Source organism: Hippichthys cyanospilos, chromosome 18 (genome assembly GCF_059441005.1).
Source record: "Hippichthys cyanospilos isolate Australia breed blue-spotted pipefish chromosome 18, RoL_Hcya_1.0, whole genome shotgun sequence".
Lineage (NCBI taxonomy): Eukaryota > Metazoa > Chordata > Actinopteri > Syngnathiformes > Syngnathidae > Hippichthys > Hippichthys cyanospilos.
Window position 1 is genome coordinate 16,028,415 of NC_142386.1, and position 121,896 is coordinate 16,150,310.

At 40.9% G+C, this 121,896-nt stretch overlaps 2 protein-coding genes and 2 long non-coding RNA genes across 6 annotated transcripts; 3 read left to right on the top strand and 1 right to left on the bottom strand.

The window, feature by feature from the left end:
- Positions 1-857: 857 nt before the first annotated feature.
- neu3.1 (sialidase 3 (membrane sialidase), tandem duplicate 1) lies at positions 858-15,558 on the top strand. Of its 2 annotated transcripts, XM_088440261.1 has the most exons (4): positions 858-907; positions 1,324-1,419; positions 1,534-1,771; positions 9,963-15,558. In XM_088440261.1, exons 3-4 carry the CDS (start codon positions 1,547-1,549, stop codon positions 10,956-10,958), a joined length of 1,221 nt encoding a protein of 406 aa, XP_088296387.1. In that variant the 5' UTR covers positions 858-907; positions 1,324-1,419; positions 1,534-1,546; the 3' UTR covers positions 10,959-15,558. The 2 variants fall into 2 exon arrangements, with proteins under 2 accessions (XP_088296387.1, XP_088296386.1); XM_088440260.1 differs by lacking the exon at positions 858-907 and having other exon boundaries at positions 917-1,419.
- A 20,256-nt stretch (positions 15,559-35,814) lies between these two features.
- Positions 35,815-38,181, top strand: LOC148409160 (uncharacterized). Its single transcript, XR_015868572.1, has 2 exons — positions 35,815-37,541; positions 37,753-38,181. It is a non-coding gene; the product is annotated as an uncharacterized LOC148409160 (long non-coding RNA).
- Positions 36,034-107,932, bottom strand: LOC148409161 (voltage-gated potassium channel subunit beta-2). 2 transcript variants are annotated; one of them, XM_088440894.1, is made up of 14 exons: positions 107,624-107,932; positions 51,958-52,001; positions 51,844-51,881; positions 51,602-51,681; positions 50,091-50,135; positions 43,411-43,455; positions 43,250-43,293; positions 42,117-42,203; positions 41,959-42,044; positions 41,742-41,862; positions 41,558-41,652; positions 41,299-41,419; positions 40,014-40,102; positions 36,034-37,851 (listed from the first exon to the last, which is right to left on the bottom strand). In XM_088440894.1, exons 1-14 carry the CDS (start codon positions 107,923-107,925, stop codon positions 37,762-37,764), a joined length of 1,287 nt encoding a protein of 428 aa, XP_088297020.1. In that variant the 5' UTR covers positions 107,926-107,932; the 3' UTR covers positions 36,034-37,761. The 2 variants fall into 2 exon arrangements, with proteins under 2 accessions (XP_088297020.1, XP_088297021.1); XM_088440895.1 differs by lacking the exon at positions 107,624-107,932 and adding an exon at positions 87,346-88,601.
- A 10,988-nt stretch (positions 107,933-118,920) lies between these two features.
- LOC148409162 (uncharacterized) lies at positions 118,921-121,609 on the top strand. Its single transcript, XR_015868646.1, has 2 exons — positions 118,921-119,306; positions 119,934-121,609. It is a non-coding gene; the product is annotated as an uncharacterized LOC148409162 (long non-coding RNA).
- Positions 121,610-121,896: the final 287 nt, after the last annotated feature.

The window sequence follows — 121,896 nt, forward strand, 5'->3', positions numbered from 1 at the left end:
GTACTGGTTTTCAATTGAAAATGAAATGGTGGAAAAAATTTTGTTACTTGGCTCACCAGGTGTTTTAGTAGGACTAGTAGCCAGAGCTGGAGTCGATGGTGGCTGGGATCTCTCTGTCATCTTCACGCCATGTCGCCGCTTCAGATGAGAACTCAAATTGGTTGTGCTCTCTTTATGTTTAATTGTGGCACGGCAAATTAGACATATTGCATTGGATTTCTCCGCCTTTCCGTCACGCTTGTAAAATCCGAAGTGCTGCTAAACACCAGACTTGTACCAAACTGGAGATTGTATCTCTTCGTCCTCCATGCTTAGGCTGTGACTGCTACCTTTGATCCAAAGAAAGTTTGGTGTTTGCATTCCCCACCTCAAACTTACGCGAGACTAGAGAATGGGACAACGACGGACGCAAAGATGAGAATGCAAACTTGCAGTTTAAAAATGTAACCGATAATAGTCGGATTTTATCGATGCAGAGATTTGACATAAAACACATCTCAAGTTCATCCGCATTTTTAACCGATGCACACTTTTGCCATGGATGCAACAGCATCGCACATGTCTATACCGATGTACCGATACAAATCGGTGAATCTTCCCATCCTTACTCCAGATAGTTGACTGTCGCTTGCTCTTGGGCTCCTTGAAGGGTGGCCCTCAACAGATTATTTTCTTTTTTCAGGAGCCAATATTTAAATCACCTATATTTTCGAATGTTTTATAATGGAAAACATTTGCTGAAATCAAATCCACGTTAATTTTGGCGCATTAGTATTATTCCAAGTTTTATTTATTTTTTAATTTTGTGCGCTGCTCCGTGCCCCCTCGCCTAGCAACAGCGAATCAGCGCTTTACACGCTGCCCAAAGGTTGGCGATAAAGTGTAATTGGAAACGCGGAAGTGAGACGTAAGGATTTTGTTGTTGTTGTTGTTCAGACATATTTTAATTAAAAAAACTGCAATCGTAGAATTGGACACCCACTATGATAGACGATAGTCGCAATATTTCACCAACTAGTAATTTTCTTTTATCGACTAATTCTTGATCGCTACGAAGGCAAGGCTCTTTCGCGGATTTCATTCGGCGCATGCGCTGCAATGTAGTCCCACATCGACGCCAAGGGACATGGCCACTTTTCATTTACTGTCTTTTGTCGAACTGGTTCTGTCGTCATAATTGGTGGGGTATAAAAATAAGTAGATGACAACTATGGCGCCTTCTGAGCTAAATAAAGGAGGGCAAAATGGGAAGGAGGCACCCGAAACGAACACGGAAGTGTTAAGGTAGTGATTCTCCCTTCCGCCTTCGTCCCTCTACGGCAGTGTCATGATCGTCGGGGACCTCTTTGGCTTACTTCATGAAATGATACAGTGTGTAGTTCGGCTCAAGGTGACAAATGTGAATCGTGACAAGTGAAGGTAAGGAGTTTTTCTCTTCTCGTGCCATGTTGCACAATGACGTGAACTCTTCCGAGTCTGCAAGCAAGCAAGATCTTATGACTTGATAATAAATGTGCTGCTGGACCTCCACAGGAGCTGGCGCATCATGGGGAAAACGCCATCGAAGATCGACGGCGGAAAGGAGCCACCCAAAACAACGTTATTTGAAAGGGAGCCTAGTGGCATAACGTACAGGATCCCTGCTCTCATTTTCCTGAGGCACAGTAGTACCTTTCTCGCCTTTGCAGAAAAGAGGTCCTCTTCTCGTGACTGCGATGCCAAACGTCTGGTTATGAGAAGAGGGGTGCAGAGTGATGACGGATCGGTTCAGGTAGCTGTTAAAAACGACTAATGAATTGGCATTGTCACTGTGTTTCTCTTTCGTGTTCGACTACGAGGTGTGGCAGAAAAGTTCCAGGACTTGTGTCCCATTTTATCCAACTGGTCGCCACACTGATTCATTCTTTTCTCAGCTCTAAGTCCAGCTATTTGCAAGTTTTCTCTCATCACAGCGCTCATTGTTCCTCTTTGGTCTTTTTCTTTGCCTCATCCAATCCAGTCCAACTTTATTTGTTAAGCATTTAAAACAGCCACAGCTGACCAAAGTGCTGTACAAAACAATAAAAAAATCGTAACAGACACAATAGCTCAAGGATATAAAACGCAAAATCTGATCAGACAAATGAGTAAGGGTAATACATACACGTGTCCTCAAAATTATTCATATGCCAGAATTTTTTTTATTTTTATTTTTTTTTTATTTTTGTTATATGTGACAAACAAGTAAAACAATCATAACAACAAACAATGAAACACAAAATCTAACAGGTATTTTATTGATGGAAAAGCAAAAAATAATAATATAATTAATAATCAAAAACCATAATTTTTGTTTTTTATAACTACCCCCAGACCATTCCTGTATATGTCAACCAGCATTCTGCATTCCTTTGGGAGAATATTGGCCCATTGTTTACAGGCAAAGGCCCCAAATTGGGTCAAGTTGGTTTATGTCTGAGCCACCTTCCTCATCTTCGTTTGACCTACATTTTTGATCGGATCCAAGTCAGGGCTCTGACTTAATCATTTTAAGACATTCACATCACGTTCCTTGTCCATTTCTTACCAAACTTTGCAGTTTGTTTCAGATAATTGTCCTTTTGGACGATCCAGTTGTTGCTGAGCTGGAGTTTCTCAGCAGACTCCTTCAGGTTTTTGTGAAGGCTTCCGATAAAACCCCCCCCTTTAATAATTTCCATAACCTTAACAAGGTTCCCTGTGCCACTGGAGGAGAAACGTTCCCATAAAACTAAGTTTTCACTACCATGCCTGATAGTAGGGATGGTGTTTTTTGGCTTATAAGCGTCTCCTTTTTTTCTCCAGACTTACTAACCATTCATAGGCCCAAATAACTTTGCCTTACCATACCACAGGATGGTTGACCCCAAAATCTAGTCATGCTAGAGGTGACCTCTGGCAAAAGCCAGGCAAGCCTCACCCAAGTGTTTTCTTGAGTAGGGTTGTCTTCCTAGGCCACTCAATGCTAGACTTTGAAACAGTCGTCCCTGCCTGCTCAAGTGTTTCCATTAGAGCCTTAGTTGGGGTCTGAGGGTTTCCTGGCAAGTTTGAGTGACACTTTATAAGTTTTGCCATGCCCTCTGAGGTTTTCAACAGTGTAGTACCTCCTGTGGTTGTTTATGATGCTCTGGACGGTTGCCACAGGGATACCAAACGCTTGGAAATGGCCTAGTAACCCTTTCCCTTGCTGTGGGCACACACAAAATTCTAATACAGGTCCTCCTGCAGTTCTTTCTTCTTGACCATGATGTCCCAAAGCCGAGTAAGATTGGGAGACTTCTTTTTAATTTCTACTCTTTAAAAAAATATTTGTTGTCGTTTTTTTTTTTTTTTTTTAATATTTGCTGTAAAACGTGTGTTAATTCACCTGGTAACATCTTGAAATAGCATTTAGCATCAAAATTTGCACATTTAGAACATTTTTGTTGAGATATTGCCAGTGGTATGAATAATTTTGAACATGACATTTTCTGGAAATCTATCAATAATATCACATTGAAATTGAGAATCTCTTTAATAATGTATTGTTTTCATTCATTTGTTTGTTGGTCACATATGACTCACAAAGAAACGAAGAAAAAATAATTAGTGGGCCCCCGGTTTACGAACCCCCTGTTTTACGTATTTTTCATCTTACGACATGGACCGCGGCGTGTTTTTGTCCCCCTCTTACGCACAAACTGTTCGTCTTACGAACCATCCAACACGCCGGTCAGTGTGTCCGCACTTTTTTTTTGTTTCGCTGTATCAACAATAACAACTTTTCTCGCATATCACGGAAATGCTGATGTGCTATTGGTCTATTAAGGCAGTCACGGTCTCAGTCACAGAAATGCCGATATGCTTTTGGCCGAACGCCTTCTTCTAGCTTGATGGTACAGCTGGTCGGTGTGTTGTGAAGACTTTGCAAACTTTATCTGTTAGACATGGCTTCTAAAATTGCAAGTGACGGTAAAGGAAGAAGTAAGAGGATGATGACAATAGAAACGAAGCAGGAGATAGTAAAAACAATACGAAGGAGGTGCACGCCTAGTTAACTTTGCTAGTGAGTATGGCCGTAACCGCTCAGCAATCGGTACAATTCCCAATAACAAGGAAGCTATGAAAGCAAGCAAGTCGTCTAAGGGCAAGACTTTCCTTGTCAGGGGACGGACCTCGGTCAACAACAAAATTGAGAGGCTTCTTCTATTATGGATTATAAAGAAGGAAATCGCCGGTGATATGTTCTCGTTTAAGAAAAAAATAAATAAATTCTGCGGGTTCGTCTCTGCTCCCCTCCGCCTCCACCCACCACCAGCTCAAGTTACGTCGCCCCAAGGGTAAATGTCATTTTTCCTTTGTATATTTATGTTATATAATTTAATTGTACAGTAGATTGTGACTAATTTTTAATATGTTTATAAAGTCGTCATGTTTTTACCTAAGGTTTTTGCACGCGTTGCACGCATTCACTAATTAACATAGGTTTTTATTGCCCGTCATACAACCAATTCGAGTTACGAGCCTAGCCCCCAAACGGATTAAGTTCATAACACGGGGGCCCACTTTACCATATTTTTTGGACTAGAAGACGAGACGTTTTCCTCATGGTTTTAGCCCTGCGGCTTATAGTCCAGTGTGGCTTTTCTGCTGTTTTTTCCCCACCAGTCAAGCAAATGTGTGTATCTGCTCAAGGAGTCAGTTTATGAAACAACTATGACATAGAACTGCAAAAATGTGAATCAATGGCTTTTTAAAATGTATTAAAAATATTGTTTTAGAATATGTTAAAAATATTTTAAAAAGTTCTAAATTGATTAAGATTATTCTGCCCTTCAAAATGCAGTACTACCTTTAAGATTTGTACATAGACTTAGAGTACCCTCTTCTGGTTACTTTGAAATATTGTTTTTCTCAGTATACGTGAGTTCTCCAATGTGGCAGCACGCAAAGAAGACAGGTTAGTGTTCAAGGATTTCTGATTTTATTTTGTTTTGCCTTGGACGAGAATTGTCCGTAAGTACACAAATTGTCAAAATTATGACACTGTTCATCTGCTTTGTTTATCGTTAAAGACATTGGAAATAATAGTATCTTTTCATTGTGCGACTTGTTTGTTAGTTCGAGAGGCGCTATGTATCATTAGCTAATTAGCGGTTTTATTTTTCTAATTTTACGGTGCCCTAAAAAGGGTCATGGTCAATAGCCATTGTTCAAATAAAGCAGAGCAAAAGGAAAGACAGTGTGGTTGTTTGAAACGTTGTTATCCAGCCGTCTAGCTGGCGAAAAACCCGACGCTTCGGAGTGAGGACGGCATAAAGATCTTGTATAAAAGTTTGTGTTTGATATACAGTATGTACAGTATGATTGTACTTATATTATGATTTTATATATTATTTTTGTGCAGTGTGGGCAATGTTCACTAAATTAATCTATCAATTAAACAATGGGAGACAGAATTCTGTTAAAGAGAGGATGTTGCAGTTGGTAGATGTTTTTTTAAAAAAAAAACTAAAAATAAAACCTTCATTTACCATCTTTTTGCATAAATATCTGATGTTATAACCAGCGGCTGATAGTCCAGTGTGGCTTATCCGTGGCAAAATGTAGCTTGACTGTACTGTTGACACCACCACCAAAACTCAAGTTGACAAAAAAATGTGTGTTTGTCAACACTGACGATTTGTTGTGACTTAACCATATTTGTGGGAATATGTAGAACGTCATTGTGGTCTATTTGTGAGCATGTCAACATCACACCTTCAAGTTCTGATTTTCAAATCTAGTTTGTGGCCTTCCTTCTTAGCTGAAAGCATGGGTCAATATCAGATTCTGATTGTATGATAATCTTTTGCAAAATTATCACACTGTCATGATATTAATATTACAGCTCAATTTTTCTCAATTGAACAGTCTATTTTATTTTTAAACAAAATATTGAAATTTGGTACATTAAGATAGGTGTACCATATTGTGTACAAATAAATAAATGAATTAATGACGAAATCAATAAATATATTTACATTGGTATTTTTTTTTTTAAATGTTCTTAGTGCACCATTTAGAGAACACGGAAAGGTATTCAATTTGACTATTAATTGCGGTCTTTTGGCATATACACACAATCATAAATTTGGTAAAACACGGATGATGCACAACTACAGATATTTTTGGTAAAATGAACTTAAACCGTGTTGCGGGGAAAAGGAAAAACAACTACTTGCAGTGGCTTCAACATTACGCTGGCCACTCAATGTGGGAAATCTGTAATACGCTTAACTTAATCCGCAGGCAATGTATTACTTAAGATTCAAGAGTTTTATCGTCATATGCATAGTAATACTACACAATGAAATTCTTAGTCTGTTCACTTCCCTGAGCAGACCACATTCCATAATTTAGCAAAAAATAGTAGACAATAAAACAAACAAACAAAAAACAGTAATAAAGCAATAAGGGCAGTTATAAAAACCACAAATAAATGAATAGACTTACATTCTGCACATATTATGGGGTAGATGGAGTGGAAGGAACTATATAGATATGAGTATGATAAAAAGTGCAAAATATCATGTAGTGCAAAATATGATGTATTTAGCAGTTTTCCTGCACTGTGCAGGGTTTGTAAGGTGCATGTGTGCATGTGCAGATTGGTGCGTAAGGGATTTGTTCAGAATCCGGATGGCCTGTCGGTAGAACAGTGCTCATTTTACCTCTGAAAACTGTTCAGTCCCCGAGACTCTATACTAAATACTAAAAAATAATACTAAAAATACTAAATACTAATATACTAATATAAATACTAATACTAAATACTGAATACTAAAAAATTATGGGTCCTGGCAGAAATGTTTGAAGTCCCAAAAATTGCGGCATACATTTATGTACCTTAAAAGAACAATTTCTTTTTTTTTTTTTAAACTACTGTCTGAAACAAGTACAACATCACTATTAATCATAAAATATTAACATTACTTTTAATCATAAAACCTTTTCAAGTTTTTTTTGTTTATTAAAGAATTCAGTTTGTTTTTATACTTCACAAAATCATCTCGCGGTCTGGATTAAACCCATTTAAACGTCAATAAACCCGCATCAGCAATTGAAACTTATCATTATACATGATACCGCTAGAACTTAAAATAATGAATAATAATTTTAAATTATTTGTCCACAAAGTTTTATGAAGTCAACCAAGTGTCATGTTGGTGTGGAAAGTTGGCGACGGATGTGGGAAGGTGGATCCAAAATGCAGGGAGGCAGGATGAGATGAGCTCAGTAAAACATTTTTTTACTCCCAGAAGCTGGACGAAACACAAAACACTTGAGCTACACTCGAGCTGGAACATGCTCATAACAGGTGACACAAATTACACTATTGACAGACGCCAGGGAAAAACAACACAAACCCCAAAGAAAAATAAGTCAAACTCCACAAAATAAAGCCACTATAAGAAAAACCCAGACAGAACGTGACACCAAAAGCAGGCAAGCTTCAACAAGATTGTAGGCTAAATTACAAATTGCACGTTAATATAAGAACATCATTTTATTTCTTTACCACTAATTGAACGTGAACAATATAAATTTACAAAAACATATTAAAAATGAAAAAAATAATTCAAATGCTCGACTCACCAAAATGCGCGTCTCCCACTTCTTTCAAGACAAAATCCATTCTTCTTTCTTTCCTCAAAAAGACTTCAATGACTTGCTTGTATAATTTTTGCATTTCATTTCCAATAATAAATCATTTTGTATTGACATGGACGCCAATGCTGAAAGTCGCGTCAGCCCATGTTTTTGTGAGACAGCAGCAATAGCCAATCGACCCAAAAAAACGCCCGTAAAGAACCCTCATGTAGAACGTGTTTTAACTGGACACTCACTGCATGAAGGCGGTGCTATATTGATCCACCATGTTTAACGGTGGAAGTAGTTAAATAAAGAAAAAAACATATTGCCCAACCAGCTAATGTTAGTGTTAGCGTACATCAAAGCCAGACCCACAGACGCTTTTTTTTTTTTTTTAAACCCAGAGTGGCTAAAGAAGAGCAAAACGGAAATTAGACACACGACTTTCAGCATTGGCGTCCATTCAATACAAAAGGATTTATAATTGGAAATGAAACGCGAAGACAAACTCTACAAGCAAGTCATGAAAGTCTTTCTGAGAAAAAAAGGGAGATCCTTGCTGATGTTGGTTCAGAGGAATTTGAAGGCTTTCACCCTCTCCACCTCTGGCCCACTGATGAATAGCAGTGGTTTGTACGGCTCCATTTGCCTCCTTGGGCCTATAATCAGTTCGTTGGTTTTGCCTGTGTTGAGGTGGAGATTGTTGTTGTGACACCAGGCCACAAGGTCTGCCACCTCCATCCTATATGCTGTCTCGACCCCACCAGTGATCAGCCTGATGACTGTAGTGTCATCTGCATATGTAATTATGCTGGTGTTTTTCTGGGAGGCGACACAAGTCATAGATGAAGAGTCTGTAAAGGAAGGGGCTCAGCACACAACCCGGGGTGTCCCTATGATTACGGTTCTGATGCTGGATGTGCATTTCTGGACTCTTGACTAATTGGGGTCTGCCTGTGAGAAAGTTCCGCACCCAGTTGCTGAGGCAGGATGCTAGACCAAGTGTAAGGAGTTTATCTGTCAGTCTGTCAGGGACGACTGTGTTGAATGCTGAGCTGTAATCAACGAAGATCATTCTTACATACGTGTCCTTACCATCTAAGTGTGTGAGCTGCATGTGGATGGCGGTGTTGAGCGCATCATCGGTGGGCCGGTTCGGATTATATGCAAATTGTAGAGGATTCACGGTGTCTGGAATGGTGTTTTTGATATGAGTCATGACAATCCTCTCAAAGAACTCCATTGTGATTGGGGTGAGCGCTATGGGATGGTAGTCATTCAAGGCAGGTCATGGTGTGTTGCTTGGGGACAGGCATGATGGTGTTGGACTTGAAGCAGGTAGAGACAGAGGCTTATGCAAGAGACAGGTTAAAGATGTCTGCTAGCTCTGACGAGCATACCCTGAGTGCACGGCCGCGGATGTTATCTGGGCCTGCTGCTTTCCTCAGGTTTGTTCAGCTCAGAATCTTGCGCAGATCTGCTGTTGTGACTATCAGAGAAGGGTTCAGTGCACACTCCACGAGTGTTCAGTGCACATTCCATCAGGATTCTTTGTGTCAAAGCGGGCGTAGAACTCATTCAGCTCATCTGGCAGTTTGGCTTGGCTGGATGTGACTGCACTGCTCCTTTGTCGACAGTCTGAGATGTGCTGAAGTCCTTTCTACATGAGTCGAGGATCAAGCGGTGGATTAATCACCCTCCAGCTTCTGCCTGTACTGTCTTTTGATCTCTGATGGCTCTACTCTACTCATATCTGCCCTTTTTGTAGTCCTCAGGGTAGTCCTTAGGGATATGAAAACAAGGAAATATGAAGTTTACAAAATATGAGATTGATTCCATTTTGCTATAGTTTTAACATTTTTGCCAAAATGTTGATGTGTCATACATGCTAATGTAGAAAATACCAGAATTTGAGCCCAAAATTAAGGGTTGGTCTTATGTACAGTTGTGTCTTATATGTGCGGAATTAGGGTTTTAAACAATTTACTCACAGTATTTTAGTGTTTTAGCCATGATGGCACTAAGTTGGTCATGCCATTTCAAACTTTTTCAAACTGTAAACTCATACAAGTTTACAGAAGTGCTTATCCCTTGTCAAAGATATACTGCATAAGATATAAAACAACTCTGCTAATTCTTTACTTTATTGTGCTAGCTTACAGTGTAGCCATAAATGGCAATCATTTGTTTTAAAGTTGCTTCTCTCTTAATGCTTGTTTTACCATACCAAAAAAAAAAATGTCTTTTCGGTTTTTGTTTTTTTATAGCATTTAGGTGTACCCTAATGAATTGTCCTGTGAAGCTACTTAACGGCAGTGTTATCTTTGCAGTGGCTGTCGAGCCAGGAGTTGTTGACTGCGAGCCTCCCGGGCCACCGTACCATGAATCCCTGCCCGGTCTTTGAGAAAAATACCAGCACCTTGTTTTTATTTTTTGTCTGCATTCTGGGCAACACCACAGAGCAAAGGCAAATCATCACAGGTAAGAACAAGACCCATCTTTGCTACGTCAGCAGCGGCGATGATGGCCACACCTGGAGCCCGGCTCAGGACATAACTGAGAGCGTGATCAGACAAACTTACCATAAGTGGGCGACATTTGCCGTGGGCCCGGGGCACGGTGTCCAACTGGAGAATGGGAGTTTGATTATCCCGGCCTACGCCTACTACATCCCTTATCGGTGTCTCTCTTTCCCTATTCCTCACACTGTTTTCCCACGCGCGCTAACGGTTTACAGTGCCGACTTGGGCAAGACGTGGCAAATTGGAAAGATGCTCCTCAAGAAGTCGTGTGAGTGCGAGATGGCCGAGATCATTGACCACGACGGACGAAGTCACCTGTACTGCAACGCTCGCAACTTTAGTGGCTACAGGTGCGAGGCGCTCAGCCAAAACAGTGGCGTCTGTTTTGACAAACCCCGCACGGCCCGCGAGCTCTTGGAACAACCCAAAGGCTGCCAAGGGAGCGTCATCGGGTTCCCGGCGCCTGAGTTTATCCCCGGTGAGAATGGCGAGAGCAAAACGTGTGAGGCGTCCCTCTTGTCTCCGGACACTCAAACATGGCTCCTCTTCATGCACCCCACCGACAAGCGCAGCCGGCGAGACATGGGCGTGTACCTGAACCGCTCACCGCTTCACTCGCGAGGGTGGGACAGACCCAAGATCATCCACAGTGGGCCCAGCGGCTACTCGGACCTGGCTTACGACAGGGGCCAAGATCGCTTCTCATGCCTCATGGAGTGTGGAAAAGACAGCGAACTTGAGCAGATTGCCTTCATGTCCTTTACCCTCAAAGAGGTCATGCAGACAAACTACAAGACATGCTAAATGACCAGCGTAGCTTCTGCCAGCTAACATCTAAGCCCGCTAACATCGCTCTGTGTTTGCTAGTGTTCCTTTTTGTGGCATTGCTCATGCGTGTGCAGGTCGTGTGCTCATATGGTCACTTATTTACTGTATTTTTCAGACTATAGGTGGTGCCTCTACTTAGAAATGTCTCTTGTTATGAAAAGTTTGCATAAGAAACTTCTCTTAGAAAAATATCGTCTCTAGTTACGAAAGTAAATTCAAAATGCGAAAGGCGAAATTGTTGACTTTTAATTATGAGACACCAGCGCTCACTCCAACAAGATTGTCATGTAATACAACACAAACCGTGATGTCTCCCCTCAACTGCTGCACCTGCTAATTGTAGTATGTATTTGTTAAAGTTTTTAATATCTTTTTATATTTATTGATATGCTGGATTGTGCACAAATGAGTGACACCAGTTCTTTGTTTGCTGAGGTCTTGTATTTTTCATCTGTATTCACATAAAAACACATACATACCACTTTGGGCTACTGTAAACAAACCACTAAACACTTTCTCTTTAACTAGCATGCTATTGCATCTGACGTTAGCATCACCACACAGAGACAGTAAGTACTTCGCATGACCTTAAACTACAGTAAACTTACATGCTCAAAATTATCCTAAAATATATATTATTGCTCCGGTGGACTTACAGTGGCTTGCGAAATTATTTGGCCCCTTGAACTTTGTGACCTTTTGCCACATTTCAGGCTTCAAACATAAAGATATAAAACTGTAATTTCTTGTGAAGAATCAACAACAAGTGGGACACACTTTATTGGATATTTTAAACTTTTTTAACAAATAAAATGAAAAATTGGGGGTGCAAAATCATTCAGCCCCATTGAGTCAATACTTTGTAGCGCCACCTTTTGCTGCAATTACAGCTGCAAGTCCTTGGGGTATGTCTCTATCAGTTTTGCACATGGAGAAACTGATATTTTTGCCCATTCCTCCTTGCAAAACAGCTCGAGCTCAGTGAGGTTGGATGGAGAGCGTTTTTGAACAGCGGTTTTCAGTTCTTTCCACAGATTCTCAATTGGATTGAGGTCTGGACTTTGACTTGGCCATTTTAACACCTTGATATGTTTTTTGGTGAACCATTCCATTGTAGCTTTTGCTTTATGTTTTGGATCATTGTCTTGTTGGAAGACAAATCTCCATCCCAGTCTCAGGTATTTTGCGGACTCCAGGTTTTCTTCTGGAATGGTCTTGTATTTGGCTCCATCCATCTTCCCATCAATTTTAACCATCTTCCTTGTCCCTGCTGAAGAAAAGCACACCCAAACCATGATGCTGCAACCACCATGTTTGACAGTGGGGATGGTGTGTTGAGGGTGATGAGCTGTGCTGCTTTTACGCCAAACATAACGTCTTGCATTGTTGCCAAAAAGTTCGATTTTGGTCTCATCTGAACAGAGCACCTTCTTCCACATGTTTGGTGTGTCTCCCAGGTGGCTTGTGGCAAACTTTAAACGACACTTTTCATGGATATCTTTAAGAAATGGCTTCCTTCTTGCCACTCTTCCATAAAGGCCAGATTTGTGCAGTATACGACTGATTGTTGTCCTATGGAGAGATTCTCCCACCTCAGCTGTAGACCTCTGCAGTTGATCATCCAGAGTGATCATGGGCCTATTGGCTGCATCTCTGATCAGTTTTCTCCTTGTATGAGCTGAAAGTTTAGGGGGACGGCCAGATCTTGGTAGATTTGCAGTGGTCTGATACTCCTTACATTTCAATATTATTGCTTGCACAGTGCTCGTTGGGATGTTTAAAGCTTGGGAAATCTTTTTGTATCCAAATCCAGCTTTAAACTTCTCCACAACAGTATCTCGGACCTGCCTGGTGTGTTAACAGACCTCTGAGACTATCACAGTGCAGGTGCATTTATACAGAGACTTGATTACACACAGGTGGATTCCATTTATCATCGTTAGTCATTTACTGTAGGTCAACATTGAATCATTCAGAGATCCTCACTGAACAGGACAGAGTTTGCTGCACTGAAAGTAAAGGGGCTGAATGATTTTGCACGCCCATGTTTTCATTTTTTTATTGAAAAAGTTTAAAATATCCAATAAAGTGTGTTCCACTTCACGATTGTGTCCCACCTGTTGTTGATTCTTCACAAGAAATTACAGTTTTATATCTTTGTTTGAAGCCTGAAATGTGGCAAAAGGTCACAAAGTTCAAGGGGGCCAAATAGTTTTGCAAGCCACTGTATTAATGATGCCTAGATCATTGGAAATGTAAAACAAAAACATACAAATAAAAAGACCTAAACAAAGTTCTCTGCATGCGCCACCAATACATCAGGCCATCTCAAGGCGAACAAATGAACTGCATTCGTATTATCAACTACAATTAATTGTGAATTTTAAAGGATACTGTGTAATTTTTTGCATGCGCCTGTGGGAGCTTTAGGAGCATTACAGTAAACGCAGCACCTGCTGCTGTCCGTAGGTTATAACAGACATGGCGACCTCCGGAGGAGTGCCACCCCCTTGTAATATAATGTAATGATAAAGATACCTACGATTATACATTTATTTGCAAGTTTTTTAAATTTATAATTTAATTTCTTTTTTTTTTTTTTAATGAAAAATGGTCTAAAACCTACACAGTGTCACTTTAAGGGCTTAGTTTTACCATTTACTTGAAAAAGGGCCTTGACTTAAGAAACAATTCTAGTCACAAAATCACTTCTGTAACAAATTAATTTCATAAGTAAAGGTACCACTGCACAAGACACAACAATGAACATTGTACAGAAAAGGTATTTTTGTCATGTGTAGGCCGCTCTGGACTATAAGCTGCAGGTTTTAACAATATTTAAATGGAAAAATGTTACATCGAAGTTTTTACATTTGAAACTTGTTTTTTTTTTTTCAAAATGCCTAGCTACAGCAACGTCATGCCTTCAACACACACTAAACATGCCTGCACGCTTAGAAACAAGAGCAGCTCCAACAAATTTTCAACATAACATGACATACTCGGATTGTTAGAATATTCCACCAACAAAACAATATCATGCTGAATCGCATTTACTAGTGGAGAATGCCCCTTGTGGCTAAAATTAATACTTGGGTCATGTCCTCTTCTGCCTCCCTTTGTTTACCAGGAGATTGCTCCCTGTATTTTTGTTTTACTTATGTCATTATTTGTTCAAGAGCTTGGTATTGTCTGCAACTAATCAAAGCACAACATCTATTAGCCACTATCTGAGGACATAAACTATTTAAGGAAGTAAACTGTTTTTGTCAGCTCATTTTAAGCATGCTGCACTGCCACTAACAGGCTGTGTGTGCGTGTGTGTCTATGTGTGAATGAATGTGTGCATTTGCATAGCATGCTAGATACGTGTTCTTTACTGCTTCCTGCATCTTAAAGCTGTCTACAGTTTTCAGATTTTTTTCTACCTCTTTTTACTTTAACTTCAAACAAGAATGTAACATTTTTTCCATGATGGCGCTCTCCTCCAATTTTATTGTGCGGTACTACTGTGATTCACATATGCCTTCAAGTAATAGAACTAGTTTGCCACATCCAAATTGTGCCATATATAAGTCATCTAAGAACCGAGGAAATTATGATTATTATCATTTTATTTTTACATGTTTTCTGTGAAGCAAAGTAAATATATACATTTGCAATTTATCTGTCCATGTATGTATACCAGAATGCATATTGGGGATTTCGGTCAAACGTTTTTGAAGACGACAATTGTTAATAGGTGTTGAATTGACTACTCAAAGTAATAATGAGCTCAAGAATTTTGGCGGAAAGCACACCAAATAATCTTTCGTATATGTATCTACATGTATAGTCTCTATTACATTAAGTTTTTTACTTTCCAAGATCAGTGTAACACCATGGCATATGCAAAACCAGCACGGACCACAAAAAATAAAAGACATCTTGATGCAACACAGCCAATTTGTGTAAATATCCAACAGCATTCTTGTGAAGGTTCTGGTGGTTGTGGAACGATGACTTGTACGATTTTCCCCCCAAAATTGCATGTATTTTTAAGGTCCTTTTTTGCCAAATGTCCATGAGTGTCTAAGTGATTCTGTACTAGTGTCAGGGTGCGTCTGTTGATTATTGTGGAACGTAACACAATCTGCATGTTGTTTTTATAGAACATAAAAATTATGATAGAACCATCTGTTTTTTTGTCATGTTATACCTGTATATTTATCAACATATACAATATTGCTGTGTAATTATTCAAAACCCCATGATATTCATTTCTATAGTACCACAATAGGCAGTCTCAAACGTTGAAGGTGAAAGCCAAAGGCATTTATTTGACTGCAAACAAAATTGTTTACGTAACATTGCGCTGATCTTTTGAATCTCATTTTCATAGCAGCAAAAAACTACTTATCTGGAAATATTTTTCATGAGCGGAAAACATGGCGGACGAACTATTGCTTATGTGTAACCAATGTGGGTGTGTGGGATTGTGCAAATGTTCAACGATTCGGTCTTTTCCTTTTCTTTTATTGATTTGTCCTCCTCTGTAACACTGAAGAAGACAATAGAGTACAGTTTGTCTTCATGATTTGTGCATCTGCTTCTATCAGATTGAAAAACTGCAACGCTTAAAGCAAACAATTTGTACCAACCAAACAACATTGTCATTGATAAAGAAATCAACATATATACACATATATACAATATACACAGCGCCAATCAATAAAACAATTTCTTTATCCCATCTGGAACTCCCCAAGAACTAAAACTCCCCAAAATAGGGAAACAATGCCACCCACTGGCATAGTACACGGCAGTGTACTCAATGACAAAGAACTAAAGGAAAATAAACTGCAGAACTTGGGCAATAAACAAAACATACCTGAAGAAGACCATAAATTACAGTTTGTCTTCATTAATTGTCCATCAAATTCCATTCATAAAACATGTATGTTTATAATGCAAAGAAAAACACTTTCCATTGTCAACAAGATTCGTGCCAAAAAATAAACAATGTTATCTGTCCAGTAGTGATGGGAATCACGGCTCTTTTTAGAGAGCCTGTTCTTTTGGCTCAGCTCACTTAAAAGAGCTGGCTCTTTCGGCTCCCAAATGGCTCCTCAGTTTTTTTTTTTTGCTTACATTAATTTACTACCAAAAATAATGTAAAATTGTGTGTAAAACGAATTACTAATGTAAAAAATATACAGTATATCAAATATTTATATGGCTTTATTTCTATTCTTCTGAACATGCTCAACATGGAGTGCTACAAAAAATAAATTAAGTACAAAAACAAAGACCCATCTCAAAAAAGGTCAACAAAAAGTTCCAATCTCTGATTGTGTATTTTTAAGAGCTTTTAACTATTTACAGTAAAACAACATAAGTAAGCTGTCACAGAGCGATCTGATGCGATCCGACACAACAAAGCTATCTGTCACCAAGCCACCCACCACCCAGTATAAAGCCGGCCCTTTCCCTTTGCAATCTGCCAGATCGTCTCCATACGTCCAGCAGAGCCTTCCAGCAATACTTCCAACCAGATTATCCGTCCTGCCTAAATAAGCCCCTTGCTTGAGGTCCCCTCTTGTCTGCCCCCCGTCTGACCCGTCCGCCTGCCAAGTTCCCTCTTCCTCAACTCAGAGAGTTCCGCCATCGTGACCTGTCCTCATCTGCCTTCGCCCCCGCAAGTACCATTCAGCAAATAAACATTCTGCTCTTACCTTCACTACCTGTGTGTGCTTTTGGGTCCTCCATGCACGAACCGTGACAGTACAATCTGGCCAAACGTAATGGACCCAGCACGTCAAGTCGCCACTCCGCCGGCATCACGCGCCGCTCCCGAGTCCCAGGTTGGAATCCCGGAACGTTATGACGGCAAACCTGAAACGTGCGACGCTTTCCTGACAAACTGGTCCTTGCTGTTTGCTCTCCAACTGAGAACGTTCGCCTCGGAGCAAGCCAAGGTAGCGTTCGTGATTAATCACCTCACAGGACGAGCCCGCCTGTGGGGCACGGCGGAGTGAAGGCAACAGACCCCCGCTTGTGCCTCCTTCCAATCCTTCGCAGCAGAGATCCAAAAGGTCTTTGGACTCAGTTATGCCGGCGCCGAATTGGGTCGAGGTCTCCTTGAGTTACGACAAGGCGAAAGGTCGGTGGCCGATAATGCCCTAGATTTCCGCACCAGAGCCAGTCAGAATCGCTGGAACACTCCAGTGCTCATGGGTGCGTTCCTGAATGGGCTTTACAGTCGACTTAAAGATTAGTTAGTGTCCCACGAGCTTCCCACAACTCTAGATGCTTTAATCAGCCTGGCTACCCGCATTGACATTCATTTGCATCACCAATATCGCGAGCGAGAGAGGGACGCACAGGAGCGAGGAGCGCCCTCTCTGGCGTGGCGGACTCACCACCAGCATATGACGTCACCGTCGTCTCCAGGGGAAAGTGAGCCCATCCAGCTTGGGCGCGCCTCCCTGACGCCTGACTAACGATGCCGCCGCCACGTGGAAGGTCTGTGCCTGTACTGTGGAGGAATGGGTCGCTATGTTAACGCATGCCCAGTAAAAGCCAGGGCCCAGCCGTAAGCAAGGGGATTCGGTTGGGCCAAGCACTCTCTTCCTCCCCACAGCCAAAACGTCTCCTTCAAGTCCGGTTGGTTTTGCCCGATTGCATGCATCTTCTGAAAGCCCTGGTGGATTCTGGGGCGGATGCCAACATTGTCAGCAGAAAATTGTCGAATCAGCTTGGTCTAAAAAACAGTCCCCTGCCGAAACCAATTCCAACCCACGGTCGTAATCTCGGGCTAATCACACACCAAATGTGCCCTCTCTCCATGCACGTGGCAGGAGCAGGAGCAAATCCAGTTCCATATCTTTGACCATCTAAACATCCCTCTGATCCTAGGCCATCCCTGGCTCTGTCGTCACAACCCCCACATCGACTGGGAGAAGGCTGTCGTTCTGAGCTGGGGACCTCATGTTATGTCTCCTGTCTCCATCGAGCCTCCGCTCCTGCACCCTGCGCTGCTCCACCTGCCTCAGCGTACATCGCTGGTGTTCCCTCCGAATATCATGACCTCAGTCAAGTCTTCAGCAAGGTCCGAGCAACGTCCCCGCCTCCTCACCGGCCATACAATTGTGCAATCGACCTGCTACCTGGAGCGACGCCTCCTAGGGGTCGCCTTTACTCCTTGTCTGGACCGGAGCGGCAAGCAATGGAGAGGTACATAAATGACTCCTTAGAGGCAGGCATCATTGTCCTCCTGCGGGCAAAGGATTCTTTTTTGAGAGCAAGAAGGATCACACGCTGCATCCGTGTATCGACTATCAGGGGTTGAATAACATTACCATCAAAAACCGATACCCTCCTCCCCTCATGACCTCGGGCTTTGAGCTTCTCCAAGGGGCCTCGTATTTCACCAAGCTGGATCTTCGCCGCGCCTACCATTTGATTCGCATCAGAGAAGGGGATGAGTGGAAGACAGCATTTAACACTCCTGGGCCATTACGAATATCTGGTAATGCCTTTTGGACTCATGAATGCCCCCGCAGTGTTCCAAGCCCTCATCAATGATGTTCTGCGAGACATGTTGGACCAATATGTTTTTGTATATTTGGATGACATATTGGTGTTTTCTTGGATGCCTGAGGAGCATGTGCAGCATGTTCGTTCCGTCTTACGTCTGCTGGAAAACTCCCTGTACGTTAAAGCTGAAAATTGTGAGTTCCATTCCGCGTCTGTTCCCTTTCTGGGGTACATCATTTCCCAGAACCACATTGGCATGGATCCAGCTAAGGTCTCAGCAGTCACCTCATGGCCTGTACCAGACACCAGAAAACAGCTTCAACGTTTCCTTGGCTTTGCAAATTTCTACAGGAGGTTCATCTGGAACTTTAGCACCTTAGCCCGGCCTCTCACGTCTCTAACCAGTGTCAAAGCAAAGTTCCAATGGACGCCCGCGGCCGAGGAGGCCTTCCAGGCCCTGAAGAATCGCTTCACGTCAGCTCCTATTCTCCAGATGCCTGACCCAGAACTGGAATTTGTGGTAGAGGTGGATGCTTCAGAAGTTGGGATTGGAGCTGTTCTTTCTCAGCGGTCTGCAAAAGATCACAAGCTCCACCCTTGCACCTTCTACACCCGCCTTCTACTCCCGTCTCTACTACAGCATCGGGGATTGTGAACTGTTAGCTGTGAAGGCGGCTTTAGAAGAATGGCAGCATTGGCTATAAGGTGCCAAAGCTCCGTTCCAGGTGTGGACGTACCACAAAAATTTGGAGTACATACGGCAGGCCAAAAGATTGAACTCCCGTGAAGCCCTGTGGTCCCTCTTCTTCACCAGGTTTGACTTCATCCTCTCCTACCGCCCTGGATCCCGAAACATCAAACCAGACGCCCTCTTGAGCAGTGTTCCCTCTAAGCGCGCACTGCTCGCACGATCTCAGCTCACTAGAATGTCTATGTTGCGCATAAAACACAATGCAATACAAATGTATTAAATAATATTTACTATTAAACCTCCTCTTATCTGGTTAATTAGACCAATGATATTGTTTTCTGTACAATTTTGCATTGTGACAGCGAGTGACAAGTTTCCAGCCTATGAATGTTTCACTTATACTATTCATCCAATCAAACGTAAGGACAGAAACGTTCCCTGCATATACACCCAGAGCTGGTTAGCTAGCTAGCAACAGTGCAGAGTTAAGAGACGTCAAATGCTAACACCTTTTCCTCGCGAAACGAACGAGCAGCGACACATCCGCTCAACACGCCAAAGTTAAAAAGAAATGCACTTCCTACAAGATCGAATGGCTGTCGGAGCATATGCAAATAGAAGAACAAGCGGTGAAAGTGAGTGAGATTTTTTTTTCTTTTTCACAATTTGTGGCTCGTTTATTGCCATGGTGACAAGTGCAATATACATCACACTGTCATGTCTAAAACATTTATTGCTCAAGATATAAAAAAAAAATAAGAAATTGATGAAAACGGACAGAAATAGTTGTGATTTGTTTGGCAACATTGTGCATTCTTCTGGCCGCCTGGCTTACTCGTATGCTTGCCCAGGTTCAAATAAAGTAAATATAATAACATTTCTACAGGTCTCTCTTTGAATGAATAAAACGATAAATTCATTTCCACAGCAGTTCTAAAGTTCTTCAAACAAAAGTACTTCAAGTAAGAGGCAACCATTACGGTGAAGAAACCGTGCGCTCTAATCTGCAATCAATCTCAATTGCCCCTGTGAAGCAAACCCAAGGCTCTTAAAGGGCCAGTATCATGGACCTCTCTCCCAGACTTAAAGGGGCAGTAACATAAATGTCCACTGGGCAGTGAGCCAAAACAACCATTCAACAAATTACAAAAACTGAAATGTAAATTCATTTTGGGATTTTGGGATCAAAACCAATAATAATTCCAAATGCTGTGACTTGGCTCCTAAAAACATGGCAACCATAGATGCATCGATCTCCCGTATTGGTCCTGGACGACGCTTTTTACCTCGGCTATGCCCTCATAAATGACAGGCTATGTGTCCAGAAGCACAGTACTGGTCTTTACATATGTTTAATAGTTGTTGGACATTATTTTTTCACTTGCAGATTTCGTTGTAGTGGAGTTTTACTGTAGTTCCAATATTTAACAAAACATAAACTGATAGCACAGCACTGATTAAGTCTTTTTTTTTTTTTTTTTTTTTTTTAATCTGTCGATGTGGCTTCTGCAATATTTTTTCCAGAACTATACTATGCGCCCAGTTGGGAATATGTCTTAAGTATTGTATTACTTTTCCTCCCTTATACCCAGTGTTTTCCTTTTCTCATCTAAGATTTTGGGGTGCTATTGAGTATCAACATGCCTTTCTGTCACATTTTCTTCTACTGATGATTGTCTTTGTATGTTCCTTGGAAAACTTGAGCCTGTTGAGTGAAATCTCAATTCCTTGTACTTTGGGCAGATGTAATACCAAAAATGAAACATTATTAAACAAAAATTGTTTTCTAAAAATTGCAGTGGGTATAGCAATTGAAGCAATAAGATGAAATGACCTCCCAGTGGTTTATGCTACACCTATCTACACATTCAAGTGGCTACTAGCAAATTTTCCATGCACAACATGCTAGTGCTGGGCCTACTGTCAACAAGGTATCTTACATTGTCAATTAACCATCTTGTACATTTATCATATAAACAGATTAATCTTGTAAAATGGGGGCCCACTGTACGCGCACACAGTGGGGAATATGGGCATAACAAGCGCCACTCAAAGCTAAATAACTCCTTTATATATTTTTTATTTATGATATTTTCTGATTTTATACATGCATATTATATATACATAGCACTTACTATATTATTTTGGTACCAATTTTTAATATGTATGTACAATTTGATGTTTGTTTTTACCTGGGGTTCTTAACACATTAGCTATTTAACATCGGTTTGGATTCCCTGCCATATGGTGAATTCGCCTTACGAGCCCAACCGTGGAATGGATTAATCTCGTAACACGGGGCCCCACTGTACTTTATAATAATCTGTCATGTCTGTAATTCCTAATTTATTAGGTTTAGTGACACTCCTGGTATACACTAGGTCAATTCAGTTCGTCAAGTGGGTTGCCTGCAGGGATTTTTTAACGTCCAGCAGGTGTCAGTATTTGGTGACAAAACATCAACACAGTATCAACACAACGTGTAAGCGTGCCGACATGCTCCATAACGCCTTATCAACCCATTAATACCCTTGTTGCAACTAGGAGCTGAAATGGCTCAGCAGAATTTTCATTACCAGGGTCGATTTTTAGTATGAAGGGAAAGGGTAAATAAAGCTACCCGGGTGATGTGGAAGAGTTCCTGCAGTGTGAAAGGGGCTAATCATGTCTGGCCCACACTTAATACGTTGGTCAGCAGTACTGTTACCAGCATATGACGTAGGTTACACATTAAATGTTGTTCCTCATTTCCCACTAAAGGGCACCAGCTCATGTGGCGCTTTGCCGGCAATTTTCTTAAACGACAACAATGAACAACAATGAACAAGAACAGGAGTGTTGACTGTAAGGGTCGACGCTTCAAGGAAGGGTGGAAATTGGACCATTGCTTCACTGAAATACAATTGTGTCTACCGCATTTGCAAAGAGACAGTGGCCGTTTTTAAAGAGTTTAATGTCAAGCGACATTACCAACAAGATATGCTGACATGTACGACAATTTCACAGGGAGTTCGCTTCAAATCTAATATTATCTATCATGAAGTCAGTAAGCTGTTGTGCTACAACCTTCTCAAGAATTTTGGCAATAAACGGAAGATGTGACACTAGTCTATAGTTAAAGAGATTTTCAGGATCTAGGTGAGATTTCTTAAGTAATAGTTGAATGATGGCCGTCTTAAAAGCTTCAGGAACAATGCCAGAGGAGAGTGACAAATTGATAATATTCAAGACAGATGACCCTAAGACCGGGAATAAGTCTTTAACGAGTTTGCCTGGAAGCGGGTCAAGCATGCAGAATGTCGGCGTTGCTGCATTAACCAGGTGTGTAAGACACTCCAGAGATACTAAATCAAACTGGGACAGGGTAACCAGACTTTCTTGAACCTGATTGTCCGAACTAGCATCAACAATCACAGCCAAGGGGGTAAGTGGCACTGCCATTTTTATTTTGTCCTCTGAGGTAGGACTTCAAACATTATAAGATAATGATCAGACAGTATACGACAAAATTTTTACATTTGAGGCAGTTAGGCCATGGGTTAACACTAAGTCTAAGATATTACTGTGGCAACAAGTCCAAGGCAGAGGTGTGGTTCCAATATTTTTACTGTAATCTTCTTAAAACAATAATTAAAAATAATGTGAGTACTTAAATAAGGCTGGAACGTCCTTGTCCCGTACACTGGAGAGGCGGAGGCACTTCCAATCAATTAAAACCACCTTCTAGTGAAACACGCACACGCACACACACACACACACACACACACACACACACACGTGCACACTGGTGAACACAACAAAAAATAAAAATCACCAACACTGAAATTGGAAGCTCTCATCCAGTGACGCCGTAGGTGAGGTTCCAGCCCTGTAAAAGAAAATTTAAAATCGAGTAAATAAATAGTTTTTCGAACCATCAAAAACGCCAAAATATTAAAATCAACCCAAAACGGGTGTTAAAAGTCCAGTAAAACAAATCACTGTCCGAACGGGGGAGCGGGCGCTGGCTCCTGCCCAGGAATCCACGGAGGTGGACGGCTGGGGATGTGGAGCACCTTCGGCTGTACCAGGTGAACGCTGCTCGGACGTGAAGGTCCCGTAAAACCAGCTAAAACAAAGCAGCAGCAGCTACAACGTTCAATGGCCGGTCACGGGGAAGACAGGAACACAGCCGCTCATTCGGCTATGTTGCCAATCGCACTGGGTTTTAAGAAAACCATTTACTGCGTTGTGCCACTCAGGGTCTTACTTTAAAAACAACCTAGAATCGAAATCCACAATTTCAAATTGGCTATGGGATAATACAAGGCGGCAGCCAACAGACATTACCTTAAGTAACTTGATAGACGCCAACGGGAGGTACCCCGGAAGTGAGTAGACCTCAAAGCAAATGGATCTGTGAAGGGCAAGAGTATGACTGTGCTTTATAGCGGGGCCTTGATTGTGAATTGGCCACCACTGTGAGGTGCAGAGTGCAACACCTGCCATCAGGAGGCAGCTCTACACCTCATGCCACATTACCATTGCAGTGTGTCACTGCTTTTATTATTTGTGTAAAATCAAATGCATCGATTATTGCTTAAAATGTTACAGTAAGTGGCTCTAATGGGGAGTTATATGAATATTGAAGTCACCCATAATTAATATATTATCTGTATGAGTTATTAAATCAGCCATAAGTTCAGGGAATTCATCTAATAATCCAGAGTATGGACCGGGAGGACGGTAAATAACTACCACATAGAATGGTGGAAATAATTGGTGAATAGAATTTGTCAGTGTTGCGTTTGGACCTATGGGTGGAGTTCTCAACACTGAAACAAATGTAACATTTATCACTGTTCCCGTGTTGCTCGTGCTACGTTTAAAATCAGATTCTAAAATTACACGAACGGGCAACGTGTGAGCCCACAAAGTTTGAGGGTGACGCCTGATTTAATGATAAAAACTCATTTGAATTTAGCCAGGTTTTGCAGAGACCAAACACTTTAAGATTGTGATCTGTAATAAGATGATTTACAAGAAGGGCTTTTGAGGGGAGTGACCTTATATTTATGAAGCCAAATTTAAACTGGGAAATTTTTCTTGGACTATTCTGAGTCTTCATGTTGGTAGTACTAATAAGATTTTGATGTCTGGGGTTTGGTTTGTATTTTGAGTAATTAAAACCTCGTTGCATTGTTAGAAATGTAGGAATTTGATTGTTGACTGCTACAGAGCACGTATTAATATTCCACCTAGGTACTATGTCACTAGTCCGACCGGTTAAGGAGGGCACGGCTGCTTTCCTTAATTAACACCACCTCAGCAGAAATCTTATCACTAGGGGAATCAGCATTAGGTTTTGAAATAGTGTGTGGATTGCAGTGACCTAGACTGAGTATGCTATGTGTGTTGTAGCAGTCCATCCTAGTGCCGGTTAACTCCAGCCTTAACGACTCCCATCCATTCTGGCGGGCTTGCTACTCGCCTGCGACCCGACATGCTCTAATTTGAGAAGTTATGGAAGGCTCAAAAAGTAATCTATGTTTCTAGAAAGAGTAATGGCGCCTTCCCTGTTAGGGTGAAGGCCATACATCTTTAGCAGGTCGGGCCGGCCCCAGAAAGAGGGCCAATTATCTACAAACTGGAAACCCTGCTTTCTACAGAAACTAGCCATCCACTGGTTAAGCAAGAATAATCTGCTAAACCTCTCATCATTGCCTCTAGCAGGCAGAGGGCCAGAGACAATAACTCGATGGCAACTTATCTTTCTAGCGAGATTACAAGTCCTTGCTATGTTCTTTGTAATCTCAGACTGCCTCATTCTAGTATCGTTGGACACATGTCTCACTGTGTCCGAGTAACTAGTGTTGTTTGCACTAAACTGGTGTCTAGGCATCTTGCGTGTCAGCTCCCTAAGATTAGTTTCAATGTCAGGTGCTCTGGCCCCAGGAATACACATTACGGTGACTGCCGTTTTAAGCTTAATGTTACGGGTTATGGAGTCCCCTATAACTAATGTGCGGGAGCCCGTAGACTGAGATGGAGTGTGCTTAGCAAGGGGGCTAAAACGATTATGTGTCTGTACAGGCTCACCGCAGCTAGCAGGCATCTTAGGACTAATGCTAGCCGACTAGCGAGTAGGCTACGACCCGCACTAGCCGACGCTAGCGGCATTGCGGGAGGGCTACAGCCGGCACTGTCACTATCAGATGTGTCCGTCTGATCTACAATTATCAAACTATTCTGCTCTAGCTGACGGACAAGGCCCTCTAGGAGAGAAAGCCTCTCCATGAGAATAATGCAGGTGTTGCAAGTGACTGATGCGGTGGAGGTGCACGAAGCCATGCTTACCTTATTACAGCCGAGCAAATACTTACAGAGCTACTAGCAGAGCTGCACGAGAACGAGGACGAACAAAGCTACAGTCGTCAAAAATAAAGAAAAACGAGGGACGCAGGTCCGACGGGTGGTGGTAAAGTAGAAATTTAGAAACATAGAAAATGAAAATATATGATTCCCTTCACACATCCCCCCTGATTATCATTATTAAAACACATCAAACGATGTTGAAAGCTGTTCCTTGAGTGTGAGGAAAACTACCCAAAAACCCAGTGGGAAAATTGTAGAAACCCTTCCCAAGCAAGAGCTTGTTACAGAAGAAAAAAAAAAAGCTCTTTTTCTTCCAATACATGTATATACACAGAACAAACCATGGGATATCAACATCCTACGTCTAAAATCTTTTCCGTAGGTGCATCTTGAATAGTTGCATAGATGTTGAATCATTGTCAGAGTCAGAGTCAACAGGTTGATATTCAGTCATGGCCATGGTCACTTGCACTGCTAACACCAACAGCATCCATGATTGTCTCTTTTGGATGATTATAAGTTAAGTAGCATGTAATTGTGAGGCTGTGTGCATAAAAGGTGCCTCCATGAAATCAGTCAACGTATATACGTTATGATTTAAATAATTGAGTGACTCGATGTGTTCGTACACAGTCACCGGAAATAGAGCACCAATTATGGCAAATGCAAACCCGCTGCATTTGCTTTGTCAATCAATTTGTCTTTGTCAGGAATGCTCCAGGGCATACCAATCGCATCAAAAATAAACTGACGTTTGTCTGGTGATTGGGACTGGTGATTTGTCAGTGTTGCGTTTGGACCTATGGGTGGAGTTCTCAACACTGAAACAAACGTAACATTTATCGCTGTTCCCGTGATGTCCGCCAGGAGCTGGAGGTTGCCCATGACGCTGGTGGGCAACCGCTGTTTGTGAGGGGTAGGCGTTGGTCTTCCGGACACTGGGGCGCCGCCCAGCACCAAGCAGCATGCTGCTTGGAGAAGTGCTGTCGGACAGGCCATTCACCTGAGAGGGGTGTGTTTACCACAAAAACCCACTCCCACTGTGGTCTTTTGTTGGTGCACCGTCCATGCACTTGGGGGTGCTGATCCTCAATTCGAGGGACTGGCATCGTTAGGCCCGTCAACAGGTGGTTGAAGGTTCTTGCACTGCGACTGGTGGATCTACCCATCGCGTCCTTCAACTTTCACCGCAGTTGGTGTCGCTGCGATCACCTGGAATGGGCCATCCCAGCGTTCACTGTCAGTGTTCACTTGTGGAACACCTGGTCTCCAAGCTGGACTCGGGTATTCTGTGGGATAGAACACACTGGCCAGTCATTGTGCTTATGCATCTTCCTTGTGCCAAACAGTCTTTTCATGTGAACTGGAATAGAACATCCACTGGTCAGGTGTTAAGTCTGGTAGTCTGTATGGTCCTCCATATACGGTACTATTTCAAATAGTGATGACTAGGGATGTCCCGATGCCAATTTTTTGCCGACTGAGTAGAATACGAGTACTGGCATTTAAGTACTTGCCGATACCATAACAATGGCTTTAAAATTGCAATTTTTAACTTTTTGTTTAATAATGTTTCCTGAAGAAACATGGCACTGCTTCGACAATTTACTTTCACAACTTCAACATATTTCCAAATGCAAATACTTCTACTTCTACTTCTACTCCACTACTCCACTATCCCTGAGGCAAATATTGTGCACATATAACATAAACATACATCTCAAAATCTTATACTTTTGTCACGTTTGGCGTAGCGACAGGCAATCAGCTTCGGGAACGTTCAACGGGACAGGAATGAATCATGGCGGCTGCTTTGCGGTCACAGCTGGCTGTGTTGGAGAGCTCCCGGTGACTGCCAAGCAGCCGCCATGATTCGTTCCTGCCCCCTGCTTGAGATGTTGAACGTTCCCGAAGCTGATTGGCTGACACAACGCGACCCGCGACAAAAGTACGTTTATTTTTGTTCTGAGTGTTTCTGTTGTACTTGTTATTTTTTGTGCCTTCTCCCTCCTATTTGCTTTTTGGATTAAATCATCTTTTGAGCCTCAACTCCATCAGCTGCTGCAGTTATTGGTTCCACCTTTTACATGCTCCTCACCCAATATGCCTCACGCCCGTGACAGAATGACCCAACCAGCCATAGAACCAACTGGAAGCCGGCGGCGGCAGACTAGACGCCGCCGCCGCCGTGTTTCTTGCCCACATCCTCAGCCTGCCCGCCAACCCTGCCCCCCCCCCTATAAGTCCTATTGACTGTTCTTCCTTGTTCCTGTCATCTGTCCCCTCCAAACGCTTCTCCACACCCATCCTCCACAGTTCCTTCCTCCGCGCCCTACAACTGTGCTTCAGAGCTCCCCTTTCCCACAATTCTTCCACCTCATGTTTTTCGGGATTCTGATTTTTCCGACCTTGATGATTTTTCACCCCCCGCATTTCCGTCCATGCGGCCCCAGTCACCTATACCTCCCCCTCACTACACACTAGACTCAGACTATCCCGATTTACAAAATTGCCCCGCTTTTGTTAGATTTCATTCAATTACCGGTTCTGTGGTCGTTTATCCAAGCCCTACTTCTTGCGAGAATTTTTATTTTGACACAGATGTTCTTTATTCCAGTTCCTACTCGTCAGAGTCCGACAGTGACGATTTTGATTTTGACACTTTTTGTCGTAACCGCGAATCTTACCATGGCACCTGTTTAGCCTTCTGTCCCTCTAGGGGTGGTCGGCGGGGGCGCCATGGTAAGATTCATCAGTCGTTTCCTCACCACCAAGCACCTGTTCCGGCACCCCCTAATCCCGAGTCACTCCTTGTGGTAGCAGCCCCCACGTCACATCGAGCTTCGTCCTTTTAACCCAGTCTTCAATCACACCTGCATCTACACCACATGCACCTTCCCTAGTCCCGGCTGTTTCCTCCCCTCGTGTCTCTGGTGTCCCCTTGTATCTCTGGTGTCCCTCAACCTTTCAGGTGGCAGGTTGATGCAGATAGTGCCCAGATCCCTAGTCCCAAATCAGGCTGGGTAGGGCTCCCCGTCCCTGCGCCCCGGCGGCTGAGCATCCCCGTCCTTGTGCCCCGGCGACTGAGGGTCTCCGTCCCTGCACCCCGGCGACTGAGCGTCCCAGTCTGCACCCATGCAACTAGACCCCTAGACCCTGTCCCCCAGCACCAGATCACGGTGCTACCACCTAGCTGTCAGCCTCAGAGTCTCAGGCCGGGCTGTGGCACCCCTCGGAGGCCGAAGCCTCCCCAGTCCCACATCACGCCGCAGCCGCCAGCACCTCCCAAGTCCCACGTCATGCCGCAGCCGCTGGCGTCTCCCGAGTCCTACGTCACGCCGTAGTCGACGTCTTGCCAGTCCCACGTCATGCCACAGCTGGCGTCTCTCGAGTCCCATGTCACGCCACAACCGCTGGCATCTCCTGAGTCTCACGTCAAGCCGCAGCCCGTGTCTCCCGAGTACCCCAGTCGGTGTGAGTTCTAGCCATTCTGCAGCCACTCCTCTCTGGACTTGTAGTTTCCTCGCTGCCTTCGTCCTCAGAGTCCCCAGCAAAGCCGCTGCGGTTGCTTTCTGAGTCCCAAGTCACGGCGCTATAGCAGTCATCTCCCGAGCCATCCACAGTGTCGCTTCCCCGAGCGGCTAGACACTGCGCCTCAGCCGCCCCCCGAGCGACAGGACACGCCGCCGCCGCAGCCACCTCCTGAGCGGCCCGCCAACAACTCTTGGCAGCCGACGCCACGACCCCTGCTGACCGGTGCCAGAACTGGCGGCTGGTCACGAGAGTCGCCCCAGTCTCAGATCAGTCCTCCAAACTCACTGCTGTCTGTAAAATGCTTCCAGTGGCCATTCCCAGTCTGCATCCAGCCGACGTCGCCCAAGTCTCTGCTTGTCGGCGTTGAGCCGACGCCGCCCGGGCCTTCCTCTGCCGGCGTCCAGCTGACACCGTCCGGGTCTCCGCCTGTCACTCTCCAAAAGTGGACATCACCAAGTCTGCAGCGGTACCTGGTCCGCAAAGCCACCTGGGGTTGCTAGGTCCACCTCCTCCGGCGTCGGGACCACCCTCTGGACTCACACCGCCGGGCCCGCCGTTTCTGGACTTGAGGATGCCCTCCGGACTCGCTATGCCGGGCCTGCCGTTTCTGGACTTGAGGATGCCCTCCGGACTTGCTACGCCAGGCCCGCCGCTTCCGGCGTCCAGGACGCCCACTCGACTAGCCTGTCGGCCTCATTGTGCCTAGCACCCAGACCGTTTGCCCTGCGGGCACATTATGTTCTGCATCAGTGATGTTTCTGGACAATTTCTTTTCGTCGGATTTTGATTTTTTTTTTTTTTTGGGTGGTGTTTTGGTCCCCCCCCGGGTTCACTTCCGCCCGCCCTGCATGGTCTTTCGGTTTGGTTGTGTTTTTCTTTTCTTTTCTGGGATGTCTGGAATCTGTCCCTTACGGGAGGGTTCTGAAATGTGTGGTTGTTTTTTTTTTCATGATGCTAAGTTCTTGTTTCAAGCTTTGTTTTCCTTTGCATCTGGTTTTGCTGTCAGTGTTTCTCATTAGTTTGATCTTGTCCACCTGCCCTCCTTGTGAGCCAATCAGCTACCCTTGCCTTTCGTCTCTCCCCAGCTGTGTCGTGTCTCCTCATTAAGAGTGTAGTTTAAGTTCTCAGTTTGCATTCAGTTCTTGTCGGGTCTTTGCTTATTTTCTGTGCTGCCTGGTCCTTGTTGTTAAACTTATGCTTGCTCAGCCCCTGATCCTCATCTTCCCGGTGTAGCCTCACCTGCCAGTAAGTTTATTTCCGTTCTGAGTGTTTCTGTTGCACTTATTATTTTTTGCGCCTTCCACCTCTTGTTCGCTTTTTGGATTAAATCATTCTTTGAACCTCAACTCCATCAGCTGCTGCAGTTATTGGTGCCACCTTTTACTCGCTCCTCACCCAATATACCTCAGGCCCGTGACATCTTGTTCATCACGAGGCGTGTCATTGTGGGTGTCAATGCGGCTGTCTTGTGCTTTGGCAACTGTGGGCACACCTTTGACTGTTTCTTTGGCTGCTTTGTTTGCCTAATCGGTTTCTTGCTGTAATTGGGTCGTTTCTTTGCCCATTGTGGTTTTTAAAGCCACGGTTAGCCCAAAGTTGACGTATATGTACGACGTATGACTATATTAAGCACGTACAAGACACATTTTTTTGCACACACCATCTTAAATGGCTTTACTCCTTTGGCTTCATGTAAACCCTCAGTACTCAGATGTGGAGCTGCGACCCAGTCCCAGAAAGGGGTCTTACTGCCGTGGCCACGGTCTTGGCTGCTTGTCAAACTCTGGGTTTAAGAATATGGTGGTAAACTCAGGTACAAACTCTCAATTGTCGGTCAGATCATGGTCTACTTTCTTTTTTCTCTTTTTGTCAGCCACTTTCCTCTCTCATTTCTGTCTGGCTCTATCAACTAAAGTCTTGCATTTAAACCACTGTTTATCATCACTGTTTTTAACTCTTCTCTGTCTTTCAATGAGAAATTTCTCAACACTTTCTCCAGTCATCTACATCCCCTGAAAAACTATTGGTTTTTCCATTTTTCCACATACTTAGTACTTTCTATTTCTGCTAAATGTACATTTTCTTTCAATTCATCTAGTGTAACAACATTCCTTTTCCCATTCTGCCTCCTTGGGCCGAGTTGCGACCTCGAAGGACTTATTTTTGTTACTCAAGATTGAATATGTTTCCTTTGTCACGGGAAAAATGCTATGTGCCTGGTGTCGTGTCGGATACCGAGCTTCTACCTCGAAAGGCGGATATCCTCAGGTTTTTTTAATCTCGACCGTTTCACCAGTTTTAGATTTCCCGTCACTCAGGACATTCACTCCACGTTAATTCCACACTCATACATCACAGAAATGATCAGTAACTGTGCACTGGATGTTAAAATTTCTCTTTTTAAGTCAGGCCGTTCGTTTGAAGTCCGATGGACGGTTCGTTTAACGGTCCAATGGACCGTTCAGACTCATCAGACCGAACCTGTCAAGACGTTCATTTCAGGTCCGATGGACCGTTCAGACTGAACCCGTCAGACTCATCAGGCTGACTTTTACTGTTTGTTTAAGGTCCGATGGACCGGGCAGACTGACCTTTTAGTTCTTGCAAAGTCACTCTGGTTCATTGGATGGTGTTTGCGTTCCTCCGGTGAGCGGTGTCCGACGTCTGGCCTCGTGGAAAGGAGGTCTTCCAGAATCCAACAGATTCCAACGGTGCACCAATTGGTTCAGTCATCATCGATCGTCCACCGAAGAGAAGGCGTTTTAACCATCCCGGCTCAAAGGACCAAGTTACGTCATGATTATCTTTAAAAGTAGACTAAGACAAGCCCTGCTGCTAAACAGTAACTCAGACCAGCCAAGATTGACTTTTCTCCACCTAGGCAAAAAGGAAAAAACCTTGGCATACACACTCATGCGTTGCCAATAGCATTTTTCGTCCCAGCCTGCTTTTTTTTCATTGTACAAATGAAAGCAAAGCATTGTACATTTCAAGACAAAACAAAAAGAGCCAGCCAGGCGCCACCAACAGCTGGGCCAAGGACCCAGCTCACACTTTCTTGCGTCAACAGCCTTATCTAAGGACTGGGGCGAGATGAACTAAGACTGCATAGATGGATAGCAATGCACACTATTCTAAACAAGAAACAAGCACATAATGAAAACAACTTAATATATGATTCCCTTCACACCTGTTTTGCTGAAAGGATCGGTGCCGGTCGGCGCTCAGGAGACAAAGACAACACTCAACAAAAGGCCAACGTTCCCAAATGCTATTTAGCCCAAATAACTGGCATATTTATTTTGACCAAATGCAAGTTCTCAAATACAGTTGACATTGCGGGAAATCATCATATGAGCCTCTTACCTATGCCGAGAAGGTGGAGAGCCAACACCCAAGTAGAGCTCCGCTTGTCAACCGGCTGGGCGTTCGTACGTAACCCGCAGCAGACTCTACTTGTTTGTACTCTGCATCTCTCTTTTGTATTTTTTAGTTGCGTGCGCGAGGAAGGGCGGGTGGCCTACCCGTCCGCCCTGACGCCGCAACACCTGTTTCCCGATTTGATATTGACATTTAAGTGTGTCCTTCAGGCTCTGAAAAACATCATACTCGAAAACATCTTGTACAATAGTACCTGTCAACTTCCCACGACAATGTTCTTCTTTGTTATGGGAACAAGACAGTAAAGCGGTCAAATGTCCTGACCAAAAACAAGTTAGTGAAAAACAGCATATATAACCATGGTTGCACAATATATTTGGGTTTTCAACGGCTATGGGAAGCATCACTAATTACAATTCCTCTCAACACCTATGTGCTGAAGTCCAGATCTCAGTATCGCCCGTCACATTGATGCAGACAAGTCATTTGTCATTCTCTGAATACATTTTGTTCATTCAGAAGTTATACATTTTCACTCCAGTATAAGGTTTAAATAATCAAATCAATATTTATGGCTTCTCATATGTCATATTTCAAATGAGCCTTGTACTTGTTGATATCACGATAACTTGCTCATTTCTCTGTTATTTTAGTTATATTTTCTGTGAATATTGAACTTCCATGGTGGTATAGTTTATATTTCAAATATAATTTGCACTCAAGAGTAGGGCTGCACGATTAATTAAATTTTAATCGTGATCGCGATATCGGCTGCCACGATTAATTAAGATGATAATTGGCGATATTAACATTTAAAAAGCCGTCTACGTAGTACCGTACAATATATGTCAAATCAAGCACTTTCAGTCATCATACCACCATGGGGCAAACACAAGGGTCTTCAGGCACAGAACAAGCTTCGGGCAGAAAACATGGTGGAGTATATACACTCCGGTGTATACCATAAACAACTTCTGGTGAGTGCGCACTCAGGGGTGAGCAGTCTGGGAAAATAAAAAATCTTGAAATAATTTCGATCGTTTGAAACTACTAGTGTCGTTTGTATTCTGTTTGCATTTACCTGTATGGGAGAATATCGGCCGACTGCGAGGAAAGCCGCACGTAGCAAGTGCTGCAAACGTGTGCCGGCGAGATTCCGCGCGTCTCCTTTCACGTGATGGCAACGTTGAATTTGGTTTTGCTGGCATTGTTTGGGAGGATTTGGATTGCTGGCTCTTTTAAGGTGTCTACCGGGTACAGGACGGTGTATCGGTAAGGATACAGGAAGAAAAGTTTGTTGAAAGGATCTTTACTCAAACAGGTGGAATGGTGAATGATGATAATGGAGCTAAACATTCAGAAGTGAGGATTTATCGGCAGATGCAGAGTCTGAAATATCAAATAACCAAGATAAGTATAGACTATAATAGGTAAATTATACATATCAGTAATTGGAATAATATTGAAGCCTTGATATGCCACTAAATATAAATGATCACTTTAACTTAAATACAACCTAAATAATGGCACTTAAATGACATCTTAAATAGATACATATCACACTGCCACAATCAGTATTAACATTCTAATTAGACCGCCATTGAAAACTCCCTAAATATTTATGTGGTCTATGGAGACCTCTAGCGGCCAACAACAATGGCACACATTCCAACAGTAGTATAGGTCTAATATCGCGATTCTTTACGAACATAAATAAGGACGCGAAACAGACATACAATTAACGGCTTCAAACAAATACAATAGATAACATAGAAAACTTACTTTTTTGTCATGAACTCTGTACTTAAACTTAAATGCGCAACTTCGACGACTGTACGAGCGCACGACCACACGGTGAACAGGACATCACTGACTTTCGCATACGAAAGCATGCAGTCATGTGACCCGGAAGGTACGGCAATCAAACGGTCCACGTAACTATGCAACAATAAACCACACTTGAGAATCTAGCAGACACAAATATTTGGGGCCTTTTATACAGGCATGCTACGGAGATATCAGGCTTCAATCCCACCTTAAGAGCCTTTAGATGATAATGTTTCCTACTTGTTTGCATGTTAAAAGCCGTGTTTTTTTCAGCTCCTGATATACGGTACCAGCTGTCAATTGAAACCCATTTTGAAAAATCCAATCCCTCCAATCTCACTTTGAGTGATTCTGGTACTTTAATCAGCCTCTCATCAGCACCAGTATGAGAGCAATTGGCAACATTTTGAATAAATTGGGTTTGAAATGACCAAAAATGACATTTTGACTGTTAGGTCCATACTCACTTCAAGTGATTCTGGTACTTTTGTAGTTTAAAAAATAAAATAAAAAAATCTTTAAGGCTGTTGTAGGTGTTGGGACAGGTGGTTGCAGTATGTGCTTGGTTCAAAATAGGCTTCATATTTTTCATTGGTTTGCACTCAGCAAGTAAGTTAGCTGCGCGCAAAGTTTTTGCCATAATTATAATTTACTTATTTTAATTTATTATTTTTCAGTATCAAATCTTGAAGCTATGTGTCTATATACTGCTTGTTAAAAAAATGTGCAATGAATAGACATGTTCGACCAAATTTGATGAATAATTGTGATTAATAATCATGAACACAATATTGACCAAAATAATCGTGATTATTATTTTGGCCAAAATCGTGCAGCCCTACTCAAGAGTACAATTACTTCTGTTTAAGGAAAAAAGTTCAGTGATTATTCAATTGCATATGTTATGCCTTTTTGAATGAACCAAAAGACATGCTTAAGATTGTTGAAATTAAAATAAAAAAACAAATATGAAACACAGAATGGCTTGCAAAAATTTGTTTTAAATATATTGTAAAGAACCCCTACATTAATGATTAATGTGATTTGAAAATGAATATGGTTTGAAAAAGAATTAATGCAATGTGTTATACCCTTTTCTTCAGGTTGAAATGTTAAAAATATTGATGTTCCTGAGTTGATATCGCAAATTGTCATCTATTATTATTCATTGATTTAATTAATTTATTTCAGTATCAAATGGTTAAGTTGGTCAAGTAAGGGTTGACATTCTTTTATTATTGCAGGTACTTTTTTTTTTGTTCCTGTTTTAGACTAACCTGTATAAACCCTGTAAAACACAGGTGTTGAACTCCAGTCGTTGAGTGCCAGTGTCCTGCAAATTTTCAAACCTCTCTCAAACACACCCGGTTAAAATAATTAGGATTATTTTCGAGCTCCTACAGAGCTTGATAATAAGCTAATCATTTGGATCAGCTGTGTTGAGGGGAAGGAAATTGGAAAACAGGTAAGATGCCGGTCTTCAACACCCGTGTTGTAAAGAGTCAAGTTAAATTTGTCGAAAGTTGATTTAAACTGCTTTGTTTCTTTTTTTTTTTAATGTCAAAAAGGATATAATTCAAGGTGTATTTATGCATTTTATGTAGCTAATTAACTTGTTTTATAATCACGACGAGTGTGGGAGGGTGCAAAATGTTTTTTCTTTCCTCGGGGGCTTCGCAAAAAAGACTTGAAAAGCACTGGTCTACGGGAATTCTGGACACATTTTTCATGAAAGACACAGAGAAACAAGAGAAAAGATGGTTATAATCATGTAATGTGCTTTCCCTTGAGACGCAGCAACAGACATGTTGCATTCAGCATGAATTGTTGCCCCTCATCACAATTTCTCTTTGTTGCAAGACAGTAAAATAGAAGTTATGCAGGCAAAGTTCACATTTTCTTCGGTTGGATTGAATAGTTCACGTACACTGCACGCAACACTCAGTCGGACTGTACATGGTCACACACAAGGACGATCCCTTCACAATTTTTCATCACGATCTTAAACAGCCTATATACACTTGAATGGTGTGCCAACCTAAAGAAGTCGCTGTACACAATTATTTTCATGGCAAATGATAAACGGAACACAACCCTCACCAAAGTAAAGGAGAAGGCATGGAAACAAGAGTAATAAATGCTCAACAATGAGGAAAGAAAACCACGTAATTTCCCAGAGAGATGATTTAGGAAGCTTGAAAAGGCTTCCAAGAAAAAAACAAAACAAACAATCAAAAACAGCGTCCACTGGCTAAATCTCACCCCATGTGACATGTCGCAAGACTTTTACAATTGACCTCTCCTTGTACCCTAATCGTTTTAATCATCTCATTCTGAGTTTAATCATCTCATTCCGAGCTTGAGATCGTTGATCCTTTGTTGTAAAAGCGTTCACGCCTTCTGCAATCTATTTACGCCCATAAAATTCGTGCCATATTTGTGGGCTTTTTATTTTTTCTCTTAAAGGGACATGCGCACAGTCGAGGAACAGATGAGACAAGGCAGACACTGCCAGGAGGGGTTGCAAAACGATGTTCTGACCTCCTAAATTAATTAATACTCAACGACTTAAATAATTGATTATTGTAGTGCTTAATTACGATACCTAAAGTACCTAAACTAATCAGTTACTTTGGGCACTTAAGTACTAAAGTAATCCATAAGTCATTTTTACAACCTCCTTTATCCATGTTTGGCTAACTCTAAACCTTTGTTTGAAATTGTGAAATTATAAATAAGTACCTGGGATTGAATGAGTTAAAATAAAGCACGAAAATTCTCTTGATGAGCCAAAGACTTCAATATTTTCGCTACTCTTTGAAACGCATTCACTTCTGTACATTTATTTGTACCTTTGCTTAATCATCCTATTTCTAAAATGCACGCTATGTCTTTTTTTGTTTTTGTTTTTTTTTTTACCTCACAAGTGATGCATTGTGCACAACATGGTAAAGCAGTGAATCTTCGCTTGACCAGTCACACGCGTACTCCGGGAAACGATACCACGGTCAAATTTGAAGTAAGTACTGCCCCTCTTGGTGCTTCTTCTGCTGCTGGGCACACAGTTTGTACAGTTAAGATGCAGATGAAAAGGAGGCTGGAGACTCCCACGTGCAGTGAACGTACCGCCGACCCAGTCAGGTTGTTTTTTTTAGCAGCCACGCAGTCCATACTTGCTAAAGGTCCATGTTTGCTTCTTGTAAACATGCACTATACCCTTTACCTTCTCTCATGTCGACATCATTTTCTGGCCAGTGAGTATTATTATTATGACCTGTTTTTGTTCTGATTAACAACCGCAAGATGTTTTTTTTTTTCCATATACGATACAATGTACTGCGCACAATGCGTTATGTGCTAATTTTTGGAAGCGTAATGTTGCTGAGGACATGCAAGTTGTTGACTATATGGCAAGTAAAAAGCAAAGTCTTTTTTGTCTTCTTGCCCTTTCTTGCTTTTGCTCAGGTGGGAAGTTCAAGCGCGAGACTCCTTCTTGGAGTGTGGCTTGTTTCCCAGCACGGCGTCCATCTCGGTGACTGTTTGTGGAGTCATTTGAGATAAAATCTGCAAAGGAAGAGGGGAATGAAATGCCAGATCCACCGCAACAAAATGACATTAGATTGAATTCAGAATCTCAGTTAAATGCAACATCTAAAGTAGAATTTGGCAAAGTATGGTTTCAAACTGGGGAAAAAAAATAAAAGTTGAGCAAGTCAGGTTTTGTTGACTTTAAAAATAGGTCAACTACAAATATTCACCTTTGCAGTGTTACAAAAATATAATTTAATTTTGAAACCAAATCCTAAAACAAAACCAGTGGACATTTTTTTTTGGTCTTAATCTTATGACTCAAATTTGAGTTTCTTTTCAGTAAAGGACATCCTCACCTTTCAACTGATGTCTCATGTGTTTCAATTTAATCTGGGATTGAATGTCTGGACGCTTTAGAAAAATAAAAATAACAATAAAAAAGTAAAAATTTGTACCGAGCATTGAATATGAAAAGTCTTAATGCTATACATATTATTTTAAACAAATATTACCGTAGTACACATATTTACCTAAATCTTAAATTAATATACACTGTACAGTAGTGAACTTGATGGGGAGAAAGAGAGACTGCATAGGCTGCGCTGGAGCGTCTCATTCACGAAGCAGCTCAGATCAAAGAGCTGTCGGACTCATATGGCTCAACAATATGGCTTTTATTTTCGTTAGATCTTCACAACTGAATGTGGCAACTCCAAAACAATAAACCGAACCGTATTTCTATTAATGCTCACGCCGTCATCGCCCGCCAATACAATTTAAACAAGCCCCCCTGCTCAACGTTGTAGGACCCCGCTTAGCTTTCCCGTAACATGCCCGCTCCAACCAGAGCACACAGAGGTCCTCCCCCTGCTTACATACCTACAGCTGCAATCCACCTTCATGCACATCAACCCAGCGGTAACGAGGAATTTAAACAGAAGTTTCCTTTTTCCTTTGAAGCTTCGCGTAGCTGCAGTCATATTAGCAGCGGCCCAGATGTTGAATTAAAGTCTAATCTGTACATGATTAAAGATAACAATGGAGCGTTTACACTTGAAATACCATTTTATTATAAAAGAAATGTAGGTAAGACATTTCCGATGGTCTGGCGAAAGTTTGCTCCTTACACTCTGCCACACCAATATGTGTGTGTGTGTGCTTGTGTGCCTTTTCTGTGGTTGTTCTTTATGACTGACACGAACGTACCTCTGGGCCGGGCGTTGGGGCGGGAGTAGATTAAAACTCCACAGGCACGCGCAGTATAGCTCATGAAGCGCACACTGGCGCTGTTGTTGTCAACACACAGGCAGGAAGCGGAGACGTTTGAGGAGCAAAGACGACACTCATAAGACCGTTGGAAACCTCTTCCCTAGATTTCTTTTATGATAAAATGCTATTTTGAGTATAAATTGTCTATTGTAATAATCTTTGATCGTGTACAGATTAGACTTTAATTCAATGTCCAGGCCACTACTAATATGACCGCAGCTGCGCGAGACTTCAAAAAGGGGCTTCTTCCGTCAGCAATCGCCAATCTAGATTGCTAAAGCAGCTTTCATACGTACAATCATTTTATTACGAGCCCTAACAACTGGTTTTGTTGAATTGCCAAAGGTGATGGCAGCTGCCTTCTAATGTTCGCCTTGTCCTTCATATAGCAAATGGTGGATTAATTCACTCCCAAATGGCGGGCCACGGCCGCCTAACTTCTCCCTTCGAGAAGTATCACCTTCTCAGCAATTATCATTTTTTGATGGCGTTTAGACCCAGTACAAGCTTTCGCAGAAGCAGCACACTTGGAAGCTATTGCAAAAGTTAGCAGCACGCTTGGAAGCTATTGCAAAAGTCTAATATGCAATGAAAAAAAATCCTTGAAGTCATGAATCTGTGTAAAGGAAAAAAAAAATCTGTGATATGGTGAATCCGCGTAATGGGAAAAAAAAAAACACAGTGGCGAATCTGCACTAAGACTGAAACTTAGACAGACACCCAGAGGATCAAATATGGAGTTCTTTTTCATATGAATCCCTATTTTGTGTGCTAATGGAGTTTTGTATTGCACTTTTCTGTAATTCTGACAGCATAGTTGGGATGCTGTTTGAACATGTAAAAAACATCCAGACAACATTAAATGTCTGTTAAAACCAAACAATGATGTACATCTACATCTATCTGGAATACAGAAGCATGTTTACCCGAAGTGCACCCAGGTTCTCCAGTAGCTGATCTGTGTTTGAGACACCCAAAAGAACTGAGCTGACGCCTTCACTGCGTAGACACCATGCTGAAGGAACAAAAGACATAAGAATGTTATGCTTGCCATTTGTTTCCTTTTAAAGGGCCCGAATTATGAAAATTCAACCTTTTCGAGCTTTTAACCATATTGCAATGTTGATTTCTCACCCTTAACACCCCCAAAATGTTGTTTTCCTTCACTGATGTATTCTGAAGAAGTCCTTGTCAATTCTGCACTCTCAGCACCGGCCCCGCCCAACTAGATAAAGGTGGCCTGCGAGAGGCATGACGTCCCCCAATCCCCACCCCACACCCCCAATGCAAGAGTATATAGAAGATTTGGAAGCGACATCAAGATTTTGCATAGTCGACCAAGAAAATAGCAACCTTTCATTTAATCCTCTTACTTCTGAACTCTCATACTCCTCCACAAGGGCCTGTGTCCTGCATGTTTTCCAGCTTTTTTCTTTTCAACACACCTGATTCAAATGATAAGCTCAACAAGCAAGCTCTTTAGGAGCTTCATAATGACCTGATCGTTTTAATTAGGGGTGTTGCTAAGACAACTTGGAAAACATACATGACACAGGCCATTGTGGACTTGAGTTTGACGGTTCATGCGTAAGAGGGTTAATTATCAACACAGTTTTATTGTAGAAAATGTTCAAGTGGCAAAAATGTGTAATTGGGAGCACAAGGCTGAATAATCAATGTTGTACTACATTATTCACTTGCATGTGGAAATGTTATGAGTAGTGGTTTTTGGAGGGGACCGATTTAATAAAAGGAATGTGTGTTGCTGTGTGTGGTCTTTTGATTGACACATCTTGTGCATTGTTGACAACTCCATTTCATTTTGATGCCAGTAAAAAGCCGTTTCTGACGTCTTCATTCACTCTGCCCCTTATCTTTATAGTGTTTGTTTGTGTAGTTGTTTCTTGGTGGGGTTGGTTTTGGAACAATGTCGTGAATGGGGCGTGGCAGCCACACGTTGAGAAGTGGGGTTTCAATCAATGAGCCGTTTCACTTCCTGATTAGAATTCCAGCCACCAAAAAAACTCATGTCATAAGATATTTTATTTCCAGTGCCCCAAAGGTAATAATCATTTATATTCATAACTTTAACCATGGACATGTTAAAATATGATGATATAGGCCCTTTAAAATGTTCCTCAACCACAGATTACGATAGTGTATTTAAAAAAAGAAAAGGAAAAGAGCTCTGCAGTTTTATGTGGGCGGTACCAATGGCCAGCTGTGCAGCGGTGCATCCGAGCCTGTCTGCCAGAAGGTAGAGCTCCTTGATTTTAGCCAGCTGTCTGCGCCCCTCTTCACTGTTCACTCGCTCCTTCAGCCACTGGTAGCCCTTCAGCCAAATGGAAGAAGAAAAAAAGGGGGTTAAAATGCTACTCTACTGATTTCTCAATAACAGAGAAAAAAACTTGATTGGTTGTTCAATTACCCAGAAAGGAATCCCATAGGGGCCCGCTTAAATCAAACTGACCTTCATTGAAGCTCTGGAGCACTCTGGTACTCCATCGCTGTACTTTCCAGTGATTAATCCACACGCCAGCGGTGACCAGGTCATTGCTCCAACGCCTGAAAGAGTCAATTGACATCCGTCTTTGTTTATTCAACAATTAAGTGGAGACAATCAACTGGAATGTAAATACTGGAGGAAGTGGTACCAATCTTGTGGTAGAGCTCAGGAAGCTGAACCTCTACTTTATCCCTCTGGAAGTAGTGATACTCTGCCTGCTCGCACACAGGTGGGATCAAATTGAACTGGCGGGCTACTGAGTAGGCCTCCTAATGCAGAAAAGGTGCGGAGGAGGGATAAAACTATTAAGCCATTTGTATTCATGGGTGGAAAGCAGAACGAAAGCAGCAATGATTGAAGATCACCATGATTTCCATGGCGCTCCAGCGGGAGGTGCCCCAGTACATGGCCATGCCCTGGTTTATGACAAACGTCATGGCCCGCACAATCTCTGTTGGGTAGCAGTTGACAATGTCATATTGAATACATCATTCCTTGCTATGTGAAGCATGTTTCAACTTGCCTTCCATTGGACTGTTGACATCGTTTCTGTTAGCAAAAACAATGTCCACATAATCCACCTGAAGTCTTGATAAGGAACCTCTTAAACCTGCCGGTGAAAAATGAAGATACATTACGAAACGTAAATGGCAATGGGATACAATGTGATGAAATGATGTGCTTAAATACAAAATAATCCAATATGACAATACTGTGAACAATAGCATAATATGATGATATGATGCCATACATGTGAAGTATCATGCAATATGACACAATGGATTATGATACATTACAAAATCATACAGTCGTACATCCTGTGAAAAAACACTAAAGAAAAACTACTGTATTTGGACTAGAAACATTTTCATAAAAGCCGGTTCGGTGACAAGTCTTGTGTTTAGCAGGGTTATGTGGACTTAAAGCCCATTTGCTATGTATTCATTCAAATGTCATGGTTCATCCTGTGTTCCAACCTTGTGTGTGTCATGGTTTTTTTCCTTATTTTAAAGACAGGCCTGAAGTCAACTAAAAGTCCAAGTATGAGTGGTTCCGCTGTGGCATGCAAACCTTAAAAGCTGTACAAACTTGACCTCTTACGTAACAGCTTCCAATCAAAAGGCTCATGACAATGATGCCTGCTCAAATCCTGATTTAATTGGACAGCTCAAGGCTGTGCTGGATAGGATGTGCTAAACAAACAAAAGTAGTCTTCTTGGGCATTATGCTGTGCCGGGATTAGACGGCTGGAAAAACAATGATCCCTAGTTGGATTTTCAATGGAAGCTCCATGGTATTCTTTTGTCATCTCAGCTGAAGTCTCTAATTCACACCGGATAGTGTCGTACTATAAGCCAATTTTCCTCATTTCTTTTTTGTAATGCCCCCCTCCTTTCTAGGTAAGCAAAGACATTTCGTGCCCAGATCATCATCTGTGAATACAATTATAAGGATTCCCTAAAATTGTGTTCTTTTAACATCAATAAAAGAAAAAACAAAAAACAATCAAATTAACAAATCACCTTTCAAACTTGTCATGGGTGTGGAATTACACATCATGCGGCAAAAGTAAAGCCTGATCTTTGGGGTCATACGTGCTACCTCTATAAGCAGATAGTATCATATGATACGCATACAAAATAAATTATGCTTTACCTTCAATGATGTGCTTTCTGGAGAGGCCTCTCTCTGTTTCTGCTCTGTGAAATGATAAAAAGTACACTTTGACTAGTAGAATTTAGTCGGGGATCAAAGTCCTGACTTTGAATATAATAGTAATGCTTCAGTGAAAGAAACAATGACTCTTTAATACTTACTGGCCTCCCCAGTAGATCTTTGTCGTAATGACAAAACTTGAGCGTCTATAAGAAAATTAAAATTATTGATGGTTTGAAAGAAGCGTTTGCACCAGTTACAATAAATATTTGATTTACTATAAGAATATATAATAAATAAAATATAATCTTTTTTTTTTTTTTTGGTGTTGTTTCCTTCTCAGATAGCTAAAAAAGTTTATCAAACTGCATTTGTTATGGTTCCCATAACAGGGGAACTTGCCCATTTAAAAAATGCAGCAAAAGTATTTAAGAGGCATATTATGCAAAATCAACATTTTGTAAATGATAATTAAGGTAAAAAGTCAGATGTCTTCATTAAATAAGTGTATACAAGGGTACCTTGACTTACTGTACAATTCATGGTCTTGTGTTAGAATTGTAAACATAGTGATTACACATTTGCTACAAAATATAAATGCTTGCAAGGAAGAAATGCTTTGCTGTGAGAATGATTATCGTGACTATAAATTTGCTAAAAAACATAACTGCTTGCAAAGAAGAAATGCAATGTTGTGAGAATGAGTGCACTGCTTGTAGAGAAAAACTGTTTTGTTTTTGTTTTGTCTCAAGTAGGAGGAAGGCCGCTCAAGCCTGCCTGCTGGGGCGCTCCTGCAGCTGTGATTTTCAAAATATCTTACAAAGTATTCTGCAGAATGTTTTGCTACACACAATATTTTATCAGACATGTATTAGTTTTTCACCCACATGCTCACACATAGAAGGACAAGTACACTAGGTTCCAGCCATAGTCTTTCCCCTGATGCACTTTTGTCCTTTTAAGGGCTGGAAGCTTCATGTAGTTAGGGACTTCTGTATCAAATAAAAGAGAGGGGGTTCGGAGAGGCGGCAGAGTGCAGTGGAATAGACCTTGGTCAGTTCCTCTTCGCTCCCCTCATAAAAGATTGCCTTTTCTCCTTATTTGTGTACAGTTTCTTAAAAATGTCTAACAAATGAACATATATAGAAATATATATATATATATATATATATATATATATATATATATATATATATATATATATATATATATATATATATATATATATATATATATATATAATATATATTAATATAGTGGGCCCCCGTGTTACGAATTTAATCCGTTCAGCGGCTATGCTCGTAACTCGAATTGCTCGTATGTCTTCACAACACACCGACCGGCTGTGCCATCAGGCTAGATGAAGGCGTTTGGCCAATCGCATATCGGCATTTCTGTGATTGACGTGACACTGGCCAATAGCATATCCGCATCTCCGTGACTGAGACCGGGACTGTGACCTTAATCGACCAATAGCATATCGGCATCTCCGTGACTAACACAGTGACTGAGACTGACTGTGACATTGTAAGAGCAATAACACATCAGCGTTACCGTGACATGCGAGAAAAGTTGATTTTGTTGATGCAGCAAAGCGAAAAAAATAGTATGGACACATTGACCGGCATGTTGGGGCATGTTGGATTGTTCGTAAAACGAAACGCCGCAAAGGTTGTAAAAGAGGGAGTTCGTAAACTGGGGGGCCAATATATATATATCGTATTTTCCGGACTATAAACCGCTCCAGTATATAAGCCGCAGCACCAAAAATTGACAAAAAAAAAAAAAAAAAAAACATCTTTTGCCACGGATAAGCCACACTGGACTATAAGCTGCAGGTCATAACATCAGATATTTCTGCAAGAAGATGGTATATGAAAGTTTTAATTTTTTTTGTACATATATATTTTTTAAATCGTCTACCAACTGCAACATCCTCTCTTTAACAGCATTCTGTTTCCCATTGTTTAATTGATAGATTAATAAGGTGAACATTGCACACACTGCACATAAATAGTATATACAATCATAATATTATAATTACAATCATATATACTGTATATCAAACACAAACTTTTATACAAGACCTTTATGCCGTCCTCACGCTGAAGCATCGGGTTTTTCGCCAGCAAGACGGCTGGATAACGACGTATCAAACAACCCGACCATCTTTCCCTTTGCTCTGCTATATCTGAACAATGACCATTGACCATTACCCTCTTTAGGTCGCCGTAAAACTAGAAAAGTAAAACATGTAATCAGCTAATGATACATAGCACCTCTCGAGCTAACAAACAAGTGTGTATATATATATATATATATATATATATATATATATATATATATATATATATATATATATATATATATATATATATAAATATGTGTGTGTGTGTGTGTGTGTGTGTGTGTGTGTGTGTGTGTGTGTGTGTGTGTGTAAAGTCGTGATGTTTTTACCTGAGGTTTTTGCACGCATTGCACGCATTCACTAATTAACATAGGTTTGGATTGCCCGTCGGCGAATTTGAGTTACGAGCCTATGTTAATTAGTGAATGCGTGCAATGCGTGCAAAAACCTCAGGTAAAAACATCACGACTATATATAGTTTATCAAACTGCATTTGTTATGGTTCCCATAACAGGGAAACTTGCCCATTTAAAAAATGCAGCAAAAGTATTTAAGAGGCATATTATGCAAAATCAACATTTTGTAAATGATAATTAAGGTAAAAAGTCAGATGTCTTCATTAAATAAGTGTATACAAGGGTACCTTGACTTACTGTACAATTCATGGTCTTGTGTTAGAATTGTAAACATAGTGATTACACATTTGCTACAAAATATAAATGCTTGCAAGGAAGAAATGCTTTGCTGTGAGAATGATTATCGTGACTATAAATTTGCTAAAAAACATAACTGCTTGCAAAGAAGAAATGCAATATATATGCAGTATATATATATATATATATATATATATATATATACACACGCATTACTGGAATACACAGGCTATTTTTTAGAACATTTAAACATCAATGAACCCGTATCAGCAATTAAAATGTATCATTCCACATGCCAAAACTTATAAGTATAAGAATAATAATTTGAAATTGTTTGTCCACAAAGTATTATAAAGTCCACAAAGAGCAGGCAACCTTTAAGAAGATTGTATACTGAATTACAAATGGCGATTTAAAATAAGGTTCACGTCTGGGCATGGTGAGTTGGGAGGAGGAAGGGATGGGACCCAAAAAATGCAGGAAAACTGAGAAATATGTCGCTCAAAAAAGGAAGTTTTAACAAGGAACTGAGACAGGACCGAACCAGGAGCAAAACTGGAGAAAGTATCACCAGACAGGTGGACCAAATCAAACAAACGAGAAGGCAGACAATAAAGGCAGACACGAGTGGAACAGAAACATGAACAAATCCCCACATACTCACAACAACCAAACCCAAACAAACAAGACAACTGAATATGAATGAAATAAAATGACAAAAAACATTAACTCACCCGAAAATGCTTCTCCCCATTTTATTTCAGTACAAAATCCATTCTATTATGTCTCAGAAAGACTTTCATGACTTGCTTGTAGAGTTTGTCTTTGCGTTTCATTTTCAAGAATAAATGCTTTTGTATGGACATGGACGCCAATGCTGAAAGTCGCATCGGTCCAATTTCTGTTTTGCTCTTCTTCAACCATTGTTAGTTACAAAAAAACAAACAAAAAAAGGTGTCTGCGTGACTGGCATCGATGTACGACAACGCTAACGTGAGCTGGTTGAGCAACATTTTTTTTTTTTTTTCATTTAACTACTTCCACCGTTAAACATGGTGGATCAATATAGCACCGCCTTCCTGCAGTAAGCGTCCACTTACTTTACGTTCATGTGAAATTGCTGGGTGACCTGGATGAGGGTAGTGGACCAAAAAGCAGGGAAACTGGAAGGTTGAATGCTCAAAAAAATGAAGGTTTAATACAAAAACTGAGGTAGGAAAACTGGAACAAAATTGAACTAAATAACAAACCAAATTCGAAACAGGAACCAAACTCACTGGGCAACAGTGGTGAGGAGGCAGTAGAACAGGCAACAAAAAAAAACGAAGCAACATAGACAAAAGCATGACATAGACAATGACTCGTTAATGACTCAAGTTGACACTAACTGAATGAAAACTGACTTAAATAGACTAGAGACTCAACAAGGAAAACACAAAACATCTGGGGAGGAACAAAAGGCAGAGGAAGTTGACTGGATACCACTAAGAGGGCAGGTGCACAGATAGGTGGAAACTAATCACACTAAAGAGGACTGACGCGAGCTAAACCAAATGGAAACAAGACACAAGAACTAAAATGAAACCCACAACTTGAAAACACCAAAATCCCCCAAAACAGAAAACCCAACCCGAAACCATAACAGAAACATGACATGCAGCTGTCAAGAAAAAATATGGGCCCGTACACAATATCTCAATGCACACTGCACAGAATCCTTCAACTTCAAGCAAATGCCCAGCGCCTCCGGGCTCAGGCAGACATGAAGTCTGCCTGGCAACATGCCTTAATTGAATTCTAATTGGCTAAAAACTCTATACTAAAACTGCAGCACATAGGCGTAATGTAACCATATAGATATAATATGACACGAAAAGAACAGAATATGGAGAATAATGTTATATATAAAATATATATATTTAGTAAAAATAAATTTAAAATGAAATTGAGTAATATATATATAAACTAATACTATCTTTGCTTTAGGAATGTTCACTAGCTTAACGTTGACATCCAATTAAAAAATGCATATCAGTAGATATTTGAACACAACCATTGTTTAGATGGACAAACATTGGCCCTTTTTAATCCGGCCCGCCTATGATGGCACAGAATGAAGGTTTGGTTTGAATGATACCATTCATTTCATTTTGACTTGTTATGAGAGACTACCAACACCAGGTGTCACATCAGACGCAATTACATGATTTTGAAGAGTTTCAAGGAAGAATGAGAGCCAGCGAGAGCGAATGAAAATTAGCCATTTTCAGTTATCGCTCTTCTCCTGGTCAGATTAGAACCCATCTGCAGCAATGACATCGCTGTTATGTCAAAGAAAAAAAAATTACAGTGAGTGCCCGGGTGTTTAAGAAAGAATGGATGCTTTTTTTTTTTTTAAGAGTAGTCCGGTCCAAGGTTGTATGCCTTTTTTGCCGAGAAAATGTGTCAGTTTTAAAAGGATATAACAGCAGCCATCACTTGTCCACCAAGGCGTCTAACTAAGCCAGCAACTATTCAGCACAGGAACATACAGCTACCACTGACAGGTTTGTAGCTAGCGTGCAGGCTTTGCAAAACACCTTTATTCGAGCTACTACCATCCAAGAACCAAACACGAAGACAAGTTATTGACTGCCATCCAAACTCGCAAAAGCCAGCAAGTCTTTCACTCAAGAGGAGTTTCTTAAAGAAACCTCAAACATTTTATGTCCTGAGAGCTCGAACAAATTTGAAAAAAACAAAAAAACAAACTTATCATGCAGGTTGGTGAGTTGCCGTATTGAAGAAAATGACAAACAAGCAAGCTAAACAATAAAGGGGTATCATTTTCATTTTCTCTTTGGCACCGAACAAAAGCAATGACCGAACAAAAGCAATGACTGATATAAAGGACACTGCTCATTTCGAGATAATGGAGTACATTTTTTATATGGAATCCCTGAAAGGAAAAAAAAAACGGGCAGAGGACTTATTTAACAGCGTAACAACGGTCATACAGAGGCACAAGTAGCCTTGGAGTACGCTCGTCAACGTCACCACAGATGGATCACCAAATCTGACAGGAAAAACGTTGGGATGCTCAAAAGGTAATGTTCCTGCACTGCATAATTCCATGTTGACCATGTTGCAAAACCTGTTAACTTCAAGCGAGGGGACTTCACCATCATCAGTTCATTCTTTTTCTCAAATAAACTAAGGCTAATCACACAAAGTTACTGTACCATTCTAATGTCCGCTGGTTAAATTCAGCAAAAGTAAGTCAACATGTCTGGGAGCTCAAACACGGTATTATTTCATTTTTGGAGCTCCTTGAAATTACTGACAATTTTCCAGAGCTAAATGACACATGTTGGCTTTGAGTGATGAACACCTCAGATCTGTTCTGAGAAATGCCACAACAGGATTATCTCTAGACTTTGATGCGCTGGCTAAAATGGGTGATCAACAACACTGTTTTCAATCAAAAGTATGTGTTATTACATTAAAACTTCGGCGACGTTTATGTCTTTTTTTTTTTTTTTTTTTTTAATGTATTGTATCTTGTTGCTGTCCTGACCCGACTGTCAAATTTTAAAAGTCAAAGTGTCGCCAGAGCCAAAAGATTTGCCCACCCCTGGTTTGGATAGACAATATGTCATTACTCACAAGCATATATTCTTTATCCTCTGTTAAAATATAGCTGTTCTTTGTCTATAACAGTGGTGTCCAAACACAGTCTTCGAGGGCTAGTATCCTGCATGTTTTTCAGGTTTCTTTATGTGAATCCCATGATTAAAATCACCAGCTTAACAGAAGTAACAGAAACCATATAACTCTCTTGATCATTTGAATCAGGTGTGTCGAGGAATGAAACCTGAAAAACATGCAACTTGGAAACCCCTGGTCTATAAGGTAAAGCTGTTTTATGCTGCCCCTAGTGGCCAAGGAGAGTTTGCTTACGGAACCAATTAAACGTGTAAACTAAGGCACCACTTTAATGTCCTGCTTTGTAGTAAATCAACACACAAAATATGTTTTGCACATGTATTAGTTTGATTAATACATTGTAGTAGATAAATACCTCCATCCTTTCTTCTTGATTATGTTTCCCAGTGTGATCTCTGCTCTGTAAAGAAACACATTTAGAATATTTATTGAATCTCTCTCTCTCTCTCTCTCTCTGTATATATATATATATATATATATATATATATATATATATATATATATATATATATATATATATATATATATATATATATATATATAAATAAACTACAGTGGACCCCCGTGTTACAACTTTCCTGATTTATGTTATTTTTGTATACATTTTTGTATACATATATGTTATATATACATAGCACATACTCTACACGTACACACACACATATATATATATATATATATATATATATATATATATATATATATATATATATATATATATATATATATATATATATATTATATATTAATCAATCGTTCTTAGTGCAATCCCACAGTAAGTGCACTGTCTGTTTGTATGTCATCGCATTATTCAAGCCTGCGTTCTCAAAAATTTTCATAAGTTCATCAGTTATGGTTTCCACAGTTCCTTCGACATGTGGTTTAATTACCCCAAATCAGAGGTAAATTCTTCGTCACTGCAGAGTGAAAACATAAACAATCTCATTTACATTCTCACGAGACTGTTATGCAGCCAACAGCCGCTTCAGTAAATACAAATATATCCTCAGAAGAGAAAGACATGGGATGTGCACGCTTAGCTTTATGACAGGCGGGAGAAAACTATACCCGTGAATACAATTTATAGTGTTGCGTCCCCGTTGCGCAGAACTATGCAGTCATGTTAAGAAATTAAAAGCGGTTCCACATCCTGGTTATCCACTGCACTGCTTCGTGGCTGCACTGTTGTGCTACGGTCAGCAGACTTTGCGCAGGACATTATATTTATAATAATTTAATTTATTCCTTTGTACTGAAAAATGGTCTAAATCTTACACTGTGTCTCTTCAAATCTACTTTTGGTCGGCGCACGGGGTCACAAAGATGGCTGCCTAAAGACTTGATCTCATGTGAAAGTGCTTTCAAAATCATATTTATTATGCCTTCTAGTGCTTAATTCAAACTTGAATTATCCATGAGTCCCAAGATTGCTAGTGGTGTCAAAGAGAGAAGTAAGAAGATGATTTATATGGAAACGAAGCTGAAGATAATCAAGAAATACAAAGAAACCTAAGGTAGCCTAGCCTAGGCTACCCTTACAAAGGATAATGGCCATAACATGTCAACTCAAAGGTAAACAAATCCTTTTGTGTTTTATTTATGATGTTATTTAATTTTATGCATGTATATTATATATAAGCAGCACTAACTAATATTTTGATAGCAATTTTTAATATGGATTTTCAATTTTTATGTTTTTATCTGGAGTTTTACACGCATTAGCTAATTAACATAGGTTTGGATTGCATGCCATACGGCAAATTTGCGTTACGATCCCAACCGCGGAAATTTATTTTCTTTTGTTGTTGTCATATTTCTCACACAGACACATACAGAGACTAGGTCATACTGTATATGAAGTCTGACCTTCCAGAAGCATAAACCTCTGCGGTGTCAAACAAATTGACCCCATTCTCATACGCTAAGGTCATCAGATTCTCTGCCATCTGAGGAAAGAAAATAGAGGTTGAGCAGAGAGGCAAGTGATGCTACACATGGTCACATGACGGAATAATACTGATGATTAATTAATTATTGATTATTATCTGATTTATACTGATCCCCATCCCCTGAAAAAAAAGGATGCTTGTGAATAAACTTAGTCTCACCTCATCAGATATTTGTGATCCAAATGTCACCCATGTGCCTGGACAAGAGGAGGGTTATGGATGTGTTTTACATTTGAACTCATGTTAGAAAGGTGTTCATACTTGGGAACTCACCTAAGCCGAGGCAGGAAACACGTAGCCCGGACTTTCCGAGGTTTCTGGGTGAAGACAAAGAAAATAAAAGTTCTGAAATAAAACATTCTTTTTGTCAATGTTTTTTTTTTCAAGATACATGCCTATATTCAGGAAATATGTTTCTGCATTTTAAAACCTTGTGAATACAGTAAATACACTGAAGAAGTGATCTCAACTTTATTACTGCCTGTTCCGATGTTGAATTCACACAAATTACTTAATTGTGAAGGTTAATTGAAGGTGAAACCTTCACACATGTTATTCCTACACTTTATTATTTTTATTGTGTGAAGGTGAAACCTTCAGACGTTATTCTTACACTTTATTTTTTTTATTGTTTGAATGTGAAACCTTCCCACATATGTTATTCCTCCATTTTATTATTATTTAAAAAAAAGATTATTTTTTGTATTCCGACCGTTTTTTTTTACGCGTTTCACTCCTTCCCAGTTCATTCGATTCACGCCGTTTGAATTTCATACTATTCTAATCATTCGTGTGACAACTGCTTCCACTTATGTAATTTCAACTATTCATCATTTTCCCACAATTCCCATTTTTCCACTTAAAAAATGGCCCAAATTAAGTGAATGGAGTGATTTTCACATTTCAGTTTTACAGCTTTCACATTTCACATTTTCAACATTTAGCTCATTCAAATTCAGCTCATTCCAGTGGTTCAATAATTCCAATATTTTCCCATAATTCTATATTTTTCCACCTTTATTCATTCATCACTCATTTCCAATGGGAGGGCTTCCCATTCATTCCCAATGGGAGATTTAACATTTCACATTTTAAGCTTTCATATATATTCTATTTCATATTTACTATATTTACCTCCCTCATTACTGTTATTGTTTATTGTTTATTATTGTTTTTGACCTCAATATTCCAATATTGATATCAATTTGGACATTTAACATTTCACATTCTGAGGTTTCCCATTATACAATTGAATAATTTACCTCATTTGTTTTGCTTTATCGATCATTCCCATCATTCTAATTATTCATGAATTTTAATATTTACCCATAATTCCATATTATTCACCTACAACAATTTATAATTCATTCCCAATGGCAGATTTAAGATTTCTTTTTTAAGGCTTCCTCATTTCACACTCACATCATTCACAGCATCATCATTACTCATAATTACACATAGCAGTGATTCATATCTAGTTTAATAATTTTACACATAATTCCTCATTCCCATTGTTCACCAAAACTTTGTACCCTTCTATCTTTGCCATTCCTCATCCGATTTCCACCGTTCTAACTTAAATCGATTCCTCTGATTCTTGCCATTCCATTTTTCTCTTCCCAGAATTCTAAATTTACCCACAATTCTACTTTTTTCAGTTTTTTCCTTGTATCTTCTACATTATTTGACCTATTCAAACTGTTCCATTTTTAACCAATTCCTCCAACGCCTGGCATTCTATGAATTCCATTTTCCTCTTCCCAGAATTAAAAAATCCCCACAATTCCACATTCTGCACCCAAACGGAACGCATTCATTTTCAATGAGGTCATTCGTTACGTGGGCGTTCAGACTTGATTGACTACTCCATTTCCCATGAGGCCATCAGGCAGCCATCTTGGACGTTTGACTACACAAACCGAAGACTTCAGTCCTCGAGTGCCGGTATCCTGCATGTTTTCGGGTTTTCTCACCCCAACACACCTCATTCAAATGTTTAGTTCATTAACAGGAGCTTGTAAATGATCCTGATTACTGCAATCAGGTGTATTTGAGAGAGAGGATTAAAAAACATATGGGATACTGGCTCTCGAGGACTGGAGTTTGACACCTATAGTTTAATTACACAAAGTACTCCATTTCCCATGAGGCCACCAGGCAGCCATCTTGCACATTTGACTACACAGTCCGAAGACTCCAGTCCTCGAGGGCCGGTAACCTGCATGTTTTTGGATTTTCTCACCCCAACACACCTTATTCAAGTGATTAATTCATTAACAGGAGCTTGAAAATGTTCCGAATCACTTGAATCAGGTGTGTTTGCGAGAGAGAGGATTCAAAAACATGCAAGATACTAACCCTGGAGGACTGGCATTCAACACCTATGGTTTTGGTCTCAAGGGCCAGTATCCTGCATGTTCTCAGCCTTTATCACCCTAATACACGTCATACACATGATTAGTTTATTAACAGGAGCTTGAAAATGTTTCTAATCACTTGAATCAGCTGTGTTTGAGAGAGAGGATTCAAAAACATGCAGGATACCAGCCTTCAAGGACTGGAGTTCGACACCTATGGTTTAGGTACACAAAGTACTCCATTTCCCATGATGCCATTGGACAGCCATCTGGGACATTTGACTACATAGACCAATGACCCAACTCCCATCAACCCTCATAGGCGGCCATCTTGGATATTAGATTAGACATCTCATTAAGTCTCACTATCGCTTCCACCCAGAATGGCGGCCAGCTTGGTTAACTCAGAACAATAAAAACCATACTTACCAAATGTTCAACATCCAAACTTTTAAATCTAATCCACCAAAATTCAGAATTTGAAATTATCTTGTACTTTTCTCTTACTTTTATAAGTTTTATGACATTTTAAGAAATTCAAAACGTTGTATTTATTCACTTGACTACAGGTGTTTGTCTGAGTCAGTCTGATTCAGCATTTAACCATTCATCTTGACCCTGCGTATGACCTCAGAGTGTCATTTATCCAGAATTCATATTTTTTGCATAATAGCCCCCTAAAACTCTGATTTTTTATGTTTCCTCTTGCTCTATCTCCATTTGTGTCCGACCTATACTAGTTGTTTCAACTTTAGGTGTTTCCCATAATGGTTAAGTTTACCAAGAACACCCGCACCAAAAATTTCATTTTTTTTCCCATTTCTTTACCTGTAATTCCTCAGTTAATTGTTCTCACCAAAACTTTGTAACCTTTTATTTGCCAGTCTTCATCCCATTCCCACCGTTCCAACTTAAATTGATTCCTCCGATGCCCGCCATTCCATGGATTCCATTTTCCTTTTCCCATAATGAAAAATTTTCCCACAATTCAACTTTTTTCAGTTTTTCCCTTGTATCGTCTACATTATTTGGTCTATTCAAACAGTTCCAACTTTGTATTATTCAAATTTCTTCACAGATTCAAACCATTCCAACATTTCACATCATTCCACCATTCAACACCTCACCCTTCAGTGGTTTCACCTTCACACGCAATGTCTTCAGGAATTGCACATTTTTTAGTTATATGTTGATTCACTGTCTGATAGTAGTGAGGTAAACACTCGCAAGAAAGAAAGCATGCCAAATCTCAATGTATGCCTTGTCAAGAAGAAAAAGAACAGGAAGTTATTGACCTCATAATAGCTAATAGGCGACTCCACTAAAGCAAACTCAGAATATTGTCAAAGCATCGTCTATAAGTGCCTTTGAGGAAACCATTACACATGTAATGTAAATACAATGTTATGTATGAGTAAACAAGATGATAGTGGATGTTGAACTTAATTTGTAATTGCTGGCACAGTTGCTAATTGCGACTGCTAACCATTTTGCACACGCCTATTTTGTTGGTGTCTAAAAATTCCTGTGCAGACAATAACAAGTAATGAGTTGCTTTATCCACTTATTTAAACTCACTACTTAGTAAATTACTGTATTTTCTGCACTATAAGGCACACTGGATTATATGGCGCACCATTAATGAATGGCTGAGTTTCAAAAAAATGTCATACATATAAAGGCGCACATAGAGTTGAAACCATAGTCCTGGCTGGGCTTGCATTATGCATCCACTAGATAGAGTTGTGTTATGCAGCCACTAGATAGTGCTTCACTAAAGGGAATGTGTTAAAAACAATCAGCAAAATCATCAAACTTTATGAATAGAATATAAACTTTACTCATACAATATAAGCGTTGTATGGATATTATACTAAGAAATATTTGTTATTAAAAAAATCAGATAAAACAGTGCGTTATTGGTAATTGCAATTTAACTACTAAACAGAGCACAGAATAGATCCAGATCAAGTCATGCACTTATGAACGCACGGCGCTGCAATCCTTTTGATTTTCCCCTCGGAATGCGTTATATATTTTTTACCAGCTATTTCATTGCACAAAGCACACGGAGCACAAAGAATTTACAAATAAACGAAAGTCAGGGACATTTAAAAGATGAACATGCAACGGTATGAGTGAGGAGCCAAGCGCAGGTGAAGGCCTGGCGCTGCTGTCTTTTTAGTTTTTTTTCCTCGGCATGCATTGTATATTTTCAACCCACTATTTTGTTATGGAGCACAAAAAAGTTCCGAATAAACAAAAGTCAGGGAAATTCAAACAAGAAATATGCAACGATATGAGTGAGGAGACAAGCGCGAGTGAAGGCGTGGCGCCGCTGTCTTTTTAAGTTTTTCCTTGGCATGCATTATAAATTTTTTACCCGCTACTTCAATATGGAGCACAAAGAAGTTATTAATAAACGAATATCGAGACGAATCAAAACGAAAAACATGCAACGGTATGAGTGGGGAGCCAAGCACAGGTGAACGCGTGGCGCCACCGTCTTATTAATTTTTTCCTCTTCATGCATTATATATTTTTGACCCGCTATTTTGATATGGAGCACAAAGAAGTTACAAATAAACGAAAGTCAGGGAAATTTAGACGACAAACATGAGTGTGGTGGCGCACACTCTTAAGTCCTCAAATGAGAAAAAAAAAACGGGTTGGGCCTGCCGGCTTTGGGGTGCGCCTTATAGTGCGGAAAATTCGATATGCAAGAAAATAAACTCACATTCAGCCACAGCAGATTGAAAAAAAAGTAGAGAATATTGTATTAATATTACTTGTGAGGCAGTATGATGACTGAAGGCCCAAGTAGCGCCTCTACAGTGCCCCTGTAGTGCCCGCGCAAGAGTAAGCACCCGCCCACCTTTTCCAAGAATACTTTCATGTTTCTATACTTTTGGTTTCATTCTAGGGTTGGGGAGGAGAGATTCGGCACAGAGTTAACCAATTAAACAGCAATCTTTAATTTATTAGTTATATTTATTGTAGAAAATGTCCAGATGGAGAAAATGTGTGTTTGGAAGCGCACGGCTGGACAATCAACATTGTAGTACATAATTCAGCTGTGGGCAGAACTGTTGTTATAAGTAGTTTTTCCCAAAGGGACCGATTCAATAGGAAGAACCGGAGTTAGGAGAAACAGCAGTGGTCAGCTTCAGTGAAATAGCTGCAGGGAAGCGGGCTCGGATGCAGTCTGAGCCAAAAAGCTGAGATCCTCAGGTCTGCGCGCTAAATGGCCGAAAATGGACCAGCAGGAGCCGAGGAAAGCTTTATTACCCAACATACCACATTAGATTACCCAGACAGCTGAGTTTTGAAGGGCAAAAAGGCGCCAGATTTGTGACCATGGGAGCATTATGGCTAAAATGCCTCTCCTCCTGCATGTATGCTCTCCTAAATCCAAATGAGAGACAGTGAAATGGTGGCAGAGGAGCATCAGAACTGCAGTGCCAAGAGCTGCTCGCTGTCTTTTCATTGCTAGTGCCCCCCCTCACCTCCTTTACACTGCCTGTCTGCCTGCCTGTGTCCGCCACAAGTAAGCAAATGCAGGAAGACAGTCCGTCAGAGCATTTAGATTCAGCCCAGCGAATCCTGCTTCATTTTCTCTGCTCTATTTTTAATGCCTGACCCTTGAGCTATATTTAGATTCCTGTACATGTAAGCATTTGTGTGCCACTGTGTGTGCAAGCGCGCATCCACACGCTGGTGTGGATGTGGCGTGTGGGTGTGAAATGCTCATTGTTTAAACTGTGAAAATAGCAACTCCAGCAGCGTCAGGATTGCTTAGCTGCAGGGAGGACCATGCAAGCAAAGGTGAGTGGGCTCAAATCAAGCTCATTCCTGGGATGCAAGGCCAAATCTCCATTGCGGCTTCTCACCAATGATGGCATGACTCCTCTGAGAGCCACAACGCCACTCTCTTTGAACACTGGCAAATTTGTACATGCCATTACATCGAGTATCTGAATTGTTTTCATTTGCTTTGTCCTGGATGGATGGATGGATGGATGGATGGATGGATGGATGGATGGATGGATGGATGGATAGAATGTAAAGGATCGCTACTAACACTGGTATCTGTACGACATTGATGTCGACGTTCATGTACATTTTTTTGATACTTGGATCAATCCTTACAGCCATATTACTATAGGTAGCTATCAGCTCTGTGCCGTTTTTTTATTATCGTCAATGGCTTGTATTAGCTATTCTCAAAGGGGTATAAGTACCCCTGGGGGTACACGAAGGCATGTGGGGTTTTAATTGTGTTTCAAGTGCCAGCAAATCTAATATGATGCTTTTTAAAGCCAAACGGTACAAGCAAATGAATTGGAAATTGAAGAAACCGATTGCCAAACAGTGATATTTTGCAAAATGTTGTATGCCTCTATTTTGACGGCTTGGCTCCTCCTTTTATATAGATACAAATTGCTATTCGTGATACAACTTTCAGGCACTGAAACATTGCATAAAAATATTTCCCACGGGCTAACATATATGCAACAACCATTTAATGTTTGTGTCACTGTAATGTGCAGCGAAAACAAAAAACAAAAACCTCAACGGAATACGTTTTTCTCATTCATCTGCACCCAGCTTCTGCACTGAGGCAACTCCACAGCTCTCTGCAGTGCTGCAGTCTGCTTATTTACTGTCTGAGAGAGCTCACTCTCGACTTTGGCTGACAACCTGCCCCTCACTTTCCACTAAAAGATGAACGTCCACAGAGAGGCCATTTCACGTGGCGGAGACTATTACGCACATCCGTAATGTGCTTCGCAAGCACGAGGGCGACCGGCCCAGCCTGCCGGCAACATGGTTACACATCTGCATATGGCTCTGCATGAACGCACTTGTAAGCAGTGCACACAGATGCCAATGGGCGCGGCATGCTCTCTTCTCTATAATCATTTGTGTCTCGCAATAAATCAAAAATCCCAGGCAAGGTGATTTAGACAGGACTGGGTTGTTGTGATACATTATTGATGGCACAGGGCAGAAAGGCACACAGGTACTTTGTCATGGTGTAGTCAGTGTTTTAACCTTTGCTGACACCTCTGGTTTGCTCAACTCTCAGTGACAGCAAGACACAGCAATGTAGATGGTGACAATCACATGATGGATATTTTGCTTCCCGTAGTTGCCTTTAGAAGGCACACTCATGCTGAGCAGGCTTTTCTCCACAGGGAAGCACACCTTAGATGTTATTAACAATCACATCAATGTATGAGTGTGAGAGAATATGCTTGAATGTGCATTTTTTTCTGAAGCAAATTGGTAGAAACATGGTGGACTGTCCACACATTCATAATGACAGCCCATAGCTTACGGACTTGAAAGCAATCAACAGGGGCTCTTTAAAGTCAGGACACATACTGTTGATAAAAATGTGTGTTTTCGAGACAAATGAAATTTTCTGCACCATTTTGTTCAGTGATAAATATGTCATTTGTTTGCAGTATGTTTCAGGATTTTGCTGGATTCACATGAACTTGAACTCCACCTTGCATTTAGACTATAAGAACATCTTTGGAGGAACTGTTGAACACCATCCTTCCATTTCTCTCTCCTACAATTTACCTAAAAGGTAAAAGAGGAGCACAGAGGCCTGCCTGCTGCACCTCCTACTCCAGCATCTGGACTCTACAGGTAGCTCTGCTAGGATTACCTCCATGGACTTCAGCACACTTCAACACACGACAGAAGGGGTGTCAAACTCATTTTTGTCATGGGTCGTATTGTAGTTATAGTTTCTGTCAGAGGGCCTGAATGACTGTGAGGTCAAAGAAATTTTAAGTGTTCAACACACACTTACCAAATTTTGAATTCTGAGTCCGATATAAAATGTTCAAAAGAGAAATTGGGAATTAAAAAAAAATGCTTGCACCCCCTGCTCCTCCAATTTTTAATGTTTTGTATTTTATCCATAAATTTGAAGTCAAGTGAGTGTTTCACGGGCCACATAACATGATGTAGCAGCCTGGATCTGGCCCCTGGGCCTTGAATTTGACACCTGTGCCCCACAGAAACTTCTACTGATCTGGAAACTACATCACCTTAATACCCCCTTCCCATCTGATCCATAACTTCCTCACAAACAGACTGCAAGAAGGTGGGCTCAACCACATCCCCTTTACTTAACATCAATACCGGAATGCCACGGGGATGTGTGTTGAGAAATTTCTTGTACACTCACTAGACCAGGGGTCACCAACCTTTTTGAAACTTAGAGCTACTTCTTTGGTACTGGGTAATACGAGGGGCTACCGGTTTATGTGAAAACACCGATCATGTTTATGATTTTTCACAATAATTAAGGAACAGCTGTAGTAAATAGGTAAATCAAGTATAATATGTAATGTAAATCTATAGAAAACCACCAATGTTCTATCTCTTGTAAGCTGTTTGCAGAACAGTCCTGCGGGCTACTCATGTGACCTTTGGTGCTGCGGAAACCAAGTTGGTAACCCCTGTTCTAGACCAATGACTGTCTCAGTATCTCACCCACATCATATCTGAAATACTCGGATGACAGCCATTGTTGGACTTCTTTCTGAGGACCAATCCACCCTGGAGTATGTCAACACAGTTGCCCATTTCACCAAGTGGCACATGGACAAACATCTTCAAATCAATGTCAATAAAACTAAAGAATTACAATTCAATCCTCTCTCACCCCAGTATCTCACCATCATAAACATTCAAACAGTCGAAACATTAGAATACCATATTTCACCAAGTATATACTAACCATGTTTCTAAGTCAAACCCTCTTTTTTTCTTCAATTTGGGTTAATTTTACAAAAACGTGATTATAAATCGACCCCCGACTTTAGTGTAGAGATGGGATTTATGGCTCTTTGAGGAGATCTGGATCTTGGTGATCCATTCCTTTCATATTAAATATTTTGTCAGTTTTAAGAAGCCAACTTGGGGGCAACTCTGTTTAGCCTGGAAATGATCAAAAATTAGGTTGATTTGTCGTCAAATAATTAAAACTCAGATAACTAATCAATATCTGAGCTTGAATTATTCTGAACTATTGATTATTAGCCTATCTCATCCCATAGGGTGGCACAACATCCCTGTGTTTAGGCAGTGACATCACTATTTTGGATTTACTTTTAGTACAACCAGTGTATATGTGTAAAGCTATGCTGATTTATGTTATTCAAACTATACCTACTCACAAATGAACATTAAAAACAAAGCTGGCAGCAATGAATTTCTGTGCAAAACAGCTTTTACTACAAACACCTCCACACAAGAACATTGTTATCACAGAAGAACAAAAAAAGATATTTTGAAGATTAGACAAATAAAATTTGAGAAAAGAAACAGTCCAGTATTACCATGGGTTGCAATGAATGTGCAAAACAGCTTTTAAAGCAAAAATGTCTACAAGAACAAAGACCATTTTGATAAAAAACATGAAAAATATTTAAAGTACAGTGGACCCCTGGTTTACAAGATTAATCCGTTCCACGGTTGGGATCATAATGCGAATTTGCTGTATGGCGGGCAATCCAAACATATATTAATTAGCTAATGCGTGTAAAACCCCAGGTAAAAACATCAACATTGTATATACATATTAAAAAAATGTATCAAAATAGTATATTAATTGCTACTCATATATAGTATACATGTATACAATTAAATAACATCATAAATAAGAAAAATATATATAAAGGATTTATTTACCTTCAAGCTAGCTTAGCCTCCATTCTAATCATCATCTAACTTCTCTCTTTAACATCACTAGCAATCTTGAGACCTATGATTAACCAATTCAAGTTTGAATTCAGCACTAAAATGCACAGTAAATACAATATTGAAAGAGCTCTTACATGAAATAAAGTCTTTAGGCAGCCATGTTTGTGACCCCATGCGTTGACCAATAGCAGATCAGCATCTTAGTGACCCATGACGCCGGCCAATAGTAGACCAGTATCTTAGGGAGTCGTGATACCAACCAATAGTTAAAGCGAATAAAAAGAGGGAGCGTGAAGAGGGGACAAATAAACATCGCGGTCCACATCATAAGGTAAAAAAAACGTAAGGTAGGACGAGTGTATTAGTCTTATAAAATAGATAAAATGAGAATAAATTATGTTTAGGGAGGGATGTTTTTGTTTTTTTTTTTAACTGTGACGGCCGCGTCCACAAGTCATGGCTCTGCTCCTACCCAATGACAGCGGCACACAGGGCTTTTTTTCCGCTGGAGCAATCACGTGAAGACTGTATGCACAACACAATCACTCCTCCTGCACTGGGTGTAACCCTCTTTACATCACAATAAAGAGCGGAGGAGCAAGGCACGGAGACAAAGAGACAATGAGGAGTTCATTTTTGTGCAATGCATCTGTGTGAAAAATGCATAGGGGAAAAACGACAGAAAGAACTTCTCCCCCTGAGCTGCAACTCAGCTCCCATCGTTCATGTGTATGAGCCGTTCAAAAGAATTGGTTCATTCCCGAACATCACAACTCTATTTTAGTGGTTATATAGCTCATGGCTGTCCAATTAAAACAGGGGGTGTGTGTCATTAAAATGATGAAATTACAATACTTTTAGAGGCATTAATACATTGTAAATTGAATAACATACTGTTGCGGTTATGAGGGGAGAAGGTGGGGCAGGAGCAAGACAAGACCGCATGGCAATGTACCGCGTGCATGTAGACGCAAACACTCCTATTTGTTTGAAATAGATTTCTTTGGAAGCTTGGTCATTATCCCAAGCTTTCTTTACCCAAGTGACGACTGTTGAGATATGAGCGTGGAATGTTGTCCTTCACTGTTCCCGCCGACATCCATGCTGACTTCAAGCACAGGTCCACAAGCTGAAGGAGACGAATCAAGCCGTCTTTTTCTTTTCATAATGCATCAAAGTATGCAAAAAAAAATGAATAAATAAAAGAGCCACACAGCCTCGTTGTTGACAACAAAATGGTAATTAGGCGGCAAATCTTCTCTCACCGGCGGGGTGGTATCCATGTCACCCCATAAGCTTTAGTCCTCTACCAGAAGCCTGGGAGTTTGAGGTTTCCGCGCAGTATCTTCAATGTTCCTAGGACTGCACTCATCTGGACTGAGGCTTCAGATGTTGTTCCCTGGATTTGCTGGAGCCACTCACCCAGTTAGGGGGTTACTGCCCCAAGTGCCCCCACGACCACAAGGACCACCCTTGGCTCACCACTCTTGACCTTCCACATCCGTTCCAGCTGTTTTTCAACCCTTGATTCTTCTCAAGTTTCTCATGTTGCTTCTTTCTGATGTTGGCATCAGCTTGGGATCCCCACATCTATCACCACTACCCTCTTCTGGTCTTTTCCTCCAATTTAAGTTTTTCTACCGTAAAAATGGCCTAATGTTAAGTGAATGGGGTGGTCTTCGTACTTTATTTTCAAACCTTAACGGTTTCTGCAGTTCCTGTGGCTCATGGGTATTGTGTGCCGTATTCCCACTTCATGTTCGTGGGTTCAATCCCAGGCTACGTCTTTTCGCACAGTCAGTGTTTTTTTTTTCAGTTAATTCCGTATTTTCTTTTGGTTTCAACTCCTTCCCAGTTCATCCAATTCATGCCGTTCAAACTTCATATCATTCCACATATTCACGTGAAGTGCTTTTGTATTTTTCAAGGTTCAACTATTCATCGTTTTCCTACAATTCACATTTTTTTATACTATTCACATTTAAAGTATTTAGCCTTTTCAAACTGTTCTTACTTTCATTTCATCTTACTTTTCATTCCACAGTTCAACTTTTTTCAGTTTTTTAACTGTATTATTCGTAGTTCCTCATAGATGCTTCAAACATGCTTCATTCTTTTTATTTAAAGCTTTCACAGTGTGAATCGACATCGCTCCGCCGTGGCCCAGTGGTAGAATTGTCGTCTTCAATATGTCCGTGTCCTGGTTCGAGTCCCGGTTCGGGCAAATCAAGTGTCACGTTGACAGTTGTTTTTTCTCTTCTGCTTTTACTTCAGATCATCCACACTTTTTTATGATTCAAACATTCGTTTTTTTTTTTTTTTCAGTTTCTCAGTTTTTCAACTTTGTAGGATTCATAATTTTTCACTTATTCACATCATTCTACAGTTCAACTTTTTTCAGTTTTTCATTCATCTTCAAATTCCACAGTTCAACTTTTTTTCAGTTTTTCAACTTTGTATTCATATTTCTTCACAGATTCGCACCATTCAATCGTTCCACATAATTCCACTTTTCAACTCCCAAACCTTCAACGGTTTCACCTTCACACGCAATTTCTTCAGAAATTGCACATTTTCTAGTTATTGTGTGAAAGTGGAACCTTCACATATATGTTATTCTACCGCTTTATTATTATTATTATTATTATTGTGTGAAGGTGAAACCTTCACACATATGTTATTCCTTGACTTTATTATTATTATTATTATTATTATTATTATTATTATTATTATTATTATTATGCCGTTTTTTGGGACATTTCATCTCTTTCCCAGTTTATCCGATTCACGCCGTTCCAATTTCATCTTATCGGTGCGCGTGTATTTTTATAATTCCAATTATTCATAGATTTCCCACAATTCCCTGTTTTCCGCGCCAAAAATGCCATTGACTTACATTGGGTGATTTTTCATTTCAATATTACATCTTTTACGTTTCATATTTTCAAAATTTAACTCATTCAGCTTGCCTTAGGGATCATTCTCATCATTCCAGTAATTCATAATTTTCAATAATTTCCCATAATTCCATATTTTTCCCACCTTCAATATTTCATAATGCATTTCCAATGAGAGGGCTTCTCAATGGGACAATTAACATTTCACATTTTGATGTTTCCCATTTCATATTCATAACATTGAACTTATTCATTCCACCTTATGGCTCATTCCCAACAATACAATAAATCAAAATTATTAATAATTTCCCATAATTCCATATTTTTCACCTATAACAATTTGTTATTCATTCCCAAAGGCAGATTTTACTTTTCCTATTTGAAGCTTCCTCATTTTGAATTCAATTCATTCAGCTAGTTCATTTCACATTGTCATCATTACACATATTCACACAAACCAGTAATTCATAACAATATTAATAAATTTACCCATAATTCCTCATTCCCATTTTCCTCACCAAAACTTTGTAACCTTCTATCTTGGCCATTCCTGCTCCGATTCCCACCGTTCCAACTTTAATCGATTTCCCCAGTTCTTGCCATTCCATAGTGGTATCCATTTTCCTTTTCCCAGAAATAAAAATTACCCACAATTCCACTTTTTCAGTTTTTCCCTTATATCTTTGCCATTCCTTCTCCGATTTCCACCATTCCAACTTTAATCAATTCCCCTCATGCCCGCCATTACATTCTTGTATCCATTTTCTTCTTCCCATAATTCAAAATAATCCCACAATTCCACATACTGTACCTTTAATGAACCAATTCATTTTCAATGAGGTCATTCATTGTGTTGGTGTTTGGCCTTTATGGACTACTGTTTAGGTAGACAAAGTATTCCATTTCCCATGGGGTCATCAGGTGGCCATCTTGGAGACTTGGCTACATACACTGAGACTCCATTTCCCATCAACCCTCAGGGGTGGCCATCTTGGATCAGACATCTCATGAGCGCTCAGCCCAACTTCCACCCAGGATGGCGGCCATCTTGGTTAACTCAGAACAATAAAAACGACTCTCTCCAAATGTTGAACATCCAAACTATTAAATATAACCTCCCAAAATGCAGAATTTGAACTTTAAGTGTACTTTTTTTCTTCCTTTTTGAAATTTTGTGATATTTTACAAAATTCAAAGAATTGTTGTTTTTTTCACTTTAATGACGACAGGTGTTTGTCCGATTCAGGCCGATGTAGCATTTAACCATTCATCTTGACCCTGCCTATCACCTCAGACTGTCATTTACCCACAATGCATCTTTTTTGCATAAGTAATAGACCCCTAAAACTCACGAAAAATCAATTTTTTTATGTTTCCTCTTGTGATATCTCCATTTGCGTCCGACCTATTGTTATCGTTCCAACTTTAGGTGTTTCCCATTATGGGTTAGATTGCCAAGAACATCCTCGCACCAACAACTTGAACATCCAAACTATTAAATATAATCCCCCAAAATCAGAATTTGAACTTTAAGTGTACTTATTTCTTCCTTTTTGAAATTTTGTGATATTTTACAAAATTCAAAAAAGTGTTGTTTTTTTTCACTTAATGACTACAGGTGTTTGTCCTATTCAGGCCGATTCAGCGTTTAACCTTCTATCTTGACCCTGCCTATGACCTCAGAGTGTCATTTACCCACAATGCATCTGTTTTGCATAAGTAATAGCCCCCTAAAACTCGGGAAAAATCATATTTTTTATGTTTCCTCTTGTGATATCTCCATTTGCATCCGACCTATACTTATCGTTCCAACTTTAGGTGTTTCCCATTCTGGGTTAGATTGCCAAGAACACCCTTGCACCAACAATTTCAAGTTTTTCCCATTTTTATACCCATAATTCCTCATTACATTGTTCTCACCGAAGCTTTGAAACCTCTCTGTGCCAATCTTCATCCGATTCCCTGAATTTAAAAATTTCCCACAATTCCACACACTGTACCTTTAATGAACCAATTCATTTTCAATGAGGTCATTCATTGTGTGGGCGTTCGGCCTTCAGTGACTACGGTTTAGGTAGACAAAGTACTCCATTTCCCATGGGGTAGTCAAGCGGCCATCTTGGACACTTGCCCACATACACTAAGACTCCATTTCCCATCAACCCTCAGGGGCGCCCATCTTGGATATCTGATCAGACAGCTCATGAGCGCTCAGCCCAACTTCCACCCAGGATGGCGGCCATCTTGGTTTACTCAGAACAATAAAAACAACACTCTCCTAATGTTGAAAATCCAAACTATTAAATCTAATCCCCCAAAATTCAGAATTTGAACTTTAAGTGTACTTTTTTCTTACTTTTTGAAATTTTGTGATATTTTACAAAATTAAAAAAATTGTTGATTTTTTCACTTTAATGACTACAGGTGTTTGTCCGATTCAGTCCGACTTAGCGTCCGACCCTGCCTATGACTTCAGAGTGTCATTTACCCACAATGCATCTGTTTTGCATAAGTAATAGCCCCCTAAAACTCGCGAAAATCAGATTTTTGATGTTTCCTCTTGAGATATCTCCATTTGCGTCCGACCTATACTTATCGTTCCAAATTTAGGTGTTTCCCATTATGGGTTAGATTGCAAAGAACACCCTCGCACCAAAAATTTCAAGTTTTTCCCATTTTTTACCCATAATTCCTCAGTTAATTGTTCTTGCCAAAACATTGTAATCTTCTGTCTTTGCCATTCTTCATCCGATTCCGACCGTTTGACTCTAATTGATTCATTTCATCCCCGCCAATTCATTGGTGGTCTTTCATTGTGTGCGCGTTCAGCTTTCGTTGACTACTTCTTAGCTACACCGTTCCAACTTTAATCGATTCCATTCATCCCCAACAATTCATTGGTGTATTCATTTACCTCTTACCAGGAATGAAAATTTACCCACAATTCCACACACTGTACCTTTAATGAACCAATTCATTTTCAATGAGGTCATTCATTGTGTGGCCGTTTGGCCTTCGTGGACTACTGTTTAGGTAGACAAAGTACTCCATTTCCCATGGGGTCGTCAGGTGGCCATCTTGGACACTTGACTACATACACAGAATCCATTTCCCATCAACCCTCAGGGGCGGCCATCTTGGATTTCTGATCAAACATCGCATTCAGTTTTTCCCTTCTATCTTTGCCAATCTTAATCCGATTCTGACCGTTCCAACTTGAATCAAATTCCCCGATGCCCGCCATTCCAATTTTACCCACATTTAAAAAAATTACCCACAATTCCACATACTGTACCTTTAATGAACCAATTCATTTTCAAAGAGGTCATTCATTGTGTTGGCGCTTGGCCTTCATGGACTACTGTTTAGGTAGACAAAGTACTCCATTTCCCATGGGGTCGTCAGGTTGCCATCTTGGACACTTGACTACATACACTGAGACTCCATTTAACATCGACCGTCAGGGGCGGCCATCTTGGATATCTGATCAGACATCTCATTCAGTTTTTCCCTTCTATCTTTGCCAGTCTTAATCCGATTCCGACCGTTCCAATTTTAATCGATTCCCCCTATGCCCGTAATTCCATTTTTACCCACAAATCAAAAATTACCCACAATTCCACTTATTCAGTTTTTCCCTTTTATCTTTGCCATTCTTCATCCGATTCCAACCGTTCCAACTTTAATCGATTACCCCAATTCCTGCCATTCCAATTTTACCCACAATTCCAAAATTACCCACAATTCCACTTTTTAAGTTTTTCCTTTCTATCTCTGCCATTCATTATCCGATTCCGACCGTTCCAACTTCAACTGATTCCCCCAATTCCCACCATTCCATCGTGGTATCAATTTTCCTCTTCCCAGAGTTCAAAATTTACCCACAATTCCACTATTTCAGTTTTTCCCTCCTATCTTTGCCAATCAACACCTTTGCCTTCAGAGGTTACACCTTCACACGCAATTTCTTCAGAAATTGCAAATATTCTAGTTTTTAATGTGTTTGTCTCATTCCTGTTTCTTTCGCGTTCTGACGGTTGTAGCTCGTTTGCCTCAGTAGGCCGCCATAAATCCCAAAATGGACAGCTCTTTGAAAAAGGGTTATTTCATCAAAACTAATCTTTGCGACATAAGCCTGCAGAGTATTTTAGTGAGTAATAATCAATGAACAAAATAAAACTAAAACTGAGAGAACTGATGAAATTATGAAACCATATAGTTACCCGCCATGTAACAAGGTAACAATACTTCATTACATTCCTTCTGACCATTATATTTTTAACCATGCACTCAATAAAGATTCCATATATGACAAACCGAAGCTAATTCTGAAACTGATAGCCCAATAAAAATGTAGCACAAATAGAACTTCACAATAGAATAAAAGCTGCTCTTAAAACTTAGAACCTAAAAGTAATTAAAACTGACTGACTCATAGTGAAGAATACGTCAGAGCAAAATTAAAACAGTGAGTAAAAAAATTCAGAAGTGTTCCATTCCCGATGTCAAGGCACCACTGTACTGTCTGAGCTTTGAAGTTAAAAAAAAAAAACAAAGAAAGAAAACAATGGTCAAGGTCGTGTTACAAAACTAAAATGGTCCTCAATGAACATATTGATGGTCAATGAGTGTACCCAGGCAGCAAATGAGGGGAATATATGCCCAAAACTTGACAAGGCTGTTGTGTTAAGATGATTTATTCATGTGCCGCTGAGGGATGAGGTGTTTCAAAATGTGCAGTTGAAGTGCACTTCGCCAAGGCACCAGACTCAATGTCAGCACACTCACATCACAATGCTAATTGATGCTAATGCACCGCAGCAAGTGGAAAGAGTGCTGAAGATCAAGTCAGAGCTGGGAAGAAATTTTCTTATTGATGCAGGGGTGCCCAAATCTTTCCCTCTGAGGGGCGCATACAGAAAAACAGAAAGATGTAAGGACCACTTTAAATGTGTTTTTTCTTTACTTTAACTTATTATACAGTACATCGTAAAAATCAGCTCGCAAGCAATTCAATATATTCTATGTAATGTATCAAAAACTTCAGACTATAAGCTACTACTTTTACTACTTTTTTGAACCCTGCATCTTATGTATATCAGTGCAGCATATCTGTAGTTTGTTTGTACTAGCCACCAGGTGGAAATCTCTCAGTGAACAAAGCGAGACAGAAGAAGATGCTATCAAAGTTCTGATTCTGAGTTTGAATTGCTATTTACGCACCACCAGGGGGCACTCTCCACTAGCACATGCAAAGAGTCATGTTACTGTTGTGTTGTTGCTGTATTCTAACAAACCAAGTGTGTCTGGGTTCTGTTGAAAGGATGTTGGTGCTCCTCTTTTTTTGAAACATGCAGTTATGATATTGGTGTAACAGGGCAATTTGACATATTTTTTTAAATGCAAACAAAAATTCAAAAAGCTTGCATGTACCATCTATCCAGATAAATATGTTGTGACAACCTGCGCCATAGTCCAAAATGACCTATACATGACAAAAAAGATTTTCTGGTCAGTTTTTGGTAGGGTTTTTTTTGTCTTACAGTCCAGAAAATATGGTACTTATTTTTAATAAACTGCGAAGACTTTCTGTTCACTCTCCCCGTGCCAAACGTTATTGGAAAAGCCAACCTGCTAAACGTATCTTTTTGTAGCTATTGAGAGCAACACTCCTATCAAATGGTCGCACAATATTTACTACAGTGCTCAATAAGCTTAGAATGATGAGGAGCGCTGGCCATGAGTGTCATCGCTCTATTCGTAAAAGAAAAACAAATGTAGTGTAGATAATTCTCGTCACTGGCAATGAAAGAGTTAAAGGTGATAAGGCAAATTAGGATTTTTTTTCACACTTCTGATGCTGCTTACGATCAAACTATGTGTTGACTTTTTTTAAACAGCAGGTAAAAATATTATTATTTTATTGCATGCCCCTACAGAATCCTGCACAGTGCAAAAAGCTGTTAAATACATAATATTTCACACTACATTATTTTTTACACTATCATCCTCATATGTATATATCTTCCTCGACTCAATTTACTCCATAATATGTTCAGAATATGAGTCTATTCCTTTATTAATGCTTTTTTTATAACTGCCCTTATTGCCCCATTGCTGTTTTTTTCATTGGCTACTTTATTATTTGCTCGATTGTGTGGAATGTAAGTAAGCTCAGAGAAGTGAACAGAATAAGAATTTCATTGTGTTGTGTTACTATACATATGACGATAAAACTCTTGAATATTATTATTATAATAATAATTATTATTATTATTATTATTATTATTAGTAGTAGTAGTAGTAGTAGTAGTAGTAGTAGTAGTAGTAGTATATGCTGTGGGGCGCTAAAATCAGGATGGTGGGCCGCAAATGGCCCCCGGGCTGTGGTTTGAACACCACTGTTCTAATGCAATGCTGAATTTGTCAAGTTGCGTCAGAGCTCGAAGTTCCTGGGAGCAAGTCACATGTTCAAATCTGTGGAAAAATGCATAGAAACCTATTTTTTTAACCTATTCCAGCACTGGAAACAAAATTCAAATACACAGTGGTTGATTCTGGAGAATCAAATGCATCCATTTCTGCCAAAAGACATGAAGGCTGATGACACTGGTCCTGCTTTTTAATGACTAATATTTGGCCAAAGAAGTCATTCTCCTTCCTTGCTTGTTGTTTTCTCTTCAGTCCAAGTTCAAAAACAAAAAGAGGTCTAGGTTTCCATGAAACTCATGAGTTGTGTATTCCTGTGAGGTGGTGCTCCGCTAAATATACCCAATAAGGCCGCCGTTTGCCCGCTCCAGGCGTTTCCTGGGCATTTTGTGCTCGAGTGGTCTGACACAGGTACGTCACAACCATTCCTTTCCGCACCACCACAAACATTGAATCACATTACACGTGCATGTATAATATATATATATATATATATATATATATATATATATATATATATATATATATATATATATATATATATATATATATATATATATTACGACCTTAATCCGTTCAGCGGCTCGACTCGTAACTCAAATTAGCCATATGACGGGCAATCCAAACCTATGTTAATTAGTGAATGCGTGCAAAAAAAAAAAAATTAAAAATTAGTAACATAATCTATTGTACAGTCAAATTAAATAACAAATATACAAAGGAAAAATTACCTCATTTACCTTTGGGGCAATATGACTTGAGCTGGTGGTAGGTGGAGGCGAGGGGAGCAGAGACGAACTTGCAGAATTTTTTTTTTTCTTAAACAAGAACTTTTTTCAAACGAGAACTTTTTTTAAACAATGACTTTTTTTGCTTAAACGAAAACTTATTTTTAAAAGAGAACTTTTTTCAAACAAGAACATATCACCGGCGATTTCCTTCTCTTTAATCCATAATAGAAGAAGCCTCTCCATTTTGTTGTTGACCAAGGTCCGTCCCCTCGCAAGAAAAGTCATGCCCTTAGAACACTTGCTTGCTTTAATGAAGTGGTTCTTAACCTGGGTTCGATCAAACTCTAGGGGTTTGGTGAGTCGGTCTCAGGGGTTTGGTGGAGCCTCTGCCGCAGAGGTCCACCACTCAGTCTAGTCTGCAGTTAGTGGGCACAGTCATTGAAAGCATTCTGCTCTGAGATTTCCTACCGGTCCGCTTTGAGGTTGCTGGTTTATGCAGCAGAGTGAGACCTCCCTATCGGACCGTTTAGAGAGGGCTGTATATGTGCCTGGGTGAGACTCCCTACGGTACGCTTTGAGAGCGCTGGATAAGCAGCAGAGTGAAACCTCCTTCTCAGTCGGGACCACACACCGGAATTAGCCCATTATCTCCCGAGCACCGATCCAGGCAAATAAGCTATATAGCATATCGGCATTTCCGTGACATGCGAGAAAAGTTGTTTTTGTTGATGCAGCAAAGCGAAAAAAATAGTGCAGACACACTGACTGGCATGTTGGATGGTTTGTAAGACGAAAGGTTTTTGCTTAAGAGGGTGACAAAAAAACGCCACAGTCCACGTCGTAAGATGAAAAATACGTAAGTCGGGGGGGTTCTTATACTGGGGGCCCACTGTGTGTAAATATATATATATATATATATATATATATATATATATATATATATATATATATATATATATATACATCCTCAGAGGAAGACGTGTCGGTGAAATTAGAAGTATGTTCGGATGGTGGACCAGAATTACCTTGAAGCTGTGCGGAAGTTGTTTGCCATGGCCTTACCAAATTCCTCCCACACTCGAATTTGCCTTTATGACTGCAGAAGCCGCACTCTGCTTGGCCAGCTACCTGTCAGCTGCCCCTGGATTTCCACAAGCCAAAAATGCCCGATAGGACTCTTTCAGCTTATATATATATATATATATATATATATATATATATATATATATATATATATATATATATATATATATATGTGTGTGTGTGTGTGTGTGTGTGTGTGTGTGTGTGTGTGTGTGTGCGTGTGTGTGTGTGTGTTTGACAATGTGCCTGATTTCCGTTATTTTCATGTTGCGACCTGGAATACTGAGTTTTTTGCATTTATTTACTATTGCCATCTAACTGCTTCCATGCAACGCCTGACTACAATGCTAGTCTGCTATTGGTCATTCTCTCTTGTTTCAAAATTAGGAAGAAGATGATTTATATGGAAACGATGCTAGAGATAATCCTTTTTAGGGAATATGGGCATAACAAGCGTAACTCTAAGGTAAATAAATCTTTTCTATCTTTTTTATTTATGATGTTTTCTGATTAAATACATGTATATTATATAAACATAGCACTTAATATACTATTTTGGTACCAATTTTTAATATGTATGTACAATTTAGTTGTTTTTACCTTTGGTTCTAAATGCGTTAGCTATTTAACATAGGTTTGGATTGCCTATCATACGACGAATTCGCCTTACGACCCCAACCATGCAACAGATTAATGTAGTAACATGGGCCTACATGTGAGGCAATAAAAGGCCTCATCTTAAAAATATACAGTGGGCTCTCGTGTTATGAACTTAATCCGTTCAGCGGCTAGGCTCGTAACTCAAATTGTCCGTATGACGGGCAATCCAAACCTATGTTAATTAGTGAATGCGTGCAATGCATGCAAAAACCTTAGGTAAAAACATCACAATTTTATACACATATTAAAAATTAGTAACATAATTTACTGTGCAATTAAATTAAATAACATAAATATACAAAGGAAAAATGACATTTACCTTTGGGGCAACGTGACTTGAGCTGGGTGGAGGCGGAGGGGAGCAGAGACCAACCCGCAGAATTTATTTATTTTTTTATTAAACGGGAACTTTTCTCAAACGAGAACATATCATATCATATCATATTTACCTTTACGTAGAACAGGGAGTAAAAAAATAAATAAATTCTGCGGGTTCGTCTCTGCTCCCCTCCACCTCCACCAGCTCAAGTCACATTGCCCCAAAGGTAAATGTCATTTTTCCTTTGTATATTTATGTTATTTAATTTACCTTAATTTAACTATTTTAATAAGTGTATAAAGTCGTGTTGTTTTTATTTAAGGTTTTTGCACGCGTCGCACACATTCATTGATCAACATAGGTTTGGATTACCCGTCATATGGCCAATTCGAGTTACGGGCCTATCCGCTGAACGGATATATATATATATATATATATATATATATATATATATATATATATATATATATATATATATATATATATATATATATATATATATATATATATATAGTTCAATTCCCGATTCAAATCCACCTGGCTCCGACCTTCCAGTGTGGAGTTCGCATGTTCTCTCGAGCCCACGTGGGTTCTCTCCGGGCACCTCTGGCCTGTACACAGTATGTCATTGCACACTGCACAGAAGCCGTCAACTGTTCAAGCGAAAGCCCAGCGCCTCAGGGCTCAGGCAAACTTTAAGTCTGCCATGAAGTCTGCCTGGCGACGTGCGTTATCTGAATTCTTATCGGCTAAAAACTCTATACTAAAACTGCAGCACTCAGGAGGAGCGTAACCATATAGATATGACACAAAAATAACAGAATATAGAGATTAATTATGTATATAAAATATATATGTATATATTTAGTGAAAATAAGTTTAAAATGAAACTGACAATGACTACGGACAATGGTAAATGCAGCACCTGCCGCACCTCTTGCTCTCCACAAAAGACAACAGTCTAAATCTTACACACTATTCCTTTAAAAAAAAAACGCCTCGTTCCTTTTTTATTTTTTTTTTAAACAATTCACAATAATAGGCCTTGTTACTTTTCTTATTGCATCTTTGCGCAAACTACGTAAACTGTGTATGACCAATCAGCCTGGCTGCCGCTAAATTAAAAAAAAAAAAACGCAGGGACATCCCACAACTGTCAGCGCCACATAACCTGGAGAGCAGAGACGATAGCAGTAGTTTGCCTAGGCTAGTAGATAGCGTTGATTAAAACACGGACAAATAAGTCGAATAAGCATAGCCTCAAGAGGCTAACAGCCACTAACCCTCACCCATGATTTCGTCACGTTCTGTCGGGAAGCCAAAATGTCTTAGGGTGTTTGCCTTCAAAAACTCTCAGTCAAATCTCAGAAATCACGACTAGGTAAATTAGCTAAACACCACTGGTGTTATAACATGGATTATTTGCTAGCTAGCTTGTATACGTTAGCAATGTGGCTAACGTTAGCTAGCTACACTAATAAAGATAATGCTAATGTCGTTATCTAACAGTGTTGTTTTTTTTTTTGTTTGTTTCATTTTCACAAAGGTGATTCTCATTGGTTTTATCTACTGCCAAGGTAAAAAACCCCATTTAGCAGGGGTAGCCCATACCAAGCGAAATTGTGAGCATTTATGCAGCATAATTTGATTGCTTTAATTTATCTATCTGTGACTGGGTGCCTTTAACTTGCAGATAGTGCCATAGAAATCACTGAGTTGATTACGCAGGTCAAACCAGACAGAAATGCAGTTTCCTTAAATTTAAGATTATATATGATATGCATATTAGGCATTATTGAAGTTGGCTGCAGACAACTTCCACACATCCCAAAGGCAAAAACAATGAAATCGAAAATCATTTTGATTATATTTTATTATATTGTTATTATCATATTATATATCATTATATTTATTAAACTGTTGTGCAAATAAATAGAGTGGAGTTTGAAAGGAATTGAGTACTTCAACTTAATTCATTTGCAGTTTTATATATATATATTTTTTTTTTATGTCCTTGGCATATACGTGTGTCTTTATTTGGGTATTTGATTTGCACAGTGCAGCAGGGGGTAAGAGTGGTTAGCTCGTCTGCCTTACAGTTCAGAGTCCCAAGTTCAAATCCAGCTCGCTCAGACCTGTGTGGATTTTGCATGTTCTCCCTGAGCCTGTCTGGGTTCTCTCCAATTTATTTCCACATTCCAAAAACATGCATGGCAGGCATATTGGACTCTCTAAATTGTCTTTTGGTGTGAGTGCATGCATGAATGGTTGTGCCCTTTATGGTGAATACGTACGGTATCTTGTCTGGCAGGTCTTCTTGAACATCCATGCATCCATCCATGCATTATAGCATTATGCATTTAGCCGCTTAGCCTCATTAAATGGTCTGGCTTGCTTATGCCAATCCAATCATTCTTTGGGCAGTAGGTGAGGGACACCTTGGACTGGGTGCGAGTCACTTGCAGGGCACACAGTGATGAACAACCATTCACGCACCCAATCACACCTAAGGACAATTTAGCGCATGGGTCTCAAACATATAGGTCGCGAGCTAGTTCTGGCCCAAGCAGGTTTAATCTGGCCAGCGAAATGATTTTGTGAAGTATAAAAATGAGTTTTTTTGTTTTTGTTTTTAAGAACAACTTGAAATGTTTCATGATTAATAGTAATTTTAATTGATTGTCATTATTTATGATGTTGTGTTTGTACTATTTTGGACAGTATTAAAAAAGAATAATGCATCTAAAGTTAATGTTTTAATGTTATATAAATAATATACATACCATGGCCTTATTTGTCTGACCCCCTTGGGAATAGATTTTCCTCTATGCGGCCTGCAAGCTAAAACGAGTTTGATACCTGATTTTGTGTGTGACCATTTAGAGCAGGGGTGTCAAACTCATTCTTATTGAGGGCCACGTTGCAGTTACAGTTTCTGTCAGAGGGCCGGGATGACTGTGATCAAATACATTTTGGGTGTATCTGTCACACTTCCAACTAGTTTTGAAATTAGAGAGAGGGTGAGGGAAAAAAGCGCTTGCTTTTCCCCCCCAAACAATTTCAAATTGACTTACAAATGTGATATTTTGACCGGAAACTTGAATTGGAATGGGCGTTTCGTGGGCCGGATCTGGCCTCCGGGCCTTGAGTTTGACACCTGTGATTTAGAGTGTCCAATACACCTTCCATGTATGGTTTTGGAATGTGTGAGGAAGATGGCTCTTCCACCTAGCCACCCCTTCTTGAACATAACTGAAAATATTTATCTCAACGGCAGAGAAAAACAATCAATTGGAACTGTAATCTTTGAATGCAGAAAAAAAATATGTTTTACTTTTTATTGTACTTTAAAGTACATGTCAGAGCCTGTACTTTAACCTCTTACTAAAGTAGATTTTTGGTTCAGCACTTTTACTTTTACTCAAGTCACATTTTTACATGGGGTAATTTTACTTTTACTTAAGTAAACAATCTGTGTACTTTGCCCATCACTGCTGGTCACACATATTCCCACCGCGTTTGATTGGGTAAATATGTCCGCAGCTCGCAGCTGGTCAAATAATAGCATTCTCAATCATATTATCACCCAAACACACTGATATTCCCCACTGGAAGATTATATAAAGGTTTCAATATGTGACCCAGTGCTGGGCCATTAAGCGGTGGTTGAGGACCACAGATTGACATGACATTTTAAATCCCGGTCAACATGCTATCAGTATCGGCCTAGACATGGTGAATCAACAAACTCAAGTGAATTCCAACAGGGGATGGTTGCATCCAATTGGTGTAAGTGTGGCAAAGTGTTGATCAGGTTAATGAGGCGGCCTGTGGGGATTAGCAAACAGGAACAAATAGCAGGAATGACGGTGCCATCTGCAAGGTGTGACTCGCGTCACATCTGTGTTGCTTGTGCAACATAAAGTCAGCAGGCTGTAGAATACCGTGCTGTATTCTACAGCCTGCTGCCTCTGCTGGCCAAGGCCCGATAAGCAATGGTGGAAATAGTGATGAACTGAAAGCAATGCCGAGGGTGTTGCCACGGGCAACTGGATGGGGCCATATGCCGGATCAACGACTGCACTGGCGATTAGTGAGACTTTCTTGAGAATAACCCAGAGTTAAGACAAATCCAAGAAGTCTGCGTTTCATTTTGTGCCTGGCTGCCCTTTTAAAAGCTCATAAATGAAAAGGGAGGAAAGGATGGAAGTGGTTCAATCAAGTTGATTAGCAGGGAGAACGATCATGAGGCCTCCCCCCTCCACTCCTTATTTATTGGAGTCTACAGTGACACAGCAAACAGATAAAGCATCGTATGTGCTTATGTTTTTGTCTTTGTCCCTTGCTACACCTCAACAAGCTCAAATCAAAAATGAAGATGATGATGCACTGTTTTCAAACATCATGACTCAGACCTGATGTTATGTGCTGCAATGATTTTTTTGTCCTCTCTCGGTCTCTCTCGCTCTTGCTCTCTCTCACACTTTTTAAAGCCCCCAAGAAACAATTTCTTTTAGGTGGACAGTAACAGTAATCTGTGGCAAAAAAAAAAGGTTTGGTTGTGGGTTGAATAAACATGCTCATGTCTAGCAGGGGCTTAAAGCAATTTTTTTCCAGTCTATCTCACTCTCTTCTTTTTTTAAAACACATTCGCTACGACACAAATGCTGTGGGGGCTGAGCTAAATGCACATGGGTTGTCTCCAGCAACATTATGTTCCACAGTGTTTTTTGGTGAGATCAATGTCACCTTCTAGCAAAGCTCTTGCAATAAGATGGAGAAAAACTAGCGTTTTCACACAAGAGACCTTCCACTGGCAACAGTTGAAGCTGAGATTCAGCTTTGCTCCTAGTGTTGTATTTCATTTTAAATGAAGTTTTTTTTTTTTTTTTTTTTTACACCTCAGTAGTTAGCACACAGCACTTCTGTACTTGAGGGGATATTCTTACTTCTTTTTCAAGTTTTTTGTCATGTATGCATCGTTATCTTGATTGTTTAATTTTCTTTGCACTTCACAGTTCTCCTTGACAAGAAGTTGTACGACCGCATACAGTATTTTAACCGCATACCGTATACTAACTAGATATATTTGTGTTTCAATTAAATTTTTTATTGATTGATCAATTTATGTCTGGATTTATATTCAGTCTATCTTATTATTTGTTCTATAAAAAATATATATTTCTGAAAAATAATTAATTTAGATCATATACAATTTCCACTAATCTCATTCAATTTAAGGAAACATTTTATATTGGGGTATATAGGGGATTTATTTCTTATTTCCAAGTTCCAAGTTACTGCATATAGCGCAATGTTAATAGACAATATACTGACAAACGTGCTAGAGGATAAAACAGTGAGTGAGCTTCTAGTTAACGACGTCAGCGACCACTTGCCATTGTTTGTGATCTATGATTGCAAGTACAGGGAGGACATGGACGTCAATAAATACATCTATAAAAGAGTTAGAAATGAAGAATCAATGACAATATTTAAAAACAATCTTTTTAAAAATAATTGGAACATAGTTTATGATGCAGAAGACGTCGATATAGCATATGAATCATTTCTGAAAACATTCCAAGTATTGTATGATAAATACTGTCAAATGGTAAAATGGACTTTCATTTATATAGTGCTTTTCTACCTTGGGTACTCAAAGCGCTTTACACTAACTAGTCATTTTACCTACTGATGACGCAGCATCAGGAGCAACTGGGGGTTCAGTGTCTTGCTCAAGGACTGTCCTATTAAAAGATACGTTAGAAAACAAAAATAAAATGACAGCCCATGGATAACTAAGGGTTTACAAAATGGTTGCAAGAAGAAAAACACTTTGTACAGAAACTTTAATAAATGCAGAAATATAGATACCCAGTACAGGTTTGCGAGGCCGGAGATTGCCTAGTAGACAATGAACAAGGCAACCGCAGCGTGGCTGATTATTCAGTAAAGCATCTTAGCCGCGGAGAGCGCCTTCGGGGAGACAGCGCTACATGGAATCTTTCGAAGGGGCCACCACCCTAATTTAAAGGACGAGCTTGCTGCTCGAGACGAAACCACCACCTTGGAAGAGCTGATCGCACTGGCCATTCGGCTCGTCAATCGACTACAAGAACGCGGGAGAGAGAGAGACGGTGAACGTGTGCCTTTCACTGTGCCTTCCCGGGGAGGGGTGATGGAACGAGAATGGACCGTCACCGCTCCTTCCTTGGCTCCAGAGTAGACAGAAGCCAGCAGCGAACCCATGCAAATTGGAGGGGGTGGTCTTTCTCCCGGCCAGAGGGAGCGTCGGATGCGCTCACGCCTTTGCCACTATTGTGGTCAACCTGGTCTCGTGATCGCCGCCTGCACGCTGCGGTCGGACCGCAACACCCACCATCAGTCAACTTATTGGGGGGCTACATCCGAGAACTGTGAGTATAATAGAGACTGTGGATAGGTCGGCGGCATAGCGGACAATACACCACGTCGGCGGTTGCTACTGGCTGGGGAGATGGTATACGTTAACAATCGTCTTCGAGCTGCAGAATTTGTCGGTGTCCCACGCGTGATTCCAAAACGTGAGGAAATCAATTTAGAATGGGTGCCAGCCGATTACCATGATTTACGGGAGGTTTTTAGTACAGACCAGACACTCGCCCTACCGCCCCACCACCCATATGACTGCGCCATCAATAATGTGCTGGGATCAACCCAGGGCGGCGGCGAAACTGTACAAATTCTCACCGCCCAAGCAGGAGTCGCTCTGCAATTACATTTTCACCTTAGTGTCCGCCGGGCATATTCGTCCCTCCACCTCTCTGTTTCACAGCAGGGTTCTTTTTAACTGACGGGAAGGACAAAACCCTGCGTCCTTGTGTCAACTACCATGGTCTCAATGAGATTACAGTAAAAAACAAGTATTCCCCTGTCCTTGCTCGATGACGTGCTCTCGGCACTGCATCAGGCCCACATATTCACCTAATTGGACCTTCGCAGCGCTTACCACCTTGTCCTCATCAGAGAGGGAGATGAGAAGAAAACCGCATTCAACACACTACTTGGGCACGTCGAGTATCTAATCAGGCCGTTCAGACTCACTGACGCTCCTGCCATGTCCCAGAACATGGTTAATGTCATCTCACACGACATGATCAACCTGTTCTGCTTCGTGTATTTAGACGACATATTGATCTTTTCCAAAACCCTGCAAGATCATTGGCAGCATGTTTGCCTGGTCCTACAGTGCCTGCTGGAGAGCCGTTTGTTGGTCAAGGCAGAAAAATGCGACTTCCACCTGTCCTCGGTCCTGTTCCTCGGGTTCATTGTGGAGAAGGGTCAGCTGCGAGACGATACAGCCAAAATCCAGTCTGTGGTTGAATGGCCTTCTGCTACATCAAGAAAATAACTCCAAAGATTCCTGGGGTTCAACAATTTCTGTAGGTGCTTCATTCGCAACTATAGTACGCTGGCTGAACCCCTGACATAACTCACTTCGAGCTAGGTACCATTCACATGGGGCTCCAGGGCAGAGGACACCTTTCGTCACCTTAAAACTAGGTTTACGAGCTCTCCTGTTCTCTTGCACCCGAATCCCAAACTTCCGTTCATGGTTGAGGTTGATGCGTCTGACTCAGGAGTAGGCATGATTCTGTCCCTGCCATCACTGGAGGATGGCAAGTTACATCCATGTTTGTTTTTCTCATGTTGTCTCTCGTCAGCAGAATGAAACTAATGTGGGCAACCGAGCACTCCTGACGGTCGTCTTGGCGTTGGAGGAATGGAGGCGTTGGCTAGAGGGCACGCAGCAACCTTTCACCATTTTCTCTGACCATAAGAATCTAGCCTATCTCTGCACTGCACGTTGCCTGAACCCTCGGCAAACCCAGTGGGTGCTATTCCTCACACGCTTCAATTATGTTATCATCTTTCGACCAGGTTCGAAAAATGCCAAACCGGACGCTCTGTCTCACATACATGAGGACACTGCCTGTGAAAACCCACCTGAGACTGGGTCATCGGAGCCCCAGTGGGAGCTGGAGGAACGACTTCAGCAGGCAGCAGGAGCCAGGCATGTCAACTGCCTGAAGGATAAACTGTTTGTGGTACCAGAACTCCGAACTGCAGTATTAGAAAGGGGGCACAGCTCCAAGCTGGCGTGTCATTAGGGTACCAGCCGGACTTTATACCTAATCAGTCGGCGGTTCTGGTGGCCGGGCTGGAGGAAGGACATTTTGAGTTATGTAGTAGCTTGCACCACATGTGCCCGAAGTAAGGCAACTCATCAACCTCCAGCTGGTCTGATTCTTCCACTGCCCATGCCATCTCAACTCATACTGCTCTAGACTTTGTAAAGGGTCTGCCGGGCAAGTCCATGTGAAGGAAATCATATATTAGGTTGTTATCATTATGTGCTTATTTCTTGTCTAGAATACTGTGCATTTCTATCCATATGTGCAGTCCCAGTTCATCTCGCCCCAGGCCTTAGATAAGGCCTTAGATAGACCTGTTGACACAGGAAAGTGTGAGTTGGGACCTTGGCCCAGGTTGGTGGCACCCGACTGGCCCTTTTTGTTATGTCTTGTAACGTGCAATGCTTTGCTGAAGGAATAAAAACCAGGCAGGAGCGCTTGGGCAGTTGAATTAGTGACGGGGAACGTACGAGTTCATTCGCCCAAGCTTTTTCCCTCCACCATGGTATAGAAAAGTCAACCTTGGCTGGTCTGAGTTACTCTTTTTGTTGCTTAGCAGCTAGGCTTGTCCAAGTCTTCTTTTAGAGATTTCTCTGACAGTCCACCATCATGACAGTGGTAGATCGCTTTTCCAAGATGGTCCACTTTGTCACGCTCAGCGGCCTTCTCACCGCCCTGGTGACAGCACAGCTTTTATTTAAAAATGTGATCCGTCTGCATGGCATATCCTCTGTAATTTTTCTGACAAAGGACCCCAGTTAATCTCTCGATTGTGGAAGGGCTTCGGAAGGCGTCCACCAGTCTTACCTCTTGCTACCACCCCCAATTCAATGAGCAGGTGGAACGCGCAAATCAAGTGTTGGAATCCTCCCTGTGCTGTGTCTGCCAGCAGAACCCGTCCGTCTGGGTCACTCAACTCTCCTGGGTTGAATATGCCCACAAATCTGGTTCTTCATCTGCCACTTGCCCCATTCCATGTCATCTACGAATATCAACCAGGGTTTTTCCCTCCCAGGAGAAAAAGGCTGTGGTGCCTTCTCTCCAGAGCCACCTACGGCAGGCCCAGAAGGTTTGGAAGGACACCAAGGGCGAAAAAGCCAACTGGAGAACTGGCGACGGTCCGTGGCCCCGCAGTACCAGCCGGGACAAGAAGTTTGGTTGTCAACCCGAGATTTGCACCTCACCGGGTCCTCCAAGAAACTGAACCTGAGATTTGTTGGGCCCTTGCCACCATCCATGAAGGTCCAGCCAGTCTTCCACGTCTCTCTGCTCAAGCCAGTCGTTTCCAGGGTGCTGTGTCCTCCCGTCGTGCCTCCTCCGCCTCCTCCGCCTCCTCCTTGCCTGGTCAATGGGGATCTAGTTTATGCAGTGAGAACTATCCTGAGAACTATGAGCCCGAGGAGTGCTCGTGGGTCCCTCGGTCGTGGGTCATGGATTTGGGATTGTTGACTGATTTTCACAGGTCTCACCCTGTTAAGCCTGGAAGTCTGCCAGGGGGCATTCTTTGGGAGGGGCACTGTTGTGTTTTCTGCTTTTAAATTGTGCCTGTTGTGTTTTCTGTTTTTAAGTTGTGCTTTTTTTTTTAGGCTGAGTTCACAATCCCCTTGTCATAAAGGATGCCTTTTAGGTTGACCATAGTCCACCACGAAGGCTTTATAACCAGCCGGCTCAGGATTTGTTTCCACGCCTGGCATGCGCTGTCAGTTAATAAACCATCATTGAATATCCACTTCCTCGTGTGGAGAGTGCCGGCTCTCCAGCAGGCACTGTAGGACCAGGCAAACATGCTGCCGATGATCTTGCAGGGTTTTGGAAAAGATCAATATTTCGTCTAAATACACGAAGCAGAACAGGTTGATCATGTCGTGCGAGATGACGTTGGGGTCCTGAATCCACTCGGGTTCCGCGGTTATTCATAACACCACAGGTAAGTAACATGTGCTGTTAATTACACAAATTAGATGCATCAAATGATTCTTCAAAGGGTGCCAATACTTTTGTCTGGCCCATTTTTTTAGTTTTGTGTGAATTGATGATTGATTTGACTTTTTTTCATTCTCTTTTGTGTTTTTTAATTGCAAGTAACATAAATGAAGATATTACTACCAAAGCATTTGTAATTGCAATAATTTTCTGGGAAAAATTGAGCATTATCTGACAGAACTACAGGGGTGTCAATACTTTTGGCCAGTGTGTGTGTGTGTGTGTGTGTGTGTGTGTGTGTGTGCGTCGTGCCTGTGTGTGTATATTCAATCACCTTATATTGGATGCAAATCCAGAATTATTACTGTGTATATGATAGTAATGGGACATGGATTAGTGATTGACCTCAAGTGCAGGAATTGTTTTGAGTAATATATTTGTGTGTGCCCTCGCCCACCCCCTTGCAAGTGTTTCTCTTGAGGATTTGTGTTTTAATATTAATCCCATTAATTGAATGCCTGAAAATATATTGGCAACTGTGACCCTCCTCATTTTCATTACTCCAATCAAAATGAAAATCCAGTTCACAAGAGGAACAGTGTATTGGAAGCAATTGAGGAAGAAACAAGGAACAAAACAGAGACTTGTATTGCTCATTCTGTTATGCACGCCTTGGCCACTGGAATCGCTATATAACAGACATCACTGAAATTCTATTCAGCCATTTCGATAGCCAGACAAGCACACAGGAACGCATGCTCAACAGAAATCACTGATGTGTAACTGTGTGCTTCACCTTGCGCATTAGCATACATTACCTGCTTTTATGATTCAAAAATGTGCCCTGGCTTGAAGCATACGTAAATGATTTACAGCAGCACACGAACATGATTTACAGCAAGATTTACAGCTCATGTCCTCAGCAGACAAAATCGGTGCATTTGATACAGGGGTCGAACATTTTCAATCATCCTTTATTTGATGAGTATGGAAAGACCACATTAATGTAGCGCAATCTGTGGCTAACAAACAAGCTAACAGAGAGAAATAGCTAATCCCACTTTCTAGGTGGTGGAACAAATTGCAGGAACAACACAGACTCTGTGTAACCTGTGCAATCCACAAAATACATCATGGATTTCAATTATTGCGTGTCCGCCCCGCCATGCTGTGCCAAGCCGTCGCACAACCCCAGCCAATGCATGGGTCTCCGCTTTGTAGTTTTGACCCTCAAGAGACTCTGTTGCACACCACATCTCTGCAGGGTCAAACTGCACTTGTGCAGGGACTACTCGTCCAAGTTGTACGATTTGATTTAAAAAAAAAAAAAGTTTCTAAAAATTCCGAAAACAAAAAGTTTGTGTCAATAACACTCAATTGCATGCTTCATTTATAATGGGTGAGTACATAGATTGTTCATTTTAACTTTCATATATAGATAGAATTGTGGCTCAAACAATAATATAAATTTGTACACGTTACACTAACAATTATTAGGATGAAAATATTTGTTCTTTTTGTCTTGATGACAATGACACAGAAAAGGAAAACCAATCACTTTTGGCTTCAAGTAAAAGACAATCGTGTCCATGTGGAGTGCTTTTTCTTTGTAAATTTGGATGTAGATCACGTTTTTTTTCCTTTCTGGTGCTTTTTGAATTGTGGAGTTGACCATGGCGCACGGCAGAAGAACTGATCTTACAAGTCATGTGTAAAGTTGGTGGACCATTGTGCAACAACGCAGCCACGACAGAGTGCAGCTCAGTGGATACGCTGATGTGGAACCAGTCATTCATCAACATGCAGCGGTATGTTGAATCCAGGGTATAGTTTCCTCCCCAGGCTTTCATAAAGCTAAGCATTCATGACCCATTTCTTCCTGTTCTAAGGATATTTGTTTGTTTACTGAAGTGGCTTTGACTGGTTGTCGGGGGCTGCATATCATTCTTGTGACGCTGTGAATGAGTGTTTATGTTGTCACTCTACAGTGGTGTAGAATTTACTTCTGACTTCCTTGCCCTAATTAAATTGGGTCATGAACAAACTGCGCAAACCATAACTGATGGACTTATGAAACTTTTTGAGGACAAAGGTTTGAATTTCATGATGTCACTGTGTGCATACAAACAGTGCACTCACTGTGGGAGTGACTCTGACAGTGACATTGAGAACGATTTTTCACGAAAAAAAGGGTGAGTACCAAACCCCCCTAGTGTTTGCATAGACTCACTCTGGTACTAATGTGAGTAACTCACGAAAAAAATTATGTGCGCCCCTGTCTATAGCCTGTCATTATCCTCACTAGGATCGCTGGCTTGCTGTTGCCTATTCGAGCTGTATTTGGGCAGTTGGTGGGGGACACCCTGAATTGGTTGCCAGCCAATTGCAGGGCACACAGAGGCAAACAAACACTCATATTCACAAAGACACCCAAGGACAATTTGAAGTGACCTACCATGCATGTTTTTGGAATGTGGGAGGCGGTCGGATTGCCCGGAGGAGACCCACGAGAGCACAGGGAGAACATGCAAAACACACAGGAAAGCCGGGTCCAGCTGGAATTGAACTCAGATCCCTTAACTGAGAGCCGGTAGGTATGTAGGTAATGTCAATATAGTTCCCATTGCTGAATGTGTTCCATTATCTCAGTGCTTCTCAATTAGTTTTTGCGAAGCCCCCCTAGGAAAGAGAAAACATTTCATGCCCCCCCCCCCCCCCACTTGACACAATGACTAAATAAATAAGATCATTCATTATTCTTAAACAATGTAGGTATAAGTATACGTAAAATGGTATAAGGTTTAACATTAACAAAAGAAAAATAGCAATATAAATAAACTTTCAACAAATGCTAACTTTTTAGAAAGTTTATACAGGTTAATATGGATCAGAAAAAAAAAAACAAAACTTAAATATCAATCCTTAACTAAACCAGGAGCGTTTTTGATCAACTTAACAACTGAAAAAAAATGAAATTAATAAATAATAACTGTTAATTGGTCTGTAAAATTAACACAGGACGAATATCATCATTTTAGCCCGAACAAAAAAATTGTGATTATTGATCTCTAAATCGCATTAATCACTATTGTGAATGAGAAAAAAAAAATTGACAGCAATTTAAAAGGTTTACAACTCCTGCACAGACTTTGGCAATGAGAGCGCCACTGCACCATCTTGTGCCGTGAATATGCAATTCCACTTCACAGCAAACGCAAAGCCTGTTCCCACAGAGGGGCCCGCCCCACTATTTGAGAAGGACTGCATTATCTGGAGGTCAAAGGGACATGCTGATCAAAGCAAAACTGTGTTTCAGCCACATATGTCCTTCTCTCACCACCTGTAGCAAACACTCACCTGTACTTCATACTAGTGTGGCGCCCGATGGCCTCCTTCATATGCGCATGACCCTGAGGGGTCTGTCGTGACCCTGGGCCCTCCCGTGTCTTAACTGACCCTTGAAAGCTGTAGTTTCCATTGCGCTCCTGTCCACTCCCTCCTCCACCTCCTCCGCCCGCTCCTCCGCCACTACCACCTCCACTGCCGCCACTTCCTCCGCCGCCTCCTACTCCTCCGCTGCTGCCTCCCGGGGGCGGAGCAGTGCGAAGGCCACAAAGTCGGTCCTCGCTGCGACTCTTGAGGTTATGCTCAGTGCAAGCAAAGGACACCTGCATCTTGACCCTGGTTTCCGGGGGATAACTTTGGTAGCGGGCACTTTCACTTCACGGAACTTTCAAATCACGGAACGTTCACAAATGTCTAATTGAATCGTGAATAGTGCTTGAAAGGGTCTCCGAGGTTAAAGATTTTGTCTGAGAGTTCCAGGGGGAGGGGGTGCAGAAGAGTGTCCAGCCTTTAACATGACGCATGCAGACCTGCAGTCTGCTCCATCTCCTGTCTTCTGATACAAACCTGCCAGAAGGCTTCCTGACTTTTCACAAGATACATCAGGACTGCAGTGCACTTTAGATTAAAAAAAAAAAAAAAAACTCAAAGGTGTTTGCTTGCTGTTTCTGGGGAGTGATCTTTGGGGAAACCTCGGTAAGAGGGGCTGACAAACATAGGCTTCCGGGGCTTCAGCTGAGGTGACTTCTTCCTGCCTGGAGCCGGAGAGCTCGCCGGCGTGCCGCAGTAAAGACACATACATCCTCACTCATGGCGTTGAAAAACAGCATTTTCCTCCCGTATTCTTTTATTTTTATTTGTCGCAAGGCGGGAAAATACAGGCTGACATGAAAAATTCAGTGCATCATCATCATTCCTGCAGCAGTTTCACGCACGTCACCTCGATGCCAGGGGAAAAATAAGGCGACAATAAAGGGAAAACGACATCAAAATCCAACGAATTAATTTGGTCTGAATTACCTTCTTCAGTGTGCCAAGCGGCGTACATGCTGACAGCTGCCCAAGTAGTGCGCGGCTCTCCTGCTTCTTCGTCTCGCACAGAATGGAACGGGGCTTAAAGCGCTGAGCATCGTAAAGCCGCAAATCATCTTCAAAAGCTTACAGTCAGCCTCATCCCTTCATCAGAACTATGTATTTTTATTATTATTATTTATGCCCTTCTTGCTTTTTCCAGAAGCTCCCCAAAGCGTTCATGACACAGAGCACATCCCCCCCCCCCCCCATCTCTGTTTCTCGCTCGCTCTCTTGCTCGCTAGCGCTTCCATTCGTCACGCGGGTGAACGTTTTCCCCACAACATGCGTGTGCCGCTTATGCAATGTTGCCTTGTGGCTGAATTGGAAATAAATTAGAAGCATCGCGTAATGACTTGCGCACATGCATGTCCCTCATCACACATCAAGCTCTAGATGTGAAGACATGTCTGCAGCTCTGCATCTCATCCACTACACCCATTTATTTGAATGAGCAACCATCACAATTTCCACTGCACATCTCTGCACATCTGTACCCTCATCAGATGCCTATTACCCCATTTGCTACTTCATCACACAATGTACATAAAAAATGATGACTCATGTTGTAGTACAGTATGTGCTCAAAATATGCGCACAACACCTACCAAAAAAAACCACCCATGGTTGCAAATAATATTGCACACATTCATCATTTTCTGCCAGTTTGCTTATTTCAAATGGAAGCTCGCGTCGGAGCATTTTGCAGTCCCAGAGCAGATTGCATGGCAGCTTTTTGGAACTTTTGTTGAGCTGGTCTTTTCCCTAGGAAGGAAAACAACTCCGTGTTGTATTTCCTTTTGACGACAAACAAAGCAGATATTATAAAATACTGTATATTGTTAGACTAGGTGAAATGCAGAAATCGCATTTTAGAGTAAAATAAAGTCACACACATTCATCAGGATTTCTGCTACTTTAACTCTGGTTATAAACTGCTGAAATTAAATCGGTGCATTTTAAAGTTATTTGCCTGGCCTCGGCCAACAGCTGCTTTTCACTTACATTGGAATCAAGAATGCTGATAATCCTTTCAATGTTCCACGTGAAATTAAACCCAGACTTTCATGTTAAACTCTTAACTAATGTGAAGTTTGGTCATATATTTCCAGGGCTGAAATGTACCTGGTCCAGTGTATTGCTGCTATGTTTCTTTTATGTCACATGTTTTGTGATTTGCAACCATATTCCATTGAGGTAGTCTACTGCGGATTATTTTACAAATTATACAAACATCTGTACGGTAGTCCACGTTAATGCTGTCCTCTAGCGGCGGATCTCACATTCAAAATATTGTGCTGTTTTAACACTAATTGAAATTAAATTTTCTTGATAAGATCATTGCGTTTAGATGCTGATTGGTTACGTTAAACATAAAGGGAGAATTTTGGATACTCACTTATGAGTCCTCAATTCTTTAAAAAAAGTGCATTCCAGTCTTTTTCAAAGATATAATTTTGGATACAATGTACGATAATAGATGCGTAGCAGGCAAAACACACACACACACACACACACACACACACACACACACACACACGCACATACAGTGGACCCTCGAGTTATGGCATCCCTCGTGTGCGAGTTGAGATTTCTAGCGTTTGGCTTTACTTGTATGCTTGTCCAAGAAAAAGAAAAGTATTGTTGTCCGTTCCTGTTCATCCGGTGGCCGTAGACACAAGATACGGGGGAAACCTCATTTCCAGGGCCGGATTTGCCCGTCCGGGTAAATAGCCCTCGCAGGACGGCTCGAAGCGGTGCTCGACTCGGTACAAACGGCAGCGGGAAGGCAGCGCCAGTCTCAACCGTCACTTTTATTTTTATAAATACAACAGAGAACTGCACAGCACTTCCACAGATTTGTTTTGTATGTTAAGACGTTTTTCTCAGAAACAGCCCTCCCTCTGCGCATGCGTCCTCTTTTCTTCACATTCTCCTTCGTCTCTCTCGCGTGATCAGCCACCCTCTCTCTCTAAGCAACACTATTATATATTTGAACGAAATTCCACAAGCTTATCTTGCTTGAATAAAACAATAGATTTATATAGATTTAACATTACGGTCAAAAACCGTATGGCTCTGGTCTGTAATCAGTCAACTGCCCCCTGTGATTCAAGCCCCATGGCTCTTAAAGGGCCAGTGTCAGGCACCTCTCGCCTTCCCTTAAAGGGGCAGTAACATTTTCTATTGGGCAGTGAAAACAACCGCAAACAAACAACTGTCCATCCTTTGACCATACAACAACAGAAATTTATATTAATGCTGTTCACAGAATCAATAAATTATTCCAACGCTGTTAATTGGCTCATACACCTGGCTTACATTTTTTTCACGTTACGGTGTGGAGTTTTTTCTTCTCCGCTTTACAAGTAACATCAACAACTGTCATGACCTGTGGGGTTTGTTGTTTGTTGTTTTGCCTCCCTCATGAGGCGTTTTTAGGTAATTGCTCTTAATTTCTGTTGGGTTCAAATTGCCTCCGCTGCAACGTGTCACTAAAATGCTGGTCTGCTATTGGTCGGCGTCTCGATTCCCTAAGATACTGGTCTACTATTGGTCAGCGTGATGAGGCCACAAAGATGCTGGTCTGCTATTGGTCGGCGCGCAGGGTCTCAGAGATGGCTGCCTAAAGACTTGATCTCGTGTTAGAGTGCATTCAATATCATATTTATTATGCATTTTAGTACTGAATTAAAACTTGAATTGGCTATCCATGAGTTCCAAGATTGCTCGTGATGTTAAAGAGAGAAGTAAGAAGACGATTAATACGGAAACAAAAGCTGGAGATAATCAAGAAATACGAAGAAAGCCAAGCTAGCCTAGCCTAGGCTACCCTTACTAGGAAATATGGCCAAAACAAGCGTCACTCAAAGATAAAAAAAAAATACTTTATGTATTTTTTATTTATGATGTTCTTTAATTGTATGCATGTATATTACATATAAGTAGCACTAACTACTATTTTGATTGCAATTTTTAATGTGTATAGACAATGTGGATGTTTTTAGCTGAGGTTTTACACACAGTAGCTAATTAACATAAGTTTGGATTGCCCGCCATACAGCAAATTTGCGTTTTGAGCCCACCTGCCCGCTGAATGGATTAATCTCATAAACTGGGGCCTACTTTGGATATGCAAGGTGTTCCAAAATGGTTGACCCCATTCTGATGGATCTTGATGGAACTAAATACACTTTATGTTGAAAGCCATGAGTTTTATTGGTTAAATTCACAAAGAAAAGCACAATCGGCCCTCATGTTACGAGATTAATTCGTTCCGCAGTTGGGCTCGTAAAGCGAATTCATCTTACGGCGGGCAATCCAAACCTATGTTAAATGGGTAATGCGTTCCACAGTAGTATAGTAAGTGCGATGTACATATAATATACATGTATACAATCGGAAAACACGCAAAATGTCTTATCTTTTGAAGTGAACAGCATTTCTTAACCAGAAAAGATAGAACTGCCAAACGTTACACGCAAAAACATGAACTGTTTCTACACAAGCTGTCAAAATTTGAGGTAATTCCAACGAAAACGGTCAAAATTTTTGGCCTACGAAATGGGGTCAAACATTTTGGAACACCCTGTATATATGTGTGTGTGTATATATATATTATATATATGACATCCATATATATATATATATATATATATATATATATATATATATATATATATATATATATATATATATATATGGAAACGAAGCTGGAGATAATCAAGAAACACAAAGAAGGCTAGGTATATATACTACAGAGGTAATGTGTGCTACTATTTCATGGGAGTCTGGGGTTCGAATCCCGCCGGGGGCACACATCACCAATGACAAAAACATCACCCAGTAAGGGTCCTTAGGAAAGACCCCTCATGATGTACCTGCCTACCTCAGCATGCGTGAACAAATAACTGATAGACGTCGCAAGGGTCAACAAGGCGTCAGTTGCTAGGGGACCAGAGCAAGAGTGTATGTGGTATTATCAAAAGCCCTCTTCATTCCAACATTGTGTCAGAATTATTTGTGTTTAAAAAAACAAAACAAAAAACTGCCAATCCCAGAATAACTTCAGCCAGCACTTTCAAGTGAGCTGTAAGCAAGTCAGTGAGACAAACACCCCCCCCCCCCCGCCCCCCACTGAGACTCCAACATAAGCCACCCTCAAAAAACGTCAAGACAATTCTACTCACCTTTGAAATGTCATTCAACGCATGAAAGATCTTTCTGAGTCAGTGCTGTGCGTCTAACATCGCCAACCTTCCATTCAATCACTACTTAAATATGCAGTATCCATGCACTAGTCACAAGAACTTGCGCAATAAAAGAAAAACTTGACATTAAATTGATTGCCATCCCTTTTCACTATTTTAATCCATCTGCATCAACATGGCACGGGCTTCTGCGCAAGCACGGATGGATATGTGATTGGCCGTATAGCTTAATAGACGGCTGTAATAGCCAACCGAGTCATTAGATCACCATCTAGAAGCCTGACGTTGAGCGTGACAAGAGTGGATTCTCACTGCAGGAAGGCCGTGCAATGCTCAACAAGCAAGCTACGTGGTGTTGGCTTTGCCTGATTGCCCTAGAGGCGTAGTGTAGCTCTTAACTAACCTGTCCCGACTTGGTCATATTTCTGACTGGTTTACCAGTCGCGTGAGCTAACCCTGGCAAATAGTTCAGCTGGGAATGCATTTTGTTTTCAAAGGTTCAATTTGGTGTTTGGAGCTAGACTGGATTTGCAAACGTCAATTGTTTAATCAAGGCAGCAATGAGACACCAAAGCACAGCTGGACACACACTTTTAAAAACTTCTTGGGACACCCGAGTGGATATACAGTATTGTACATCTCTGTTCGAAGGTAAAGAGAGCTCCTCAATGCACTACGGCGCTTTTAAAACACTTTTGGAACACCCGAGTGGAAACACTGTGCAGTATATCTCAGTGCCAAGAGAAAGAGACCTCCATAATGAAAAGGTGAAGAAAAATCGGGAAGTATTGAAAAGACTGAGCGATTATGACCGCTGTTTGTTTTGGTGAGTGCAAGCTTTTTTTTTTCTTTATTGTTTCATTTTCAATATGTTTGTGATATTATATATATATATATATATATATATATATATATATATATATATATATATATATATATATATATATATATATATATAAAACACAAACATATTCAAAATGAAACAATAAAGAAAGAAAAGGCTTGCACTCACCAAAACAAACAGCGGTCATAATCGATCATTCTTTTCAATACTTACTTTTCAATACTTCCCGCTTTTTCTTCACCTTTTCATATATATATATATATATATATATATATATATATATATATATATATATATATATATATATATATATATATATATATATATATATATATATATATTAGTAATCCCCATATTAGTAATCCCTCGCTGTATCGCGGTTCATCTTTCATGGGTTCGCTGCTTCACGGATTTTTTACAGTGTGGATAGATTTTACAGCCCACACCAGGTCTGTCTGCCTACATAGAGAGCAACGCAGAAATGCACACCTTTGGAAATTTGACTTTCACCTAGATTTCTTTTGTAATAAATTGAAATTTCAAGTGTATAGTTATGATATAAGAGATTTAACTTTAATTTTATGTTTGGGCATATCCGTTTATAAAAATCGTCTTGCTCAGAAAAAGAAAGAGCACATTTACTGCTCATAACAATGTGCGGTTTACGGACGAAGAGGCATAGCTGAGACACTCGAGTGACAATGTTTCCAACTTTGTATTACTACATTAAAATGATTGTTTTAAACAAATTTGGTGCTTTAAAACAGGTTTTGATTTTTGGTTTTATTGTATAGCTTAGTATTGCATTTTAAAATAATCAAAAAAATAAAGCTGGCTACTTTGCGCGTTATTTTTGGAACATAACCCCCGCGATAAACGAGGGATTACTGTATATATATTGTCACGACTCCCTAAGATACACTTCTGCTATTGGTCAGCGGACAGGTCACAAAAATGGCTGCCTAAAGACTTGATCTCGTTTGAGAATGCTTTAAATATAGTATGTATTGTGCATTTTAGTGCTTGCTTCAAACTTTAATTGGTTAGCCATTTGCCCCAAGATTGATAGTGATGTTAAAGAGTGAAGTAAGAAACAAAGCTGGAGATAATCAAGAAATAGGAAGAAGGCTAGGTATATATAGTACAGTGGTAATGTGTGCTATGTTATGGTTGGGGGGTTCGAAACCCTGCTGGGGGCACACATCACCAATGACAAAAACATCATTCAGTAAGGGTCCTTAGGCAAGATCCCTCATGATATACCTGCCTACCTCAGGATGAGTGAACAAATAACTGATAGACGTCACCCGAGTCAACAAGGCGTCAGTTGCTAGGGCACCAGGGCAAACTGATGAGAAATGGGTTACTGGAACAAAACAAACAAAAAAAAAACACAGATGGACAAGGACAGAAATTACTGTGTTGCTGGAATGCTGCTATACAAGCAATTCCAGAGAGAGGATAGGCCTATGCTTTACTTTGACTATGTTTTACTGATATAAAACCACAGTATAGTTACTTGACTCGAAACCTGTTGATTTGAAAGGATTTGCATTTAATTAACTCAGACATGCATTAAGTATATTAATAATTACATTGTATACTTCAAGTTCAGACATAATTCATTGTTTTTCATAAAGAATTATGTCATTATTTTTCATCCTTGAAATGTATGAAGAAAAAATTGCAGTGAAAATGTGTGCTAGTAGAGGACCTCAACCCTGATAACTTCTGTGTTTTCTAATTGTATTTATTTTATTATTATAAAATAATAATTAAATAATGTATTATTATTATTATTATTATTATTATTATTATTATTATTTTAAAGACACTTTTTGCATCTTTCAATCTCTTATTCTCCCATGTACACTTCTTAGACTTGTTACATTTCTCACATTACACTCTACTATGCCAACATGTTTTGTACATCTGTATGTTCATTTAATGTTAAAAAGTTGAAGTTGTTCAACAAAGTTATATAAAAAACAGACTAGTAGTTACACTACAAAAGATGGTAATGAAAATAAGATCTCGTGGGAGAGGATGGAGGGCCAAATCAAGTTCATTAGTACCTACATATTTCAGTTAGTTGTTTTTTCCTTTAAATATCAAGTAAAATCAAAATACATTATCCACTCCTTCTGATGTGGGATCGCAAATTTAAAAAAATTGACACTCCTTTCACAAAACACAAGTAAATGGATGCAATCGGAAAGTTTTACTTTTACAAAGCCATGACATTATCCCATTTCACTGTCGAACAGTACTTTGGCACATTGTTTGCCACATCAAGTAACAGCCATAATGCTATGGCGTTATATTTGTGCCACAATTACGAGTGCGCGGAAAAAAAATTTGAGCGTTGAAATAAAACTGAGCGAGCGAAAACCGATTTTGAGCGCAGAGAAAACGTCCTTGAAAAGAAGTTTCTCGCTCAAAATTCCTTTTTGCTCGCTCGCAATAGCATTCTCGCGCTCAACATCTCGCTCTCGTTCGCGATACTCCTCCCTCCCTCGCTCAACATCACGTTTGCTCAACATCGAGCTCTCGCTCGCTCGAGTCGTCCTCTGCGCCCGCTCAGTTCTGCTCACGCGTTACGTTTGTGCCACAAAACCAGCTAATCAGAGCTTGTAAAAGCACATTGATTGACAGCTTGGTATCCAATGAGATTGCTTGTTGCGTCACATCGACGTGGGCGGGAGGAGGTGGGTTTATATTATTAAAGTACAAAAACTAACAAGGTATTTCTGTCAAATGATACAATACAGTAATAATAATAATATTAAAAGTAATTCTTCAGCCCAAGTCCGTGTTGACGCACTCTCGTTTGCCCTTTCCAGGTGAACACAGGGCAAACAAGAGTGCGTCAACGGATAGCGTACAAGCAATCTCATTGGATACTGCTGGCCTATTCTAAATGAAAAGAGATAAAAACTCCACATTGCAAGTTGAAAGTCGTGCTTTTACAAAGCAGTGACTTCAATCCGATTCACTGTCAAACAGTACTTTTGGCGCAGTGTTTGCCACATGAAACAATAGCCATAATGCCTCTCTAAATAAAGATAGATATTATCTTAGCTGTTATTATGTAATACTGTGATTGATGAAACCAAAGTGTTTAAAAAGCTTCAAAGTAAAGCATACCTTTCACCAACGACCGTGTGTAATGGCGTCTCCTTGTGGCCTGGCGTATTTACGTTGTGAGAAGATCAATTTACAAGCTGCCATATTGTTTGCTCTTCTATTTCGCCCCTGCAGCCCGACAGAGGTGGTGCTAAAAGCAGGGAATAAGCCTTTGCGCACGCGCAAGACGAGAATGCATACTATCAAAAACATCATGTATATGACATTGGGGACATTTATAAGGCAGCGCCACCTGGTCGTCTGTCTCTCAGAACCTTCTCGCGCATTGGTTTGCATGCCATAGGAGTACCACGCTTTTTGCGGTTTATTCATTTATTTCCTTTAGTCACTTGTAGCCCGTTGACTGTTCAATTGGGGTTGCGGTTTACTCCCCGCCCTGCGGTGGCTGTGACACTTGTGTTGGTTTATCCTCGTTTAGTTTGCGCAACGTTTGCTGTGGTTTTGCTTCACAAGGGTGAGTTGCGTTGTTTTGTGTGCTTTTTGTGTTTTTTTTCTTTTGTGATTTTCGCCGTTTCCTTGTTGTTGTTTGTCACACTTGAAAGTGCACACTGAGCCCTTAAGAAGCATAGTGTAAAACAGCGAGGCCTTACCAACCCTCCCCGAGACCAGCCAAGACCGAGAAAGCCAGTCCAAGTTAACGGGCGGGGAAGTCAAAGAGTGAAACACTTGACCCAGCAAATGGCGAAGTTGGAGAAATCTCCAAAATTGGTTTTGTGGCAATCCAAACTGTGACCGTAAGTGGGTAAAGGATTTAAGGGTACCTGCCTCATACAGGTCCCCCAACATCAAAATGCCCCTTAGGACACAGGAATCCCAGTGAAATGGAGACTTGTTGATACACAAGCTTGTATTATTCCAGATAGGGGCCAATACGTGAAGGTTGGGATGAAAACAGAGTATAGATGCAATCCTCTTCCAAACATGTTGCAAAAAAGACACCACGGGATATGTCTTAAACACAACAGGGAGTTGCATGACAGTCAAGTGCCACAAGGGAAGAGGGCTATAGATGAAGCTCTCAAGGGCATGCCAAGAGGTTGCTCTTTCAGGTGGAGGGCCCAGTGAAGCAGATGTCTCAGACCAAAGGCATAGTGGTAGAGGAGCAGATTAGGAACACCTAGCCCCCCTTGGTCAGTACGCTTCTGCAGACGCAGCAACTTGATCCAGGGACGTTTACCATTCCATAGAAATTCATTACAAATCTTGTTGAATGGGCAAAAATAACAAAGCGGAATTCTCACAGGGAGCGTCTGAAAAAGATCATTGAACCTAGGGGTACAAATCATTTTAATAACATTAACCTTACCCCAGAGAGACAAGAGCAAGGGAGTCCACCGTTCAACATCTGCCTTGAAAGAATCCAATAGTGGTTCAATATTGACCCGGACTAAGTCCAAAAGACAGTGAGGAAACAGAACCCCAAGATATTTTATGCCCGACTGTGGCCATTTGAAGTTACCAGGTCTAAACAGTTTCACAGGGCAGCGAGGAGTCAATGGGAGGGCCTCTGATTTAGTCCAGTTCACTTTGTAGCCCGACACGCGAGAAAACTGATTGATTAATTGTAAGAGTGCAGGTATGGACCGTTGCAGCTGTGTAACCAGCATTAGGGCATCGTCAGCATATAGCATTATCTTATGAACACTTCCAGCAATCTTGAGTCCAGGAAATTTGGGGTCTTTACAAACGGATACTGCTAGAGGTTCCAACGCTAAGGCAAAAAGTAGAGGACTTAAGGGGTAGCCCTGGTGGGTGCCCCGAGAGAGGTTGAATGGCTGTGATATAAGCCGGTTTGTCATTACAGAGGCCTTGGGGTTATTATATAGAAGTTGAATCCAGGAAATAAATTGTTTACCAAATCCATAGGCCTCCAAAGTAGCCAAAAGGTACGTTCTGTGGGACAGACTACCGGGTGACACTGCCTTATATATGTCCCCGTTGTCATATACGTGATGGTTTTGATGGTATGCATTCTCGTCTTGCGCTTGCGCGAAGGCTTATTCCGTGCTTTCAGCACCGCCTCTGGTGGTCATACGGGGCTCATAGCACCACTGTTACATACATAACCGTCTTTTTATTTGCAGGGGTTTTTCTTTGTTTGTTTGTTTTTGTATTTGCAGTTGTTTTTTCATTTGTTTGTTTGCTGCAGTCCTGTTTTGTTCGTGTAATGCCATTTGCAACGCGTTTTCCCCAGTTGGCCATCATAGTATGCCCCATAATGCACAGACTATGACTGATGACAATTTTATTGCTCTCGCGACCCAAGTGTCAATAAGTGGTTCCGGTAGAACCACCTCGTCAAAGTGCAGGCAACAGTGAGTGCTTTATTGTTTTCTATCCTTAAATATGATATGAAATTATATGACCCCTAAAATGTTTGAGATCCTGCTCTTTAAAAAAATAAAGTGTGTGTTTATCTGTTTGTGTTCAATGTGAATTGTTGAACCAACATTGCTAAGTAAACTATTGCGTGTGAATGTTTTTTTTCTTAATGTTAATGTTAAAAAAATAATAATTATATTTAAAAATATATAATGAAAACACTCCCATGTGCAGTCCTGTTGTAATTTTTTTAAGATAAATATATTCACGAAGTGTATTTCCATTTGTTGTATTGTGACTATATTTTGTTCAATTTGTTTTGAGGCAGCCAATGTCCCATGCCACTGAAAACTATCTTGAACAATGTAGACAGGCTTTTCTTTGCTTCTAGTCTGTCGAGCAAATCTTTATTTACATCCTCACAAAGTCAGTAAATTTGCTTCCTATTACGTTATTGTGAAGGGAATCATATATTAGGTTGTTATCATTATGAGCTTAGTTCATTGTTACCCATTTATGCAATCCTAGTTCATCTTGACCCTGTCCTTAGATAGAACTGTTGACGCACGAAAGTGTGAGCCGGGACCTTGGCCCAGCTGCCGGTGGCGCCCGGCTGGCTCTTTTGTTGTGTCTTGTAATCTGCTATGCTTCTATTCAATAAAAGCCAGGGGGGAACGGCTGGGCAGTGGAAAACTAGCGTTGGAAGACCCACGAGTTACATTTGCCCAAGCTTTTTTCCCTATGCCGGCATAGAAAAGTCAATCTTGGCAGGTCTGAGTTACTCTTTTTGCTGTTTAAGCAGCTAGGCTTGTCCTAGTCTTCTTTTCTGAGATTTCTCTGACATTCTAACTTGGTCCGTTCGAGCCGGATGGTTAAGAAGCCTTCTCTTCGGTGGACGATCGACGACAGCTGAACCAATCGGTATACCGTCGGAATCCGTTAGATTCTGGAAGCCCTCCTTTCCACGAGGCCAGACGTCGGACACCGCTCACCGGAGGAACGCAAACACCATCCAACGAACCAGAGTGACTCGACCAGCGGAGAGATTGCAAGAACAAAAGGTCAGTCTGACGAGTCTGAATTGTCCACCGGATGTTAAACGGGCGGTCCATCGGACCTTAAACGGGCGGTCCATCGGACCTTAAACGTGCGGTCCATCGGACCTTAAACGAGCGGTCCATCGGACCTTAAACGAGCGGTCCATCGGACCTTAAACGTGCGGTCCATCGGACCTTAAACGAGCGGTCCATCGGACCTTAAACGAGCGGTCCATCGGACCTTAAACGTGCGGTCCATCGGACCTTAAACGTGCGGTCCATCGGACCTTAAACGAGCGGTCCATCGGACCTTAAACGAGCGGTCCATCGGACCTTAAACGTGCGGTCCATCGGACCTTAAACGAGCGGTCCATCGGACCTTAAATGTGCGGTCCATCGGACCTTAAACGAACGTCGTGACGGGTTCAGTCTGACGAGACTGGCTGGTCCATTGGACCTTAAACGTATAGTCAATTGGACTTTAAACAAACGGCCTGACTTAAAAAGGAGAAAGTTTAACATCCGGTGCACAGTTACTGATCATTTTTGTGATGTATGAGTGTGGAATGAATGTGGAGTGGTTGTCCTGAGTGACGGGAAATCTAAAACTGGTGAAACGGTCGTGAGTATAAACACCTGGGGATATCCGCCTTTCGAGGTAGAAGCTCGGTATCCGACACGACACCAGGCACGTAGCATTTCTCCCGTGACGAAGGAAACATAGTTAATCATGAGGAAAAAAAAGAAATAAGTCCTCCGAGGCCGCAACTCGCCCAAGGAGGCAAAATGGGAAAAGGAATGTTGTTGTTTTGTGGATGAATCGAAGGAAAAAGTACGTCGGGCAGAGATAGATAGCAGAGAAAGTACTAAGTATGTGGAAAAATGGAAAATCCAATACGGTTTTTCAGGAGACGTGGATGATTGTGGTGGATTGGAGAAAGTGTTGCGGAAGTTGTCATTGAAGGACAGGGAAAGGATTGAAAACAGTGATGGTTAACAGTGGTTTAAATGCAAGGCTTTAGTTGACAGAGCCAAACCGAAACGACCATGGAAGGTGGCTGAGAAAAAAAAAAAAAAGGAAAGCAGATGATGATTTGACCGCAGCCACTAACCTGTCGGCAACTAACACAGCCAGACAGTAAACCCAAATTAACGGTGGAAAACAGACACCAACAATTCGTACCTGAGTTTACCACCATATTCTTAAACCCAGACACCTGAGGTTTTCAGAGGCGGAGTTGACAACCAGGCAAGACCGTGGCCACGGCAGTAAGACCCTTTTCGGGACAGGGTCTCAGCTCCACATCTGAGTACTGAGGGTTGACATGAAGCCAAAGGAGTGATGCCATTTGAAATGGTGTGTGCAAAAAGTGTGTCTTGTACGTGCTTAACAAAGTCCGCATATACGTTGTAAACTGCATGTTGTGTGATGTGGATCTGCGTGTGTATCTGTCAGTTTGCTGGTATGTAACTATTGGTGTGTTACATGTTTGTATGTTAGATTGTTAGAAATAAACAATGATATTTGTTGAAATTTGGCTAAAATACATTGTTAGATCGGGCTTGATCTAGTCTGCATGGTTAAAAGTCAAAATGACAAATTTGGGATGGTTTCAAACCTGAGGTTTGTGGGCAGAAACTGGTCCATTCACAGGGTTAATTCTCAGCACACAGGTGAAATGAGAAAAATGGAAAAATATATTATGGGATCAGTTGAGACTAAATTAAGAATTAGGATGTTTCCAAATGCTAGATTAACTGGCAATGAATAATTAGTGGTTGAAACACAAATAAAATACACAAAGTTGTTGTGTTGATATGAGGCTATGCCAGGGGTGGATAGCCAGATGACGTTGAATTATAAATGTTGTGTTTTCATAGCTTAATAACATGTAGGCATGTTGTCGTATGATAGCCAGCTTGGGAGACTGTGGTATGAAAATGAGAAGTGATTGTGAGTGTAAGTTTGTGAAGCTTGCTCTGTTGAAATTTTCACACAGTTTGCTGCATGTGTTGCTGTTATTGTTGTTGTCATAGTTGTGAGAATTGTCGTTTTTGCTAAAGTTGATTTTGTTGTTGTTGCTGTTGTTGTTCTTCAAAGTGGAAAATATTTGTAATTGGCAAATTGATAGAGACCACTGAATTTGTTAGAACAAAGCTGAAAAAAAATTTCAAATAGCAAAATCGATAAAAGAGAAAAAGTTGAATCTGGAAATAGCAGCAGCCACTAAATGACCTGTAGAAAAAATAAAACAGCCAAGTAGACACCAAACAAAGCTGCTTGCGAGAATTGCAGATAACAGGACAAACAGAGGCGCGGAGAGCAGGGGTGGCAATCAGAGGCCTCTGCCTCCCTTTTTGATCGTGACTGCGACCTTTTTTTCGTAATTTATCCTCCACTTTCTGAAAACAGGAATGCGACCCTTCTCTACCAACCACACCTGTATAGAAAATTGCATAGACACGTGATAGGGAGTTGTATTTCATGATCCAAGTAGCAAACCCTGCATGTTAAGACAAAAGGAGGCAGAAAGGACAGAATTATTTTTGTATACTGGCCCTGCAAAATACAAGTACGCAAAAGCGGAAGAAAGCCTGGCACCTTACAAAATATGAATTTAAAAGGTAGAAGATTGATGCCTTATATGCAATAATTGTTTGAAGAGATTAGCATGATAGGATCAGGTCTTACAGTAAAATAGATTCAACTGTGCAAAAGGAGGATGAACCAGTTGATATGTTAATTGTTTGATATAGTATAGTTTGCAAGAGTTTTTCTAAAAACAAATCGCATTATGGTAGATAATGGATAAACAGGCTGAACATATTGACAGCAGCTGAGAAAATGCAAGGCTAAATGGAACTATACGACAAACAAAAATGTAGATGTGAGTGACCAACACTCAGAGATTAGATAAATCGACTATTCAGCTGAGAGTGGAGTAGAAGAAGAAAAGTAGAAGAATGTAGGGGAGAAAACAGACATTCTGGTGTGATGGAGAAGTGGAAGTGTGTTGTGTTGGAAACAGGAATTGTGGTAGCGGAAAAGAAGGATGTAAGAGAGAGTTGAAAGACAAAATTGAATGCATAAGGATGTTGGCGTTGTGGCAAGAAAGATTTTGGGCAAGTGGAAACAAATGGAAGAAGGTTGGCAGAACTAATGAGATAAGGATGGCAGAATTGTTACTGACAGACAAAAGGAGGCCATTGCGAAAGCCCAAAAACTCAGACTAAAAGACAAATGATGTCATTTTTGAGGCTGATGAATTATTGTAGCATATGGATTCCAAAATTTGTTTTGAATTGACTAGGCCACTGCTTGATATCAGTTATGAAAAAAGCTGACGAGGCAGTTGACAGTGTGAAATTGGAATTGGTTTAATTCATCCGTATTGACACTACCGGATTACAGCAAACCATTTGAGCAAAGAGTGACCGCTAAACAGGGATTCATGACTTCAGTTTTGTTGCAGAAGCATGACGGGAAACTGAGGCCAGTCAAATTTTACTCTGAGGAATTGGATGCAGTTGCTGGGCCGACCCCTGAAGGCGTTCAGGTGGTGCTGGCCGCAGCATTGGCTGGGGAGGCTTCAGTGGAGGTTGTGTTGTTTCACTCCCTCACGTTGAGGGTTCCCTATGTATTTGTTTTGTTGCTGGAAACCCCCCACCCCAAAAAATGACACTCTTATCGCCTGCATGACATTTATATTGCACCGCGGTTCTTGTATCACAGGGACACATTATAATTGTTAAATGTGGAGCATCAAACCCAGCGACACCTTTGCCCACGCCTGTAGACGGCACCCCACACGACTGTGGAAGCCACGCCCAAATTTCCACCAAACCAAGACCTGACCTGAATGACACCCCTCTCCCGACTGGAGAAGTTTGACGGTTCAGCTAGCAAAGGGGAAGACGGCCGCAAAAGGGTGGGATATGTAGTAAATTTTGTTTTAAGCAACATTAAAATCGACATGTTCATTGCAAGCAGATGAATTGGCCGCGCTAATCAAAGCGTGTGAAATTTTTGAAAGCAAAGATGTTACAATATGGACAGACAGCGAGTATGGCATGTGTTTTATCAACTTTGGGCTAACCGCGGCTTCCAAACCACAACAAGAAAAGAAATGACCAAATTATAGCAGGAAACCGATTAGGCAAACAAAGCAGCCAAAGAAACAGTCATAGGTGTGCCCACAGTTGCCAAAGCACAAGACAACCGCATTGACACACTACATGATGAACAAGACATACAGACCATCTTGATATCAAGGAAAACATCAGCTCCTAAACTGTAGCAGCAAAAATGGCTAAATAAAGGAGCATAACAAGATGTTGAAGAAAAAAGTAGATTGGCGGTTAGAAAACCATGGTTACTAAAATTCTGATTTGAATGAGCAGCAAAGTTGACACATGAGCTTTGCCATGTGTCAACAGGGGGGAATATGCATGATCAGTTGCATATGGGTTCACTTTTTATACTCAAAATGTTTGTGTTTTTTGTAAATGTTGTGATATCTGTTTTTGCAATAATGCGCAAGTTTATTTGTGACCACATAGAGGCAAATTTCCAGAACCACCCGAAGCATTTCATATGATATATATGGATGACATTGAATCAAATAAGGCATTAGGAAAGCAATATTGTTTCGTCATATTAGATGCATTCTTAAAGTGGGTTGATTTCTTCCCAACAGCGCATTGTGATGCAAAAACAGTTGTCAAAGCATTGTGTGATCGAATCATACTGACATTTGGCAGTCTGAGAGTAATTAGAAGTGACAATTGATTGCATTTTGTGAAAAAAGCTGTTACTAAAGTTGGAGAACTGTTGAATATCAGAAGGGCTTGTTGAAAGAACAAATGGGACAGTCAAGGCCATACGCATAAAAACAATGCAAGTGATAAAGAGACAGCGACCAGATTGCATTCTTATTTTGGCCACAGAAATGAGATTTGTTCCGCTGAAGGAAAAACTTTATCACCATTTGAAATAGTATATGGAGGACCATACGGACTAACAGACTTAACCCATGACCAGCCACCTAGTGGATGTTCTTTTCCAGTTCACATGAAAAGACTGTTTGGCACAAGGGAGATGCATAAGCACAATGACTGGCCAGTGTGTTCTATCCCACAGAAAACCCGGGTCCAGATCGGAGACCAGGTGTTCCTCAAGGTGCTGACGACCTCGTTGGGACAGTGAACGCTGGGATGGCCCGTTCCAGATGATTGCAGCGACACCAACTGCGGTGAAAGTTGAAGGACGCGACGGGTGGATCCACCAGTCGCAGTGCAAGATCCTTCGACCCCCTGTTGACGGGCCTAGCGACGCCAGTCCCTCGAAGTGAGGATCAGCGCCCCCAAGTGCACGGACGGTGCACCAACGAAAGACCACAGTGGAAGAAAGGGTTTTTGTGGTAAACACACCCCTCTCAGGAGAATGGCCTGTCCGCCAGCACTCCTCCGAGCAGCATGCTGCTTGATGCTGGGCGGCGCCCTTGTGTCCAGACGACCAACAACGCCTACCTCAGACAGACAGCGTTTGCCCACCAGCGTCATGGGCAACCTCCAGCTCCAGACGGACATCACAGGAACAGCGATAAATGCTACGTTTGTTTCAGTGTTGAGAACTCCACCCATTGGTCCAAATGCAACACTGACAAACCACCAGTCCCAATCACCAGACAAACTTCTGTCTATTTTTGATGGGATTGGCATGCCTTGGAGCATTCCTGACAAAGACAAATTGATTGACAAAGCAAATGCAGCGGGTTCGCATTTGCCATATTTGGTGCTCTATTTCCAGTGACTGTGTACAAACACACTGATTTTTTTCAATGATGTCAATCATAAAGTAAACTCGTCGACTGATATCGCGGACGCACCTTCTACGCACACAGCTTCACAACTACATGCTACTTCACTTATGACTATTCAAAACAGACAGGCACTCGACATGACTGGCAGAAAAGGGTGGCGTGTGCAATCTTTTGCCATCAGGTGAATGTTGCGCATTTATTCCTTTACACACTTTGTCTAATGGCTCGTTGTCTGAGACACTGACACTGCTCAGGGAGTGCAGACTGAGGACTCTAAGTATAGAGGGAGTTGAAGCTCAACCCCTTCCTGCATTGGTTGCAGGACTTCTTTGGCAATTGGAAGGGCGTGGCTGTAGCCATTGCTTCTGTCATCATCTGCATTCTCTTGCTGTCATGTTTCTGCATAACCTGCGGTGTGCCCTGTGTAAGATCTGTGCCACCAAAATCATGGATGCTGTTGGGGTTAGCAGCGCAAGTGACCGTGACCATGACTGACTATCAACCTGTTGACTCTGACCCCGACTCTGACGACGATTCAACAACTGTCAGAACCATTCAAGATGCACCCACGGAAAAGATTTTAGACATAGGATGTTGATATGGTTTGTGATGTGTATATACATGTATTGGACCGAAAGGAGCTTTAGCTTTTGCTTTTTCTTTTTTCCTTGTAACAAGCTCTTGCTTGGGAAGGGTTTCTACCTTTTTCCCACTGGGTTTTTGGGTAGTTTTCTTCCCACTCAAGCAATAGCTTTTGACATCGTTTGATGTGTTTTAATAATGATAATCAGGGGGGATATGTGAAGGGAATCATATATTAGGTTGTTATCATTATGAGCTTAGTTCATTGTTACCCATTTATGCAATCCTAGTTCATCTTGACCCTGTCCTTAGATAGAACTGTTGACGCACGAAAGTGTGAGCCGGGACCTTGGCCCAGCTGCCGGTGGCGCCCGGCTGGCTCTTTTGTTGTGTCTTGTAATCTGCTATGCTTCTATTCAATAAAAGCCAGGGGGGAACGGCTGGGCAGTGGAAAACTAGCGTTGGAAGACCCACGAGTTACATTTGCCCAAGCTTTTTTCCCTATGCCGGCATAGAAAAGTCAATCTTGGCTGGTCTGAGTTACTCTTTTTGCTGTTTAAGCAGCTAGGCTTGTCCTAGTCTTCTTTTCTGAGATTTCTCTGACAGTTATGATTTTTTTTGGTGTAATTTCAGTCATATATGTAACCAGGTAATGGTAATCATCAAATGTGAAATCAAAATAGACTCTTCTTGTTCATAGAATATTTTTTTTCTCTAATAGTATGGAGTGGGGGGGTGGGGTTTGATGCCAAGCGGGGCACAGATCAACCCAGGTATGCTATGTTTCTGCCGTGTGATGTGTGATCACACTTCCACAGCACCAGGTGATGCAGCGACACTCTTATTTAAAGTCTGTACGGAAGTTGTAAACTTTTTAAATTCCTATCAAAATTTTCTTTTCTAAATCACATTGCCAAATTTCCAAATCACATAAATCACATTCTAAATCACAGATTAATGTGATTTAGAAAAATACATTTTATTCCTTTTTCTTCAGGTTAAAATTTTTAAGATATTGATGCACCTGTGTTGATTTTCCAACTGTTTTAAAAATGTTCTTTTTTTCACAAGTCTGTGCATGTGAAACTGATTGTGGGCAGTATTAGGCTGGCACAAACAATCTCTCTCTTGCATGGAATCTGTAAGTAACTAAAATAATTATGTTACACAGAACAGATTTAAATAGAGTGACATTTTACGACGGTTCGGCGTGATTAGAAATAGAAGAAATAAATTATGCCTGTGCATTGTCACCTGTATGACATGGCTGAGCGCTGTGCCTCACAGTCTGCCAGCGAGAGGCCACATTCTCTGAGGTAAAGCTCCAGTCGCCGACGCTCCACCAGCCTGTGCGCTGCTTCCAGGATCTGAGACGCCAGGGCCTCGGACTCGGTCTTCTGATCCAGACCAGTCTTGCTGCCCCGGGCTCCGCCGGCCTTGGTCACTATACTCCCTGTGGAGGAAGATGCTTTGGGTTTCTTGCTGATGCCATAAAGGTCCTCCACAGAGTACTTTCCTCCCTTGCCTCCTCCAGTGCCACCACGGCTGGCGAACATTGTTATCCTGAAGAAATCAGCCTTGTGTGAGCTGAATTATGGGCAAAAGCAGCTTGCAACTTTTAAACCAAACAAGGCAGCACTATTTTGATAAAGATCTGTGAAGATTGGAGGATGTTGGGCATCAAAATGTCTGCAAAAAAGCATTCACAGACCCTGGAAAACATCAAAAAGTAGTGGATCACTCTTTTGCGGCTTCTACGACTAAAATAAAACAAAGAACACACCTGTCAGCAGCAAGAAATTGCTTACTGGCGGTGATGTGAGGTGCCTCTTTGAATAAAAACTGTATCGAAAAAAAAGCAATCCGCATCTTTCTCTCTTGATCTCTCAAAGGAGGGACACTGGGGGATTTGTGCTCAAGCTCCACAAGCTTACATTTGTTCAGATTATCAAGCGGATGAAGTAACTCTACTCTTGCGGCTGTCGTATAATCTAGAAGAGCCGGACTGATGCAGCTCAACACTCTGACCTTCACCTCCGGACACAATATTGTGAAAGTGGGACAGTTAATGTTTTGATATGCATGTCAGCCAATAAACATCGGCACCATGTACCTAAACCTGGGCACTTTGATACTAAAAGTCTGATAAAGGTTCTTTAGTATATACTCATTGAATATACTGTAGTTTCATCTACCATTGGGTCCCTGGATATGGTGTGAGTATATATGGCTGCCAGTGGCAATCTAGTCACTAAATTGGATTTAATAATGAGATAAAAAATATCCACCTCAAACCTCTGCCTTAACCATGTTATTATTATCCTTATTATTTATTTATTTATTTATTTATTTATTTATTTATTTATTTATTTATTTTTTACATGGGCTATTCTCACAGACACACACAAGGTGGAATAGCAACAATGGAGAAAGATCCCCCCAAAAGTGGGATGTTAGTGGGATTTTGCCAATGTTTCCAATTGGAAAAAATAATAATAAAAAGAGCAAAAGGCATGCCTCAGCAGAAGTCTGGGGGAAAAACACATTCGCAAAGACCGTCTTGACATATGGCTCCATTTTTTGTCATGATATGCACCCACTGGCAGAAAGGATAATGCTATTTGTGTACTTAAAAATGCTAACTGATTTAGTAATCTGTCTTTCATCAAATGCAATATTAGCACACACAGATTCTCGAAGTAAAGAAAAGAACTTCCACTAGGGCTGTATTATCCAAGAATATAAACTGTCACTACGACCAATCTATAGGGGCTTATTTATATCTATAGGCATAGTTTCACACCATAGATCTTAATGCTCATTTCCAATATTTTTGTGAAATAAGATTTTTTTTTTTTTTTTGTGAGGTCGTTGACATTTTCAAATAAATGCTGGATATGACCAGTGTGTGAATGTAAAATGGCCCAAAGCAATCCCACATGCACATTGAGGACACACGCAACACACACAGCAGGCATGTTTAACATTAGTGTTTACACAGTTAGTGCTTAAGTACTGTAGCTGGCAATGTTGAAATGACTTTTATACCGGAGCCAGAATAAACTGTTACATTGAAGGAGGAATTTCAGGAGGGGAAGGCCAAGGTTTTTCACCATGGCTTTCTGTGCAGTGCTGTGCAGTGGATAAAAAGAGAGAGAGCAACGCCGAGAGAGACACTCCAATTATTTCTCCATCGCATCCACTATTGTTTTGTTTTTACAACCTGCTTCCACCATTTTGAGCACAAAATTGTGACCTTTGTTATGTACCTGGCTTTTCAGACTGACATCTCATAACTAAATATCAGATATGGATTGGTTTTAGGATCGCATACCGAAGTGGCCTGAATTGCATTTGAAAAAAATTTGATCCGTGCCATTCACACTGCCATTGAAAGGTCAGCTAGAGGTCACATGGGCAAAAAAAAAGGGATTTTGGTCACTTCAGGTGTGAAGTAATGTAGTTTCATATAGCTTGATTGGCAAATAAAATTCAGAGCAGTGTACAGGTTAGCAGCTTTCTCTAGAGGCAGACAGGAGAGGCAACATCTATTATATGCCTTTGTGATACAACCAGTATCACAAAGACACAAAGGATCAATAGGGCACAAATTGTCATACGTCTCATTACCTGTGGGGTAATTGTGTTTATTTTCAGTCACATTAAACTGCACGTAGGGATTGTACCATGCCGTCATCAAACCACGCATTCAGGTTTCACCGTGATTACAGCCACTGGACAGCAACAGTTCTCGAAGTTTCTATACACTGTGTTTAAAAAGGCATCGCTTGTAAGTTATGTTTTGGCTTTGTTTATATGATGTGTATGTAGGTACATTTTATGTTTATAAATGTTTTGTTCAATGGTTTGTATTATTTCAGTTTTACAGATAAATTGTAACTTCAAAAGGATTGAAGACAACAGTAAACGTCAAACTTCTCCAGCTTTTTCATCTCTTTGAAGAACTGTTTGCTGTCTGCCAAAGTGCGCAAAGACACACGTACACTGAGGGCAGAATAGTAAAAAAGCCCTTTCAACACTGTAGTAACAAGGAAAGAGATCTACTGCTCACATTAACACACACAAGTCAATCAGCAAGTTGTATGCTTTCAACATTCATTGTTGCAGGAAGTTAATCAACAATGTCACAAGCAAGTGGAGTCAAACGAGAACAGTCACCCAAAAGAGATGGTGTCTTCACCGGCAAGCACACATGAACAACATACAAAATTCCAACTTGGTGATGAGGAAGCTAGAGATCTTCAACCATATACACCACCATGGATGCCACCTGATGAACAGAACGTGCAAACAAGCATAAATGAGCATAACTCCATAGGCTTTACTCAGTTGAGTAAAGCACGTGTACCAATCAATCATGTGTTAGCAATTATATTGATCAGATGTTCTTAATTGTTGAGATGATTTATTATTGTTGTTGATTCACATAGTGATTATACATTTGACACCTTTTTATTAGATATTAGGGTAGCTACATGTCCCACACATGTCAGGTGCGTTCCGGGTCATGTTAGTAATAATGGTTGTTGAAGTCTTTTCAGGGCCCTGTCAAACAGTCCCAGGGCCCAGGGTCACCTGAAGGCTCCCCCGGAAAAAATAAGTTGGTTGAGGAAGTGTTGTGGACCTGAGCGTTCGACTTACTGGAACATGTTGCTGCATACTGCATTGTGCCACTCACACACAGGCGCGCACTCAGCTTTCACAAATGTGTATTACAAGATTCTGAGTTCCGGACGCACATATTGCTTCCCCATGCATTTCTACCCTTTAGGGCCAGAACCTTCATGTAACCTAGGGATCTCTAAGATAATAAAACTAGGGGCAAAGGGGAAGTGCCTCAGAGTGTGGCAGTACCGAAGCCTTTTGTGGTCCTGTCTCGTTCTCCTCATGCATGAGCAGATACGTGCCTTCTCTCTTTCTTGTTTTAGTCATTGGATTTGGCGAGTATTAGCTCAGTGAACCTAACAGGAACTTTTTTACAAATGCATAACATGGCAGAGGAAATATTGCTTATGGAGGTTTGCTGGTTACAACACCTTTATGATTTGTCTGAAAAGGAATACAGTGGACCCTCGAGTTTTTTTATCCCCTCTTTCTGACATTTTCCCGGTTTTGAAATTGTCATGACCCTAGGGGCATGGTTGTATTTGTGTTGTTTCGTCTCCCATCTGCAGGCATTTTTAGGTAATTACACTTATTTTCAGTTGCCGTCCCTGCAATGCGTCACTACAGTTCTGCTATTGGTCGGGGGCTCCTCACGGAGACGGTGGTCTGCTATTGGTCGGCCTCACTTGTTTCAAAAAGGCTGAACAAAGGCTGAACAGAAAAGCTTTGTTCGTTTGTTAGTGGTTACAAAACCGTATTTATAGTGCATTTTACTGCTTAATTCAAAGTTGAAAGGGTTAGCCATGGGTCCCAAGATTGCTAACGATGTTAGAGAGCAGTAAGAAAATGATTTATGAAGTAACGAAGCTGGAGATAACCCTTATTAGTGAATATGGGCATAACAAGTGGCACTCAAAGGTAAATAAATCCTTCCTATCATTTTTATTTATGATGTTTTCTGATTGTATACATGTATGTTATACGTTATATGTATGTGCTACATGTACGTAGCACTTACTATACTATTTTGGTACCAATTTTTAATATGTATGTACAATTTTGATGTTTTTACATGGGGTTCTAAACCAGGGGTGTCAAACTCATTCTTATCGAGGGCCATGTTGCAGTTACAGTTTCTGTCAGAGGATGACTGTGATCAAATACATTTTGGGTGTATTTGTCACACTTCCAACTAGTTTTGAAATCAGAGAGATGGTGAGGGCAAAAAGCGCTTGCTTTTCCCCCCAAACAATTTCAAATTGACTTACAAATGTGATATTTTGACTGGAAACTTGAATTGGAATGGGCGTTTCGCGGGCCGCGTCAAATGACGTGGCGGGCCGGATCTGGCCCCCAGGCCTTGAGTTTGACACCTGTGTTCTAAACGCATTAGCTATTTAACATTGGTTTGGATTGCCCATCATTTGGCGAATTCACTTTACGACCACAACCACAGAACGGATTAATCTCGTTACACGGGAGCCCACTATACAGTGATCTAAATACCGTAAACAACTCCTGGCAAGCACCACCATGGGGAAGGATGAGGAGTCTGTTTTGGATCGTTTGAATCGACCAGGATCATTTATCTGTTATAGAGTAGTGCTGTTTGCATGCTGTAGAGTCAATATTGTCGGCTTGGGGGGCAGCCACTCTAAGTATACAGTGCTGCAAAATGCGTGCTGGCGCGTCAAATATGAACCAAGCATGACTTTTCCTGCAGGCTTGTTTTTGCCGTAGTGAATTTCAGTGCAACACAAATGCAGAAAAAAAACGTATTTTTTTTATGTGACAGTGGGAATTTTCCTTGTATGACGAAGTAAGAAACAGGGAAAGGCTTCAATGCATGGATTTATTTTTTTTTTTCACGATGAGGGATTTTTTTGCACATGCAGGTTTCGTTTTAGAGAAGTTTTACTTTATGTGTGTTTGTACATCTCATGGTTATTGTGAGATAAATATAGGCCGTGGACTGTACGGATATCATGTAAAAGCATGGATAAGCATGCGTTTATGTATCAACTTGATAACTTTTTAATTGCACAATTATCATGGTGGCGTTAAGAGATGGACTGAGTTGGATAAATCCACAGTTGAGAACCTGGTGCCAAATTCATGTCTGTTTTTCTGGCACAGACTCATCTTGTCAGTCTGGCAGTCCTGGCCCACAGGCTCCTGTCGCATCTGCCTGATGGCAGCATTTCAAACAGGTCGTTTTGTGGGTGTGTCCTGACCTTGATGATGTTGCGTGTTCTCCGCAGAACCCTGGTGTGGTAAATGTCCTGCAGTGAGGGTAAGGATGCTCAACAGATGCATGCGCTGTGAGGTTTTGATAGGACGCTGGAGAACCTTCCTGTCTTATGCCGTGCAGTTGCCGTACCAGACTGTGATGGAGGTGGAGAGTACAGTTTGGATTGTGTATCTGTAGAAGTTGTCAAGAGTCTTAGCTGACATGACAAATTTCTTCAGTCTCCGCAGAAAGTACAATCTTTGTTGGGACTTCTTGATCTGTCAAGTGTGTTGGGACCAGGTGGAATCCTCGCTGATGTAGGTGCTGATATTTGAAGTCTTTCACCCTCTCCGCCACAGTCCCATCGATGAGTTGTGGTTTGTGCAGCTCCACCTGCCACCTGGGGTCTATGATCAGTTCTTTGGTTTTGTCCATGTTGTGGGGATTGTTGCTGTGACACCAGGCCACAAGGTCTGCCACCTCTTTCCTGTATGCTGTCTCAGCCCCACCAGTGATCAGTGATCTGTAGTGTTGTCCGCATACTCAAACGTGCCGGTGTTTTGGGAGGCAACACAGTCATAGGTGAAGAGTGTGTAAAGCAGGGGGCTCAGCACACAGCCCTGGGGTGTTCCTGTGATTAAAGTCCTGGTGCTGGATGTGCGTGTGTGGACTCTGACTGATTGGGGTCTGCCAGTGTAGAAGTTCAGCAACCAGTTGCAGAGGCGGAGTGCCAGACCAAGTGCAAATAGCTTGTCCGTCAGTTTGTCAGGGATGACTGTTAAATGCTGAGCTGTAATCAACGAAGAGCATTCTCACATATGTGTCCTTGCCCTCCAAGTGCGTGAGCGCTGTGTGAATGGCGGTGTTGACTGCATCATCAGTGGAACGTTTCTGGCGAAATGCAAATTGGAGAGGCTCCACGGTGTCTGGAATGGTCTTTTTGATGTTCGTCATGACAATCCTCTCAAAACATTTCATTGTGATTGGGGTGAGCACGATGGGATGGTAGTCATTCAGACAGGTCACGATGCGTTGCTTGGGGACAGGCATGATGGTGGTGGCCTTAAAGCAGGTGGGGACAGAGGCTTGTGCAAGGGGCATGTTAAAGATGCCCGCAAACATATCAGCTAGCTCTGATGAGCAAACCCTGAGTGCACAGCTGGGGATGTTATCTGTCCTACAGGCAACTTCTCAAGCGGGCTCCCCCAGTGAGTAAAGCTGTTAATGTGAGGACTATTGAAACTGATTTAGTGCTTCGGGACTGCTTTGACTGTATAAACTGTGACGTGTTTAAAACTGTAGCCATGTGTGGAGCCACTGACACCGTAGATTTGAACGAGTATGCTTCCACAGTCACCAACTACATTAGCACATGCCTAGAGACAAATACAAGTACTAAACGTCTCAGAATACATCCTAACCAAAAGCCCTGGATAAACTGTGATGTGAGGGCCAAATTACATACATGTACATCTGCTTTTGTTTCGGGCATCGCTGAGGACTACAAAAAGACCAGATATGACCTGAGTAAAGCCATCAGAGGCCAAAGGACTGTACATGCAGAAACTAGAGGGCCATTACTCCACTGCTGAACCTCAACGCATGTGGAAAGGACTTTAGCACATCACGGAATATCGACATCCAGTCACATCTAGCCAAGCCACTCTGCCAGATGAGCTGAACGAGTTCTACGCTCGCTTTGACACTAAGAATCCTGAACAGCAGAGAAGGATGCTGGGCGTGGAGTGTGCACAGGACCCTCCTCTCACGATGACATCAGCAGAGGTGCGCAAGATTCTGAGCAGAACAAGCCCACAGAAAGCAGCCGGCCATGTAGAAAATGCTAGTTTTCAAAAAACGTTTTAAAAGAAGGATTTGGAAATATGTCAGAAAAGGATCATTGTTTTCAAATGTAATAGGAGATATTTGCAAATGTCTTGTTTAACATCAGCTTTAATATGTTCTTGTCAAGGATTCAATTTATGTTAAAGAAACACACGTCAATTATTTTGTCGTTTTATAGATGAATTAGATTTTTTCAAAGCAAGTTTTCATTTTCATTCCTTTATAATATTTTTTCCAAATTGACAAGTGTAGAAAATACCAGTTTTCAAATAACATTTTCAAAAAGGATTTGGCATTATGTCAGAAATGTATAATTGTTTTCAAAGGTAAAAGTAGATGCTTGCAAATGTCTTGTTCCAATTCAACACAATGCTGAAGTGTCTGTTTTCAGAGAAGAATAAAAAAAAATGATCATAGTTTGAGACAATGGTGAGCATTTGGACAATTTTAGGACATTTAAGTGTAATTTTTTGTAAACATTCATTCAGTTTTGAATTGTAAAGATAAATAAAGTAGTTTATCCCACAAACATGGTGTGTGGACGACAACCACTACTCCAGTCTTCCATATGATTGACACACCAACCAGTAAAATTGACGGAAGCCTGGTTATTTGATTACATACTATAAACCTAAGTGACTTGATGAGTTGTAATGAAGTAAAACATCAGATAAATTTTACATCCATTTGTTTACTTGAAACATGTCATCTTTTATAGAGTAATAGAAAGTCCATATTGTTTAGAAATTTGCAGTCATTAATGTTTAATGCATAGATGGACATTTTTTTCTGTCTGACTTTGAAATGTTTGACCTCATTTGGATACATCTCAGGATTTTTAATCATGGTGTGTTGACGTTGGTAGCTATGTGATGGGATGGCAATAAACAGAGTTGTAAACCGGCGCCAAGCCAAGCACTCTGCCATCACAGCAAGAGTAATCTGGCTTTTACGCAATCACCACTGTGAAGACCAACATCAAAATAAAAGCAGCTATGGCTATTGCATAGATATCCATGGATTATTTGTTGTGTTTATTTTGATGTTTTCCTTCACAGTCATGTAATTGGTGTGTGACATGATGGTTGCTGCTTTTTCTTTAGTCGGGCGTGTACGGTGTAGTTACACAAAAACTGACAGGAAGCAGATTTAGTTCAATGTCATATACGTATGTCTTACTTTTAATAAAGTAGAATTGGCGACATTCAATAGGGATTCTGAATTGGATTTAATGAAAATCTCTATAGTAAGACCCGCATAGCTGTCCCGTGACATGCCCGCTCCAAACAGAGCACACAAAGGACTTCCCCCTGCCTACGTGCACGAATGCAATTCACTGGATGATTCTATGGGATGTTGATCATTTTTGGTTACCTCATTCAACAACATGATGGGTCTGAGTCCAATTTTTCTATGACACAATATTAAAAAAAAAAAATGTACATTGAACCCTCGTTTATCGAGGTAGATACGTTACGGAACCGGCCGTGATAGCTGAAAATCTGCAAAGTGGCAAACCCACTTTTTAAAAAAAAAAACTTTTGTTTTAAATGTGAAAAGTCTTCATGCTATACATATTATTTTAGACAATTATTACTGCATTACACATATTTACTTAAATCTTAAATTATTAAACCTTACAGTACAGTAGTGAACGTGTTGGGGGGGAGAGAGAGAGAGAGACACTGCGTAGGCTGCACTGGAGTACCTCATCCACAAAGCAGCTCAGTTCAAAGAGCAGTTGGACTCATATGGCACAACAACGTCGGTTTTATTTTTCTTACAACTTCACAACTGAACATGGCAACTCCAAAACAATAAACCAAACCTGCCCGCCAATGCAATGTAAACATGGACTTCCCCCTGCTTACTTGCACGGATGCATGATCTTTTCCTTTGAAGTCTTGCACAGCTGCGGTCATATTAGCAGTGGCCCGGACGTTGAATTAAAGTCTAATCTGTACATGATTAAAGATTATTACAATGGAGCGTACTTACTTTTGAAATACCATTTTATTATATAAAAAAAATCTAGGTAAGACATTTCCAACAGTCTGGCGAAGGTCTGCTCCTTATGCTATCTGCCCGGACAACGTGTGCTTGTGTGTGTGCCTTCGCTGAACGGTAGATTCGTCAACTCCCAAATGACGGGCACAGCCACATAACTTTTCCCTTTGAGAAGTATCACCTTCCCAGCAATTGTCATCATTTTTTGATGGCGTTTAGGCTCTGTACAAGCATTTGTGGGAGCAGCACGCTTGGGAGCTATTGCAAAAGTTAAATGTTTAATAAAAAAAAAAAAAAAATCCTTGAAATCGCGAATCTGCGTAATGGAAAAAAAAATTGCAATGTGGTGAATCCGCGTAATTAAAAAAAAAAAGAAAAAATATGCATTGTTGCGAATCAATGATAGTGTAACGGCGAAGAAGTGAGGGTTCACTGTATAAATCTCTTCTGGTTAAAATGTTTGCTGTACTGGTCCAAAGTCAGTATTAATTATAGGTCTGTTCACCTTAAAGAGGCAACAACAGAATGAATCGAGTACATGAGTTGTTATGAAATTGTGAGGATCCATTCATACATGTGTCTTAGAGAGTGCATTCCCTCAGCATCACACATGCGTCTGAGCCACATCTGCATCTGCCTCTTTGCAGCAGTGGTTTATGAAAACTCAGATCATCTGGGATTAAGCCACTCGAAGCGCTCTTGCAATTGACTGCGGCCATACGAGCAGCTGGGGGGTTGCTGCGGGCAAGGGGGGCATTTTTTATCTTCTCCGGTGATGGCGTCCTCCTGGTTAAAAGTCGTCGGAATTAGTATGATATGTGCATGAGTTATGCTCATATATACCATATGACTGGAATTGTGCTTGTGTAAGAATGCATGGAGCTCTGGTTTGGAACAGTTCACTTTTATTTTTAGCCATCTGTTGTCGAACAAAAAGTAGCAATTTACATTTAAAACAAAAGAGCACAATATTTATTTTCTTCCACCTTGCACCCTCTATGCAGAATGTTTTGTCACCATTGTGTTGACGTTTTACCGTGATGGAGCTTTTTTTTCTCAGTAATTGCTAATACTGTCTATAACTGATTATGGGAACTATTATTTTTTGCCTAATCCAGTGCTTCTTAAACATTCCACTTGCCGCAGTGATCATTATGTCACGGCGGTGCGAGGCGGGTAGGAAGGCTGGCGTTGTTGCGGAGGTGGAGGACCCAAAAGCAGGAGGGCGTCGAGACAGGGGCTTCATGTAATCCATATTTATTAAGGAACGGGAACAAAAGCGGGAAAAAACAGGACGGCAAAAACTCTAACTAAGGGCGCAGGCAGGCTGGCAAAAACAGAAAACAAAACACTAAAGGACAGGCGGCAGAAAAACACGGAGCTGAGGAACGATGGGCGAGACGGGACTACAAGACGACAGTACGAAATGAGACAGAGACAATATGACATTGACAATGATCCCACACGGGCTGAAACAAAAACTCTGCTTATATACACTCACAAACTAATCAGACTAACGCACAGCAGATGGGCAGGGAACAATAGGCTAAGGGAGTGGATTGGAGGACACACGAGGGGCAGGTAACATGGTGTAGGAATCATTTTGAATAGTTATTATACATTTGCCATGATAGTAAATATTTGCAGCATAAATGAGTGTTTTCAGCTTGGGTGTGGCTACAAGAGGACGACTCGACTGCAGAGTGCGAACAGCTGATAAGGAGACATCGACAGCAGAGCCCCTGGGAGGTGACGTCAGGACCTCTGAGCTCACATCCACTACCAGAGAATGTGAAGATTGATAAAGGATTCTTGCTAATATTAACACATAAACAAGTATACTGTCTGCCAATTTTACATGTAATCAGATGCCTCTGTATCATATAAAATGGGGGGTGTTAGAAGTAGCGTTGGAGAACGAATGTGCAGTGAACAAATAAACGCTACACTCTTTCTCCCTCTCGATCCCACTCAAGAAAATTATGAAACTGAGTGCCTTTCTCTCTTTATTGCCTAATTATTATAAATGTCTATTTGGTGAACCTGACATTTTATTTGGTCCTTCGAGCCCAGGATTCCAACATACCGGAGGTGTCCAGGGGCAGAGCTGACGACCAGGAAAGACCATGGCCACGGCGGGAACCCCCTTTTCGGGACCGAAACTGACCCTCAACTCTGTTTCTGGGGACCAAAGGTTGAAGGGAAGCCAGTGGAGAAGAGGCAACTCAGGTAAGTCACTTTAAATTTGTTGGGGAAATGAGTGACTGTTACTAACAATATATATAACTATATAGTATAAAAATAGTATTACAGTAATAAAGGGCGACGGTGTCCTGTATGTACTTAAACTCCGTGAAAAGACAGAGTGAGTCTATAAAACTGTCCAGACAGAGTGAGTCTTTAAAACTGTGAAGTGAAACCATAAGAATACTAGTCAATTTTATGTAAAGAGACAGAGAGAGGCTATAAAACTGGAAGAGGGCGACGGTGTCCCTGATTGCATGTTTCAAGGCAAATAGTGGCATTCCTGAAGATCATACTGAAGGAAGCATTTTTGAGGAGCAATTAAAAAAAAATGCCCTCCATGCCAATGTGCAACACTCCATTCACCAATGGGTTGGAAAGCATTAGATAAGGCGACAGGAACGCTTGAATAATACATTAACCAAGCTCTACATGCCGAAAGAGTATTACAGTCTAAAAACAAAAACAAAAAAAAAACAGCAGTCACCCGAGGGGAGCAACTCTAATTGATAGCATTTATGTCAGCACAAATAACAAGCCAATTCTTCCAAAAAAGGAATCTTTTCAGGTGGGCTACTATATTGACACATGGAGTGATTCATGTGTCAACAGGGGGAAAGGCCCTCACCAAGTACTGCTGACCACACCAACAGCCATAACAATAGCAGCAAGAAACTCTTGGATACACCTTACACATTGTAAAAAGATCATCTCAACCGAGTTACCCAAAAAGAGGGAAAGGTGAGCAAAGTCAGGTGAGAAGGTGGGAGCAGATTTATAGTATCTGAAAACACTTGAGGCCAGTGAAGTTTTCAAGACACCCTACCTTATTAGGGGTTCTCGGTCGACATGACGATCATGTGGGTAAATCTTGTGGGATTATGTTGTATAGTCTCTGTTGCAGTGAAGGCTGTGCATGCACCAAGTTGTTCGATTCCTTGAAGGGCGCGTCTGGTGTTTGTGCATTGGTGTCACTACTCTTACAGAAGGTGGCGTACTTCTTGGTGGGATGGTGGGCCAACCTATTTGGACGTACTTGGGGTTCTCCGCAGCGTGCCAGATGAGTATAAGTTGGCTAATCAAATTGCAGCGGGGTTGGAATCTATTTTATATGCATTACACCCAATAAAAATGTAGACCGAATCAACTACATCCATTGCAATGAACAGAAATTGGGGAACTATACTGAAGAAGGATTTATAGTTATTAAAGAACAATTTGTCACAGACAGATCATGACACAATTGGCTGCTACATCACTCATGCCATTTCAGAACCGCATTGCGGTTGACACGATACTGGCAGAGAGAGGTGCCGTTTGCGCTGTTTGGGGACCAGCGCTGTACTTTCAATCCCAATAATACGTCTCCAGAAGGGTCCCTCACAAGAGCCATGGAAGGCTTGCGCATCCTGAATCGAAAGATGAAAGAACACTCAGGAATGTCCACCTCTGCATGGGATGAGTGGTGGGAGGAAGTATTTGGTAACTATAAGAATTTGGTGTTTTCTGTCATGGTTTCTATAACTATATTCACCTCAATTCTTGTGCTGTATGGATGTTGTTGTATTCCCTGCATTCGCGCATTACTTGTCTGACTTATCTGCAGTCGCTTCCACAAATTCTAAATTACAAGAAATGTATCTTTTGCACACGAACAGACATGGCGCTGTGGGGGGAGACACTGATGACCAAACTGACGATGAAGTGATTTCTCCTGTAACCTTATTCGACACTTCATAAGTCTAATGACAATGACTAAACAGTAGGGAGTTTCAAATTTGCTATCCAGTACATGATTCAATTGATTAAAGCCTATGGGAAGTTCTTTTGATGAGGATTTTTGGGGCAATTGTAGAATAAACAGGAGGGAAATGTAGGAATCATTTTTAGTAGTTATTATACATTTGCCATGATAGTACATATTTTCAGCATAAATGAGTGTTTTCAGCTTGGGTGTGGCTACAAGAGGACAACTCGACTGCAGAGTGCGAACAGCTGATAAGGGGACATTGACAGCAGAGCCCCTGGGAGGTGACGACAGGACCTCTGAGCTCACATCCACTACCAGAGAATGTGAAGATTGATAAAGGATTCTTGCGAATATTAACACATAAACAAGTATACTGTCTGCCAATTTTACATGTAATCAGATGCCTCTGTATCATATAAAATGGGGGGTGTTAGAAGTAGCATTGGAGAACGAATGTGCAGTGAACAAATAAACGCTACACTCCTTCTCCCGCTCGATCCCACTCGAGAAAATTATAAAACTGAGTGCCTTTTCTGTCTTTATTGCCTAATTATTATAAATGTCTATTTGGTGAACGTGACACATGGACAGGTGGACTAAATCAAAACTAACGCAGGGAGTCACGAGAGGAGCAGGAGCACATATGAAAACAGAAAGGAACAGAACCCCTCAAAATAAACCCACAACCCAAAATCCAACAAACCATGACACATCATCTATAAAAAAAAGTTGTTACAATAAAATCTGATCCTTTTTTATCGTTATTAACAGAAAAGAAAGCTACATAAATAACATAAATTTCAACAAATGTTAACTGTTAAGCCT

Excerpts from the sequence above, each read along its gene's own strand:
- neu3.1 (XM_088440261.1), top strand. The coding sequence starts at position 1,547 with ATGGGGAAAACGCCATCGAAGATCGACGGCGGAAAGGAGCCACCCAAA. Across the intron at positions 1,772-9,962 it reads GTGATGACGGATCGGTTCAG|TGGCTGTCGAGCCAGGAGTT; the intron begins GTAGCTGTTAAA and ends TTATCTTTGCAG.
- LOC148409161 (XM_088440895.1), bottom strand. The coding sequence starts at position 87,662 with ATGCAGGTGTCCTTTGCTTGCACTGAGCATAACCTCAAGAGTCGCAGC. Across the intron at positions 50,136-51,601 it reads GAGGTTTATGCTTCTGGAAG|AGCAGAGATCACACTGGGAA; the intron begins GTCAGACTTCAT and ends GTTTCTTTACAG. Across the intron at positions 37,852-40,013 it reads AGAACCTGGGTGCACTTCGG|ATTTTATCTCAAATGACTCC; the intron begins GTAAACATGCTT and ends CTTCCTTTGCAG.